General features: G+C 28.9%; 3 protein-coding genes across 3 annotated transcripts; all 3 read left to right on the top strand.

Moving 5' to 3' along the window:
• The first annotated feature begins 14,955 nt into the window (after nt 1-14,955).
• On the top strand, nt 14,956-60,096 carry LOC132949264 (uncharacterized). Its single transcript, XM_061020059.1, has 4 exons — nt 14,956-15,602; nt 28,045-28,163; nt 40,880-40,970; nt 57,662-60,096. The coding sequence occupies exons 1-4, from the start codon at nt 15,393-15,395 to the stop codon at nt 57,812-57,814; spliced, it is 573 nt and encodes a 190-aa protein (XP_060876042.1). The 5' UTR covers nt 14,956-15,392; the 3' UTR covers nt 57,815-60,096.
• Nucleotides 60,097-69,320: 9,224 nt separating this feature from the next.
• LOC132949491 (bone morphogenetic protein 4-like) lies at nt 69,321-82,192 on the top strand. Its single transcript, XM_061020409.1, has 4 exons — nt 69,321-69,469; nt 69,535-69,937; nt 76,857-77,344; nt 79,908-82,192. The coding sequence occupies exons 1-4, from the start codon at nt 69,347-69,349 to the stop codon at nt 80,262-80,264; spliced, it is 1,371 nt and encodes a 456-aa protein (XP_060876392.1). The 5' UTR covers nt 69,321-69,346; the 3' UTR covers nt 80,265-82,192.
• A 5,279-nt stretch (nt 82,193-87,471) lies between these two features.
• On the top strand, nt 87,472-100,019 carry LOC132948518 (uncharacterized). The gene is made up of 2 exons (XM_061019022.1): nt 87,472-87,747; nt 98,210-100,019. Exons 1-2 carry the CDS (start codon nt 87,697-87,699, stop codon nt 99,854-99,856), a joined length of 1,698 nt encoding a protein of 565 aa, XP_060875005.1. The 5' UTR covers nt 87,472-87,696; the 3' UTR covers nt 99,857-100,019.
• The last annotated feature ends 29,056 nt before the right edge of the window (nt 100,020-129,075 follow it).

A 129,075-nucleotide genomic window follows, 5' to 3' on the forward strand; every position in this document is an offset into this window, starting at 1 on the left:
CGGTTAGAGCCGTATTTTAGGGATATTATTGTCCGCTCGAGGGCGTCACAAAATTAAACTTTACGGCTCCATGATACTTCTAGGGATCTCATATTATGTTGTGTGACTTTTTATTTATGCTACTGATTGTACCAATTTACAAGACCATACTTGCGTATATCTCAATAATATATCTTACATATTTTTGGATTCAGATCGGAGCGATAAATTTATTGATTTTACAACGATCTGTGTGTTTTTAAATTTTTTTCTTTTGTGTACACGATATTAAGTAGTCAAATTCATAAAAATGTTATTTTTATATCTAAGATTTAATACAAGATTCCTCATAACTTTGTCTATCTTTATCAAAAAATAAATGTCTACAAGAAAGTCATCTTAAATGAGCGTTTGAAGTTCAAATTTTTATAACATTGGATATTCACTCGATTTCTTTTGAAACGATTTTATTATGTTCTTGTAAATCAAAATCAAATAACCGTAGATACTTGGAATTTACACCAAATGTTTATTTTATCATTTTCTATAGGTACTTGAAAAAATTAACTAATCAAAATATTTCAACTAGTTTTGAGCTGTTTACTGATATTTTCAATATTTTAGTTTTAGATTCTGAGCGAAGCGATGAATGTATTGATTCTACAATGATGTGTGTTTTTTTTTTTTTATTTTTTTTTTATTTTTTTTTTTATTTTTGTGTCATTTAAAGTTCAAATTTTGACAAAATACGGAAAAATCACGAAAAATAGCAAATTATTTTGAGTTGAGAATTCATAAAAATTTTTCTTTTTAAATCTAAGATTTGAAAATGTAATATAAGATTACTCATAAGTTTGTCTACCTTTATCAAAAAAAAAATGTCTAGAAGAAACTTAAATTAAATTTTTATGAGCGTCTGAAATTTATATTTTAACAACATTTGATATTCACTCGATTTCTCATGTAACAATTTTCTTATTTTATTGTAATTAAAAAACGAATGACTGTAGATACTTGAAAATTTCACTGAATGTTTATATTAGCATTTTCTATACACCATACAATTTTGAAAATATTTTGACTCTTTTTGAGCGGTTTCCGGACATTGTCAGTTTTCAATTTTTTTAGGTTTTTTTCCTATAAATATCAATAAAATTGTATTTGTTGCGTACAAAAGCGTGAAAATTTAATATAAGGCTCCTGATATATCGTTCTAATAGCAGTTGAAAAATATTAAAAATACATAGGCACAAATTTTTTTTATAAGCATTTAAAGTTCAAATTTCAACAAAATTTATCAAATTTATAATTTATTAATTATTTTGTGGTTAAAAATGTATAAAATGTTTAACTTTTATGGCTAAGGATTTAAAATTTAAAACAAGGCTCCACGTAAATAGGTTATATATAAATTACTTTATTCACAATAATATCATCAAATATACTTGGTAAAATCATAGGCTGACTGACCGTTTTCGCTCAGAATCGTTTTTCTTATACTATGATATTATATCATTAAATTCAAATTTAACACCATCCATTACAGTGACCCACTTGTAACCTACTGTACAACAGAGCGACATCCACTTATCCACCTTTTTTTTTTTATTTATTATGTTGATAAAATTATTGTATTCGTTGAATCAAATCATAAACATTTAATAAAAGGCTTTTCACACATTGTTACAATATCAGTTTGAAAATTACAAAACATAGGCGAGATTTTTTTTTATCATTTAAAGTTTAAATGTTGTCAACATTTATCGAATTGAAAATTTACAAATTAATTTATATAAAATGTTCAATTTTTTCAGATACGAATTCAAAATTTAAAACAAGGTTCCAATAATATCTAAAAAATATATATAAAGTTTTTTTATAGTTATTTTAAGTTAAAATTTGAACGAAATTATATATTAAAACCAAGAAAAACGATTTTAGTTATTTTGTTGTAACTTAAAAATATTATACGTGGGTAATTGAAGCTTTTAGAGTAGGTATATTTTCATAATTTATACAAACAATGACATTTTAAAATGAAATTTTTCGACAAAATTTAATTCAATCTACAGCTGTACTAATACCTAATAGTAAAATAAATAACTTTAATCACAATACATAATATCATAACATTTATACTTACTTAATAATATTATATGCTGGTGACCGTCTTCGCTAAAAATTGTTTTTCGTATGCAAGTTTTTATATCAATGAATTCAAATTTAACACATCCATTACAGTGACTCTCTAGACACCTAATGTACTTCAGAGCGTTATCCATTTACCCGATTTTTTATTTTTATAAACAAGGATTTAAGTGTTTCAACAACGTATAGGATTTCTTACAGTAAAAGTTAAATTACCTACATTTAAATAAAAATGAAACGTTTCAAAATGACAATTTGGAATAATATGTGTCATTTACGTCTCAATATTTTCAAATGATCTCTAGAATTTTATTAGCAATCAGTGGAAAATGTAATCATTTTGCCTCTCGGTTTTCATGTTTATACACACGCAGACGTCAGACAGCTCATAGAATTTATTGCAAATCCAAGATAGCATATCGTTATGGTTGAAAATTTAATCAAATTTCGAAAATGAGATTTTTTTTTGGAAGTTTTCAATTTTTTTTCCTATGAAATCATTCAAGCGTGAGTTAGACGGTTTATATCAAGAAAACAAAATATTTCCATCGCAGAAAAAAATCATTAAAAAAAGTTTTTATTAGGTTTATTCAAGAAAAGTCTGTATACTAAATATAAAATATTATTCAATTGTTTTGTTAAAAAAAATTAAATTACCGACATTAATCAACTTTTATATTTAAAATCAAAAAAACAAATGAACAAAATCGCAAACTTTGTAATTCATTTAATACAAATACAATATATATTTTTAAAAAAACTTGATGAATTTACGTTATGTTTAAGTTATAAGTTTTTACATTTTATTTATTTAATCAAAAATACAATATATCAAGTCGTTAATCAAAAAAAAATTAAAATATTTTTAAAATTCTATTTATTTTGAATGTAGCGAGCATGTTTTTGGTATTGAAAAAATGCAGGTGATACGTCTTATGAAGACTTTTGAGTATACCACCTACCTAATAAACTAATAAATAATAAGAAAATTATGAATTTTTTTCCGACATTATTTTATGATGTACCTATTTGATAATATACATTCAAAGACCTTTGGAGCCAATTTATCCTGGATAAATATGAGTCTTCAGCCGATATCCCTCATCCGCCCACCACTGAACAAATTTAACCACGTGTATGTGTGAACGCGCGCTTTGACTGTAAAGTTTTTTTTTCATAATATCAAGTATCACCATGGGGTCACAACTACACTGGAGCTGTTATTGCCGTAATATGTTAACTTTGATGTATAGAAAGTTATATATATGTGTGTGTGAACATTGAACGCAAACGTCATCAGCTCCGGTGGGCACTATGCAATTTCAAATCCTTTTCGAAAGCCGTAAATAAATATAACCGTTTTGTTTCGGAGTCGTTGCGCATTATATTAGTTTCTCTTTTTTTTTTCCGCGGCTCTATATAGTGGCGGTGCCGCCGTCGTCGCCGCCACTGTTTTGTTATGTGGTATAAATTAAAATTTACTACGCCCGGCGGAGTATTAGAAAAATAAATACCGATTCTCGTAATTAGTTTAATGGTGGTGTTTTGTGTTATTTCGCCCTGAAGGGTATTGCCCCTTTGGATTCTACCTTAATTATAAATTAATGCGCCGTTTTATTAAACCTGCGGGTTCCGGTGCATGGGACTTTGTGCACGGTGGCTGCCAATTCATAAAATAATGTATACATATTATATTATAGTATATTTTATATAAAACTTTATTATTATTTTTATTTTTAAAATATATTGTTCGCGTTATAGGAAAGCATATAATATTATTACTAGGTAGGTGCACATACATAACCAAATCAAAAAATTCTTTTCGTTCCGAGTTCCGAAGTAATTTACAATGCAAAACGGTTTCATGATGGTGTATAATAATTATTATTATTATGACTATTGCTCTACTATTTAGCTGTTTACCAAGAGAGTATTAGAGGGGTGAGAAGGGGATGCAACGGAGCGACCTTCCCACTGCGTTATTTTTTATTAGAGTTTTTAACGAATACGATATTCTGTTGTCGAATTGTGCACAAACAAAACTATATACGTCATCTCAAGAGGTTTTTCAATAGAACACCCTCCTTGGTGTGTACATATTGCTATTTCATCGATATGCGAAGCTATTGATACGTTTTATAACCATATACACCATGAACTTAAATCGAATGAAATGAGTTTATTTATTTTTATCACAGTGAATTGTAATTTAAATCTTCAGTGTAGTCATAAAACATAGTCATAATAGTATAATACAATGAAATTAATATTTGAATTTATGAATTTAAAAAACTTCTTTTTATTAAACTTAAATAATCTAGCAAATTGTTATTTTAATGAAACATACTGTCATGCTGATACATTCATTTGAAAATAAATAACGCTATTTGGTGTGCTAGATTTTACAAGATTTTTATATTTTGTACTACCTATGGAAATATAAATATATACAAATAATAATCACATGGATATGCTACCTACTATTGTTTTCGTACTTATAACTTATTTATGATTACTATTTAATATTTGTTACATTCGCCACGTACCTAACAATTAAAAAAATATTTAACAATTGGTTAATATTTTAGGTACAAATAAATATATTTAATTAAATAGTGATGAACTCATGACGTAGATATTATTATAAGTGTTACATAATATTATACTTTTTTTATTTTATTGAACATAAAGACCTTGGCAGTTCTGGCCATGGGTCTGACAGTGACTTAAATTATAACATATTATAGTATTTTACATACATACATATAAACTTAACTTAAAGATGATTCATGTTTCGTATTTTCGTTATACAAATTTAATTTTTTTTAAATAAATATATTGTGGATGGCAATTGGATCCGGACAGAGGATTTCGTAAAGATGTATGGATCAGAGGGTTTCCACTCTATATTTCTGGTAATTTTTGCATTCGGTGAGGACGTGCTTGTTAGTCAATTGAACACCACAGGTAGGTAATTTGGGTGGATCGTATCTTTTCATTAGATTTCGATGGGTTAGTGAGGTGTGGCCAATTTTGAGACGATTTAAAATATTATTTCTTGTCTTCTGGAGCAATCTCACGGTGAAGGCAATGAGTGTTGACATTTTAATTTCATTAAGTTTAATCGTCTGTTTTGACCAATATTGTTGCCACACTATGGTAGTGTGATTTTTTTATGTTTATTTTTCACGTCGTTGCAAGGTAATTCTGGTATAGTGATAGCTTTAGGTGAGTTGGGTGAAAGTTTTGCGACCTCGTCGACTTTTTCGTTGCCTGCTTACTATATTATATTTTTGTTATTTCTTGGTTTAAAATATTTAATAAAATAGTCTTAAAATTTAAAACACACTGCTTTTAACAATTATTTTGGAATTGCAGAAGATATAGCGTTACAATGTGTAATATTTATATCGTAATGAAAATATTATTGTATATAGTGTGGTTTATTGTACAAATATATTACTTATAATCTGTTATGTGCATATGTATAAATATTGTATATTATAATATTCAGCGTAACTATTTGTTTGAACAACGATGGTGGCGTTCTTACTAAAAACCTAATGAATGGTCGACAATGTTTGTATTACAATATATATTCCAACAATTATTTATTGTTATACTCCGTGGTTGTGGTTTATCCAGAATATATTCTTGTTCTCCCACCGTGATCGTCGAGGTTTTGGTCCAGCACGTACAGTGTGCTGGACATAGCTGGATATAGCGTATATAACGATCGCCAGGACTCATTAGGCCGGGCACATTAATCGGATCAGCCCCTCTCTACACAGTCACCCCCACAAATCGAGTGGCGAATAGCCGACAGATTGCACGTTAAGCCGCAAGTATAGAGTTTATATATATATATTATATTTTGCGTGTCTGAGTGTGTGTATACGTTATACCTACCTATTATAAGTCCAAATAATCGCCAACAATATGTATCCTTGCAGCTCTCTCGTTATATGTATAGGTGCCTACCCTTTGCCACCTTATCATCACGGCCCCGCAGTAATATTCGTTTATATATTATATTACTAAAGCCAGATCAACAAAACGGCCCTAAATAATTTCTAGAAAAACCCGCGTGGTCTTGATTGTTTCCAATACATTCCACACACATTGTGATACATCCCTTGGCGAGAGGTGCAGACAGGGCCACCCACAGGGATGCTATTGTAATTTATAATATTATACGCAAACGGTAACGAATATTAACGCGTTCACCGTTCGTCAAATATCAATAAAATCGACAATACTCAAACGTGCATCGTACATGTCACAAAAACAATGTTGATTTTACAATGTTTGACTTGTACACAAAACGCACGTCCATTCATCTCTCTGTAACAATATATAATATGATATCAAATTTGAAACGTCAGCCAATAAAAATAAAATACAAAAAATACCAATACGGTAGTTTCGAACGATCCTAAATCAAACAAACGTGTTTTTCCACTACTTTATATATATATTTATTTATATATATTGACAGGTTTCCATAATTTGACTTTGAAACAAAATTGACATCAACTATAAGTTTAACGAAAAAAAAAAAAGTTCAAAAATATATTTTAGGTTTCGTAACGTTAAGTAGAAGTGCATTTGAAAGTATTTTATATCTATGTTAAGGCTTATAGATATTTTAGGATATATTTTTACTATACATTTATACACTATACTAATATATGACGATAATAATACCTACTTTATAAAATACATAAACTTTAAAAAAATTCAAACCGTATACAATATATATATATTATATATAATATAGTCATATAGACATACTACGTCATAATGCATTTCAAAAACAAAAAAACATAAATGGATTAAGTTTAAACTTTATGTAATATATTCCATGTTTTTTTTGCCTAGAGTTAAAAACAATCAACACGAAACATAATAATATTTAAGTTCGACTTCCGAGACAAAATCCAGACCATCCCCTTCGATTGATTAGATTTAGAGATTGTTGAAATCTCACTTACGAAAACATAATGTTGCGTTAAAATAATTGTTTATACTTGATAATAATATGAATGAACGATAAGCTCGACAGATGAAAATGAAAAAGCAATCGACCCTACAACAACAATGATGTAAAAGCGCCTGCACTCTACAGGATATAATATATGCGTATAACCGATGGCACGCTATATACACATCAATTTTCAATAGCATTACACTTGGAAGTTTATGTGCAATAGTCTATTCAGAAAGCTAGATGGTTAAAGGAAATGAGGCGGTATCGGACTCTGTGCAAAGAACCACTCTGGTGGAAAAACTAAGACATTTACATTTCAAATATTGACAATGTAGATGATGCGGCTTGTAAATAAATAAATTGAGACGTTTGCAGTACAGATTAAAATAAAATGTGTGATAAAATTATATATTATATATAGCAACAGATACAAAAATACAGGTGCAATTAATGAGATCAATAAATAATAATATGTTATTAATTTAAAAATTAAAATTAACTTGTAAAACTAACAAAAAACACATTTTTTGTGTGTAGATTAAAGTGTTAGTATATGATTGTTTCAGAGTACGTCACAATGTATAAACTAATTATTAGATTTATTTAAAAAGAGTTATGCATAAATTATAATTAATTTAAAAAAAATATAGTACCTACGAAATTTTTTTGTTTTATTATAAAACTCAAAGACATGATTATAATATGGAAAATAATGGAATTTTTTTAAACAATACATACATAATACGTATCCTATACAACAATACATTAATAAATGGTTTGAAAATATGCAAACATATTTTTCACATAATACTCAAAAACCATTTAACCATTATACTACGATTTTTTATTTTTTATGATTACTTGTTGACATGATATTGTAACAGAAAAATGTATTATTTCGCTTACAGGTAGGTGTATCTATATAGACTATATAGTACAAACTAACTTAGTTGGTATACTGCAAGTTGAATAGTAAATTCCAAATGGTGACTCCCTAATCACGGTCTTGCTGTTGGTTAAGTCCAGGCTTCCGTGGCTATGAACGTGACATATTAAATTATGTAATTGAATCTAATAGGTACACAACTACCTACTACTGATGTCGAATCAGGGCGGCGTATCCACATAAACCACACCGCGACATTTGACCAGTACCTAGCTTATGGTTGTACGGCAGTTTAAGTCTGTGTTTATTGTAATATAATATTATGTACCGCAAGCGCATTTAAATTGTACCGGAAGTCTAAAACCATCCATTCTTGACATTGCCGTACTTTTGGCGTCCATCATTTATTCACCGGCGGTGTGCTTTAAATGGCCACGGTAATGGCGACGCGAGGCTTAAGTGAATATTTTACGTATTTATAACTGCAAAATCGTCCCACGGTGGCAATAACGATATTATTCCAACCCCTTTCCAACTATACCTTGGCTGTAATAGTGGTATAAGAACCGTTTCGGAATACCAAAAGCATATGAAAGCTGATCGGAGACAATGCCGTGAAATGTGTTTTAGTCCCCTAACCCCGCCACCTCCCACTCTGGTGGTGAAGTCGTTTAAATGAATTCTCCAAGACACGTAGAGACGTTTATTTTTTTATTTTATTTTTTTATTTTTTTTAGCTTTTAAAGTTTATACTGAAAAAAACCATTTTTAACCCGGAACCCTTCCCCGTGGGATTTTTCCACGGAAAAATGTCTGCATGCGAACAAATGAAAATAGCACCGTAACTTGTTTGAAAAAAAATAAATACATAGGTACGATGAGAGTGAAGGCTGCAGAAACAGTACGGTGTACCCACTGGTGTGTAACAGACATCAAGCCGTCAGGGAATCCGGAACAGCGAAGGACGGGACGGAGTTCTGAACGGTTCGCACTATGTTTATTAAATGTTTTGGACATCGGCAATCGCAATTGTTTGGAATTTTAGATTATTGACAGTTTAGTTCTACCACAAGTCCACAGCTACAGTACTACATATGGTATTGCAATATCGTGTTTCTAAGTGCAGGAGATTTCAAAAAATAGTATATAAGTATATATATTTTTTTTTCTTTATTAGTAATACACAATCTGTACACAATCGGCACAATGAGAGTATGAGCTGAGACACAATAAAAAACATGTAATTATGAGCTAAGAAGCCACCCACCGATGACACTTATGATATAAGTATATAACTTTATTTTTTTACAAACGAATGAATAAAATTAACCATAATTCTTAAGTAAATCTGCGTTTTAGGAATTGTTAGGCTTTAAGTAATATAATGATTATGTGCGTGTAACAGTGAAGCCGTTAAGTTATTTACTGGAGTAGACGCGACTCGATGCTTAAGTGTGTTAAGTACTTTCACATTGTTTCGTCACGTTGTTAGTTGTTAATGAACGGTAAAGGTCTGTCTCGCACGTACAACGGTTATACAGCTCTTATCGTCGCCGTCATGTCTCTGCTATTCATCGTGCAAAAAGTTTAATTATAAAAATTAATTCAAAATTTAGTCTTTAATATTCTAATATAAATGTTTAATACTTACGTGGAACTATTTTTTTTTTTAACGAGAAAAATGTATAGGAAAACAAAATATCTTTAATGTGATTCGTGAACAAATTATTTTTATGGCCTGCAAATAATTATAATTAGTAGGTAAAGTTCAATTTGGAGTAAATACTTATAAATATTATATGATTTATATAACAGTATTACCAAGGTTATGGTGCATCAAGCTATTGGCATTAAGACTCCAAAAATGGTATGCATAATAATATTATGTGATTATTAGAAAGTTCGAAATTTATTTTGTTCTTAATGTGAGTTATAATACTAGCAATAAATTGAATGCTTTTATTATAAGAAAATAACACTAAGTTGCTTAAGTAAAAAAATATATAAATAAATAAAATTTGAATTTGATTAATTGCCTATATTATAGAAAAAAAAATTGAATATTACCTACCTCGGGCTACCAAATCAATATATTGTTTTCACGTTAGAAGTTAAGGTTTAAAAGTTAGGTTAGATATGAATGTAATATGTATGATGATGGTCACTTTAAATAATAATAGCTGGTATGAAAATATATTTCTAACACTCATTCAAATATCTCTTCAAATATGCGTAATGTTCTTCACGCGAGGAATAAGGGTTTTAAATAATGTAATTTTTTGTTTTTATTTGTTAAGACTATGTAGAATAATTTGGCACAGATGTTACAAATTCTTTTTCTCTGTATTATAAATTATTGCACGTTATATTATAATGGGAAATTAAATTAAATTAACTGTTTAGTAACAGAATAATATATGTTCTCTATGTAACATAAAAATACTATACTTGAAAACTAAAAATAAAAATTTCAATAAAAAAAAAAACAAGAAATATATTAATATAGCTTCTGAAGGCCAATTTTATTGAGAAATAAATATTAAACATATGTATAAATCATTGAATGATATTATTTAGTGTTATGAAAATATTTGTGCGACGAGTGTAGATGACTGGGTTATACATAATATTATACTATATAATATACAGATAGTACAGGAATTTTCAACTTAAAATTCTAAAAGGAAAAAAAAATTGTTGTACCAAAGTTACATAATATTATAATGTATAGTAAATATTATTTTACCCACTTTATATAATAACTTGCATGTAATTATTATTATTCAAGCAACAAACTTGTGAATGCTACACATTGTATTAGTAGACGAATTTTAAAATAATGGTTAAATAAATAAAAAAAAATGTATTTATAAAATAAAATCTGTGATCTTATAGTAAATTATGTACCTACGTTTGACGTAAGACGATATTATTTTCATTATTTGTTTATAATTAAATTTACTTTTATCTAAGAAATATGATTAAATACATTCTTCCTGTTTACATGAGAATACTATGTAAATAAATTGATTTTTCTCATTGCATCATCGAAGGAATATTTTGTAAATAAAGGTATATTTTATTATATTTCCTTTTGGTATAGATCACGTATATAACATAATAGATAGAAAATAAATAGTCCAATGCTATAATACACCGCTATTTCTTCAAAACGTAAAATATCACAATCTACATTAAATAATTACAGTGATGGATAATTCAGTATTTATTCGCATTCGTATAAAAATACACAAGCATATTTATTCAGGGTTAAAAAAATATATATAAAAAAAATATAATGAAAATAGGTTGTTAAATAATTGTTGTTTTAAAGAAGAAGAACAAAGTGCAGTAAAAATATTTTATATATAAATATATGAAAACATTTTTAAAAAAAACGAGTTGAACGACTGCTTTTATATTTTTTTATAGTAGATACCTATATTTTTTCTCAGAACAGTGCTTTTGTAGAGACGAACAAACAAAACCAAGTGAAAATATGTAGGTAATAATTATACGTCTTAAATGTTGTAAGCCATGTAGCCCGAGGTAAATATGTAATTTATAAATGTGTGTCTAATTATATAATATAAATACTACTTAGGTACTTTTATCGACAAAAGTCAAATAGTTATATTAATCGAAATGTGCCCAATGTTGATTCTGTAAAATAAAATTGGGATATTCTAAATAATGTATACACAATATTATATAATACTTGCCCATCTAGCCAAACCATCGAATCACAGGTGAGAATTATGATGTTGGTACTAAAATATAGCCTTATTTTGGTCACCGGAGTATAAAAATCATGCCGGGTAAAGTCTTTGATGAGTTAAGTTTAAAAACAGAAAAATAGATTTTGTGTTATAAAAGTATATAACTATAGGTATGTATAACTTATTTAGAATGTCCTACTATCATATTCATTGTTATTATGTACTGTTACATTAGTGTTAAAGGGGTAACCCATATATTTGTAATAAATAAATAATATGTTAATTACTATAAGCAAATAATATTATAATTAAAGAATTATTAGCTAGTGAGATCTGGATACATATCCTTTCTCCCCTAAGACAAAATCCTAAATACACCGCTGCAACGATATAATATCTTGAATATATTACCATTTTATATCATCATTAACTCCTATAGATATCCTGATATCCCCGACCTTATTGGGTTATTTAGTATAGGCAATTTTAATGCAATTTTTAAAAGACTAAGATTATTTATTTATTTATATTTGAATTAGACTGGTTTTATTATTTTAAGGACCCAATTGCATGAATAGTAAGACTTTATTTCCACTTCTAAATTATTAGACATTGTATATAATATTATGATAGAAAACAAAATGAAACTCGGAACATTTATAGATCAGTGATACATGACAACGTGGTAGGTATTGTATTTTTGTTGATGGAACTTTTAATAGCTTATGAAATACTGTCTAGTTAAAATTGTATTATTCCAATCTATATAAAGGGCTAAAAATATGAGCTTAAGTATATATAGCTTACGTTTTGAAAAAAAAAATAGATAATAATTTAGGAATATAAAGGTAGACACTGAATAAAAGTCTTTAAATTTATTATTTTATCAAATAGGTATAGTCTCTTATATTTGAAATTCATTCAATTGAAAATATTTTAAAATTGACAATTTTTATTATGGTGATAACATATTCGTGTAAGTACATATTGTATTTGATGAGTCCTATTTACTTATTTAGCTGTCTATAAAATCTTTTTTTTACATATTATTTTTTAATTTATTTATATAGTTGAGACTGTAGAATATGATATTCAGGTGGACCGTTTATTAAAAGTATTTTTATTTAAATTTATTAATATCAAGGAAGATTGAATAAGTGCCAAATAAATGCTCTTATTAGGAAGGAAATCAATTTTTAATTTTATTAATGTAACATATTATACCTACCTAATATAAGGATCTAAACAGGAGACTAATCTTTTTTTTGGTTTTCTATATATCTTTTATGTGTTATAAAAACATATTTTTATTTTGAGATTTGGTGCCTACCGGAAAGCTGCAAACCTGCAGTTCTCTACTCCGCCAGTGCCATCACGGTGACAGTTGAACTGGCTGACGGCATCGCAAGGTAAATCCCCAATGGAACGTTAAATTGGCTCCCGAAAAATATATAATTTAATTGACTTCCAAAAACATAACATAATTTTCTTCAACTGTGCAGTGCTTTCTAATAAGTAAGCCGCGGGGAAACCCAGTGAAAAATTCTTCAACAAGCATGCAGTGGAAACTACCATTGGAACTTGGGAGGTGGGGTTATAGAAGGGAATGTTCAAACACCATTCATGACACGTAGGTTGGTTTATAATAATAGTAAATCGGGTACATGTACAAAGCGCAATATAGGTACACTACAGATAGGTTGTTGTTTTTTTTTTTTATTGATCATTGAGCCCGGCAACTATGGTCATGAGCTGTTTGTTTTGTTTGTATGGGGGGGGGGGGGGTACTGTAGGTTTGTAAATACGTGTGTTTGGTTTTGGCAGAATTTCAAATTGGGCACCCGTAGGTTTCTGCCATGCCCGGTTGGGGGATGGCGGCCCCTCTCAGCTCTAGACAGTTGCCTGCCCAGAGAGAAAAGCCACCCGTGAGATTCGAACCCACGACGGTATCCATCGGAACCGACGCCTTAGTCTGCTCGGCCACTCCGTCCCCCACTATACATATAGGTATTAACGTACTAGGCATAATCTTTGATTTGTGTTTAAAATTGTATCGTATTATACAATAACTTGTGTTGCGTTTTGCGTGCATAAGTAGGTAGGTACCATGTCAATTATTGAGAAATATTTTTTAGGATGATTGTGATGTCGAAATGGCACGCACCTCTGCTATATTATAATATTAACTTCTAACCATATCGCATACCAGCATGGCGCATTCGGTTTTATGATGTTTAGACGCATTATATATAACGATAAAAGTATTTGATATGTATAGGTATATATATAGATATCGGACATAATCGGTATTTGAATAAATTGGAAAAAAATTAGAGAGAGATGCGAAAGTGTAAAAAAAAAAAATGATCGTACCGTGCCTTATTAATTAGGATATGTGACTAGAAGAGGTAAATAAATATTTTTCCAAAAAGAAGAGGGACTCCCGTCATCCCTCAATTCAATCGCTGTACATATAATATATTATATATACTTAAAGAAGAACCCATGGCATAATCAAAGCCCGAGGGTTGGTTCCGTGTTTGATACGAAATCGACTGAGACGTTGGCTTAGTTGTAAACCTATACAACAATATTAAACACACAATATGTATTATTATAAAGACGTACACGCTATTGCAACCGCTTGAAATAGATACAACCGCTAAACACGCGTAAAACCAAAATATAGGACAGCCATCATAATATTGCAGCAGTAATCGTCGTCGTCGTCAACAACAACAACAACAACAACAACAATGGTTGAAGCCACCGTTATTAAACTATTATCATATCTGTACACCTATATAATATGTAAAATATGTATAGTTACAAGTCGCTGTCGTAACGTCCGCTCTCGTACCGCCGTGATCCGCCGAGGCGCGTTAACGACGGAGAGCCGCCGCGGCCTACAGAAACGGCTTAATTCGAGTTTCTTCCTCCACCGCCGCCCCGCCACCCCTCGCCACCAAACCAAGCCGCCGCCACCACCACCACCACCACCACCACCATCGGTATAACGTACTACTCCACCCCGCGCACTACTACCACTACTACTACCCCGCACTTTGGATGGGTGGCGTGTATGTGGGTGCAGCATCAGCGGGTCGACGGTGGGCGAGCGGGCGAGCGCGAGGGTGTCTTTCGCGGCGTGCGCGGGTCGCCCGTGGCAACGCGTCGGTGCGATGCGCCGCCGACCGTGTGCTCTCTGCTCCGCACGCAGCAGTACGCGCGACGGCCCGACCGCGGAAAAGCCCATCATCCCGACGAGATAGTCCGGCCGCGCCGGAAAAGCGCATTTCCCGATAGTCGTAGTCGGCACAGTACCCACCACGGTGGCCAACGATCGCCCGTCCGTCAGCTCCTCCGTCGTCTGGTCGTACGCCGCGTATAATTGGCCTGAGCGCCGCCGAATAGCGCGACGACGTACCTAACGATAATAATATTAAAATATAGTGACCACTGTCGCACTAAACTTAGCGCGTTTAACATTATTATCACCGTCGTTGGTCGTCGCACGAGGCTACGGAGCGATAGACGGCAACAGCGCTATAATAATATTGTTATCAGGTTTAGATTAATTTTTCGAATTTTTTTCCGTTTCGAAAATCCAATTTCGAAGGATTCTCATACGGACGAGACCGCGGCGCGGCCGCTCATACCACGTTCGGACATGAAGGACGCCGACGACTGTTGCGGGACCACCGTTTTCGGGTGTTTTCCGGGCGCGAGGCGCAAAAATAAACCGCCAAAGGCGAAATCGCCGCCGCCGGTACAGGACTTACAGGGGGACAGTCCGGGCGGCTCGGTGCAGGCGTTCTACCGGCAAAACCGCGGAAAGTCGTGCCGGAAAATCATGCGGTTCAACGGATATCCGAACAAAGTAAGTCAACTGTTTACCGCCGTTTATTTTTAAATAATATTATAATGCATATTGATTGTGCCCCCACGGCCACGTTACACGTGTAGTAGTTGTCGATGTTCTTGCAGTGAAATTCGCGACTGCACTGACCGCGAAAACGTATGACCTACGTGGCTACGCGTTTATAAATTACGATAGAATTATTATTTAATCATTTAAATCAAATTTTGATTTTATTTTTTCACCGTCTGAGCAATAGTGAACAGCTATTTGCTATGTCTTATGTGTCGATCACTCGATATCGATTTTATAACGTATATAAATTATAATTTAATAATTGTAATATTATTTACATTATTAACATTATTACAATATTGTTATTTATTTACATTATGACTAACCACAAAACATCATAATTAAAATATTATAATACCAAAATAACAATATTTATTACGTTACTCTTGAACCCAATACACACCCAATACCCTGTACCACCAAGTATATTAATCGCATTATGTATAGTATAAACACTTTTATAATACTGTCTATCATATGTTTTGCAAATAATGTGACAAAATTTACAATAACAATAACACGTCCTTTTGTACCTAATTATATATTATGTAACTTTTCAACTACGCAAAACAACAGTTATCATACAAACACGTATGATAGGTCAATTATGGTCATGTAAGTAAAATTTCAATAAAAATTTTGAGCAGTCTACACGGGTTTACCATTTTGGAATAGTATTACCGTACAAACTTCACTAAAACTTTTGTCCCACACGCGCATTCGACATCAGATTCAAACTGGTTCTATACCGTTCTTCATTTCAAATCACTCTTAAGTAAATTTATCCATACAAAATATTGGTTGATTAGAATAGAATCCACATAGTATGGAACCATTAGTTCACTTTTGTCGCTCAATTCAAAATCTACGGGAATCTGTAAAAGATTGTTCAACTGAGTTTTAGACTGCTGTAATAGGTATTGTAATTATTATGGGTATCTGAAAATGTTCAACCACTAATTATAATACGTTGGCCATTGCATGTAAATAACAATTCCGAATGGAGAACGATTTACTGAATAACGGAAATGCTATATTGCTATGAAGATTCACACAGATTTCATTAAAAAGTAATCTGTTTGTGTGTTCAATTTTCCAATAAATTAAAACTTTTTGTTTTTTCTTTCCTCCAAAAATCCTAACTAAATAATAGTTCCGTTTTTGAAATTGGAAATTATGTATATTTTAATATGAGAGGAATATAGAGGACATGGTTGTTACTATTGTTAGGACCAATATTGTGGAATTTTATAAAAAAATAAAAAATGTTTATTAGTTTTTACATAATCCTACTTTAATCATACGAATGTTTGAATGGCACACATCTAAAAATGTTATTTTGTTGATAGTTATAACTTTTAAGTATACATTTAGGTATTTTAATTATTTTAGGTAGCTTTAATTTAATCGAGTGGGTAAATCCGACCATTTTTCAGTTAAGCTGTCAAAAGCGCATAATTGTAAAGACAGTTTTTACATCTAAAATAGAATTAATTTTTTTTTTCTTCAATGATATTTGAAGTTTTATTTTTTAAATTAATGGGTGGCATACATTGAACTATTAAAGAATTGTTTTAAAATAATTTTTTGTTGTGAATTTCCTAGGTATTGTTAATTTAACAGCCTTTAGTTTACGTTAAAAATTCAACGATATATTTCTTAAAACAAATTGATATACATTTTTTTTATTTACTATCTATATTAATAAATACAATAAAAAAATTGATAAATTAAAATGTTATTTTTCAAGATTATAAATTGATCTGTCAAAGTTAAATAATTTTATCCTGTTTTTAAATTTTCACTTATAAACATATTTTCCTCGGTAAGGATCCTCTTGAAGAATATTATTTTTGTACTAGGGTAACATGAAAGGAAAAAAATACACGAGTTACTCAATAAAGTGTACGACTTAACGTTTACACTTGAGTGTTAATATAATTTTATTTCCGTGTCATTTTAATATTAAAGACTTTTATGCATAATATTTATCTATTATTCCTCAGTGTACTTAATTTTACAGGTTTGCCTAATAAATGAGTATTTATATAACTATGCCCGTAATTATATGATTTAATGTAGTTAGATTTAAGCGTTTTTCAAAAAAAATGTATGAAAATTAAAATATGATTAATTGAACTATATATATATATTGTATTATATAACATTTTAGATATTATAATATGTCTTATACGGCATGTTTCAGTAATGTGAGAGTACCTATTTCTATATATAATAACACTATAGTAGCTAATAAAGTAATAACTATATCATTTTCTTGTTATATCATATAATAATATCGTTTTCTTAGACAGCCTCTCCCATGCAGTTATTGACTATTGTCCCCTTTTATTATTGTTTGCAGCAAGGAACATGATATATAGATTATTTTTCTTTCTCATTTTTAGTACATCGACCACCGAGGGAAAACTGTTCGTTCTAGTCAAAAATAAATAAACAAACAATCTGAACAACTTTAAAACCATTTGAAGAATTTATTTTATTTTATAAAACTAACTAATTAATTGTTTGTTCAAAAAAGACGGGTTTTCGTGCAAGACGCTTGGTTGGTTATTGAAAACCGAGGAGAAAAGTAAAACAAAAACGATAAAAACACGTTTCTCGAATAAATATTTAAGCCCTACTTAACCTAAATATTCTATTGTCTAGGCGATTTTTAATTCAAAACACTGTTTGTACGCGTCTACTTTGGTGCTTTTCTGTGATCACATTTTCTGTTACCCTGCGAATAAACAGTATAGTTTTATTATCATTCCGCAGCTAGGTCTGCTACGATAACAATAAAAAAAAAATTACAGCCTATATATACATATATTATATCGTCTAATGTACCTGCGTATATACATAATAATAATAATAATAATAATAATAAGAAGAAGAATATTATGTTCCACTGGCTACCGTGTGCCGCATCATCGCGTTGTCTCGACCACCAGCTCGGTCACCACGGCACCTGCAAAAGAATATCATTTTTTTAAAAGCGTTGTAAATTTTTCTGGAACACATTATACATAATATTATATAATATATGTATATGACGTGGCGAACGCAAGTCTATACGGCTGCAGCAGCGCTGCTTCTCGTCGGGGCACAAACGAAAAGCCATTTCTTAGCCACCGTTTCCCTACACGCTGTCACATACGTGACAACCCTTTTTTGTTTTTACTTTCAGCACGCAGAAATTGGATACATGATATCCGACGTGCAGCGCATTGTCTCTGCTGCAGTGTATATGTTGTTCCGCGCGCAGTAATAAGTCCGATACCCTCCAAAATTGCTACACACACTCACATGACGCACCGGAGGGCATGACGAACGATACGTAAAAAACAAAACGTGTTAGAAAAAGACAAAAAAAAAATAACACCCTCGATAGGCCTTAGGGGTCGATAGCCCGTTCCCCTATCCCACCACCGCGGTGTCGCGCGATACCGTCGTCGTTATCCATGGCACATATTTATGCACCGTGGGTAGGATTTTGTTTAAAAGATCCGCCGAGAGGAGAATGTTACATATATTTCAGCGACCCTATATATATATACACGGTATGATATTATATATTTACTAGTAGGTATGCTTAATACATACACGTAGAGTATATCTGTATATGGGGATGACGCACTATACCGCACGTATAGAGTATATAGTATCCTTCATTATATACTCTGCGGCAAGGTTAAATTAGATTTGCATAACATTTTCTATACGATCCGAAATTGTTATAGTGTACGAGTGTAAAAGAAAATACCCCATTTCATCATCACTGCTACTACACGATAATTGAATGATCGTTTGTGAAATTTAAGCGGTTGATATTTTAGATTATTGGTGAAGTATAGATACGTATATCTGCATAGGTATATATGCGAGGAATGTATTGGTTTCAAAATGTTGTGTTGATTTTTAGATTTCGAACGAATGCATTATCGGCATTACAAAGGCATGTGTGTTTTTCTGTTTTTCATTTGGTTAGTTTTGTCTGCTACCATTTTTTCGTGCTTCAAAAGTTTCAAGTAGCGTTCCGCAGTCTAACAATATTGGCAATTATATGCAATTATTATATTTTATGTCTTGTGAGAACATATTTTGGAGAAGTGATTTTTCAAATTTCTCATAAGTTTTGATAGTACCAAACTATATAGTTGTCAACTAATACAAAATCGTTTCACTTACAGTTTATTAGTTCTTACGGAATTATTATAGTCATAAATCATTAACTATTGGAATTTTGTTATAACGATAATAGTAAAAATTATAATCTGAGAATGATTACGATTAAAAATATTCAAATATTTATAATTAGGAATGATTGAATGAATCACTTACAAACAAATTATTCTAAATTATATATTTTAAAACAAAATAACAAAATAAATTAAAAAGTATTATTTGAAAAATATGGTTTTTTTGATGAGATACTTGACATCAGAATTATTTAAAAAGAATTATAAAAATATTTTTTAAAACTACAATCTCAATCTAACACAATAATACATAATTTAAACTCATTAATGATTTTAATTAGGCCATCCTATTATAATACATACATGACCACATGACTACATGAGGTTACTGTTTTGTCGCGTATAAGACATGCGTCTTTGGGTTCCCTGGGGTGTGTGGACAAACGTATGCGACAAATGATAACGGTTTTTCATGGGTGACATTTTCAATTATATAGGTACAGAGAGACCACTGTTAAGTCTCTAGGGTTTTTATTCATCTGACCCAACACTTTTTTTTTTATAAAAAAATATATTGGTACCTAACGTTTAAAAAAAATGCAAGAGATAAAAAAATTGTGTTGAGAATTTTCTATCTGTCGTTATCCCCTAGTGGTTTCGGGTCGTAAATAGGAAAACTAATTCAAACTGAATGGAACCATTGAAATCAAAAATTGCTTTTATTCAAGTACCTACCAACCTAGTAATAACAAGTGGTTTTCGATTAGTTTTTCTACTTTCTAGTACATACCATATACCTAGTATATGTATATAGGTACCTTCAAAGTTCGAATTATAGGGTCTAAGGGTGTTATATAAATGTAGTTGAAGATAAAATTTGCTTATTGAATTATTAAATTTGAAAACACTAACACATAAGTCCAAGTAATTTAAATAATAATTTATCGACTAAGATATTGTCATGTTTAACTTATATTTTCCATTATTTATCTTTGTTATTTGTTATATAATAATAATTGACAAGAAAACCATAATAAATGGATAAGCAGGCTACTAATGTTTTAGACACGTGTATTTGTATTTGTTGTTTCATAAGTTAAAAGTTAGATGGATAAAAAAAAAAATTAGAAATAGAAAAAAATATTTATGATTTTTATGAATCATGAAATCACAGTATTATAAATTAGGTAACTATATCAATATCATTTTATATTTTTTTTAAATACAAATATCTATTCATCTCGATGAGAAATTCTCAAAAACGTATCAATAGGATTTCATTTCCCATTTCAACAAATTCAAAACCATGTAATGAAAAACTTGCATTTGGTATGGGTACGAGTATATAATATACTTTGGGGTTATATTTTGTAATATTGTATGTATATTATAATAAAAATATATTTCTTTATAAAGTTTTGATTTTTTTTTTTACAAAATTATTCAAAATAGAACGTAAATGACTAAATACCTAAGAAAAAAAATATTGATAAAATATGATTAAATATCAATTAATATTACATTTTGTGTAACTCTGTGTGTTTATATTTGAATTCTAAATAAAAGTTTGTTTTATAAAACTTTATTTAAGGAATAAAATGCTAATATACGTACTTCAACATTTTGATTATAATTAAGTTTTGTAGGGTATAAATAAAAATAAAAAGTAAAATATATGTATATTATCTTCAATGATTTAATATATATTTGTCCGTTTCATAACTTATAATAGGAAATTATTACAAATAAATGAATAATTTTGATTTTCCTAAAATGTAAATGTTCAGTGGCCTCTAAGAGTACATAATATTAAATTTATAATAATTTATTAGAGTATTTAAATTTGGAGGCTTCATTTAAATAGTTACTGTTTAGTTAGAAGATATTATGAAGTATTTCGAGTATCAGTATTTTATTATTATATGACATACGCATATAGCTGGATATCACCATAGTTTATTAAACTATTTAATCATAAAATCAAATCGTTGGGAAAAATAATTAAGTAAACATTATAAACTACGTGTATGAATACAATAAAATAAAATATTTTCGACCACTACAAAAACAATGTTTCTAGTAAGTTGTCAATTAGAAACTACAGTAAGTAAATTTATATAACTAGGTGTAATATAATATTATTGTATTAATTATAAGTTATATTATATGTTAATGCATAGTTTAGTAATATCTTTGATTTTAGAATATACTAAAGTATATTTTGAAATCTATGTTAATATATTATATGTACACATTATACAATTATTATAAATCCATAATCACATGAGTTTTATCATGTATCAGTAGACTTAATTCATATTTATTTTTATTAAAATATTGGGTCTGATGTTCAGAGTTCATATGAATGAATTTCTATATGTTGATTGTATAGTCATTATTTAGGTACTTGTAGTCCATGTAAAATAACGATAATTTATACATTTAATATAAATCAAAATTTATTTCGTATAAGTAATATGATTTAGAGAGGAGATTTATTTTTTTCAAAACAGGAGTTGATAGTATAAATTCATACCACCATCAATCAGTTTCAAAAGTCTGACATTGAAAAAGTATACCTACCTGAGTATATACGCTACGAATGAAAACGTTAAATAAAATAATAATAATATCATATGCACTGTGCATGCGCGATAGCTTAAACAACGTCGTCTGGGGTTCAACCGCCCCCTTGGAGAGCATTCCAATCTCCACGATTCAACTTTGGCGAATAACTACGGTGACTATTGTGTTAATTGCCTTTTTCTTTATCACAAACCGTGTAACGAAAAGCACAAACGTTTTTTGTTATAATAATGCGTTTTATCAGCGTGCATCTCGTGGGCCAATTTTATTTCAGCTCTGGGAATTGGGATTACTATTCGGGGCTTGGGTTAAGATTTAATTTCGGTAACACACGCGAATCCGAGGACCTGTCTCGTTACTAATGATAATGTCATCGCAATATAATAATATCATAATGATAATTATAATGATGATGATGATGATAATAATAATAATAACACTGCTAATAATAGTCATGATGATGATGATGATGATGATGATGATGATGACGACGACGAAGACGATGATAATGATAACAACACGCGAGTATAATACGATACCGGTATTTTATATAATATTATTACGTCATAAATAATTCCATTTCAAAGGCGACACTTTGAGCGAGTAAAAGTAATTTATACCGAAGAGTTCATATTCCACAAGAGCACCAGAACTGCGCTGGCCATATAATCCGTGACAATGACAAATCGCACGTGCAAAAGTTGTTGTTGTATACTCATCTGAAATTCCCTGTCAGAAATATGTTTTTAAATGGCTTATGTCTTATATATTATTATTGTGTTTGAGCTCCGTGACAAATACGCCTTTCGGAGCTTTCTCGATTGTCGCGTAATAATTGTTATTACAACAAGCGTTATACTCATATACCAGCTACTAGGCAATATAGCGGGTACACACTTGTGAGATTTTTTTTTCATATTAAATTGTCATACGGCGCGATATATATATTATATATTATATATTGCCTATATTATACCTAGGTACATTGATTGTTTTGTAAAATGAGCGTAATAGTTTTTTGTTGGTTTTTACGTTTTTCCATACGAAGACTACAAAAAAATTACTCACCCGTCGCGAGTGACACTTTCATCCATGCGATTGTAATGATATTATCATGTAATAAGATATAATTATTTTATGATATCGTGATCGTCAAAATTGATACACAGGTACCTACTTACTATTATACGTGTATACTGTATATGCAGCACAGCGACAGTATGCAAATTACAAACCACCACACGGCCTTCCGCGTATCACCATATATTGCATGTCACAGTATAAGAACCGTTTAATTATAAAGCGTAAAATATAGACCAACGTTTAAATTCAATCGCGACTTTATGCCAATTCCGACCTTACTGTATACATTATGCTATTATAGTAATATGAGCGGAAAAATAAAAATGCGTATTGATATTATTACTACCCAGCTATTATCATCACATTTCACTCAATTTGACAATTATTGGTTGAATTATTATATTAAGGAACACCCTCGAAAGAAGAAGATAAAAAATCAATGATTAAAACCCATAGAGCAGATTTCAGTTTATTGAAAATATTATGTTTGTAATTTTTCTAAGTTTAAGTCGACATTTATGACTAAATTAAATAAATATTATTAATATAAGATTATACGCTTAGATCTATTATTATCGACATTTTAAATGAAAATTCTAAAAGCTACGAATTGTGCCCAAAGAAAATTTGGTGAGTAGACTGCCTTGATTAACAAAACTGATAGTACCTAAATATTATATTATGCCTTCACCGTTAATTTTTAAATATATTAAAAACAAACTTTGCACATTGCAATAGGTATGTACAGTTTATATTATGTCTATGAATAACTATCAACCAGATAATGCCTATATATTTTAAGACATTGAAGTATTCAATATATTTTATACCAACATAAAAATGCTACAGTTTTATTTCAGTGCGAAACTTTTTAAAAGCTCTTATAAAACTATTGTATTCAAAAAATTATTGTTCAGCGAAAAAGGGAATTGTAAATATTAGTGCTGTAATTTAAAAACCACTCCCGCCAGAATTCTGAATATTCAATATAGTGCCTTCATATTTACATAATATCTCCAGGTAAAAATATATAAATTTATGTAAATCCTATTGGTTATTTTCATTTTTTAATTAATATCACGTCAGTTATAACAGAATCTTAATTAGATACAGTAATTACACAATACTATGATCGAATAGTCATAAAAATTATAGCAAAAACAAATAAAAATTGTTATTTTTGTTAAGGTTACCTAAGTATAAATGTAATTGATTAATAATTTATGGTGATTATTGCATTACCATAAAAATAATATTTACTTATGCTTAATTAATTATTAATTAAAATATTAAATTTTCTATTTTTTTTTCTATTTATTATTCTAGGCGTCAACTTGCAACTGCGTGGTTGTTGGCCGTTGATTATATTATTTGCATTACATTATAAATTGTGTATTACACACTTCCAGACTTCAGTGAACATGAAATCGAAAACTTCATATAATTTCTCAGACCTATATCTCATGCTTATATATAATGTAACTTGAACTATATAATAATGTATAATGTATACTGAATAATATTAAAATTCATTGTCATTATTGAGCATGATGTTTGTTTGCATATCTCACTGTCACAGTTTAAATCTTTTTTATATAGGCATTTAGTATTAATTATCCAATGAAATAAAGTATATTATAGTTAGTTGAAGTTTTAGGATTATGCTACCTACCTGAATAAGAATGAAAAATAATAAAATATTGTTTTATTTTGCTGAAATGTTATTTTTCAGAACAGTTTTTATTTGCTTTTAGTTATTTGCAGGCAAAACAAAGTTTTCCTTAAATTCATAAATCAGGCTTATATACCAACATTTACTCGAATTAACGCTCACCCCAACATTAAATTAAGAAACCAATATACCTGCCTTATTTCTTGTGTAATGTATATGAACTTTGAAAATAAAGATTTTTTTAATATGTATGATGAATTGTTTTGTTATATTAAATTACTTATGTTATTCGTTTATAAATATAAAAAAACGAAAAAAAACAACACCTTTAATAAATTCGTAAGCAAAAATAGAGGAGGGGAGCCATTATTTGTCAATTTAAGGTAAATGTACTTTCATATGTATTTCAAATCATAATGAAGCTCACGATACACGTATTCCCGCATTTGTTTTTATTATTAGCTTACAATATTCTGTAATTTAAAAATATGTTTATTGGGGAGGCTAATAAATTATTTTATCTTGATAAATTAGACGGTTCATACGCCAACTAACCGCACGCCAATGAAAATTTGCGACTACAAAACATGAACTTCTCGGCTATAAAATCAATTTGAATTTCCCAGCCCATATTAATAGTATGAAATATAGTTGAGCTCATGTACGCGGGTGTTATTAGTGCTACTATACGCCACTTTTCAATATGTTTTCCGTAATCTGCTTTCGTACTTTCGTGGGTAAAAATAGACACTGATTTTTTTTTTCATAATAATCTGCAGTTCACTCACGATTGGATTGATTCTATATTATATACTATCATCGTACGTATTATAAATGTTTTAAATTTGTGTGTATGCAAGCGTGTGGTGGTGGTGTGCACATTTTTATTGGAATTCTGTAAAACGACTGCGACGGTGCGCGAGATGGGACGTGACAATAAAATATATGTTTAAGAGTTTTTTTTTACCTTTATTATTATTATTTGTACCCCTATACCGCGGTGGATGGCGTGTAGCCGCAAACCTCGGGACAAATCGGATATTTGATAATTTCAAGTTGGAACAAATCGGGTGGAAAAGATTTCCATCTCCGCCGCGGCCGACGACGAATGCTACATCTAGTCACATCGCCTCGGGCCTGTGCCGTGCATAACATTATTTCCTTTCACGTTCCTAATTGCGAATCAGCCAGTTCCGGCGGAAACTCCAATTTTGTATTATATATTTTCCCCGTATTATTATTATTATTATTATTTATTTCGTTATTACTTATTTTTTTATACTCGCGAGGTTATCTTATATGTTTATTATTCTTACTTTTTTATTATTGTTCGTCTTAAGTATCGCGAGCAATATCGCGTCTATACATTTTTCTTGTGCACGGTACCTATAATATGGTTTAGCAGTCAATGCGGAGATAAAACGATTCGTCTTCGTATAAATCTCCGATGGAAGCAACCGTTCGATCCGACCGGAAAATAACAAACTTTTTAAACGAACTGCGAAAGTTTTTTTTTTTTTAAGGCCTAATGTAAATGTCGTCTGATCCCCATTTGCTCTAATACTATATATTTATACCTGTATTTGTACTGCCGACGAGCTCTTGAAGCAATTTTCTACGAATCCTACACAAGAAATCTGGTCTACCACTTTATAGTTTCCTAAATCAAGATAAACTGCGCTGGGAAAATAGGACTTTTCAAAGTAATGTCTTCGACTTTTAACAATTTTAGGTGTAAAAGATAGGTGACTCGCGCAGTATTACGTAACACGTACTGACAGTGTTTTTAGTGATTTGTTATTGTTATTTTCGCATTCACACAACTCATTATTTACCGTCAGTTTCCTTTTATTCGTATTGGGTATCTTAAATAAAATGTATATAGTATAATATTAAATAGAAAGACAATCATTTTACTTACTCAGAGTTTTATTTAAAATTAAAATCAAATACGGGTACATACAAAATGTTAACCAACGAATATTAATTCTTGTTCTGTTTTATGTCTGTGTGTGAATTTTTTATATGTAGGACATAGGTAGTATATTATTATAATATGGTACATTAAAAAAGTGTACAATTTTCATAAACTGTTACGAATAATTAGAATGTGGTCGTTTTAATAACTTTAAACAAAAACAAAAATATTTTTATGTCCTTATACTTTTTAATAATATACAATAATATTATATTAGATTCATAGTGAAACTTTTACTTAGAAAACACTAAAACAGTTGTAGTTTCCCAAATTTCGATAGCCATTAAAATTTTAATTCTGCTATAAGACTTAAATATTATAATTTATAATCCTCTATGTAGACTTTAGCCAAACATCAATATTTAAACTTTTCATAATTATTTTAAATCGCAATCCCTGTATCTTATCGCCGAATAATATTATCTTCCTTATACGAAACGAAAATGTTTGTAGGTCGATTCTACTACCATGCAACTTAAATGTTTCAGATTAAGATGCGTTTAAAGAATTATATTTTCTAGTACTTATGCGTACATTTAAGTATCGAATTGTATTCGGTCGAATAAAACAAAAGGTTAAAAACCATGTCAAAATATGTTAATGGTCCAATATGAATATTTCTGGTTCGTATTTTCCGAGCTCAGTTCCAAGAAGTTTTATTTCAGAGATTTTTCATAATAGGTATAACCTAGATATTCGTATATATTATTATAACTGTATGGAGTTGAGCATTTTCTGTTTTCCGAAGAGTACCTACCTAAAGATACACCGCAACCGTCATTACAGTTGAAATTACTATTTACTACCTAGTTGTTCTTAATATATATATTTATTTTACTTATTTTTGTTTTTATCTGTACATAGGTTCTTCTTTATCCGGAAGAAGGATGGGCACGAAGTGCAGTTTCGAGTTATTGGACCCTCACGCCTACTTGGTGGAATCGCAGCAAATGTAAAGTAGTAGAAGTCACAGGCACTAGGAAGTAAGAACATCTAATTGTATGACAATAATAAATAAAACTATATTGTGTACGAATAATTAGCATACATTACAATATCAGAGACTTTCGCGTTCATAGCAAGGAACATTTTGTGCTTATAGGGGAAGTCGATAAAATGGCATCCAACGATTTTCTATAATATTATTGTATAATATATGCATATATATTTGAAATACCTATTTATTTAAAATTAAGACATTATAATTATATTTAAATGTAATCAATCATCATTTATCACATTACGATAAATATGATTACTATTTAGAGTGAGGAAGCAGCCCATTAACAGTACCTCCGAATTTTAGTAGCTATATATAGGTGCTACAATTAAGTAAACGAGCATAAAGCACTTTATTTTTGATATCCTAGCAGATTTATCGCGAAGAGTAAATGCTTATAATAACAAGATATAATGCGCCAAAAATCGAAAAAGTAGTAGGTAGGTACGAGTGATAATAATTCGTTTTGAAATATAATATATATTATTATAGTTTAAGTAGGTTGGCAGCTTTATATTCGTCGTGGGAATTATTGTAAGTCATATTGCAAGTACAGCAAGTATAGGTACCTAGTAGATATACTAAAATAAAGAAATAAACGTACCTATTACTTATTATACCTCATATTATGAACTACACAGTTTATATAAACTGCTGTATCATCGGTTTTGTTTTTTTTTTTTTACAAGAGAATGAGTTTTTTTAATTCTCGTGTAAAATCGGTCAACGTATAGTTACTTACTGTACTTACTTATATACTTTGTTTATAAGCTACTTTAACGATACGTATTATATTGTACAACTGTAGTGTACATTTTAGTAAATACCATCATAGCCCGTATGGTGCCGTGCATGCTTAGGTCGGTCGTGCGTTCGATGAACCGTCCTAGAATATTGTGCGTGGACCATAATTTTCATTTGGTGCAGCGTATCGTGTTTTATTTTCAATTCGAAACGTTAAACTTTTGATAAACAAACGAAAAAATATAATAAACCGAAAAATTTAATCCGATTTGCAGTGTAGAGTTTCTTTAACAAGATGACTCCGGTGTATTATTTGTCTAACGTAATGCAATTTAAGGTGTTATCCTCCGCAAAGCTCGTTTAGTATTCCAAACGGCATTTTGTAAAGTCGAACGGGCGCGCTGATGAATAGATGGGATCTTCTTCTTATTTTACCCCCATCACCATTGTCGTCGTACACCTAAACTCAAATTTCATACTAATACCTAATTTTACACATCGCAGATTTTTGTTTCAAAACCATGTTCGCATACTTACCACGTTATAGCTCATGGTATCACATCGATATATAATATATATATTTTTATCACAAGGTAATATTATGATATTGTGAACGGCCTACGCATATTTACAGTGCTTAAAATAAATGTCCCACGGGATAATGACATGTATATTATATTCAGCATGACATTTATATTCTTGACGTGCTTTGTACTGCGAGAAAATTTGAATTTCCATCATTTGGGACGGGGGAATAAAATTAATGTAAGATATAATATTGAATAATGTCAAAATAAATTATTTGGTTGGATTTATTTTCATTACTCAAAAGTCAAAAAGGAAATTACATTTTTGATTTAATTATTTAATTTAAATTCCAATAGGTATAATATTCGGTATTGGGTTTTCAATAATGTTGATAAATATTTATTTTTTGAATAATATTGATTTTTATTACCTACTTATCCTTAAAAATTCTTGAACATTTTTAGGTAAACGAATCTCTGTTCAGAAATGTTTTTTGAATGTTTTTACGACATGATTGATTATAATAACAGTGTCAAACTAAATATGAAAAATAAATAGCTACCTATATAACTTGGTGTACCATGATGTCAACGATGTAAGGCAAGTTCACAACCTTTGCTCTCATTTTGTTGATACTTAGAGTTAACTAATATTTATTTGTATTCAATTTGTATTAATTAATACTTTATTTGATTTAAAATATTTGTTTACGTTTACTTGCTATACTGCTAAAAACAGTTTTTGAAGAAGTGAAAGTGATTAAAAGTTTAGCTTAGAAATTTAACATAGTTTGCATTAAAATAATATTGGATGTAAATATTTCCAAATAGTTGTGGTAAAATTGCCAAAAATTGATAAAAATAAAACAAGGATATTAAAAGTTTGTAATAATTTGTAGTTTTTTTTAATGATGTTTCATCTTAGTAAAAGGTGAACCAATAAGAATCATTTTTTCAATTTTACGATCTATCATAAATCATAATATTATTAAAATGTATGTAATAATTTACACAATAAGGTACGACGGAACTGTATTGTACGAAATTGGATCTAAGACCAAGTTACATACTCTATTTGTGTTTTATTTTTTTATTATTATTGCAATGCAAATTATCGATTTTAATATTGTTGAAGGCAATTGAGATGTGTCTGTAAAAAGAGGATTGTGCATTTGTGCATATTTTGTCAAGACAATTTAAACATAATTTAAATCTACTATTTTTTTTTTTATTTTTAAAATCAAATATAAAGTGAAATAATAATAAAATAATATAAAACCGAAATGTCAAACTATTCTCAAAAATATTTCCCTCTAAAATTGTTGTAATAGATGACTACTTTTATGTTACTCAAAATCATAAAAAACGATTTAAGTGCCTGTTTTATGTATGTTGCGTGTGGATCTGAGAGAGAAAACAAATATTGCGGTGACATCATCTTAACTTATAAGTTAATAACAATAGTTACATTATAATATTATTGTAATAATTAATAATTAAATATAATATACCATGTTTTTTAATAAGTTCAATAAATTATGATAGGTAATACTCATAGAATAAAATATTACTAATGGTTCCTAAAAAAAAAATTATAAATTATCTTTAGAAACTGTTTTTGATCAGAATTGTTATTCGTATGTTTAGATTTATCAATTAATTCAAATTTAGCTTATCTATTATAGTGACCTAGGTACTCTACCTTATTATGTAAGGTACGTCTATATACACTGAAAGCCTATTTTATAACAGAGTGACTTCTCCGATTGATGTATTAGGTTCTTAACAGTAACGTCCGTAACCTATAGATATAACTTTAAGTAATAACTTGATAAAACTAATTTAGAATTATATAAAATATTGCTATTATACTTTTAATCAAAATCAATTGAAAGACACACATTTTTTGTATAAAATATGTTTTAATAATTGAACAATAACTTATAATTTTTCTGATGTTTTTTAATTTTTTAATGTTGTATAATACACTTTGATCACGTAACTAGTCTAAAGTTTTGAAATAATAAGTTTCAAAAGACGCCGTAGTAACTTTTATGTATAAACATTAAAGTATTTTATTAATATTTAATTTAAAAAAAAAACCATTGAAAATGTAAATCGAATACAATACTTGATTTTTATAGTGATTTATTATTCTTAATTACACTATGATTGTATAACTTTTTATTTATTCAAATAAAACTTGATATTTAATGAAAATATTATATGAATGTCACCGAGAATACCATTATGATATTATATATTTAGTGTAATTAGCATGTACCATATATAGGTACATCGTAAAATACTCTCTACTTATAAAATTAACTTACAAGAAAAGCCGGATTTAATTTCACTCAGAAAGTACTTTACTCTTGGAATAGATTACTCGGGCAGTTGTATTATAGGACTATAATTTAATACGAAGGCCACTGATATACCCTCATTTTCGGGGCAGAACATTGGCAATAACAATACATAATACACAACACGTCTACTGTTTGCGCCGTGTAATTATTTTGTATTAGCATTTATGATATTATTATGTCCTATCTCGCATTCAATTTGCAATATCTTTTAACTCTACAGGATACAGACTACAGCTGGCAGTGCATACGTCTGTAAAGAATCCATTGCTATTTTACAAAATATTATTTTGTTCAGTCACTAATGAATATATTAGGTGTTTAATATTTTCAACCAGTATTGTACTTACTAATAATCACAGTACATTTTGCTATATTGAAAAGTATTTTCGAAAATAAGACATACCGTATGGACCATATTATAGTCTTAAACATAACCTAATAAGGATTTTTGATCTTGAATAATAACAGAAAAACAATTCAGAGCATTGTTTCAAATCGATAGTGAAATAATTGTGATAATATTATTGTGTCGTGTTTAAAATTTAAATAAGGAAAAGTAATATACCTATCCAAAATGTACTTAGGTATACATTTTGCAACAATATGACTATTCTTTATATTATGTTCAGTAATTATTTATTGATTATAATTTATAACCTACCAAATAGTGGTATTTTAACTTACAGAAATATATTTTACGATCAAATGTTATCTCACTTAAAATAAATTCAAGCTATTATTTTTAGTGCGACAAATTCATCAAGTTAAAAATGTGAATTACTATAAACTTCCAACATAAATCGTTTTTTTAACTTTTGAAAAATGGTTATATCAATAGCTGACTAAGAACAATCTATACCAAATAATGTCTCTTACACTACATCAAAAATTCAATTTCACAAAAAATAAAAATTTTTTTTACGCTCTTATACTTATGATATATCGTCAATGATATGTCGGTCTCTATTATTTTGAATAAAACATATTTTTTGTTCTTACTTTAAAAAAAAAAGGTTTTGAACAGCGAAAGTAAATACTAAAAACATATTATATTAATATGAACTGTATCTTAGGGAATTCATTTTAAAACTTAAGGAATAGACGTGGTTTATAAAGTGTAATTGATATTCGCGCAAGTTTAGTTAAGTAATTAAAATCACTAGCTGTTTAACGTAATTTATATTTAAAAAGTTTAATATAAAGATTAAATTTAAATTTAATCAGGAAGAATACATTTTTTCAACCAGCGATTTATAAAATAATTAATTACATTTTAATAAGTATTAATAACTTCATTATTGGAACAATAATATTTTTTTAAATAATTAATGTTCAGTAATATTTCTAGAGACTCAAATTCTATTCAATACTTTATAATCATCATTTTAATAGTTTATAAAAAGAAATATTATTCAAACCATAAATATTATAAAAATCAATAGTTTGCGTTCGGACTAACCTTGCAAAAGAGTTCAGTTGGTAGAATCTAGAAAAAATAATAAGACTTATCATGGGATATATTATAAGACTTATCTTATACAGGGTGATTCACCGAGCATGCTCACCCCTTTTTTTCTTGAATAATGCAGTTATTACAAATCTGATTTTTTGAATTTTTAAATATACTTTAAGACCATAATTTAAATTTCCGGGGGTTTTTTTTGTACTTCTTAAGAAGTGTCCTGTGGAGATACAAACTTCTGTTTTTCAAATGGGAACACCTCTATTCAACTATAAATTCTGCAGTAGATATTTTTTCTGGAATTTTTGACGTATTAAAATCCAAATTTGTAGAAGCAGTTTTTAAGTTATTTAACTTTTTGTTCTAAGGTCCATGGTAATGGATTTGTAAGTTATAGTGGCTATGGTGATTTGAAAATTGAAGTCATTAATATTAATAATTTGAATATAAATATTAAAATATCAAAAAATATAAATACACTGGCTCCAACTTTATGTCTATTTTATATTTATGTAAAACCATTTTTAAGGAATAGTGAATTATTATTATTATTAAATTATCTTTAACACAAACATTTTAGTAACTAAGAAACTATTCGTTAAAATTATTGATTTTAATGATTATAGTTTAGATATTACGAGTATATTTCGCGTTTTGTTTATACGTTTATGCAATAAAATGTAACATTATTTTATTTTTTATTGTCAAAATTGTACACAAATGTCCATTTATGTTTATATTCCTTCTCATTAATAATAATTCATTTCGAGTATTACATTCTTAAAATTTTTGAAATGTACGATATACTTGTTATCACTGAAAAAAATGAATACAAAATACTCTGACATATTTTTAAAAACTTTGACATTTTTTCATTTATAAAATATGTATTATAGATTCTATAACTCGATTAAACAAACACACATAAAACATGATATAAAATCGCCATGGTAACATTTGAAAAGCGTTAAACAATAATATGATTTCCTATACACTGCATATGGGTAATGGAAACGTAGAGGTAACAAAGTATCTGAATAGCCATTAGCTATGTTTTTTAAGCTTTGTCTGCATACATACACCCGGTGGACTTTTGAAGCGAATATTGCATTATCATGTTTTTACTGTCCGTTTTGTTCCCGAGTTATATAGTTTGTGTGCAAACCCACTGGTGTATTAAAAGTGTACACAGTACCAAAGTATACAACGGAATATTATATTTTAAAATAAAAATACGTTCGCAGTGTACCCGAGACAAAAATGATCGCTAAGAGGGACGAATTAAAATCGAACCGCAAACATTTGGCAATACAGTTTTCCCACGAGGCTGGTATAAAGCTTACGAATATGAGCCCATAAAACCCAATCCGATATGAACAAGAACGTAAATACGACCTGACGTCGGGTGTTTGTTAACAAACTTGTAAACAACACGGTTCCCCCGGGACTCCCTTGTAACTTGTAAGGTTATATTTGTCATAACCAATTATGCGTTTTTATTTAATTGCGAAATATAACCGATTATTCCCAGAGGGATAGATGTCACTCCCATCACACAATCTATATTATAATATATACTTTTAATAGTTATAAATTAAATTTATAAATTTTTCAAAACACAGAACTTGCATTTTTAAATTTACAATACATTATTTAAATTGCATTGTGTAAAATAATAGTAGGTATCTATCTGTAAAATAAAAAATAATTTACTCACGATTAAAAAAAAAATACATATAAAAGTTAACATTGAAATATAATTTGTTTAATATCCTCCGGGTATATCCATAAATGTTTTTATAAAATCCCTTTTGCTTTTTTTTTTTGATATAAACTTTTTAGTGCATTTTAGACTTTTTTGGGAGCCATAAGATTAGTTCAACCCATTTATAAAATAAACATAAAAACCACAGATATTGTATGGCATATAGGTATGTGTAGGTGCATTATTTTGGTACCGCACAAAAAGATAAAACTCTGTCAAAAATATGTACGTTTGCAGGTGTCACAGCGTTTGTCCGTGTACATAAGTATTACAGCAGCCTGCTTTCTATAGTATACACTATACACTCCACAAAGGCCCTGTTGACTATCCACCACATGTCTAAACTTTGAAACTTTCGAATAAGTACTAAATGAAAAATAATAGTTTAACTTTTAAAATATTTATGTACGTTAGTCCTGATAACAGTTTTAATTGTTCTGTGTTTTGAGGTATGATAAACAAAAAATGCTATATAAATAAATTCTAATACATAATAATTTATCTCTCACAATGTCACTCGTGTAGTTGTAATTTTCCCAAATCTCCAAAATGAAATCAAGAGAAATTTTTCGATATTTTAAAAGTCTATACATTTTATGCACATGTCAAAATATTATATTAAATTAAAATTAGATTATTGGTAAATATTCAAAAAAATTAAAATATATTTTACGCTTAGCTTCGATAGCAATATCAGCATTATGTATATATCAACCAAAATGTGTCTACTGTGTTTAAAATATACATAATATAATATAACATTATCGTATGTTAATAATCACTCGGCGCAGCAAATGAGAATTTAATCGACGTATAGAAAAACACATTATATCGTTTTAATGATTCACGATGGCCTGGAACAGTTTGCCTTTTTTTTTCTAAAAGTGCGATATAAACTATGATTAGTACACCTTGTACGAAAATACTCACCGACATCGACTTCCCAAAAATTAAGTCCAAAAATTGTATATAACTGAACATGGCCATTATGGCGATACTAATTAATACTAGGCATTATCGTTTTTAATAAATAGGTAAAATTTATTTTATACTCATTTGTGTTGAGATAAGTGGTGACTTATTATATGAGTTAAACGCTTCAAAAGTTGCTTTAGTTTGTATTTCAGTTAATTTTTATTTGATTTAGCACCTACACATAATATAATATATTATAATATGTATGTCTAACAGCTTATACAACACAAGTAGGGAACTCATTAGATTATATCAATCGTTTTAAAATCATTGCATCTATGGAGGGAGAAGTAGAATACAATAAGGGATATTTAATTATACTATTAATAAATCCTGCTGGAAGCATCGTATTTGAGTAATATCTCCTCCGACGCACAAACGACGCAGGTTTGCGTTGTATAAGATGAATAATTAATCTACAACTTGAGTAGGTACCTGATCGCTTGGTATTAATCTAACAAGATAAGACCTTGGCAGTAAGTTTCAATTTGCATACCAGTTGCTCGATAATAAATCCTAAGCCCCTAAACGGCAATTCATTGCTCGTTTAGAATCGAGTTGGCCCCGCCAACGAATGATGGAGAGGATAATATCATTTCGAATTCGGAATACGAGGAGCGATAATAATATATATTATATATATATTTATTTGTTTTTATTTTTACTTTCAACGTATTGTATAGTTAGGTACGCTATAACGTGTAATTGTTTTTTCAATTTTTAACTTCACTGTAATATATATTATACTTGCAGCTTTGCGCGCGTTTTCCTGGACAGGACAATTGGGAGGTTTATTCTTGACTTTCGGTACGGTCGATTAATCCTTTTGTGGATAAAGGAAGCTTGTTAGAACTCAGATGCCGTACTGGTGCGTGCGGTTAGATTAAAACGGACAAAGGACCGTGGAGCGAGGACGCACAGAGAGGACGAAAAGAGCGAGATGGAGAGAAGAAATTCGGAAATTGGCTTGTTAAAAGTTGCCATGTCGTCGTAGTCAATTTATATATCCACGACACAATATATATATAGGTATATAACAGAATCGGTAAACCAGGTTTTGAGTTTTTCCCCGGAGGGCCAGCTGCTACTATGAAACCGATGAACCGTGAGAGAGAAAATATTTGATGAACCGTTTGAACGCTTATATAGGATAAATGGATGCAGCAACTCGGAATGAAATAACCTCGTATATACGTCAGAAAGGCAATCACCATGTGAAATTCGAAATAAAACCATACATTGAAAACATAATGTCACTGGGAAATGTGCATATTATAATATTGCATTTTACAAATCGGTTTTATGTCCACGTTATATATGCATATACATATATTATGTATGTTGTCTACTATTATCAAATTCATTTTTATTATCAAATTCTTACGTAAGTATAAAAACTAAAAAGGTATACAATTTTTAAAGCAGCTGTGTCACGATAAGCGGATCTGGTATTTTGTGTCATACGCTTATCCGCAGGTATGCTGTGTCATATAATATTATATGCGTATCTCGTATGTTGTGTAGGTATACCGTGGGGATAATATTAATTTTGGATTAGACCAGTCAGTTTAAAATTATTAGCATAAGGCAATTAACTTGTTTTAACATTTAATTAATTGTACAAGTGATATATTTTTGTTTAAATCGTTGTGGGTATTGCTTGGATCAGTTTTACGTTTCATGCAATTATTTTGAAAAGCAGAATTATCGCGGTAAGCGCCGTATATAATATATTATTTTGTTTGCCATTCAATGTAGTGTCGTCCTAACGAAGCTCTATATTATTCGATAGTACTAAATTATACGCAGGTTTTAACAAATAAAGATACAAAAAAAAATCCATCGGCGAGTATAACAATACAATTTTAATCACTTGTTTGAAATCGGTCAACCATTACTAATTATTAGCATTGAGCTTTTGTCATTATTACTTTTATTCTATCTGTTATTATAATTAATTAACTAGGTATCCAAGAAAATTATAAAATACAATATATTTCAGATACATAATATTATAATACTATTTAAGAAATCAAAAATGCATTATATAAAAAGTATGCGTATACTCTTAGGTACTTCAGAATAAATTACTTAATATTACAACCATTGATTCATCAGTAAGTTATCAATAATCACCAATACTTGAATTTTATGCTTAACATAATATTTAAGAAAAAAAAAAAAAAAACTGCTCTAAAAGTTGTGATATCATTTTATAAGTAGGTAGCTAAGTCTTTGAACTATAGATATCATTTATTTTAAAATTATCTGCTAAAAAATCGATGTTAGTTTGGAAATTTTAAAACACTTGATAAATTACCTATTTAAACGATAGAAGACTATATTATTATTATGTACTCATTTTGCTATAATATTTTTAAATTTTTAACTTAAACCGCCAAACTAAGTTCAATTTTTTAGCAGATTATTTGAACATAACATAAATAATATCTATAGTAATGCGGGAAGTAGGGAATATTATCTAATAAAATGTTGAAAATAGGTTACAATAATTTCTATTTAAATTGGCAACAACTCTGTTTATATTGTTCAAAATGATTTGGAAACTACACCATGCACTTCTACGTACAATTTCCAATAAATTATATTATTGTATTTTCAAACTTCATTATTAAACTAGGTACAAATTTGGTATGCTTTCTCAAGAATTTTTTTTTGTCATTCGTGTTGGTTGCTGTAATTTTAGTCCGGAAGTTAAGCGTGTGTTTGCCTATGCGTGTATTTTAAGGCGTTTTTTTATTTTTATATTTAACGAGACCATGCCGGGTTGTTGGATTTAAAATTGAGGAACATCAATACATTTATATTAGATACCTTTAAATTTAAAGTATTTCTTAATAGATACTATACCTATAGTGTATGTGTGTTTTGTATGAAATTAAAGATATTCAAATTTAATATACAATATTTGATAAACGTGTATAATATGTACATAAAAGTATAGAACCTAATACTATTGGTTATTATTTTATAAATAATATTATATATTATTACTTTGTTTATTGTCAGTGTATCATTGACATTCAATTTCCCACAAAACTTATTTAACAATAAGCAGATCGTATTTTTTATTAGTTGAAAATTAAATAAGATTATCCTGTGGCTACAATATTATATTTTGATTGTCACAATTGGTTTTCACATTTAATATTAAATCATTTACAAACTCAATAGAGTAGCAAATATACCTACATGAGCTATAATAAAAATGAATAGGCGATTATCAGCTATTACATATAATATTATGTTGGTAAAATTATTATTGGAAATATGTTATTGATTTATTTAAGTAAAAAGTTCAAAGGATTAAGATTCGTAACTCACTGCAGTGTTATATTCACGCAAACTTTATAAATCCATTGGAAAAACACAACGTGGTCGATTAAAATTCTGCGGACTGCCTTCCATTGTTGGCTAAGAGGAAAGTATAGGTATTAAAAGAGAAGAATCATTGCGTTTTATTGCCAGTCTCTGGGACGGTACTTGGGCGTTCGCGGACATTATTATTATTATTGGGGTTATTGCGGTGTGCATGATTTCAAAACATTACGATAAGAACTGAGGAGTATTGGGGTGTAGTAGACTTTCTAGAAGAAAATAATTTTTGATCAGTAACCAGTAGGGGAAAGAGATGGTTGAATTATTCACGATATTGTTTTAGTTTTAGGGATGGGATAGAGATTCCAAGTCGTAAACATAAGATTGATGTATATCTTTTAACATAAAATAACAGTATATTTAACAAGTATGACATTTTAATAAGGTATTTTTCTTATTTATACCAACCGTATAGTTAGTTAATAAATATAGTTTTTATAAACAATACCTATATAAAGCTTATTATAATATTTATTTACATTTTTTTTATCACCATGATTTAAATGTCCTAACTATTCAAAAATGATTTAGCTTTAGTGAACATCGTATGTGTATCGTATATACATCGTATCTATCTAATTTTGAAAAAATCAATACCTAAACATAAACTTGTTTATTTTAGATTTAAAAATATAAGTTTAATAAGTGTAAAATGTTTGTTATAAACATTCGACGGCAACCAATCAACACGATAACACAATTCCTAGTTCGTAAAGTTTATCTAGATTTTTTTTAGCTCATGTAGGTAGGTAGGTTAGGTACCTGATATGAACGTTTGAAAATGTGGTTATAGTAAATTAAATTTTATTTTATATGTGCGTCGTTTTAAGTTACACAACAATAATTATAAATGTCAACCAATTATAATATATTTATATACAATAGTAGTATAAACTTAAAAGCAAAAATTTTATATACTTTGAGAAAACGTTTAAGTTTCAGAACATAAAAGGTAATTGCTATAATAGTAATAAGCTTAATATGCATATATTTGTAAGATATGTGTGTTATGTAACGTTCTTGTCTTCTTGTTGAGAATATAATTATGGTCTTTGTAAAGTACCATAGAATATTATTAATATATTATACTATATAACCTTTTATACCTTCATAATATACATGCATACATATTTTATATATATAAACATATATTTATATTATATATTTATATTCATATAATGATATTAAATGCCTCATTCATTTTAAAATAATACAAAAATAATTAAAAATTCAAATGTCCCAAGATGAAAATCTTAATGTCTGTATATCGGTTAGTAATAAGTTTTTAAACTATTGGAATACTTTAATAAAGTGGTTTCAATTCAGAGTGCATAATTTTGAACAAACCGTTAATTAATCTTAGAAATATATTTGAGAACAGATTAAAATAACAGATATTTTCATGAGACGTACTTATAGAACTAATTATTAACCATGCCTATTTCATTTTGATTTTAGGTATACAACATTGGCTAAAATGGTAGACACCGATACCGGCAACCTTTTTATCGTCGGTTCATTTAATAAACGTACTGATCCAGATTTTAAAGTAAGTACATACAATTTATATCAAGTTTAGAACGTATAATTTTAATCAAAATAATAATAATAAGACATCGGTAGGTACTGTGAACGTAAACAGTGTGAATCCAGATTTGTCGGCTGTATTTTATTTCTTGACATTAAAATATTACGTGTAACTTTCAGAGGATTGTGTATAGCATCACAAAATATTAGCACTTTTCTTTTATGCATTTGTTTTTCTTAAAAGCAAGCACATAGTTTGTTCTCTTTTTATCAAGACAAAAGGATAGGTTTAACAAATTCGGACTCTGGTGGGAATCATGAAAATAAGAATGGCCCCTAGGCCGCCGAGGTATTGAAAAAAAAAGTTGCAAAAAAACAAAGAAGTTTCGTCAGATGAATAATGTTCGGGTAACAAAAATCTATAAAATAGCTTAAGAACTCAGAAACGTTAGCAGAAAAGAGTGATGAACTTTTTTGTATATATTTTTCCCTTTTTCCATGTTTGCTGAGCACTTAAAACTTTTCAAAACCCAATTTTTGTACGTAGTTTTAGAATTAGAACCACTGCATACATAAAGTATCAGGTATCTGAATTATGTTTATGTAATTAAACATGTTATGTCATAATATTTTATATTTGTTATTGTTTTCATAAATAAAACAATACAATATTTTTATTTTTAATACAATTCAAAACTTGTTAGGCGTATATTATAAATAATTTTATGACGTTTTAATATTATTTACACTTTTTTAATAAATATTCATTAAAATGTTAAGAAAGATTGTTTAGAATTATTTTATAAAGATTTGTTTTATTTTTTTTTCTGCATAGTGGCCAGTATTGTGGCGTTTAAAAATAGCTACAATTATCTAATCATATTTATAAAAACAAGGACTTTTTAGCACAATTGTAATACAATGAGGACTCGAATTTGTATTTTTCAAAGTGGTTAGGGGTTGTAGAAACTTGAGCAACTGAAAAGTGAAACACACGTTAATGTAATACATACCTATGAATTGTACATAAACTAGCTACAACTCACATATCATAATATAATAAAGCATTATATTAGAAAAAATTGTATTGAGTACGAGTAAAAAATAAGTATTTAGGTATAAGGTACCTATATTATGTTCAAATTTGTTGGTATTGAAAGTTGAAAGTAATACTTTTAGTATTACTAAATATGGTTATCGGACTTTCAACATCGCAATTTGTACTTTAAAAACATGTACAGTCGACGTTAACACGCAAAGAAAATGCTGTTTGAATCTTTTTTTGAGTAGTTAATAGTGTATAATAAATGGCTTATAATATTATTGGTATTATAAATATTATGCATCGTTACTATTCCAAGTTCCGAACGAACACGTTTCACGTCTCTCAAATCTTGTTGTATATGTTCGTAATAATTGTAACTAAACATAAAAATGTAATTATTTTACAATTATTGTTACCTAATAAAGGTTTAAAAATATTGCAATTTTGAAATACATCAGAGCGTTTGAAAACCCATCGGTTAATGAATCAAGAATATGATGCCTTAGTTTTTTCATTAAATACCTATGTATAGTAGTAATACCTATATATACGCATTATAGGAAATATGGTGCAAAAAGAGTAGGTTCAGTCGTTCAGTATTATAATACAGTATAAATTCAGTGTACGGATTAGATAAGTAGTTTTTTTATCTAGATAAAGATAAAGATAATGCAACTCTTATGTATCTAGATAGATATAAAAGATAGCTTAACTCATATTTATCTAGATAAAGATACAATTTTTTTTTTTAAATGGGTTTTAAAATTTAGGTATATTTTAGTTGGGCACTAGGAACATAATAATAATAATAATGATATAAATAAAAATAATTACATTATTTATAAACCATAAACTTGGTTTGAGAATCTGTATAAATATTTAAAATGCGTTTGTACGATTTCGCGATTTTTTTCAATGAAAAATGTATCTAGATGAGTTCATTTAGATTAGTAAAAAAATTATCTACGATGAAGGTTTAGATGCCTTGTAACTATTTATCTAGATAAGATAAAAGATGAACAAATAGTTATCTAGATATTCATCTAGATAAGTCCGAACAAAGAGTATAATATAGTAAAACAGAATATAGCAGAATATTATTAGTATGTACATGGAAAATGTTAAGATATAATATAATTAATCAATCATTCAAAATAAAATCAAACATAATATCGAAAAAATAATATAAGCTAAGTGTCGAACTAAGTTCCTTACTAACAAATATATTATATTGACAATCGAAACTATAATATTATATTGATATTATAAATTAGTAAATTACATAATATCGATAATATTATCAAATAAAATATTTTTTTAAATCGATGTACATTTAATCGAAGAACATAATATTATATTATTCAAGTTTTTAGAACTTCGATAATATTACATATAAGTAAATTTGCTGGCGTATAACAAAATATGTACCAATAATTGATAATTGTGTTACTTATTTTTAATTTTGAAGATATATAGGTAGGCAGGTACTATTTAATCACGAATTAATATAGATCGATCATTTTTTTTTTCGTTCAGACTTTAATAATTTTATTTATGTTATCAATCCGCAGAACTAATCAAATTACATTTTGTAATGCAGTTTGTTGTAGTTATAATCCTCAAAAACTAAGTATTGCGGATATGGTGGAGGGGCTTGTATTATAGCGGATACGTATACTTGCGAATATAACAATGTTTTAAATCCGGCTTTACCGAAAGCTGTAGTGGCTGGCCGAAATAATGACGGATTTTCCGAGCCGAACCGAAGGGGAAATATGAAAGGAACACGTGTAAAACGGTATAAAATGCCTATTTATTTTCTCATATATTTCTGTTTATGTGCATTTTTTTCAATCACGTTTCCTCGCGGTCCATCGGGTTCCCGGCGTTTTTCTCTTTTGCTGCAAATGTGCGCCGGAGTCTGATAGGTGTACCTGTTATGCCTGCTATATACGCTTTTCACATTTTTCCGGCCTTAACCAGAAATATTTTTCTGCATACCTTTTTGGTTTTATATAGTATTATTATTATTACCATCGTCGTTTTTTCTTCTCTTTTCCCTAACCACTCAAAAGAAAACCGTAAACGATTCGTTTGACCGGGTAAAGTAAAAAAAAATGGTGAAAAAGTTATGAGGAATGTCCGAATGTGTGTGTAGGCAGTTGTAGGCAGGTAAGTACACTGTTTTTTTTCGCATCCCCAACGATCCGTCATTGTGACGAGCGCGCGTATCGTTACACTCGACCGACCCCCATGTGTGGTATAAAACAGATGGCCGTGTGATTTTTCAAGTATAACTTAGATTGCTACACGGTTTTTGACGGGGTTTATATTTTTACCGAGCACTAACATCAACATCTTGATTTCACGAGGTCAAACAGCGTCAGCATGGTATACATTATATGGTGGAAACGCCACCAAGGTATAGTTAGGTATTTGCCACGTTTGTACAAAATCAAGCCATAATCCAAGACTAGCATTTGTACGAAAAATAGCAGCTGTGATGAGTGTGATGTAAAAATGTGTACCTATTAAATTAGTATATAAATACATACTTATAATTACCTAACTAAACCATTAAGGGGATTCGATACCGTGATTTTCTGTTTTTGTCTAACACACGCGCGACATAGTATTTTAGACGTGTTTTTTGTCAAACATTCCAATTGATCTATTGAAGCGATAAGAATTCTGAAAACAGATTTTAATTTGTCGTCAAGTCTATTTGAAATCGACTCTCCCACATTTTTGATATTATCCCCCAAATTCCAGAATACGTCATATTAAAAAAGAGTATTTAAACATTTTTGTATTTCAATTTTTGGAGAAGCTAAAATCAAAAATCAAAATTGTGGGAAAGTCGATTTCAAATAGACTTGCCGACAAATTCAAATTTGTTTTCAGCATTCTCGTCACTTCATTAGATCAATTGATATGTTTGGCAAAGAATCCGTCAAAAATCCTATGTCGCGCGTGTGTTAGACAAAAACAGAAAATCACGGTATGGAATCCCCTTAAGATCAATTGATGACATTATAACTTAGATTAATCACATTTATTATAATATTATAATATACCAGTTGTAGCAGTCACTATATTTACGATAAACTCGTATAGCTCATGTCTGATTTGCAGATATTTTACAATAGCTATAATAATAGTAGGTACAATACTCGCGAGTGCCTGATGTGTGCGTCATGTTCAAATCATAAATCGAATAACAAATAAAACGTTGTTAAATATCTAATAACATTGTGCCAATAAAAATACTCTCGTTAAGTTTTAGATCCAATTCATAATAAATTATACTATAACAATAACACAATAACTATGAGTACATAACCGTTATGTGTAAAAATAGGATTTTGCCGTCAAAACCACTAAAATGAGTACACACAACGCTATAGATTCAATTAATTATGTGACAAAACACACGAATAGCTTAATTAATTCTATCAGTTTTGCATAATAAAATACACGTTTATCTCAATAGATTACATTTCTAAGAGAAGGACACCCTTAGATTGTATTTTTTATATTTTTTGGTGAATATCAATTGGTAATAAAATTCTCATACAATAAACCAAAATGTCATGAAATTAAAATAATGTTACGAATTGAGTTGATTGTTTAATGGAAACACCGTTGAAATATAATAGGTATTGAACTATTGAATAAAGAATATTATTTTATATTTTTATCCACATGAAACTTTTCACTAATAGACTATAATTTGTTTGATAACTATTTTCTTTTCGAGCTTTTATTATAAACTAGCTGTCCCATTTTCGTAAGAACCTTCTTTGTACAAAATATTACAAAAAATTTTAAAAAATGATGAATGGAATCGGTAAAAGCGTTCTCAAGTTATGGCATGACCAAGGAATATATATTATACAATAATAATTATACGCTAAGTGTTTATTTTGTGACAAATAAATTGAATATTATTATTTTACATTAATTAAAAATATAGTTTTATGTAATTACACGGTATATTTTTTATATACTTATAGTGAATAAACATTAAACATAATAAAATCTTTTGAACATAATTATTTTTTTACGTTTGCCATCTTAAAGTAGATTTAGATTATTAATTGTTGGTAATATTATAATTTACATCACTAGAAAACACATTAAAAACCAATCCTTTTTTTTTTGCGTGATGGGACTGCTTGCACATTACGTCGACAAAAACCTATACTAAGTACTATTCATTATTATTTTATTTGTGTTATTATTATTATTATTAAATAAAACAAATAAAGTTAATATAATATATAAGTAAACAATAGTTGGCCAACGACCCTTGAAAAATTAGTTATGACTTTTGATCTTTGAAATCATCAACAAGCAAAACACTTACCGTTTAAAAACAAATATATAATTTTTTGTAAATAAAAAGGGTGGCTATACCTAATGACTAATGAGTAATGATAATAATAAAAATAAATACACAGTGTAATAATTAATGTAAATTATTTAATTATTATTTTAATTTTTTAGTTTAAGCTTAGTTCAACATTTAAGCTTATCTAAATATTGTATTATAAAGTAATTTTAATGATAATCTTAATTTAATGCTTAATTAATTATTGCATTATAATGTATACAAAATTAAAGACGAGCGTGTGTTGTTAGAACACATTTAAATATTTAATGAAGATATCTTTGCATGAAAATTAACATTTTGGTTATTAAATAATACTTTTAAATAATGCAAATGTATATTCATACATTAATAAAATATATAAAGGTAGACAAATTTCGATTGATGAATTCAAAATAAAATTATTCCATATTTTCCTTACGTATTTAAAAATTGGCTTCATTTTTACAATAATACAACTACGCATATTTTTATTTAGATCTTAGAACTAGTAAGTACAAAATATAGGGTCAAAGACTAATAAAAAAAAATAAAAACTTAAACAATAGGTACCTAGGTACTATAAATTGGATTCTCAGTTTCTACCTACCTAACGATGTTTTAATATTATATGATCTGATCGCCAAGACGTGATACCTAATCAAAAGATAAAGCGCAAAGACGTTAGACCTTTTGTTGTATCTCAGATTTATTTACACCTGTTTTTTTCCCACTCTGACACAAATTAGATAAATTGCAAACTCTTGTCCTTTTTACACGTCGTGTGTCGTTGCCAGGTTTTTTTTTTTATTTTTATTAGATAAACTAGCAGGGAACCGTAGCCGACCAGTAGTAGCGAGGAAAAATAAATCCGTCAATTGACAGCGTCTATATATCGGTGCACGCACAGTACTTGTTTGTGTTGTGTGTATCTACGGCGTAACCCGGGCAAAAGGTCCACGTAGTAATTAAGTTTTAATCCCTTTGGTCCTCAGCAAACAGGGATGGACGAAGAAAAAAAAAAGAGGACCAGTGGGGGCGCATATATAGTTTCCAATTTTCTCAAGTATAACTCAAACGGAGCAAAGCCTATACAAAGTGGCCACGTGCTCTGAATATTTCGTGTACATATATTGAGAGAGGGGAATCGTGCCGCGATTAAATCTAGTTTATGGATACATTATATGGCGCTAGGTAATTGTCGTATCGACCTGCGCAAATAAGGGCGATTGCGTTAATGGGAGACGGTTAAACTCCTTTAATGCTTGTTTAATGACCTCAAGGCTATTTTTTATTATTATTATTATTATGGTTATCATTATTATGGTTATCATTATTATGTGGGTGTTGTTTTCATTGTTATTTGTATTTATTATTATTATTTTTTTCCGAGTGGAAAATTTGAGGTGATGAGTTGTAATTCATGAACCAGCGCGCTTAAGTATGTAATCAACGAATAGTTTCATTTCTCTTGCGTACTTTCATGGAGAATGTACGTGATAAACCACAAAGAAGTAACGCTTAAACGAACTTGCAACAAGTTGCCAACAATTTTTTCATTCCTCTTAAGTCGTAATTACACCGGTATCATTATTTTTAGGTAATTTCGCACATAATACGGAAAGCGAGTAAAACTTTCTTTTGATGGCGTACCTATATGTGAACTTTTGGTTATTTATGTGTAATAATGCTATTATAAGTTCGATACGACTAAGATCCGCTTGAAGCGTATTTCTCAAATAAAAATTTACATATTGTTAGAAAATACAGAGATGAACACTACTATACATTTTCATGATTTGATAACCACCAGCAGGCGGTCCCAAAACGATTAAATGTTCCAAAATTGGTTTATCGATTAATAAACGTTAAATGTGTTTTTGATTTTATCTTCGTTCAAACAATTAACTTGTATACCCAGAGTTTGACTTGTTTATAAACCAATTCGTGCCGTTAAAGTATAGTTTATTTGTAAAAAATACAATACTCTGTTTTTATTTAAATAATTGTTTTTAGACTATTAATCATTAATGTTATAATCAATTAATTTTGATACTTTTAAAGTTATTATAGCGTAGTAGGTGGATGATTTAAAACATGTGTATGTATGTATATACAATTAAAATTTAGATTATTTAAAAATATTTTTTCCATTTTCTATAAAAAAATAACTTTTTATTCATTTTTTTTCATATTTTATAGAATACACTACAGTAAAATTAATTTAATCAATAAAACTGTTCAACTTTATTTATTCCAGTATAGAAATTATAGGTTATAATAATAAGCATTTTATGATTTAAAAGTTTAATAACAAATCAAAAACAAATTATTTGCAAAAACATTAGTTATGTGTTTAAAATTGTAGATTTGCATTTACTAATCAATAATCATATTATTATAATATGGTGTTCAATTGGTTTGATCAACCAGCATGAAATATAATTTTGCAATCGTATAATAAACAAAGTTACGATGTTGGATGCGATAGACATAATTTTTTATAATAAAATGAAACATAATTATTGGAAATAAGGATTCATACATTTCGTTGAACCAAATGCACTTCAAAAAATCAGTATGGATATTTATCTCTATTTATTATCACGACACCTATGATAAAATTATATTATAAATTATAATAGCAAATGGTTTATTTTATACAGGCAGAAAATAAATACAATTTGAATAATTTACGCACAGTTTCTGCATCAGGCAAAAAAAAAATATTATGGTGTACTTAACGTGACGTTGAAAAAACAATCGAACCCTTATTTTTCTGTAGTCCGACATTGTCACTGTGCTGGCTTATTTAAATCTGTCAACTGCGTTTATAGGAGATTTCAAGTATTTGTACAGCACTGAGTTACTGTCATTCAATGCAAATTCCTGATTAATTATGCAAGCTGGTGAAATGTTAATGAAATCGTTCTGACTATTGATTGTGTAGCAATTTATTTCGTTTCACTTAAAAGTTAAAATTAAGGAAAAACCTTTTTCAAAAAGTTTCACCTTATTCGTAAATACAATATATTATTATATATTTTGTATATTTCACATTAATCTTTTTTTAATACAAAAACGTACTTACGTCGTCGACATTTTTATAAAAAATATAGTTTTGCATTTATAAAATTTTAAATGATAAGAGTTATTTTCAAAAATGTGGTTTCATAATACATATAGGTAAGTAAGTATAGGTGCTACTTCAAACTAAATAAAGACAATTTTTTTTTTTTTAAAAACAGAATTAGATCACCATAAAGTGTATCTACAGATAAAATATTCATCCTGTATAACAAAGAGTGATTAGCATTATAAACATATATGTATAATTCGTACATGTACATAATACGCTTAATATCAAATTCTTGTAGGCCTAACTCATTTAACCTCGCTCATATAAGGGAACTAAAGTAATGAAATAACGATTGGTCTTACTTTTGTTTTCCCCTATTCTGGTTTGGATGTTTCAAAGTCGTGTTAAAAGTGGACGGGTTAGAGAAAGTTTTGGGATGCGGGATGGGCGTACCCGGACAACTTTTAGGAATTAGTGGAATGAAAATAGGAGAAAACCAGAATTGTTGTTTCCCTCCCTTTTTTCCATTTTGTTTGGGCACATCTGAAACATTTATCATTGTTAGATAAGTTTCGCCAACTTGTTATTCATATATAAAAGAAAAAAAAATCAAAATAATTATACTGCCTAAGTCGAATGGCTATCACACAGAAAACAAAAGTGATTTTTATTTAGATTTTATACTCTATAAACTATAATTTGGTATCATTATTTATTTAATTGTATGAAATCTACACTTAAATTATACTTAGAACATGAACATCTTAATTATAATATAGAAACAGAATCATTTATAGTTATGGAGCCATTACATTTAGCAAATAATACGTACCAGCATAACGACTTATAATAAGTGGCCGCGTACTCATCTTGTCAAGTATACAAAACTAAAATGGCAATCATGTAGAAAAAATGCCGGAGAACTCGTGCTCAGCTAAGGTTTTGAGTGTAGGTACCTTGTCATTAAGGTATTACTCAACATTACTGAGGTCATTACTGTTGTAATTCAAAAACGAATATCTGTAGAGACTTTTACTTTAACTGTCGACTTTATCAATTCCTATAACGTTTTCATTTTTTTTTTTTTTATAAATGTTGATTAAATTTTATTTTTTGTGTCAAAAACCGTGAAAATGTAACACATGGCTCCTGATATATTGTTATGAAAACGGCTGAAAAATATTAAAAATACGTAAACACAATTTTTTTTATAAGCATTTAATGTTCAAATTTTGACAAAATTTATTGAAAAATGATTTTGTAGTTGAATATTTATAAAATGTTCAAATTTTGTAGCTTAGGATTGAAAACTTAAAACAATAGGTTCCATGTAAGTATATTATTCTGTAACTAAAAATATAAAAATATTAAAACCACAGTTTTTTTTATAGTTATTTTATGTTCAAATTTGGATGAAATTAAATATTAAATAACCAATAATAACGATTTTATTTATTTTTTGTAATTTTACAATATTAATTGAATTTCTTGGCTACCGTATCAATAATATTAATTAATAACTATATAAATATAATATATAATATCCTAGACTGACAAACCGTCTCCGTTCGGAATCGTTTTTCGTATACAGTGATATTATATCATTGAATTAAAAAAAAAAAAATGATTACCATTCATTACAGTGACCCACTTTTAACCTACTGTACAGCAGAGCAACATACACTTACCCGCTTTTTAAGTTTTAAATTTCATTCAGTCGAAAAGTTGATTTTCATCGTAACTCCATACTGTTATAATTACATCATATTATCATAACTATTATTATAGACACCCAGGCACAGAGCTCCTCAGTTTTAATCATATTATATTATGCATTATAATGTTGACGATGTATTTTAATGGTCTACCCATTTAGCATAAATCCTGGTTTTTTTGGAGGTGGAGGTTCTTTCACACGTCTCCCCTTCCAAACGCACTCGGTGCGCCGCCGCACATATTATAGGTACGTATGCGATTCATTTCTGGTAATAGTGATGATACGTCCGCTTATAAGCGGTTTTATCGCTCACTGTCTTGCGGCAAGTAATGTTTCTGCGGTCTATTGAGGGATTACTGTTGACAGAAAATATATTAGGTGATTGATTTTATTATTATTATAATACGCCATCATCCACCGGGAAACACGGTGCTCTATTTTCCACGAGCTTGCACTTCGGTGTGAATAAATACATAATAGAGTATCGTTGTGCTCACTGGGAATTCGTACACAAAATGCTTGCGTCTCGTAACCGCAGCCCTTGTCGAGCCGTTGATAGCTCGTTTGGTTTTGTCCGTTAATAATATCTTTTTTATACATTTATCGCGTAAAATATTTATTTTTGATTGTTATTCACTTTCAGATATCAAAATATAATTTCATAATAATTCAAGTATTCGACGTTCAATTCTAAATCAATATTTGTCAGTGAATAAATTATTTATAAATAGCTGTCAATTTCCTGTACAATTATCACGTATAGGTATTTCCCATGATATGTTTCAAATCAAACTTCATTCACTTATGGATATTAAAGTTGGTTAGTCCGTTAGTCGATGAGTGATAATAACATTTAACCAGCACCTATTATTGTAATTTGGACATTTAGCCATTATTAGATAGCATACTGATAGACTTAATTTAAACTTGTGCGCTTAATAGAAATAAGCACCTCACACTTTACTTTGTATTTTACTTTTATAGTATAATAAAATAACAATTATTTTCCACAAAGCCCATGGTCTGTAGGTACTAATAAAAATCAATGTGTGTGTTAGAGATCCACAGCCAAGTCTACTGCACACATGGTTTTGAAATTTGGTACAACCAAAATGCTTTAAATGTTGCATTTTAAAGTGGGCCTACTGCACTGGACCTACATAGGGCTACATTTGGTTACATAAAATAAAATAGTTATTATAGTTGGATATAGATCTATACCTGAATTTCATACTTGATCAAAACCACCCAAATTAATGTGTTAAATATATATGCGATTTTCATTTAACGACAGGACAAATCCACTTTCATTATTTAATTTGTAACCGGCAACACCGTCCAGGATCAGTTATATGTAACAATATATATCTATTAAATAAAATCAAATGCCTAAATCAGATGACCATTATGTAAATCCACAGTTTTCGACCGCGATTTTCATCAAATGTTTGTCAATAGATTCAGCTAAATCAGTAATGTCATAGACTCATATAGGCTACTTTTTACAATTTACTTTTTACTTTTCAACACATACGATATGTTTAATATGGTTGACTCATGGAAAACTATCTTTTTTTTTTATTTTATATATTGTTGCCATCTATGGTAATAGAAAATAAAATAGTTATAATTATGATGGGATTTATATTTGGTCTAAACAACTCAAATAATTGTGTTAAAAATCTGTTTATATTTAACCGATAGTTTTAAGTGGTAAATCCACGGGTATTTAATTCGTCTCGAGCAATGCCGTGCAGGATCAGCTATAATATAGTATAAAATCATAAAATTCTATGATATTGAACCTAAGTATACCATCTTATGATATATTATGTAGTTACTGTGTGTGCATGTCACACTTTAAATCCTCATCACATTAATCAAATGCACTAATATATAAAACTTTTTTTTAAATTGCGAAGTCGACGTCAGTCGATCCCTATTCTAAAATTATTTTTAATGAAATTCCCTTAGACTCTTCAATCTTCATATTGTGAAATTTGTTGATATATTTGATAAAAAAGTGCATTTCTGGTTCAATACATTTAAATGAAAAATTTCTCGAATTCAAGAAAGATAATAATATGGAATGGAAAGTAATTCAATCTTTTTAATGTTGGTATTCAATATAAAAAAAAAAAAACGCTATACGTCGGCTTGATTTATATTATTACAAATAAGTAAAAATAATGTTTTTTATTTTTTACCACCATTATTTATAACAGCTTTATCTTCAATCTGACTGAATTTTTACATTAACATTACACGATGTCAATTTTAAAAACTTAAATGTCAATAAATGAAATCTAGATATTATAACGTATAAAAAAAGGTCACCCTATAATATTTCAATCCTGGCGTGGGGTTTCCGTATCTACATAATCAATCATGTAAGAGCAAAATAATAATATATCAAAGCATTACATTATTTGTTTACAAATTTATATATGAAAAAGTAAGTGACAATAAGCACACACACACACACTTATACATATGAAGGTAACCTATACAATACTGTTATGCTATAAGCATATTATATTATTCGATGCTTTGAAGTGTGTTTATCCAAATAGTTTTTGGGTTCAAATTAAATTTACCAACGCTCGTCGTTTGCAATAAAAACAAAAAAAATGTCATTACGAAAACATTCGGAACACGTGCCTATCTATAATAATAAACTGGTATGAAGGTAGGGTGGCTGGGAACGACTGCAACGTGATACTTATATGATGTAGTTTGCGAGCTTTTAAAGTTTTGGACGGGATAATAATAATTTATAAGAAGCACGCGCGTATTCAAAGGATAACTCGGTATCGTTTGTCATGATATAATACCGCCGTTATTTTAATTTGTCAAATGGATTTTGAATTATTGTAGGTAGTTGTACACATCATAATGACATTGCAGTGTATGTAATATAATAATATATCATATAGGTAGTAAATAGTAACATTTTAGACTCGTATTGTGAAATAAAACTGCTGCAAGTTGCAACAACAACAACAATAATACGTAGTAATGATCACACGTTAAACGACAGACGCGTACCCACGTCAAGTCTCGGGACTTGGACCGCGCGGAGGGCATCGTATACGACCGTCCCCGGACAAAGGAAATTTAAAACCGTCGACCGACCGACTATATTAATGTAATATAATATATTATTTATCGTATATACATAAGTAATATGGTGTATAGACCCACTACGGGGTGGCGGGTGCAGTGGCATGAAGAACAACCGCGTGCATACAGTGCCGGCGCTAGGGGAGGACAAATGGGACATATGTCCAGGGCCCCGCGCTTGTTAAAGGGCCCCGCAATTTTTAATTATCATCTTAATACCGCGAAACACATTGATATTTTATATTAACAAATTATAAATCCATACATTTATTGACTTATTGTTATATACTACACATGTATAATATTAATATTATTTCTATCATTAGCTATTTGGAAAATTATATCTAAATTTAGCCATAGTACAAAGTAAATCGTTATTGATACGATGAAGGAGTAATATTTTGAGGATACTCGAGGATTGTAGGAGTATACTATAATTAATAATATAAATATTTATTATCTCTATAGTTATTGTTTTTTCTGTTCTTTGTTTGGAAAAGCTCTCCGCGTATTGTCGTATGACCGTATTATAGAAGGGGCAAGAGCTATAATCTCAAAACATTTATTTGATTATATTATGTTCAACATTTGAGTATTTGACTGCAATCCGCTTTGCACCTTACAGTATTTTTTCAACAATTTCTGCATAATATCATAAAATTAAGTTTTCATTTTATGAAATTATTATTACAATTTAGTTTAGGTATAGTTTCGTATAGTAGGTATAACTGTATTAAATAATATGTACCTACTCCGTGCGTATCTAGTGTATCAGGATTAGTTTTAATGTAGTTTATTGTCTACCACCGCCGCGTCCTTAGATATTAAACAATTTATTATATCATTCAAACATTTTGATGATTTTATTTATTTTTTATTGATGTTTTTATAAGTTGTAATTATTAAAATAAATATAAATTAATTAAATAATAGGCCCACCACGAATTTATTAACTTATAATTTTCAACACATGCATATTATTTTATTATTTGTAAATAATTTTTTGTTAACATGTAATTAAAAAAAGAATAACTTGATAATATTATTTTTAATGTTTGAAATTCAAATAAAAACCGCATTAATTTTAAATAATCCTGATTAAAAAAAAGCTAGAATTTTGCCTTCCTCTGGGTACCTATTACCTATGTCCAGGGCCCCGCAATACCTAGTGCCGGCACTGCGTGCATATTTGTTTCGTTTTTACGCGCTAGTTCGGGACACACGGTTGTATTTAATAGATATAATATTATATGTATAAAATATAGGGGTGAGTGAGTGTAGCAAAGTCTTAGCAGAAAACTTTGTTTTCCGGCATTTCTACGAAATATTATTATTATTATTATTAAAGTTTCTACCACGCGCACTACACATGTATAAAACTCACACTGACAAGCAGCGCGTCTGTGCCATGTGGCGGTGGGGGTGGTGGGGGTAGGCAGTGGTTTTGGATGGGGTGGCGGAAGCGGCGAAGGGAAAACGTGTACCAAAACGCTCGCGTGTGTAAAAGTCTCCCTAATAGAAGATTTTCCGCGTGACGAGACGACGTACAACATAACAACCAGCAATCTGTTTCTCTACAGTGCCTATACGACGACGACTACGACGACGACGACGATTATGAATAATATGTTACGCCAGCCGCAATAAATCAATCTTAATTATTATTGTGTTCCGTGACTTTTTGCGTCCCGGCAATCTCGAGTGTACATTATTATTATTACAAAAGTACCTTATAGAGAACGGCTCTTGTGCGCGGCGTTTTCTAATTAACCGGAGCCTTTGCCCCTCCGCACCCGCACACGGCGGCTCGGACACGTAATTGGTCAATGTGCAGCGCTCGCGGATCATAGCAGCGCGAGGCGGTCCGTTATAATAATATATTATAACATATTACATAATAATAATATAACCTGCGCGCGTATTACGTGTCGCCTTTGTTCAGGGACAAAGGATTGCTTGTAAAAATAAGTGCGCTTAATACGATACAATACATATATATATTAAGAGGTCCCAGTCTGCCGGGCCGGTGGCGCGCCTTTTGATATATTGCACGGGGCGCATATAACGCGAGTAAACGGGCAAACGAGAAATTACTTAAGTATAATATTATTCTTTTTCCGCTAGATTTTTTTTCTCGGCTGCCGTCGTTTATTCTCGACGACGGCTTTTCGCTTAGGTAGGCGCGTTTACCGTACAGTTACGCCGAACAAATGACGCATTTCACGATCGAACTCATATTATTTTATTATAATATAGTTATACACACTACGAAAAATCATTATACGGCAAATGCCGGGGAATTTAATTATTATTTAAATAGCAGAAAACGTATTACGCGTGCTACGTGAGTGCAGGTTTAATGATATTATATACCTACCTACCGCGGTAGTCGAATGCTTAGAACTTTATTATATGTGTAGAAATATTAATCAATAGCCGCGTAGCAACAAAACTACGTTTTACATTTTTAAATTTGAAACAACACTATATTCGCCTTATCTAATTTTCATACTATAAAAATTCAACTTAAAGTTTACGATATTTTTGGCCTGAAAAGAACCGTTTGGGTTTATTGATAACATGCAAACGATATTACAGCAAGTGCAAAAACACGGCGTCACACGTTGTGAGTGAATGATAAGTATAATGAAATGATAATTTGTACTGGTCTCTATCCACCATTGAATACACCAAAATATTATGACCCAGATGTCCGAGGCCTCTCCTAGCCTCTATATTTTGATGATACGTAGCATTATTCAGAATTTCATACTTTTTCAGACATGAAACCACTCAATATTGTGAAATGATTTGTAAAATATTTTTCTAGTGAATCCGTTACACGGGAGACAAAATAATACGGATGCCGCATTAAATTTCCAAAATTTAAATTAGAATTAGGAAACTATACTACTCTAATCTTCATAAATGAAGTCACTAAACCATAGTAGGTACCTAGGTATAAAATATTGTAATAATGTAATGAAACATTTCAAATACTCCTTCAACTAAAAAAATACTTCCACACACACACAAAGAATAATATAAAATAGCACTGTAGCGGTAAAACCAACATTAATTTTCTTTTTAGTCACCGCACTTACTATAAATTGTAGTTATTAGTATTATTACCATTATGTTACCATAATGTGGTGTAACAAGTCAAAATTAATTGTCTGTCTATGATTTTGTATTGGATATAAACGCATGCAATTTCTAAATATACAAGAACAAAATTGTGTTATCCTAATATATAGTGACTTTATTACTACTTACCTACGACCAAATGTATTGTACAAGTACAATAATTATTATAATAATTGTGTCAAATACCTAAATTTTTAAATTTTAATCGTAAAATACTTTTTGTTTCTCAGTTATGCCTTACGTCCAATGTGAGCACAGCTGACTTCAACATGGGCTACAGTATCACCGGTTCGTTGGAGTGTGGATCCACAAAAAACAACAGTTTCCAAACAACACATTTCGCCGTTATTCGGAGAAGAGATTTCGATACAAATCGGCCGTAACAATAAAAAGTTACTCGAAAAAAGCAAAAAAAGGATTGTTCCGACCAATGGACGCGCACCTGAGACTATTCGCTGAATTATGTATAATATTCAATCCTAAACAATTACAAAGATAATATTGTAAGACGTAAAAGGCATACAATAGGCATAAAAAACATACTATGGAGTGGGGAGGGGGTAGGGGGGAGGGGGAGGGGTGGCTGTGTTCACATTTTTCTGAACCATACGAGATAATATTATTTTCGTAGCAAAATACATGATTAATGTCATTATAATTTATTATAATAATATATAGGCACCTATTGGTACGACAATATTTTTTTGTAGATAACGACTGCAGAATTCATATTCACTGCCAATGTTTTAACGTTTCTTTTTTCTTTTTTTTATTACGAAGACATCTTGTAAATATAATAATATAACATGCTGTTTATTAAAATCAATACAACCAGATAAATACGTAGGGTGGTTAAAATTATAATCACATCGAATTAAATAATATCGCACTAAATAGTAAATAGGTATGCACAATATTATTTTGTTTCTCGAGTAGTATATAGAGCTGCACACTGAATACGAGGATTAAACTAAATTCGATTACACCGCTGAAGTGATTTGAAATGATTTAACCCTCATATTCTGTTTATGAACATAATGAATTAAATAAATAATAAAATAGTATTATACTGCAGCTAATTGCTAGTTATGAGTTTATGAGTATACTATGGTCAAATTAATGTTTGCCGTGGGAAATGAGTATAATATGAAGTAGTTAAAAATATTATATCGTAATAAAGTTATTATGAACTACCTCGGCTTATTCCAAAATTAGTATTTTTCTATTGTTATTAATAAAAATAAAATAGCGTATTAAATAATATTATTCTGGTTGGTATAAATTCAATACGATAATTGGATAATACCTATATAATCTGATGAAATTATGTTTTATAAAATATACGTACCGAATCGAACAATTTTATAACAGGTATCTTGTATCTTGTATGATGATTAAATTATTATATTCTTCTGTAACTGAAACCATTCTATTATTATAAGGTTTAAATGGCCTGGGAACTGTAATGTTACATACTTACATGTTAAGTTATAGTTATAATTAGGTGTATAAAAATTACGTATTTAAGAGTAGAATAAGAAGTACCTATACAAGTATAATAGTTATAAGTATAATATTTATTTTTTTTTTGGTAGATATTATTATTTTAATCGATTAATAAATGAACATAATTGTGTGTAGTTTTTTTTTTTTGTTTCTATTTTTCGATAATCAGAAGTCAAATTGTATACTTTTATTTTTAAAAATAACAAAAACAGCTTGTTGTTCACATATTAAACTGCAGATTCGTCACCCTATAGATCCATTTACAGTGGACGTGGCGAGTAGCATTAAAGCAGGGTGAAGTTTCATGGAAAAGTTTTTAAAAAATGCAGAACATAAAACTTTCTGTTTCAGATTTTCAGTTAAAGTTTTAAGAATTCGCATGAGCTGTAATGTAAATTTCTGGCATTTTATATACTTTTCATTGCAATCCCGACGATAATCCGTACGTGAGCTGGTTTTATCACTCAAACGTGATTCAGATGTATCTGATCGGATATGTATGCGCTCAAATGTCTTGGATTTCTTAAAAGTTTAACAAGTAATTTTTTTAATGTTACATCCATTTTGTACAACCACAATTATACTGTTAGTATTGACGTTATAATAATAAGTACCTAATTAATAATTATAGTTTAAGTGTCGAGCTACGATTATTTCATGAAAAAAATTAATTTTAAGGTAAAATCTCTATACTTATAATTCATGATTGATAAAAAAAAAAAATAGTTGTAATAATATACATTAATCGGTGTTTTACGGCCATAAAATCAGATAACCCGTCCATAAACATTTTGATGTCACTATATCCAATAAACATCTAACTATAATACATTTAAGATATTATTTTAAATGTTCTGATGTTTTAATATTTTGCCTACTGTTTTAGTTAAATCTTTGTGTCCTAAAAATTAGATTAATGTACACACTATCAATAAAGTATTTTGATATGCAATTCCGAAGTTGAATAGAGCTGTATAATAATAGAATTAATAATATATATATATATTATAAGGTTGTAAAATATGCTTTCATAGAACTATTTATTTATGACTTAAGCTTAGGCATAACAATCTATGTATTTATTGTGTATTTGCTTTAATTTTGACACACATTTGTGATATTGTAAACAACGCAAATAAACGTTTATCAATTTGCTATATCTGTGTTTTTGTTTTCATTTCTTTGTACCTACGACCGGGGGTGAATTTACCCATAGGCCACCAAGGCACGTGCCTAGGGCGCAATATTTTTTGGGGCGCAATTTTTTAGTTAAATTTTATTTTTTAGTATATAGTTTCATAATTTCATAATTATACTTACCTAAATTTATATTTTATATTAATTTTTTTTTGTACACAACTTGCATGAAACTGGAGAATGGTCACGTCACAGTAACGTTTTAATTTATAAGCTATAATAACCTTGCCGTTTGAGTTTAATCCTGTGAACGGCGCGCGCCGCCACCGTTAGAGGTTCGACATCGACACTAGACGAGGCAGTTGCCTATGTTAATGCATAGGAGGTGGTATACGGGTGTGCGGCGTAAACACATACAATATTGTGAATGGCGCATGCGCAAAACGCCAGCCAAGGCAGTCAAATATACTGCCTCGGGCCGCCGGGTACATGGTATATAGCCGCTCTACTATAGCTAGATAGTAGATGGGGGACAGCTCGCACAGTGGTTAGCAAGTAAATTCTTTGATATTAACTGGAATGACCCGCCTCACCCCGCACCCGGCACCACACCAAGTGTGCGCGGGCGCGCGGCCACCAAACTAGTCTATTCTTAGAATACTGGAATTAATTCTGGAAATCAGATGTCTTGATAAAGTAATTAATAATAATTAGGCTTTTTCAACGATATATTTTTGAATATCGATATCGTTTTGAATTGTGCGATATTGAAAAAAACATGTAGGTATCGATATATCGATATATCGATATTCCGATATCCTTATTACTATCATAAATGCCAATACTCAAATACTCAATTGACTGGGTACTAGGTAGTAACTAGTGGGTATTATATTAACAATTAATTGTTTTGAAATATATTTTTCAAGAGCTTTGGCATGAAAATCAGTTTTCTTGATGTACATCGATTATCGATATATTTCGATTATCGATATATTACGATTAACGATATATCGTACGATACCTAAATTTCTGAAAAAAAAAAGTTCGCGATATCGATATCGAATCGAAATAATATCGATATCGTTGAAGAAGCCTAATAATAATAAACATTGCGACGACGGCACTGTCTCCCGTCTCCTGCATAGTGCATACTTCAGAAATCTGCTAATCGATTACGATTATAGAGACTTTATAGAGTGCTCACCACTTTAATCAGTACCTATCTGGCTACCTATAAGAAAACATCAATTACGATATTGAAGATTAAACACGGGAGCACGCCAATGTATGGGGCGTTAGTGTTGTAGTGCCTAGGGGCGGAAAAATGGTAAGTCTGCCCCTGCCTACGACCTACCTATTGTAGTTTAAATATTCCACTATTATCTCCATTAGAACTACTTCCTTAAGCTTAATACATACTATGTAATATATATCACATTTTTTTAAAATAAATTGTTTATATGATCAATTATTATATTATAATGCATTACTACAGTTCAAGATTTCAATTTGAATAACAATTACTTATTAAGTTTTACAAAAAGTAAAAATAAACTTAAACCCATGATGTCTTTTTTTTGTTAACATTTTAAGAACAAAAAATATGAATAGAGTTTCTCTACTCCTAGCATGATCTCAGACATTTGTTGGATATTCTTAGCTCGGCCGAATTGTTTTTCAAACGCAATGATTTATCATTGCTTTCGAATATAAAGACATAACCTGTCTCAGTAGCCAACCTAACTTTAAATATACACTTTTATTTAGTTTATTATAGTATGGTTAAAGTTGAACCAACTCCATAAGTTAAAAAAAAATGACCGAGTGTCAGTGTCCGAGTAAATAACTTACAAACTGCAGTTGGAATAACGTTTACGTCTGAATTTTGTCTTATTCGTAACCTACGACAGAAATGATAAATTGTGATACGTAGTTCCATTTTCATCTCTAAAATGTTTATAAAAATAGAAAGAAAAATTAGTTCGTTATTATTTGTATCCTCTAAAGATGTCTCTAAAAACGAACAATTAGGTTAGGTATTGAAAATAGCTTACAGTATTTTAATTTGTATTAACATTATAATATTGTTATTTTTATTTCTAGAAAAGTGATTTTATTAAGACCACATAAACATTAAACATACACTATTTATTCGCCAAATCTATAAAACTATTTAGATACCTACGGTTCTATTTATGTGTTTTAAAGTGAAAGCACGCGTATCAAACATAATAACCAGCTAATTCCACCGAGCAAACATTTGAATATGTACGTGCCCTAAATAATTAATATATATACGATAATTATTAATCCAATGACTAACAAAGATTTGTGCAGCTGTAATATTATTACGGTCCTCTGTCCACATCATATTGTAAGTATAGTTATTCAAACCGTTTTTTACAAAATATTTTAACCCATTATCGAATGTGTTCAGTATAGGTAAGGTACCTATACGCATTATTATGTGTCAAATAACGTAGTCTTTTGTAGGGTTGTACATGGAAGAAATCACCAATTTGACCATTTAACAACATAAATAATAATAATAATAATAATAATAATAATAATAATAATAGTTTAATCCCCCGTCCGGGGCCGCCCGTATTGACACTTGTAAAGAGGAACACAGCACGTGTACCTTTCTGCATACGCATGATATATTATATATATATATATTTTGAACACGCTACCTCGGTACGCACGCCTATTTATTATATTATGTATATAGGTATGGACTGTGTTTACACCTATTTCCACGGAAATTTAGTGAATAGAGGTGCCTACCAGAAAATATAAAACGTGCAAATTTCCTTAAGCTTGCCGGCATGGGCACAGAAAAATAATATATATTGTACGGTCTACGGGGTCTGCGTGGGGTTGTGGTATAGCACGTACCAATCACGTACGCACAAAGGTGTTTCGCATAAAATATCGTTAACTCGTTCCCTCAAAACGAACGCATATTATATATTTTTTATTTTGCTTAGCATTACTTATTATTATAATATACGACTCGAACCGTTTCGCAGTCACGTACCCACCTATACGGTATACCCTATAGAAACATACAACAATAATTCACATAATTATTAATACGCGTGTTATTGGTGCGGTCGTGTTGCCACGCGGGGTTGGCGTTGAATTATGCAACACACATTGATACAGGAAATTAGTGTTGGATGCAAAATGTGCGGTTTCTCGTTTGCCACGAGAATTGGCAACTGTCATACAATATGTAGGTATGTGTATAATAATAATAATAATATATACAATGTACATGCCATACATTTAAAAGATGATCAATTCGCGTGACAACACAATTCGACAAATTTCAATATATTATTATCATTATATATAGTAATACTACAGATGGATGGGTACATTTTAAATAAGCTATACACCATAATTATTACATTGTCGTATATAATATCAAATGTAAATACCAAAGTATGCAGAGTGATTTGTCAGGCACCTTTGAGTTTTCCTTTGTGTTGTTTTTATTACAACACGAGTATATTATTACATTTTTACACACGTCTATGAATGTTGACATTTTTGTAGCAATCCTAAAAAAAAGCAAAAACTTCTTTCCTACACTTAATGTTGTAAAATCGAAACTAATACATTGTAAATAATTGACTGCGTAAGACAAAGATCATTATCAAAATAAATAATAATTAAAAAACTTCGATTGAAACAACCATCGGTTTATTCTAATTCTGATTTATTTTTTTTTTAATTTTAGCTGTTTACTTATGTATAATTATAAATCTGGACAAATAGTAAACAAGCATTAAACATTATGCACTAAAGATAATCTTCATTATAATAGGTTTAAATATATTGTAACTATGATGATTTAAAAATGACAGTTATAAATACGGTTTTTATTTTTTGGTATTGTAATTTGTAACTGATCTCTAAAAGTCTAAAACCTTGTCTTTAGTCATTGAAGGAAGATTTCTGCGTAGGTTATGTTAGATGTAAGTTGAGGTATTAAGAAGACGCCACACGGGTATTTGTTGTCTCCGTCTTACAAACGTACAACATGTCAAATTTTACGTTCACATTAAGTATTAACACATTTTACTCTGTTGTTTCTAAAATTAGAGTGAATTTTATGTTCACAATAACACAATTTACTCTATAATTTCTAACATTAGAGCGAATTTACTTCTTTATAAAATGTAAAGATAAGGTTATTATCTAGGGCATTTCAAAGGTTTTTATTGATAGAAGCAAGTTATGACCATTTTTAAACTTAAAATTATTTGTACATTTTAAAATGATTAACTTACTTAAAAATAATATCAATATAACCTTCCTAGATAATAATCGTACCTTTAAATTTTATAAAAGAGAGGTAAATTCACTCAAGTTTTAGAAATTACAGAGTAAATTGTGTTATTGTGAACGTAAAATTTGCCATGTTGTACGTTTGTAAGACGGAGACAACAAATGCTTGTGTGGCGTCCTCTTAAGGAATTGTGTTGAGTCTGTAATGTTTGGAATGACATTTTTAGTATTTTGATACGTCTTTTAGATTAAACATTTTAAAAATACTTGGTAAATATCTGACTATTCAAAATTAATGCAATTTTAATGTAAATAATAAACAATAATTTAGGTTAAATTCCTCATTTATAATTTTAAAAACAATATAAATTGATTAATTTATGGTATTGTAAAATGTAATTATAATTGTTTTACATACACATTGGCCATTACTCATTACTAATGCACAACAGGTACGATTCGGTTTAAATATACTCCATTTCCATTAACAATCAAATTCAATTATTCAATAATAAATAAGTCTACACAACTTTGTGCATATAAATGATGCACAATATTGCATATATAATTTCGAGATAAATAATAAATTGGCTTTTCATATCAATTTGAATTTGTAAATCCTAATTCATTACATTGTTTTTATATTAACCTATGTTATTTCAATCACGTTTATCGTGTAAAACGTTTTGTATCTGTGCATAGTATATTAATATACAGTACCTTTATATACCTACATAAATAAATTAAGTAAGGCTGAGACATGTTTCGGCAAATAGAGGATATCACGAAATGAGAAGTACGCATATCATCATGAAGGTAACTATCTAAACTATCAAGAGAAACTAAAACGAAGCTATATATAGTCTATCTACGTCCTATACTGTTATACATTTATAATGTATTGTATGCCTATGAAACTTGAGCAACAACGAGATACGATGATCTTTAGACTTCTAGTATTTGAGTGGAAAATCCTAATATCCTATACCTTAAGATATAATATGGTCTATCGGTCCCACACTAAACCCGGAGTAAGGAAGATATTATGAGAGATAGAACAATGAAAACGTCGAAAGCATTTTTAATATACCAAACATAAGTTATAATACCCAACCAAGGATAAGCTAATACATAACTACATAAGGTAATAATCAATAAGCCCAGCGGAAACAAAGATTTGGAAAGCCTGGGGACCACGGAAAATGAAAAAGCTTATGATCGAGAACGTAGGAGATATTTGGTGGAAACGGTAAAAACCCTTAATGGCCTGTTAGCCAAGAAAAAAAAATAAATAGGTACCTAAATATTAACAGTTTACTGTAGTTTTATTAAGGTAAAAGTAATTCGTAATTGAGTATCTAGTTAATTAATTTTAATTAAGTTATGGCTGTTCAACTGATAAAATAGTTAATTATTTTGCATCGTTACTTTTTTGATTTTTTCTATGCACAGACATTATCTTATATATCAATAAATAAATTAAGACCATACTAAGCTTATCTAATTCATGACTATGAATTGAATGCCAACAAATAAAATGTAGGTACATGTGCATTAAATATTTTTAAAATGCCGAGTGTACCTCATGTCAATGAGTAAGTTACTGCGTATTGGATGTGTTAAATTTGAATTTAATGATAAATTATTGTATACGCATTACGAATGAAGACGGTCTGTCACACAATATTGCTAATTTATTTTATCATATAGGTAGTAGACGCGTATTACCCAGAATTGTCCAAGGATAGATGAAACCGAGATAGGCTATCCACATCTGGTACTTAAGTAACTTTTTTACTTCGATATTATTATATCTTATATGTTTATTGCTATATTTACTATATTAATTATAGGGCAAAAGTTATATTATGGGATAAATAGGCATACAATTAATCTAAATATTTTGAAAATTTCGTTATATAAATATATAGTAAAATATAACAACACTGGTACCTACGTGCAAATGTCAAGTTCCCTTAATTAATATATTTGAATTCCAACAAAATAACTAAAATCGTTATTCTTTGTTTTAATTTTAACCCATAACTTGGCAAACGTAAAAATATTAGAATGAACATTTTATTAGTACATTTGTAACAAAATAATTTGTATATTTCCGTGTATTTGACAAATTCAGTCAAATTTAGAAATTCATATACGTATGAAAAAGTCATATATTTAATATTTTTAAATGGTTATGATAACATTTTATGAGAATCCTTGTATTACATTTTCATGCTTTTTGACCGAGCAGCATTTTTTAAATTTTTAGCAAAAAAAATAAATAAACGGTTCAATAAGAGTCAACATATTTTGAAAATAATACCATCTACATACAATGCTAAAAATAACCATTTGGTGAAAATTTCAAGTCATTCGTTTTCTAATTAGATACAACAAATTAAAACAAAATCGATCATTGTACAAACCATTACTTTAATCGCTTTGCTCAGTATCTTAAATATGTGTAGATAGGTAACAGAAAAATATCAACCCGTAGCGGTGATATCGGTCCGGTGCCGATTTTCTAAATTTTCTGTAATTCTATCAAATTCAAAAATTATATCGTAGTTTCCGCTATAACCCTAATTATTTCCATAAATCTACTACCTGAGGAGTAACGGGATTTAATTAACAAAAATAATTTTACATTTTACATAGAAAACTCTCAAGCATCGAAGAACTATTGAATTTTGATAATTAATTTTGTTTTAAGACATATTAAAATATTAAGTTCGACATAAAAATGTTGAAATATAAAGATCAATTTAGGCTGTAAAACATGTCCCTCTATTATAAAAAAAAAAAATTTGATTGATTCTATATGACAGGCCCATTATTCCCTTAGAGTATAATTTTGAAGACATGCAAAATTACATTAAAATGACGTGGAATATGAATGCATTAAATCCACAGTTCAGATTATGATAATCATGATTATTAGGTACCTACATAGCGAAACTATTAATTTTCAAGTTAAGAATAACTTGAAATTTAACAATTTTTCATTTTATAATGTACAGACTGGTAATACGGACCGGTATACATTGAATGACTGCAGGATATAGGTACTAGTTTCTGTATTTCCATGACAATTTCGGTTAGTTTAATTATTATTTATAATTTGAAAGCATTTATTTTAATTTATTATCAAAAAATAAATATTATTTAGTATTCAAATAGTTGTTCATACTATACAAGCTATTTTAAAATATGCGTTCAAATTTTTATGCGACATAATAAAATATTATTTCAGTGGTTTTCTTTATTAAAACGTATTATAAAGACATTATGATTTCTTGTCACGCGCCTTTCTTCATTTTTGCCTTTCATTTTTCTTTTAATAATAACTGAGTTTCTTTATAATTTGACCTTTTTATCGTTATAAACCTTATCTTTTGTTTAAGTCACCAGAACTCAAATTCATTACTTTTATACTTTTTACTTAATTATTTAATTATTTAATGTGTTGCAATTTAATTTATATAACTAATTATATTATATTTAAAAATCGTACTTTTTACATTATCGTATATTCACAAATGTTAGTGTTATTGCTGTATTGATATCTTATTAACCTATTAACCTATTCCTAAATCCTAAATTATTAAAAAATAACACTGCATCTTTGTTTTAATTTCTGAAAAAAAATATTGAACGTATTATTTGCACGAGTGAAGTTTTTATTATTATTAATTTTGATAAAGATCTTTGTCTTAATTATTTTAAAGTTAATTATTTACAATGTATTAGTTTCGATTTGTAACAACATTAACTGTAGGAAAGAAGTTTTTGCTTTTTTTTTTAGGATTACAGCAAAAATGTCAACATTCATAAACGTGTGTAAAATACTCATTTTTTTTATAAAAACAACACTATGTCCGTCATTATCTAAATGGAACAATTATTCAAATACACATCATTGTTATATTTTTACCACCGAGTAATCATTTAGTATGTAATAATAACATTTTTTCAAAATTAATAGAACAATGGATTTTTAACTTTGCAAAAGCTATACTCTTAACATCTACTGCTTGAATATGGTTGACTCGATACGAAAATAATTACTAGTTCCTACGCAATATGTCATATTGTATAATACAGATTAGTAGATTACAATTGAACAGAGTGCTTACCTATGTATTCATATTGTGATTTTATTAGAACAAACTTAAGTGGATTAAATTAGAAGTATTTGAAAAATAGATTTTATTCGTGATTTTTTTTACTCTCGTTGACAAATTTAAATGTACCTAAAACATTTTAGAAAAATGAAAACTTCAATAATAAATATTTTTGGGACTAGATGCACATGTTTCAAAAACGATTGTGATTTCGAAGAATCATATTGATTATTGTAACCAATGTATTCACGTGTAGTATACGTTTATGGTTTATGTAACAGCATACCTAAGTGTTTTTACATGAATGCCTAGATGGCTACATCCAGAACACACTGTTAAAATATAATATTATCATATTGTCGGTAAGAATTAACTAAATTAATTTCGTATTGTTGCAACAATAATACATTTTTGATAGAATTTACAATCATATTCATCGTAAATATTCGAAAGACATTTTTGGGCGGTTTTATTTATTTTCCGTATTAGAAACGTGGCATTCCGTGGACAATAATAATATTATTGTTGTGTTGGAATTATAACCATCTGCAAAAATATTGAAAAATATAATATAAATGTAATCCTTTTTAAATATTTACAAAGCATTTAACTCTCGCGTTTCGGGAACGTGCTTATATCTTAACAGGTTGCTTCGGCAAGACGCACTGCCGCAGTCCGCCGAGTGATGTGACGGAAGAAGGAAAAAAAAGAATCAAAACAAAACAAATACGTTAAACACGTTTTTCCGTTTATTGACGCGCCTTTCTACGAATATTATTCTAATGGCCGAGATCGTGGACCCGTTTCCCTTTGATATACGTTCCGGTCCATATTTAATTGTCGATGCCACACGGCAGTGCGGTGTGCGCGAGTGGAGGGAAAGAAGTGGAAAAAAAAAAGGTTCGACACGCTTACGCAAACGACATGTACCACGGCCGGTATGAGAAGAGGTCGTCCCGGGGACAGGTAGGTACTATATAATAATAATAATAATAATAATAATAATAATAATGGTCTCTCTGCGTGCGTAGGTCAGGTACACACCCATCGTCACCGTCGCATCTACCTGCGGAGGAGAGACCAAGACCAAAGTGGCTACAGTCGCGTCTGGTCCCTTGCAAGTGTCACACACGGGTCGTCGACAGAACACGTTCTACCGTACGAAATTCGCGCGTATTTCTCCACGTTTAGCCGACGCACATTGTATGCCGGCCATGTGTCGTCTGTACGCGATCGTTGCCGTAGCGGTGCTCGCCGCGCCGTACTGTTGCCGAGCGGCGGAAGGCGTTGGCGACACTCTGATGAAGATGTTCCGCATCGAGACGATGGAAAACCGCACCGCCGACGTCCAGATACCCAGCTACATGTACGAGTTATACGAAGACACGGGAAACAGGCGATACGACGTGATAAGGAGCATCACGCCGACGACGGGTAACGACAATCAATTATATACATTACAAAATCAGATCACTATAATATTATGTTATGTATTTATAAAAACAGACTAGATATTATATTATACTATACTATAATACATTAAATATGTATAATATGTATTATCGTTGGTTATAAACACTAGTATTTGTAACCAATAGTAGTACGTTATTCAGTTTTTAAGTGAAATATGAGCATTTTCAATTTACGCTGTACTATAATATACGCAAAATGTACTAAAAACTGAACTATGTTGTATGAAACTCACATACCAACACAGATAATGTTCTGACCATCAAGTTTCATAATAGGTCAATTCACTCTAATTTTTAACCTAACGAATCTAAATGTGATCTGCCGAGCGTTAATTTTCTTAAAATTACGTAAAATGATACAAAATACAAATACAAATCGACTGAAAACTACTAAATAAAAGTTTAACTACGTTTTAAATTACAATATTTATAATATCATACGAACTCTCTTTGTTTATAAGTTGTATTTATTATCTATAAAATCGATTATTTATCAATGTATGTAATTTATTTTAGATTCTGAACCTATTTTCATTCTTATACTTCCAATGTAGGTATAAAGGCATATTTAGGTATGTAGGTAAGAATTTCAACTGTTTGCTATTACCTACCTACTAATAAACACTATACCAAATGGTATTCACTATCAACAAAATATAACAAAATCAATGATATTTTAACAGTAGTGGCTTATTTTTAATATTGTAAAAAATAGTAATAGACAAACGTATAGTTCCCATTGATTTATAATGTTAATTATTAGGTACCTACCTATATCTTATATATAAAAATACCGTGTCACGTCTTTGTCCGGAATAAACTCCGAAACTACTGGACCGATCTTGATGACATTTTTACAATGTGTGTAATATGGCCGAACTTAAAAGATAGGCTAATTTGAAAAGGGAGAGGACCAACCCCGGGAGGTGCTCAAACGGGGATTTCCAATGGACATTTTTGTTTATAAAAGGTTGCCATGGGTTTTTAATAATAATAATAATGATAATAATAAAAAAAAAAAACTATTTGCTTTACTTTTTAAATATAAACTGTAATATAATATCAAACTATAAACACGTGAAATGAAAATCTCTGTACTGACTGAACTCTGGAATTACTTATCAGATCTTCTTGATTTTTTTTTAAACGAAAGAGTATTTCACGAAGCAGGTTCATATGAAAGAAAGTTTTATGTTGCTATTGGTTAATTGGGCATGTTTGTTGATTTGTATTATTATTTTTTGTCAATATACATATATATAAAATATAATATACAAGAAGATCTGATAAGTAGTTCTAGAGTTTAGTCTATATAGTTATAGTCTCTGTATTTATATAGTTAGATATATGTATATAAATTAATGTTTGTGGGTAGATTAGACCTCTGGGAAGAAAATAGGTTAATTTATAAAGCGTTAAATTTGTTTTTTTTTATTCATCGGATTTTAGTACGGTTAGGTTAGGATAGGATTTTGTATAAATTGATTATATTAATCCATCGTAGGTGGAATTAAGTAAAAACGACAAAAACTTGGTATAACTTTGATACTTTAGAGTTAAATCATACACTTACGTACAAACAGCACGGCGGGGTCCGCGATCTACCGCAGGTAGATTGCCTACCTGATAATGTACTGCTGCGAATCAGAATTCTTATTCCGGGCAACGGAAAATTTAAGATAAATTTTGAACACCATACACCGAATATTAAATAACGAACTGAACAAAGTTTGAGTCATATAGAGTTGATACATTTAACGGAAAACGAAGTGCACGAGATCAGCTAGTCATATTATATATTATTATCACGCGTATAGTCAGGTGACAGGGGAATGAGCGGGCCTCTCAGAAATTTCATGGACATTTAAAAATGATTTCAGTGTTTTGTGATTCTATTACGCTAAATGTAACATTGTATTAAAATTTTAATCTGTACGAAGATTACTGCAAAAGTCTAAATTGTTATATACACTTAAGGAATCAGTATGGCATACTTATGACGGATCCTAGTTAAGCCTCCCTTATATAGCTATATAACAAATCATTAGGTAGTTCCACTCCCAAAAACAAAATCCTGGCTACGCCACTGCATTTAATCAATTGTATTAAACACATTGAAGAGATTACAGAAAATCGAATACAACGTTATTTTATTATACCCCTGTTTTTTCTTCAAACACTTCTGAGCAGTTATATTATTAAATATTTTGTTTTACCATAACATTTTATATTTAGACCATCTGTTACAGAACTGAACAATAAGGTTAATTAATAAAATAAATTATTACATAATATAGTGATGAGGATTCCCAATTAAGGCACTTCGAAGTGTTAGTGAAAAAAGTGCCAATCATAATATATATATATTACTTAAGTAGGTATATTAAATACCATGTTGCATGAAATCAATAATACATTTAAAAAGAAACTACAATAATAAGTATTTATTTTATTGATATTTTTGTGTCTCTGGTATACTTTATTTTCAATATTTATATGATATAGATATCAGGATTGCAAGTATCAGATTAATATTTCTGAGATATCAACATATTATATTGTGGTGCGGGTATAGCAATATCTGATAAATATCAAAGTATTTATAATAAACTGGAAATAATACAATTTGTTTACCTAATAAGTATTTAATTTGCAAATATTAGCATAATGTAGCAGATTAATGAGATTATATATTCCTGAGATATTTAAATTTAAAGAGGTTCTAAAATATATATAATTAAGTAGATACCAATGTTTAAATTAAAATGTTATATAATTTTGCTTTGACATGAAATATTTGTTATACCTATTATTTACCGTATAACTAATAATAAGATCTTTAACATTAATATACCTATATGTTTTATATTATTTTTTTGTAAAATTATTATTCATTTAAAAATGACTAAAGTTATTAAAATCTTGCTTACGGTACAATAACGCGTTAAATATTTTAAATGAAGGTTAATGTTCGGTTGGAAGTGTATTGAAAGCATTTTAGTATATTGTCACCCCTAACTATAAGTTAGGTAATAGGTATAATTTTAAAAAATACTTCAACTGACATTAAAATTATGTGGGTGAAAAAATATTTTATTTTTTTTTAAAAACGGCCTAAATTTGTATGTGTTAAATCGCATAAGTATATTGTAGTATATTTACAAATGTAGTAATATTTGTTTTAAATTAGTTTTGGTAATAACTATTACAATTATTTATTAGTAAATAATAAATACTTAAGTTTAGGTTTGTGATAACTATAATGGTGTTACTATATTATATACGCAAACAAATATCCGATAATCACTTAATATTCTTAGTCTAATGTATATATCTTAATATTTAAATCAATAATATGCAATTTCAAGAGATTTGTTGGTTTTAGTAATACAACAAAGTACAATAGGGTTATTCGTAGCAACATTTTGAACTATTAACTAATACACCTGATACCATATAAAATATATGAACATTTATACTTTATGTCTATACGAACAGCATAGTATACAATTCTGTGCGTTTACCTTTCTTGTGTAGGCGCCAAAAAAAAAACCCAGTGGCGTCAAACCAGGTGACCTAAAAATATGTCTTTAAAATACTGTAACAAAAGTATTGTGTTGCGTATTAGTGTAATACTTTAAAGTAGTATTTTGTTGATCTTTTGTTATTTATTTTCATGGGGTATATTTTATTATATTGATTTACTTTATTTTGATTTATAGCACTTAAATTAAGTATATATTATACCTACCTACCTTCCAAATTCAAACATCATTCAAAATAAATAAATAAAAGTACGACGTTAAGTTCTTTGCCAATATTACTATATCACCTATACCCGGTAATATTGTTTTTACGCATCGAATAAAACAATTTATAATTATTGTTTGTTTAATCTGGTTTTGATGTATTCAAAATATTTTAAAATATCTTATGACTATTGTATTGATTATTGAGTGTGCTCGAGTTGGCCAGTGACTCATTTCTATAAATTACTTTTCGACTTCATCGGATCTAATTGTCAAGTCAGGTCGGTATGTGAAAATAAAAGTTCATTTAAGCCCTGGTTGGTTGGTCGCAGAAATCCAATTATTGTCAAAGTTCGGTGTAAAGAGTTGACTCGAATAACAACTGAAAACTTTCCACTGGATTGATTGTTTTTAGAACTTCGTATAACTTAATTACAAATCCGTAGTGCCTATATCCATTATAAGATTATTAAAATTGAAACTCATGCAATAATTTGAATTTTGAATGATTGGTTATGGAATTTTTACTTGTCTTAGTAATTTTGAATAAATAGTTTGCATAATATATTTTAATTATAATTTTGACTTTAGATTTTACAAAATAAATGTATATTATGTTCATTTTAACTGTATATATATATTATACTTTTGTACTCATATTTAATGAAATTTTGTTAATTACAGTGGATCATTATACTTACTTCTATGTTTGATTTCTTCCAGTACAGTATAACATAATATAATGTTATTATTGTTATTGTGTTTGAATTTCTATAGTAATTTGGAATTTCGTTTATACAGAATGTAGTACGGGTGTGTCGACGACACTTCATACAAGCATTAGAAAAAGACATAAATTCTGGTATTCGGGGTGTATATACATACAAAGCGTACGGGGAAAAAAGGGTCGTTTTCGGAGTTTTCAAATTTGGCGCCTTGCCTACTCTACTTCCGTTTAATTTGCGTAGCGACGCCGTCTGGATAACGTTTAGGAACATCGTCGTTATGGAAACACACGAAAAAATAAAAATAATAATAATATTACTACTCTCCATAAGTATTTGTCATCTTGTTGTCTGCAGACACGAGGGCTTTCTGTGTGTATGAAAAAACGATTGTAATTGTTTTTACGATTTTAGTCTTGTAGAATATTTGGCCTGTTTGGGAGGCAATTTTCGTTAAATATCATGTGCAGCATACTATAAAATATATGTGTGAGGAGCGAACAAAGTGAAAAAAAAATGTTGTATGGGTGGGGTTGTGTGTAAAAGAAGAAGACAAAATGTAACCCAGCGGTGGGCCGTAGGAAATGGTCGTGGCGCCAGGGACAAAAGACTTTTGTCCGAGGTAAGATACACATAAATGCAGGTGCTCGTTGTCGTCGTCGTCGTCGTCGTCGTCGCGTCCTTAGGGTCAATGCGAGTGTCTAATCTAATGGCTTGTCAATTGGTTCGTCGCCGCCACTGCCGCCGTCGCCGTCGCCGTCGAGACCGCCGCCGCTGCCACTGCCCGTCCCATACTTGGGCAGACGTGTCTCTGGGGCGACACACGTTTTTAATCCTTTGTAACTCCTCTTACCACCCACACCCCTTCCACAACCCCCAATCCCCCAAACCACACACACACATACTTACATACGATTATTATTAAGGTACATGGGAATACACGAGGAATTCGGGATTACATTAGATAATATATATTTTAAAAACTGGATTTCTGTTGAGATTCTGCCTTGTCAGTCTGGCTCCGACAAATCGGATTTAAGGGGTCGTTATCTGCGACTTGCACGATACAAGAAAAAGATAAACGGATTATCGACGTTTTAAAGTACGTACAGGTATATGCAGTATAGGTAGGTACATGCTACATGCGTTTATTATAAATATGACTATGGAGGTCGGGGTGGTATGACACGTGGGAGGAGGTAACGACAGCACTGACAGATTCGCGTGTTCGCAATAATGATATTAAACACCCTAGTTTATTATGCTTGTAAAACGTGATTATGGGTTGTCGAAAAATACTACGTTTGATCAAAATCAATCCAAAGAAGATATATTATTATAATAGACCCGTACTTGGAAAATACTTCAATAAAATAAGTACACTACAATTTACAACAATGGTATCTATATTATATTTTAACTTCATAATTACGGTTTAATCAATTCTATCAATATGTTTTATTCCACGTAATTGTCACCACAATAATATAATACAATAATAATTTTTTTAATTTTCTATTCAGTCAACTATTTGAACATACATTTAAGTACACAAAAAACACGACATTATCTATTAGATATCTGTAACCATTTTATTTCATATTTTAAAAGTAAGTTGACAAATCTGTAAATAATAGACAATAGTACAGATCTGGGGCCTTAACCCGCCTTGTCTTTATTTGATACATGCGTGAACACATTTTAATGTATTTTTTAACAAATTTTAATCATTTAATAATTGTTTTTATTACAATTAATGTAGCCCGCGAGATTTAAAAAAACATAGATGGTCTGCAGACTAAAAAGGTTCAAGATCCCTAGTATAGATAAAATATAATGAAATAAAAAATGTACAGTTAATGAAATATATAAACGATGTAGCAGGTACCTCATAGTATATATTGTTATATAGTTTTTAGAGACGTCCTACATTACCTACTGCAAATAGTAATTATATTATATTTCTATATAAAAAATAAAGATTAACTGTATTACTGTAATATTGTTAATGGAAACAAATAAATAGTATTACTATTTACGACCATTAAAAGGAAATTAAAATATAAAATAATTGTTAAAGAACTTAATACCTAGGTACCTGAATGGTTAAATACCATAAATAATCCAACTACCTTGACATTTAATCACCAGTAATTCCAATATAACAATTATTTGGTTTTACAATGCTAATGTGGTAATTTATAAACAATTTAATAGTGTATATAAATTCGATTATAAATATACTATAATGTTACAATTACACTAATGGAGACCATGTCGCTTTATTAAAATCTTAACAAAAGATAAATAGCATTTATTTTAAAACATTTTTTTAAAAACTTCCTGCTAAGTACCTAGGTAGTTTTATTTCATGATGGTAATATGCGTGTATTTTATTTTATTTCAGAATCACATGGCGCGTTCAGTCAGTTTGTTTATGACCTGAGTACACTTGAACCCTCCGAACTCGTCCAAAAAGCAGTCCTTCAGCTTGAACCTAACACAAATCGTCAATTTAGCAAGGCCATAAATGTATCATTTTTCGCTTTGCCTAAACAAACCGTATCGAAAACGTATTTAGGGTCGGGAACAATACATGGCACTTTAGATTTGGTCAACGCTTTGGGTCCACAGCCATTAAATGGCTTCGACCAACTAGTCGTCCAGATGGAAGGTGCGGCAAAATTATCTATTGGACTAGTGTTGTATTCGATAACCACTGGTGGTGGATATGCAAAAGGCCACGAATTGGCAAACTTACTGTTTGAAACTACAATTAAAAGACGCAAGAGGTCAGTGGCTGATAATGAAATCGACGTTAAGCGAAATCATTTCACGAGTGAGCCAAAACGAAAGAAAAAGAAGCAAAAAGTATCACGAGTCAATAAACTACAGGTAATAAAATATTTACACTTAAATAAAAATATAAACAATGAGTTATTATTCTGATTCTTATCTTTGGTTATTTCATTAAGCTAAGTCACTATACTATTATGGTATCGGCACCGGGCGCCTTAATATTATATAAGTATAATCGTCATTTCAAATTAAAAATGTAATATTTTTCTAATATAACAAATCGTTACATTATTTAAATAAGTATAATATTTTTGATTTTGTTAAAGCTTTATAGTAATTATTAAAGTTTCAAATTGGTCCATGTGAATAAGACATCTATATTATAGGTACAAGTGTAACTATATTTTGTCTTAAGTTTTACGAATAGTTTTTCAGTGTTTTATTTTTATTTTTTATACTCTAAAGTATACTATCTATACTTTGATTTTAATATATATTATGTTCCATTATGAATATTTTAAACTACCTTTAAATGCAAAATGTTTTCCGAAATAAAAATACGTAATAATTGTAAAGCCAATAACTCCTGCATAGAATTAAAAATATAGGTACAGCGTATGCAAATATGTAATAGTGCATAATACTCCTTAATAATATAAAATTGTAATAAGTCGATTCATTAATAAATTGTAATTGAGCGGATAAGTAAAAATTCCATCCTGCAATATTTAATCAGGTTTAGTAAGTAATTAAAGAAAGTATAATATGTATAAATAAAACACACTGCAGTAGCTAGCTCAAGCATAGTATAAAACCTATTAAAAAGCGATTAAAAAAAGCTAATGAAAAAAATAATTTAAAGTATAAAAAGTTGATGAATTTTTTAAACAATTTTTGTGGTATATTTTGGAATTTAGATAATTATTTAAGTACTTTTTTAACGTAAAAAAAATATTAATTTGGAATCATAATGATTTGAAATTATTAGAGTAAAAATATTTTCAATGTGGTTTTTAATACGTATTAAACAATTTAGATTTTAATGTAATAAAATATATAATTATTTGTAGATGCAACTACTTGTAGACCGCAGTTAATTAAATGTCAAAGTTTGTCATTTTGGCAGAATACAGGCGCCGTCCCAGAGTATTTATTTAGGCTATTTTATAATAATACGAACATGTAGTATATAAAACACAGTAGAACTAATGTATTATGACAAATATTTCCTTGTATTGTAAATAAATAATCATTCCACGGACGATTAAAACAACTATTCATTGGAATGAACACTTTTTAGTTTTTATTTAAATAACTAAATTATAAATAGTAAAAATAATAAATAAATAAAAATAAGGTACTAGGTAACCGCTTTGCTTTACTACAATAGGTGAAAATGTACTTCGTCATTGAGTAAGTCACTGTAATATATGTGTTAAATTTGAATTCAATGATAAGTCGATTGTGAGCGAATACGGTCTTAATATTTTACGATACATTTATATTTATATTATATTAATTTTGAAAATACTTAAAATTATTACAACTAAAAATAGGATTAATAAATTTACTGATTAGGTTTTACACTTCCCGTCATGAATATGTTCAGATTATCTCCGTGATGTCTCACTACCGTAGCTATAACGTATCAATTTTGTGTTCAGAAGAATTAACTTTGTCGAAAGCATCGCGGCTTTTATTGATTTTTAATATTTAAGTAAATTATTTTGTGTAAAGTAAAATAAATTAAAATAAATATATAAAATAAATTCCCATAGGTAACTAATTTTAAAATATAAATTTAAAAACCTTGATTTTCCATAGATAATGGATTTAATTAAATCAATGAATAAACTAATGATAATACAATCAATATACCCATAATATTTATGACAATAGTTTTTATTTGATTTATTATTACATAACAGATATAATCGATAATAATTATTATTATGTACCGGACAAACAATTTAAAATACATGAGGAGCGGACTGGGTGGCCCCCTGAAATACCTAACTTAGTCAAACAACTGTGTGCAACAGTGCACGTTTTTTTTTCTTTTTCATATGGTGTAGGTTTATTGGTGATAAACAAAACTAAATAAACATTAAATTAACAAAATAACGAGGACTAGGGTAGATAGGTTTACAATATACTAAGGAGTTTAAACTTTTTTGCTGGTTTATAATAAATAATATGTTTTTAGTGTTACGCCGTAAATGATATCGATAATACGTATGTGCTATCGGTGCACTGTTTTTCGATATATTTAATATAATAAATTATCAACGAAAAATAAAACGTTATCCAAAGCCCTAATCATTCCTATACATACGGAGTGATCCATTTTACATAAGACAATCTTTGTTTTAGAAATCTCTAAAATTTTTTAAAATATTTTGTTCGCATAATTTTAATTCGTTACAAAACAACATTTCGGAAACATATTATTACAATTGTTAAGGCTTAAAATGATGTACAACAAATTGGTTTTTGAAATAATGAGTGGCCTTATACGTAAGTGGATCTAAAACAAATGTATATAAACCCGGTATATATATTAGATATATATTTTATTTTAATTTGCCACGTACTTGCTCATTAGTGGCGTTGTTACTTATTTAATAATTTACTATAATTTATGACGCGCGTCTTGCAGGCCGTGGACACGGGTGACACGATCACGTTTACCGGCGCGGACCAGTGCCGGATGGAGAAGCTGGTGCTCAACTTCGCAGACATCGGCTGGGAAGACTGGGTGATCTACCCGAAGGGGTTCGAGACCAACTACTGCGCGGGCGGTTGCCTGTTCCCGCTGGGCAAGGGGTCCAAGCCTACCAACCACGCGACCGTCCAGAGCTTGGCCAGGTCGTTCGGCCGGCTGTGGGACGTGCCGGAGCCCTCTTGCGTGCCCGACACGCTCGCACCGCTCACGCTGCTCTACATGGACCGGTCCAACCACGTGCTGCTCAAGAGCTACCCCGACATGAGGGTGGTCACGTGCTCGTGCAAGTGATGCGGTTCTATACCGCGACCACGGTTGTGACGTCGTGTCTGGTGACGTTGCGCACCGCATCGGTACACAACGTCACGACCGTGATGATGTACTTATTATATTATTATACCACCCATGATGTAATTTATTTATTGTTCGGCCGGGCGTGTCCTGATGATCGGCGCGGACACATTCAAATGTAGTTCCGAAATGCAATCTCGTGCCACATTATACTCCTGGTACACCGTGTACCCAACATTATTGAACCGCGGTGGTGATTATTGATGATTTATTGATTATTGGCGTTATTGTCAGCGGCTGTGATTACTTTCCGAGTTGATTTTTGTAATTTCGAAAAAAAGTACATTTACTATACTTACCTAATAATGTTATGTAGTTTGAAGTGTTTGTTTACATCCATACATCGACATTCAAAAACTAAAAAAAAAATTAAAATTTTATAATATAGTATTCAATGACAAGATTTCTTTGTAAAAATGTGGTATCATAAAATATTATACTTCAAGCCGTATAAAAAACAATTCATGCTTTCGTCGTACTCACAAAATCGATATGGAATATTATAAGCGTAGACATCGTTATTAAATGGATCACTCCGTTCCTAAATTACGTATACATTACTGTATTGTATTTTATAAATAATGATTACACGTTCGTATTGTTATTAAAATATTTCGCTTACCCGCTCCGTGAACAATTAAAACATTGAACTATTATAACAATATTATTACGGCCGGTGACAAAATGAAAAATTCAGTGTTACCAAACCATGTGGTGTTTTGTATAGCTTTGGTTAGTGCATATTATAGGTATATCATTGTCCTTGCGCAATATTTATAAACCGTTATTATATATTAATGCTATTTATTGAAAAATTGTAATATTAAAATATACTATTATTATTATATTGTTATCGTCCGTGGACCATGATAACAGATAAGTGCTCAATAATATTAATAATAATAATAATAATAACATAATATAAGCATTCCGTGACGTCACATACATAAATAATGAGTAAATCATATTATGCTATATTATATTATATGCGTACGCCCGATAGTTGGTCCAAATCGCTTTTTTCGACAACGGTTGCGATAGTTTTATTTATTTTTTTTAAAAATATTTTACGCACTTGCGTGTGTGATATTATTCAGACTTGACTGAACGCGTGTTATACAGTTGGATGGTAATTAAAAATTATTATCCACCTCGACGAAATGTGCTTACCATTATAATATTATTACTTTGTTTTTAAATTGTTTAATTTGAATTAGATATTATGAATGTGACGACGCAAATGTTTGATGACGCGATACGTGAAGATTATAATATTTTCATACCGATATTTTATCTGATGTATCTACCTATTAACTATTATAATTTATAATACAATGTTATATTATGTTACATTATTACCTTAAGTTTAAAATTATTGATACTATTTTTTAAGTTATTCATTTCATTTGAATATTTTAAGATATTTATGTAACTAACACAAATTGAATAATAAATGTGTAAATACCAAACAAAAACAAAACCTACGTTTAAAACTTTAAACTTATACCTATTTACCTGTAGAGTGTATTCTTTATTTTAATTAGATTACTGATATTTGTTCTTACATCATATTATTAGGTTTGTGAATTTGTAAATATATGTTTTATACATAAGTACGATCATTCTATCAAAATACACATAAGTAAATTAAATTGTTTAAGCCACTCAATGTGTTGAATTTGTCAATGTCCATTTGTACAGGATTTTGACATGCACACTATACAGAGTAATTCAAAAAGCATGCTCACCCTAATTTTTTCATTTAATAATGAATTTATTCAATTTCTGATTTTTGGAATTTTTAAATGTGCATTAAAATCATATTATTTTTGGTACTATTAAAGTCCTGTGCCAATACAAATTTTGTTTTTCGAAAAAGTATCCCTCTTTTTACTGTAAATTATTCATTAGATAATTTTTTGAAATTGTTGTTGTAAGTACTTAATTTAAAATTCGAACAAGTAGTTTTTCAGTTATTAAAATGCTTATTCTAAGGCTAATAGTTCTTAAAAATGGTTTTACAAAAATATAAAATATATGTAACATCACATCTAGTACCTATTTATTATAGGTACTCCGACCATTTTTATAAATCGTCGGCTTCTTGCCAAATCGCATTAACGGTAAAAATGCAATTGTTGGTAAATGGTGTCTTAAATTATTAAAAAGTTTCTCTAGGATTTTGTTTATTTTTCCTATAATACAAAATAATATTACTATTTTTTATTGTTTTATATCCCATAAACCTATCACACTAACCAGTCAAATTAAAGTAAATCTTACTTTTTACAATAAAACAATACAATAATAATGAATATCAAACAAGCTAAAAAAAGACATGTTTTTATAGAGATTTTAATGTTTTGTGAATCTACAGTCTACACAAATTGTGGAGCTCAAATTTATACACTAGAATAAAAAAAATATTGACATTTTGCCGTTAATGTCTTTTGGCAGTACGCTGACGAAATTATAAATATTGAAATAATAATAAATAAATACCTATATTATAATATGTTAGAATAATAGGTACGAATTATTATTGATATTTTATTTTATAGACTATATTGAATGAACGACGATACCACAGATATGTAAAACATTGTTGTTATATATATGTGCTACAAACTGATCAATTGAAAAAATGTAAAATAATTTGTGTACCTTCGTTTTGTTTCGAGATAATAATATATTTTCTGGTGGTTGTCGATGGATATATCTTATATCCGATATTCCGTTTTGGTGAATTTCTTATTATATCGAATGTAGATAGAAAAACGTATAATATTATATTATGTGCTGGCGCAATCGGTGTGTATATACGCCGACCCGCACCTCAATATCGTTCTGTGAAATAATAACGAATTACCTTTTTTAAACCTATAATTTTTTTTATCTGTGGTTTTTGGCGCAATTGATATAGGCTTACGCCCATAATATTTACCTCAAATTAATCTCTATATATTATTATGGTGTGTAATATATTAATAGTTAGGTATTGGTACTTTCATGCATGGTTGAATAACCAACAATCGTTCAAGAAAAAACAAGTGGAAGAGAAGGCAACTGCTCTGCTGTACAGATGTATCATAGGTGTCGAGAGTACCTCGTCATTGAGCAAATCGCTGTAATGTATGACGTGTTAATTTGATTCAAATGATAAATCATTGTATACAAAAAACGATTCCGAAAGAAGGCAGCCACCTGTCAGTGTATATTACTAAATATACCTACTAAGTAAATTTCATGATATATTTTAATAATTATATTGCTATTAAAGTTATTTATTTTACTATTAGACATTAGTTATACGATAAGTTATGTTATTTTTTTCCAAAAACATTGCATTTGAAAATGTCATTGTATGTATAAATGTATAATACTACAATATAGTAAATAATATAATAAAATATTATTATACTATGTATTGTACTGTGTACTATATAATATAATAATTTAACTATTATTATAAATTATATAGCTAAACGTTTCAAGTCCCCATTAATAATATTTTTGAATTACAACAAAATTACTAAATACTTTTGAAAGTATATCGTTTAAATATCTAATTTTGACCAAATTTGAACTTAAATTTATATATTTTTTGGATTTTTAGATTTCAGTATGACTTACTTATGAGGAATCTTGTGTTCAGTTTCCAACCTATTTTACCTAATGAATATTCTTTATCGGTATATAGAAAAAACTAAAAATGTTTATTAATAGCTCAAAAAGAAATATTTTGAAAATCATACAATGTGTATAAAATACTTATAATGACCATTCGGTTAACTTTTCAAGTTTCTACGGTTAATCGTTTTTGAGTTACACTAAAAAAACTATTTAGTTAAAAACTGATTTTTCATAAGACTTCCAGTTTATCGTTATTTTACATTTTGAGCGGTGGGATGAATGTATTGATTTTACAATGATGTTTTAAATTTTTTTTGTGCCTGTGATCTGTGTACATGAATATACACTATAAGTGGTCGAAATTATGCTTAAATCTCAATTTAAGTATTTTGCTGGTAAGAAAGTTAATCTACTCGGTACATTTAAAAGGTTAAAATTGAAATATCCCGCAGTAATTTTCAAAAGCACTGGAAAAAAAAATTAAGGAAAAACGGGATATTTTACGCACAACCAGTTTTCGACAAAACCTGTAGGTACATGACATTTTCGCATAATATTTGTATTAGCTTTTTCTATGCATGGTTTAATATTTAAATAAGTAAGATATTTTCTATTTTTTTCTATAAGCACCGATAAGTATCGCTGAGTCAAAAACATTGAAAGTTCTACAAAGTTCCTCATAAGTTGTTATCATAACAATTCAAAAATATTAAAGATACATTATTTATAAGCATTTAAAGTTAAAATTTTGACCAAAATCACAAACAATTTCAAATTGTTAAAAAATTATAAAACGTTCAATTTTTATAGTAAAACAATGAAAGTTTTTCATAAATAATTAATATTATCTACTATAAAAAAAAAAACTAAAATATACCTATGGGTTAAATGTAAGTTCCGACACGAGACCTAGCAGATAAAAAAATTAATATGTTTGTGGTGAAAAAATTACTTATGCTAGTCCTTTACACTAATCGTTAACATCTGGTATTATTGGAACATATTACTATGTCTGTATGTACTAGGTGTTTATATTTATTATTTATATAACAAATAATATATATTATTAAATTATTTTTTATAACATTATAATTGTTTATATAATATACTAAATATAATCAAACTAATGATAAAATCTGAAAAAATAAAAAACTATAATACATAAATCAATAATATTGTCAAAATATATTATTCTACCTATATTGTGCACTAGGTATATTGTGTTCTAATAATCAGAGATAAACGATCGGTGTAAGGTGTGACACGCACGGAATACAGATACATTTAGCTTACTATCTCTCTCTCTCCGGGAATGGCTTTGAAATCGATGAACCGATTTGACGGGGTTTTCAAAGGTAGGTGTATTGTATATTATAAAATAGGTAATGGAAAACTAGAAAATTAATAGTTGATGGATGGATTAATTCTAACCCGGGCAGAGTCTGCAGGTAACACATATCACGTATCACAAATGAAAATTATTTAAAATGTAGGTATAACGTTAATTGAAGTAATCAAATGTAATATATTGCGCACGAAACACGCACTGATACGTTCGTCTGTTTATCGGTCTGTCTATCTGTTAACTATTTGTCTGGGAAATGCTTCGAAACGAATGAACTGATTTTTATGGTGTTTTCACAGTTATTTTATTGCATTATCTGGTAAATCAAATAGTTACTATGATTGGATATAATTGTATACCTATATTTTATATTTGATCAAAACGACCCAAATAACTGTGTTAAGAATCCGTGCAGGTCATACATTTAACAAGAGTTAAACGAAGGGTAAATTGACGGGCATTTAATTCGTCACGGGCCTTGCAGAATCAGCTAGTTATAAATATAACTAAATATTATAATTTATGAGTCGTTTGATATGTGCATAATATAATTAATATTTTCGTATAGATACTTCATTTTATTGGCCCCAACTTATGAATTCTCTATGAATTTGTATTGTCTGTATGGTTAATATGTTAATATATTATGTATGTAGCTTTAATTTGAAATATAATTCAAATATCCTAGTAGTTAGTACAGTTTCTAATGTAATATACCTAGGTATAATAATTGTATTTCAATTAAAATATAATGTATTAGTTATTAAATTATACATTTTATTTTTTAAATAATAATATTAAGAAACAAATATTAATATCAATTAAATGCATTTAATATTTGTATATCATATAGTGAACCACGCAGTGTGGAATTTATGTAAAAACTGTTTTTTTTTAATTATTATATTCTATGTATTTTTATGATGTAGGTAATTTAAATTTAGCTAGGTTATTCATCGAACAAAATTATTTTACAGTCTATAATACGTATTATTATGTTACAATATCTACATTATAAAAACACTTGCGGAGTTTTTTCTACACTTAGATTTTTCACGGTTCAACTGTATTTTTTGTCTTTTAAACATTGGAGTTTTTGATTTTTCTGCGTACTTTGAACTCATTTTTAAATACTATTTAAATAAAATAATAAAAAAATAACTTTATTGGATGGTTGTCGACTGACAAATAATATTATGACATTCAAAATTAGAGCGATAATAATTTAGAAAAACAATACATAAGTAACCAAAAAACATATTATACCGTAATGCAAATATACGTAAGTATTAACAGTTTTGTGATCGCGAAAAAAAGGTTTATTTTTTACTCGGACAACTCTAATTTCAACAATACGTCTCAACGATTACCTCGAGTTACATTCGAATAAATATTCAAATTGTGAACAACATGTACAAGGGATCAAAGCATATTTTTGTAATTTTATTTAATTGATTTAATATGTATAAGTTTGAAATTTTGTAATTTTTTGAAAATTTGTATTACATTTATTGCAATCTAAATTATAAAATAATTTTACATGAGGTTCGATCCTCACATAGGAGGGACATATTAAGGAGAATAAGTATATTTTTTCAGAATACAAATCTTGATAATTGTTGGAATTAGATACAGTAGTTTTTGACAAAATCTGCTGTCACCTATGAAGTATTCACTTTGAAAAAAGATTTGATTTTCAAACAAATAGACAATTAATTCCTCCCCGAATATTGATCGTATATAAATAATAAATACATTATTGACATAATGCCCATATAACTATTATATTTTATAGACCACACTATTAACATCGCACATTTTCTAAAAAGATTTTTTTATTTTACAATAAGTAAGTAGTTATAACATATATGACCTATACGTCATAGGTAATTGGGTAGAAATAAATACTATATACGACTTGCATGAGGGACACAAGTATATATAGGCTAACATTCGGTTAATAATTTTTTTTTTTAAATTTAGAGTGTTGACGTTAATTATATATGAAACTGTTTGTCTTCAATGTGACTTGGTGAGAGTCGGCGCGGTAGTGGTAATAATGTACATCAGCGTGCAGAAGGGGGATAACTCACCGTATATAATATTATTACACTATATAGAGTCGTATTACGTATTAATATGGATTGGGTGGACTGTTGAGTATGCGTAGGTCTTATACTGTAACCGGCCAGTCGTGTTTTAGTGACTGATACCTTTCGGTCGCGAGTGCTCCAGTCCAATGATAAATAAAAAACGTATCGTTCGATTACCATCAAAGTTGTCATTAATACCTAAGTACTAGTAACTGGTTTGCCACACAACAGTGGTGTACATATTTTTTTTATTTCCATACGAGTGCACACTATATTACTTGTGATTTTGGATTGTATTATAATGACTCTTACGCGGACGTCGAGTTCTTTGCAGCCGTGCAAACTAAATACGGTAAGTTCATTTTTTTTAAAATCAAATTTCATCTTAGAATAAGACAATAATATTATCGAAGTCTATAATTTTTTCAACGGTAAAATTGTATTGGACACTTTCGCTGAGTTATACACTCTTGACCGGTCGTGGTTTTGCCATGATTTTACGAGAGTGAAATTCCCGAAATGACCCGAGGATGTGTAGAGAATAGAAACTAAGCCGGTTATAGGAAGGTATATTATTATTTTTTAACACGAACATTTTTACTTATTATTAAATTTGTAAGCTCAATGGGGTAAGCATATGCAATTTTTCGTCTTATAGGGGCTTTGGTTGTAATAAAATAGTCAGGCACGTATACTCTGCGGCTATATTATGTAAGGGTTCCCAAAATAAAAAACCTATAAATTAACTATTTTACTCTATGTATACACATGTCTACAACTGGCTACTTGTTGTACACTCAGAAATCTATATTCTATACGCCACTTAAATAATAAAATTTTTACTATTTGAAAGTATACATGAAATGGTTAAAATCTAAAAGTTATTTTTTTTAAGTTTAATTGAGATTTAATATATATATTTCTTGTCATATTATATTATACCTATTAAATCAAACAGAATAGTTACCAAACTGCCTTAAAAATCAATTATCTGTATTTGATAATTTTAAATTGTATTGTATGACTTTAAATTATTTGTTGCATTAATACTAATATGAAATATATAATATATTATAATATGAATAGGCTACGGCCGTATTTAAATATATTTTAGATTCTGAGTGGAGCGTATTGATCTTATAATGTGCGAGTTTTTAAATGTTTTATTTGTTTGTATCTGTCATCGCCTTTTGCAACAGTAAAAATGCTTAGATTTTCAACTTCAATATCTTTACTGGTAAGAAAGTGATTTTAATTGGTAATTAAAAGAAGAGGGTGGGGTGGGGTTTAATATCAAAATATTCCCAGTATTTATTTTAATAATTTGAAGAAAAAAAAATTATATTTAACGTTGTTTTGTTGTACCTATTGAAAAAATATTTTCATGTGGATTTGAAACTTTTTCGTATATTATTTTATTTTACTTTCACAATAACATTTAAAAAATATTTAGATGGATTTTATGCTATTGCTTAATGCCTCCTATTTATATCGTTCTATGTTACCTATGTCAGTATTGACTCAAAAGGTAGTACCAAAAAATAAATGACATTAATTCATATATACTATAGGTACCTACTATAATTATAATAATATAGTAAATTCAATGTTTTCAGCCAAAATGAATTGAACTTACTATATTTACTCAAGGCCGTACCAACCCGAAGTTTTTAAAAGTAGAAACATTTTAGCAGTGAATATTAATTGTCTATTGACTATTATTATATTATTTATACTTTTATATTTTTTTTAAAGCAGTAACAACGAGAATAATGAGTTTTTATATTGTACTCAAACATAAAAATGATGAGTTTCCAGTACCTATATGAACAATGTTTTTTTTTTTATTTTAACATTTAACAATGACTTTAATAAATAAAGTAGAAATATTATGTATGATCTGATTGAATAGTTCAATATATTTTTGTTTTTAATGATACATTTTGAGATATTATTACAAAATATTATATTCTAATGATCCCAATTCGAATAATAATTACATTATTTTGATTTCATGACTATGGTTAGTGCAATAGTGCACGTGATATGATTTATTTTCCGGTTTCCCTAACTATTTTAACATAAATATACAGGTTAGCAATTATTGATATAAATATTATATTATTATTATGTTATATTTTTACCATGAAATGTAATATTTACAAATAATACATCATGTTTGGTATCAATTCTATGCTGAATTAACCGTATAGACTATATAGTTAATTTGTATCAATACGATCGTTAATAATTATTATTAAATTAATGAAAGTTGTTAAAAGTGGCAGCACTGAATAAAATAATTACCTATAGGCTATAATTAATAATACTGATATATTTTTAAAAATCACATAGGTGTATTAAAATCGCAGGTTTCTTGTCATCAAAAGTCATACAAGTTTAATATTAAACTATAAGACAGTTGATATTATAGTATACATAAATATGATAAATAAGATTGTTGTCATTTGCTTTTTTAAAAAAAAAACGCACGTTATTTGAATTCCTATGCATGGGTATTTTACCTAGACCTCAATGTATTTCAATACTTGACCTAAAAATTGAAAAATGAAATATAAATAATTATTAATATTAATAATTTATTAAAAATTATAATATATAAATAGAGATACATTGTTATTTAATGATGTTTCAAATAAATAAAAGCAAGAACCTTCGAAATCATAAACGTTTTCTGTAATGTCATTTCAAAAACGGAAAAACGATGATAAATGTTTCTCAAGGGAACACAAAATACGGAACTTCACTATGGCATTTATGAAATTGGACAACTGACATTTATAATTTAAACTCTGAGTTTCTGTAATGTATAAGATTAACGTAAGATTTTATTTGATACTTAAAAGTTAAATTTGCAAAAAAATGTAATTTTACCAAAATACAGTAATAAATACAGTAAAAGCAATAATTTTAAATGGGTAGTGGGCATAATTTAAATAAGTCAGTCTTGAGAATAACTTATTTTACGTAGGCATCTCTAATAATATTTTACTATTAACGACGATATTGAAAATATGTAAAAATTGCCCGTATACCTATCTAATATAATACTAGTTATAAGAACGTTTACCAACAATTTCTAATTTTATATGAACGTTTTCTAAGATAGTAATAGTTATAATTTGAGTTTTTTTAACTATGCTCGTTTAAATGTCCATGCTGCAGCCGTCGAGGTTTAAAAATAAATTGAATTCAACATTTTTCAAATTTTCACATGCATGATTTCATTTAGTTATTTGACAATAATAAATTATTACCATAAATAAATATACATATATTTTATATGAACTTATAAGAAAAAACATTATAAAATGTATTTACTGTTTTTAAGCAATTTACTTCAGCGCAGAATTGTTTACTAATACTAATTGTTATAAACACTACAGTCCATGGTTTATAAATAACGGTACAATGTGTAAGTCAAAACACATATTTTGTTAAATTTATCAATCCCTAAATGATGGTAGTATTGAAATAAAAATTTAACAATAATATTATGAGTATATTTTCAACTTTATTCGTCATCAAGACAAGCTATTACCTAATGACATGACTTCATCATTTATTAAATGGTTTACTTTTAATTTATTGTACGTACAATCGGTATATCGTAAACAAAGTTTGAATTCACAAAAAATCTGATTAATGCTTTGATAATTCTTAATTTCCACCCGTGATTATTTTATTAATACGAAAATAACATTATTAATCAATTTAATACAATATAACGCACCTGCGACTCATATTGAACTATTACTCAATAAGACTTTTGCTTTTATATTATAATTCCCCCAAATTCAGCCGATAGATCGCTGATCAAGTGTGCGTTTTATTTGAAGTATCTATAATGTTTAGTTGGAACCATTTATCTCATCAAATAAAAATATGAAAGATTTTGTCTCAAACACATAACATCATCATCATAAATCCGAATTTAGCATTGTTTCGATTTTTGTCCACTAATCGTGTGTCTCACAAGAGATCTGTATAATATTATTATCTGGTATCACATTTTTAATAATATTTACTACCTATAATATGAACAAAATATAATATTACCATCGTCATTAAAACTAAAACAACAGAATGTTTTATTTTTTAATAATTGGTATATGCGTAATAATAGAACAAACAATAAGTACCTACGCTTCATAACCATTGCTCAATACTTACTACTTTCTCCGAGTGTTCCTTCGCGCATATCGTACCGCGTGTGGTTATTATGATTATTACAATACTATCATCGTCGTCATCACTGCTGTTATTACATAACTTCACAATACCTCGTACTCCGTTTAAGTCGTTGTGTCGGTCGTTATCATCATCGTGGTTGACGAATCCCTTCCGCTCCGTGTAGCAGTCGTTAGAATATTATAGTATTATTATTATTATACACTGCAGAAATTCCGCATAATTAATTTTTCTCTTATTAATTATTAAATACCGCGTAGTTATAATAATTTATTATAACGAAACGCATAAGCTAGTAGGTATCCCGGCCCCTCGTGTTTACCCAGACACATTTTTTTAATTTTAATGTTAGATCGCGTCTTCGAGGACATCGGGTCAACTGCAGCGTAAATTACGATTACGCAAGACGATGATGGTTTATTTTTTATTTATTTTTTACATTTTTTCGAAACACTCATAATGTTGCGTTCGCCGTATTCTAACCGTGATTCATTGACGATGCCTACACTACAATATAATAATATCATAATACCCATGCATCATACCTAATATTATAATAATAATAATGTATAAGTCTACAGCTAGTCCACTCCGTCCACATAACGGGTAACACCGCTTTTTTAAATCTATGTTTTCATTATCGACGTTATAATATTACGGGTACACTTTCACCGTAGACGTGACCTTAAGTCTCGTGTACACAAGTGCATCGAACTTGGCGCGTTTCTCACGTGTTATTTCGTTTGATACATCGCCACGTGCAATTATAATACGACTTGGGTACCTGTAGCAGTGTAGTAGCTCTATAATGTACGTATACTTACATATAATATTACATAGGTAGGTACTTATAATACGAAATTATTCGAATTCGAATTATAGTGTTTCGACAATTTTTTTTTCGCCACTATACGATGTACGCGTCTATACATAGTATCATATTATGTACGTGTGTAATAGCAGCTGATACCGCAATTATTATTACTTACGAATTCAATGATTCGTTCAATGACACGTTATGTCTGCATCTTCGTCGTCCTATCTAATAACGGTGCGGACGGCCGGCGGTCGGCTGTAGCATAACACATATTATATTATCCTTGGGAATTGAATAATACACGTAAATTGCCCACACACAACACTTTCACTCATTTCACTTTCTAACATGAGTAAATACTATCCGCGATGTCGCATTTATGGTATCTATCAACTATATAATAACACAATATATGTACCTACTGCAATTTATTGACGATCGGGTTTGATGAAGCCGTTAAAAATCGTACAGGTAGTTTTCCAAACAACATAATAATATCATAATATTATATTATGTACATTGTCTCGTTGTGTATTTAATATCACTGTACAGCGTACTTACGTCCAAACCATAGAAAATCCTACGTCCAAACTATTATTATCATCAATGATACGGCACTATAGTGTACACATCCGTCCAATTATGTATACTCATTGTAATAGCTTGGTAGGTACCTGCAGCTCATTGACACCACCTACATTATTATAATGTTTAGTTTAACGTTCTTTATCGATGTTTCGAAAAATACCTCGTCTTTTATAAGAAACGCATGTCTCTCCGTATTTTATCTCCGGCAATAACAGCTTTATTGTTTTTATTTTTGTTTTAACCTGATGATCTCAGAGAAATATTACATTAATTACATATTGCAAACTGGCCAAGTCAAGTATTGTATATAAAGTAGTATTTATATTGCACTGTTCATATTTCTTGATTAAAAGTTCCTATATTGTTTTAAAATTATAAATTATTTTTATATGTAATTATATTACAACTTCTTAATAGTTCAAACAAATGTGGACAATGGAGTTTTTATATTATAGGTTCATACTATGCAATAAAATAATTGGAAAAAAACACTTGTTTAATATGAAACACAATATTATATTTGTTATTTATAACAATATACACAAACATAAACAATATTTATTGATAAGTAAAATATATATATATTAACCATTATAATACTAATTAGTAATTTGCTATAAAATACAGAGACGCATTCTTTACGGTATGTACCATGTAGGTAAAATTATAAATTCACTTTGGTTTTTAAAATGGTAAAAAAAATTACTATGACATATTTTACTTCAAATGTATTCATATAAAGTATTGATAAATCATTGATAGACATTCATACATCAAATTATTAAAATATTATAATATACTTTACAGATTTTTAAAAGAAGGTCGGCAAACACCAATTAGCGTTTTTAGTAATTAAATCAAACCAAACCGGGAGAGTTGCAGCTCTGTTGTATATGTAGTAGGTGACAGGTATCGAGTGTTCTTCGTCATTGATTATTGCCGTAGGTTACTGAAATGGATATTATGTTAAAATTTAATTCATTTACAAATCGACGTATGTGAAGGCTGCTTCATAGTTCTTACGAATAATATTTTTTGAATTACAACAAATTAATTAGATTTGTTATTTTCGTTTATACACCAGCTATCTAACTTCGTACAAATTTCAACTTAAATTGCGTAAATATTTTCAATATTTTTAAATCACTATAAGTACAAAACTTATGAGGAATCTTGATTCTTGAATATTTTGTCTTGCAGTATTACCTACATTTTCAAACAGCATAAATATTTTTACTAACACTTATATGGAAAAAATCAATAACAAATCAGATAATTCCTAATGCCCAATAAATAGATCAAATGATTCAAAATATTTTGAAAATCATACCATGTCTAGTTTTATTATTATAAAATTTTAAAATTAAAATGTCAAGACTGAAACACATCAATAAAAGAGGATAACTGCTTGCTGTACGGCGGTAGGTGTCGAGGGTCACTCTCGTCATTGAGGAGTCACTGTACCGTACCTATGACGTGTTATGTTTGAATTCAATGATGTTCGATAGATCATTACATACGAAAAAAGATTCTGAGCATAGGCAGTCCGTCAGCCTATATTATAGGCACCTACTACCTATGTATAATTTGCGATATATTTGAATTGTTACTGAATTGTTTTTTAGTTGTATATTAATTTTGTTGAAAACGTTACATTTCAAATTATTGTTATTGTGTGCATAGAATATGATAGTATATACGTAAAAAGTTACAAGTCCTCATGAATAATAATTTTATTTACAAGAAAATAATTTAAATTGTTATTTTTTGATTGAGTAATAAAAAAAAATATACGTATTTTTTTAGATTTTTCGGTTACAAAATCAACTACTAGGTATAATGAGAAATGTTATATTACCTACATTTTCAACCCTTAGGTATATTATATAATTTATATGAATTTTCAACTAATGACAATATTGTCACTAAATTTTCTCTTTAAACGCTTTTAAAAAATATTGTAACCATGTGTTTTTTATATTTTTAATTGGTATTGAACAAAATATATGGAACCTAGTATTAAATTTACATGGCTTTTGACCGAGTAAAAATGTTATTATCGACGTATTTTGTACAAAAAAAAAACTTGAAAATAAACCCCCCAAAGAACGCATTTTATTTAATTTGTCATAAGAAACCACCCCCAAAGTTAAAAATCTAACCATTTTTACCAAATCAAAAACACACAATGTAGGAAAATCAATACATTCATAGCTCTACTCAGAATCTAAAACAAAATTAATTTCGTCGAAAACTGTTTTTGCAAAAAATGCTCTCTTTTCTTATTTTTTTTTTATATTATTGTTTTTCCGATATTTTATTTAAAAGTATATTACCACCGATGGAATTTTCCTTCACTCAAGCCAACATGTTTGTTTTTATTTAATTAAGTTTCAATTTTTTTATTGTTGTTAATAAGATACAACGTGTTCAGCTTATTGTAGGTACAGATAGTTGAATTTTCTAATACATATTTTAAAAATTGAAAAATATATATTGAAAAGTAAAAGGAATTTTCGTTATTTGAATATCAAATTAAAAATGATGACATTTTAAAATTAATATAATTCTTGAAATAAAATCATAACAGAATATTTAAATACACCGTCATAGGTATATCTATTTATATCCTGTATTACCGTGATATTTATTCTCCAACTCGATTCACATACTAATTCGTTCGGATACAATTATATAATCTTGCCATCCATTTTTTTTTTACAATTAACACGTGTTTCTCCGTATCTAGCAACAAACCTCGATTGTTTTTTGGATTAATCGAGTTATATGTCTTGTAGATTGCTATGTTGACCAGTTATAGTATAGTAAAAACGTTACATATATAAAGGCGATAAAATAAATATACTCTAGAAATCTAGAAGTATACATATTATTATATGTAAATAGAAATACATATACAATATAAATGGTATATACCCCACAGTGTTTTGCTACTAAAAAATAAGTGACAAAAATAATGGAATTTCAATGTACCTACGAACTATTTAAAAAAAATCATAACGCCCCAGGACACTGTTTAGCATGCACTTTATCCTGCATTAATAATTGTTTTGTTTTGGTTCAACATCAACCTACGAATACATTTCTTAAAAAGAAAAGTCATAAACCAAAAGCTGATGATATTATACCTAACGTGTAACATTGATGTTAATGTTAACCGTAATAAGTTGTTATTATTTAGTAATTTATTTCTTAAGACTAGAGAAATTAATTTTTTTTAAAGCTTAGACCAATTTCTACAATTGTTCTCATCGCCATCATACGTAATAATACATAATAATATGTAAATATTATTTTTCCTTATGTTAGTTCTAATTCAGAATGACTTTCGTCGACTAACTTGTTTGTCTGGAAGGTTACTCTACAATTTCTCTTTTTGTGTTTCATTTTTCAAGAAATATTTGTAGCAAGGTATATACAACATAGAATATTATATATATTATTATTATAAGATCGTGAAAGTAGTATTTAATAAAACTATTTGAATAAAAAATTATTTTAGTTTCTGAGTGGAGGAAATAATGAATATTAAATTGATTTTTTACAATAATGTGCTGTTTTATTCTTTATTTTATTTCTTTTTGTGTCGGAAAAAACTTTTTATAGCCTAATAAATGCGCCAATCATCATTTTTGAGAGAGGTTTCTAGTAGCATATTCTATCTACATTGTACTTAGGGGAAATTTACCAGTATTAACTTTTTTAAATAATAAGGGAGAAAATAAGAAATGAATTTTTTAAAGATTATCATTTGGTCATCATGGTAACCAAACAGTTAGATATTCTCCATTCAGAATTTAGTTTTTTCATTACAACGATTTATTATTGAATTCAAATTTAAAACATTCGTTATGGATCCGTAGTTGTGGTCTAGGTACTCAACGATGAGGTGCATTAGACAGCTATTATTATTGTATACAGCCGAGCACTATAACAGACATTATACTTTGCGGACTTGTTTTATTTTATTTCTATTGGATTTTCTATTCCTATTGTAAGTGCCTACAACATACATAATATGAAATTATTGGCATATTTAACTAATAACTTACTACTGTTTTTTTTTTAAAAATAATTTATAAGTAGGTGCCTATCCATTATTATTGCATCGCAATATTTAAACTACTCTCTATTTTACTGTGTTAACTGATTTTATATGTTTCCATGCTACCTATATAGGTACAGTTAAAAAAGAATATTGTTATTCGAATTAAAATATTGTAATATTGTGTGACATCTAACAATGGCTTTCACAAACAAAATATATAGCAACCATTTGTCCACGAGAGGGCGTCACTATATTCACCACATCGTTTTTATTATTTTATCCTATCTACTTCTTTTTAAACGTGTAGAGGGTGCCACAATATTTGCTTTCAAAGACATAAAATGTAACAAAATAACAATTCAAATCATATTACCTAATATTTTAAAGAATATTGAATAAGTTACGTTCATTGGAACATTTTTAGATGTAATTTGTTAAATATTTTATATATTTACGAAACAAATATCGAATATAAAATTATAATCGCATGTTATTTAATTATTGGTTTATTAACGCTGTTTTTGTACGCAAAGTTGTGCATTCGTCATATAACTTGACAGTTGGCTCTGTCTGGGTGTCACGATAATGTTATAATAGTGGGGAAGGTTAACATTTTTATGTTAGGTAGAGTTTTGTTTTATAAATGTAAATATTTAAAAAATACTTTTGGCTACGATAGAAAATTGTATTTTTTTAATCATTTCGTATGGTTATTGACAGAAATATTATAATTTGTTTTTATAGAATATTATAGGACAAATTAAAAATATCAGTAGGTACCTACTTCTATATTATAATAAATATAGACTTACCAACTGTCAAGTTTATTTAGGTGCATACTCAATAAATAACATTAAAGGTACCTATATATTATTATATAAACACATATTATATAGTGTTATAATATAGACCTACTACAGTTTTAATTAATCACATTTAAAATTAATTAATTGATTGTTCATATCATGAAAAAATTATTACTTCAAATATTTGTCAAGGTCTTTCAATTTTATAAGCTACTTTCACCAGCTTTCGACCTTCGTTTTTATTTCTTTTTACGATTCATATGTTATATGTTATATGTTAATTTATTGGCAACTCTAATAATATTTGTATTTATTGTTTTAGGTTATTGCACTGTTGCTTGTCTTTGTTTCAATGGTGAGAGGTTTCCCGTTAGATGGACAACAACTCGATTCTGCGGTGGAAGGCGTACAGAAGTATTTAGAATCGTCTGGTTTTCCAAAAATGACTCGTGGTGAAGTATTGGATTTTTTAAACGATTTTTCAAAGAACTCTCGAGTAAGTCGTTCAGATAATACTGCAGTAAATGTCAAGAAAGATATTACGTACGTCACGCCATCCCCTGATTTCGTGTACTCAAAAACACAAATACCAAACGTACACGATGAAGTGACGAAAATTTCAACTTCTCGACCAAAAATCCCTAATGGCGAATCACCACTTAACTATGGATATCCAATGAGCTTAAGTAAAAAAACTGACCAGTCACTGCCATCGACCACGCCAATAATATTTGTGACAGTGCAAGGCAGAAATTTAACAAGTGACAAAAAAACTGAGATCATGTTGCAAACAATGGACGCGAGAAATGCACAGAAAAAAAGTATCGGCCCTTCTGTCGATTTAAATGCGTATGCTAAGTTTAAGAAAATCCCTGAAGCCAGAAATTTGAAAATTGACGATGACATGAAAGATTTTCTCAACAATTTCGGACTATTGGATGCTCCAAAATCGGGTAAATCGATTGATTTAGATTCCAACAAACCACAAATGCGATCCAATGAACCACAAAGACGACCCAATGAACCGCAAAGGCGAAATGACGATGCTACCGTTACAGAATCAGTGGATGAAAAACTATTGAAATCAATTCTGAATGAAACCGGCAACATTGGAGTAAACATATCACAGTTTCAACCTCTCCTCGAAAGTGCATCAGACCGGGGAGACCATGTGTTCAACCCGTCCGAATCCAATATAAAAACTGTAGATGTGAACAGGATAGCGAAGATAGTGGAAAATATACGACTGTTGGCTGACGATAACAATACTATTTCTTTGTCACAGGAAGCCATCCAAAAGAAATTGGAAAACATAACGGCGGATATAGCTGCTATTGATCAGCCTACCGATAATAGCAATAATAAGGAATTCAATGGCTACGAAGTGTTCTTCGACGACAATTCCAAAGAAGTCGATTCGGATCTGCCAGAGTCACCTACTGTTTCAGAGACTCAACCTTTGAGTAAAGCCCCGAACCCGCCTGATCCTTTGTCCACCGATGAACTTCAAATGCTGTTGGAAAAGAACAAAAATGAGGTAAAACGTCAAGAGCCAGTGAGTGAAGAGGCAGTAGCTAATATCACAACCTCTACTGAAGAATCCATAGCAGTCGCTACGTCCTCCGAAGCAGTGGTAGCATCGGTATCCACTGATTCGTCCTCGGAAGCAACGTCCGTAGAAGTAACATCCGGCGCTAGCGCAGCAAGAGATTTTTCTACGACTGCTGATCCTAACCCAAGTCTATCTCAATTGGCCGAGTCATTTGGTGGAGGCGAGACCGCCAGCAGTCCACCGGTAATCGATGAAATAATTACACCTGGACCCGAACGACCTAAGAACGGTTTGTACTTCTATGTGGACTGGAATTCGTTTTTGACGGTTAACGGAGGCCAAAAGAACCAAGTCAACTTGAGGTTTGCACCGAAAGCTGGGAACCCAAATCATTTTATCAAGGTCACCGTACCGTAATCAGTCTTAGACATTATTAAATTATTAATCTAAATAATAATATTATATTATAATATGTTGGTTCTTTTCAAGATGCCGTTCACTAAATATGTTGTACAGTTGTACCTACTATTTATTATATTATTGTAAATATAGTTTTATAAATAAAAAAACATGTTCTATACCTACTAAGTATATTTGTCGCGACAAAAAAATCTACGCCCTTGTAATATTATATAATATTATGTTCGTATAATTTTTTTTTTATAATAATTATTTGAATTTTATAAATAAAAAAAATATAAAAATATATGTCGTATATTTGAGTGGTGCCCATAAAAAATTCCCGGTCCCCAGACACCACTCGAAATTTCCTTTTGAAATTTTACCAGTTACAAACGTCATATAGTGAATAAAAAATACCACGCAAGTGCCAACAAACGAATGCATTGCCCGTTCGCGTAATAAGTGCTAACCCTCCATTAAAAATATTTCTTCAATTCGCCCCTAGGTTTGACGCCCCGCCCATGTTAGTACCGAGTAACGACTTTTTTTTTTCCTATTCTGTGTACCCAGAATAATTATCCGCATTAATAATGCCACTAATGAGATCGAGAGGAAGTGCAGCAGTACCTATACATATATATAGGCTACGTAGACCCACGTCAACACGTCGTAATATTACGCAGTGCAATCACTGGCTGCAACGCACATGGCACAAACATTACCTATTTTTAAAAATAGTACCTATAATAGGTTAGCTATCCATAACTGCGAGTTGGTATTGGTATTGGTGTTATATCATTATTATAATGTTGTATTGTATTATATTATAATAATCGTAGCAATATTATTATTATAATGTAAAATTATGCACGCTGAAAATGCAATGAAAATGCTGTGTCGTTTAATAAATCGTGAAACCACTTGCGGTAATGATGGATGCATTTATCGTTTATATATTATATCATTATTTTAATACAATAGTATTACACAACCACATTATGATGTCGTCAAATTACGACGTATAAATTGATACTATTAATAAAAGGTGTACAACATAATATTACATGCACAATGAACATAAATCTGAAAAAGTTGAATTATATAAATCGTGAAAACACTTGCGGTAATGGATGTATATATCGTTTATCCGGCGTGAATAGCCAGTGAGTTAGGTATTGCTGTTATTAGAATATTTTATACTTCTATACCGTACAATATCGTATAGTAAACAATACGAATCAAACCAAAAAATTTAATAATCACAGCTGCGAAACGGTTTCAAGTTGACCATTGTATTATTATATAGTTGTAGTACCTAATATTACAATCTCAAAATGTCATTAAAAAAAATCTATTTTAATATAGTTCAAAAAAAGCCAAACATTTAATAAAAATATATTTTTTTAGAATATTTAAATATTTAATATAGTTTAGATCTTACTGATCTTAGTATACTTCTATAATAATAATTATTGTAAATTATAATATTTATTTGTTATAACTTATAGCATTGCTTACTTAATCTGAACTTTATATCAAGCGTGGCCACTGATTGCATCACCTTAACGTTATTGTATTTATTTATTACTATGTAACCTGACTTTGCCCGGGAAAAAAAGAACAATTATCATAAATTACAGTTCTATAAATGTGTACCTCGGATTTGGTGTAGGCTCAGTTCAAGAACAAATCGGCGTCGGTTTACCTCGCATTGTCAACTAATTCGATTGAGGTGGGTAATCCGCCTGTAGTGGATTATATAACACTTGGTATACTTTTTAACGTGGTTCAAACCACTCTCTGAACTTTTCTGATATCTTTGAAATTTTCGTATCGATTATCGAAGTCTAAGCAAAGAAGAAAGTCGTTAAATATTATATTTTATAAAATCAATTTGTACAATAATTGAATAATATAGTGTCAAATGTGGAAATTAAATTGGAAATTGGAAAAAATTGAATTTAAATTCATACCAGATGGACAGTTACGACGCCAACCAGAACTACGTATCTCCATAATTACTTATTGTGCTTATATATTATAATGGATAAGTTGTAATGTTTTCATGAATACATTTAATTACAAAAAAAAAAACACCACAGTTAACATTTCTATTAACAAAAATCATATATACTTAATATTTATATCAGAAATTCTATACTTAAATCAACCTATAATCGGACAAGATACAGACCAAATACAAACACAGGGAAGTTATATAATTATACTTAGCTTCACTCAATCTTAGCGCAGACGTATAATTCCATTTGTTTCATAAAAGCAATGATAAAAATATAATATTAAACATATGAGCGTTGAGCGTTAAACTTATAATTAACACACCAAAAAACAATTCTAAGTTAAAACTTTTTCGGAAGCTACTGAAAATTATACGCCTTATTGTAATTATATCATATTTTAAACGATTAAAGGTTCATGGAGAACGCTTAGATACATATTCAAAATGTGATACATAATTTTATATTAAAAAATATAAAAATAAAAATATTTTTTTTTTATTGTATTAAGTAAGTATATTTAATAATTTTTATTCGAATTATGAACTCATGGGCCCCCACAAGAATATGTTCAATGCGAGGCACATTATCTGCTTCAAGAATAAATAAAAATTAAAAAATTAAAAATTAGGTTACACCTCGTTATAAAACTAATAGCATTCTTACTCGGTGCAACGTATTATACGTCAATGTAAAACGCTTTAAATCTAACGATTATTGCCAAATTTAAATTGAACTGTTAAGCGCTGCTAAATTCAGTGACGGGTTTAGGGGGAAATTGTTCCAGGTGACAACTTATGAGTATCGCATAGGGGCGCCGGTACAAGAGGTTTAGTCGTTTAGAGTAGCTAATACCAATGATAAATTTTTATTTTTATTAACGTTACATTAACCATTTTACAATTTGACACCTATAATTAATGAAATGTTCGTGAAAATAAAATATACGAATTGAATGTTAAAAGTAACGTTGTTATTGTATACTGTTTGTTCCAAAGAAAACCACGAAATAGGTAATATGTTCGTATTATATCTTTTGCACCATTACTTATAGTATAATATTATTTTATATACATAATAATTATTTTCTTATTGTATCAACACCACTAATAGGTATTACTTAATTATATATCATGTTAAAATAGTAGCCAAAACGTAATAATTTGTGAATATCCTTAGATGTAGATAGTCTATGCTAAGAGTCTCTTTTTAGTTTTTGCTAATAAATAAAAAAAAAAAAATTATCTCCTAAAAATGTACCTATGTAAAATCATAAAAATTTAATAAATATTCAATTAAAATGTCTAATATCATATACTATCATATTTGACATTGATATTGTTTGTATAACGTGCATAGTAGTATAAAGTAGTACAGGACTGCATACTGTATAATCATAGTAAACACCAAACACTTTGATTTACTTCAATCACCATGATACTGTCTGTACTTTTTAATATTAATTGTAAGCTATAATATACTATTATCCTCACAAATCGCTAGTTTGATTTTATATAAATTATCACATCTTATAGTAAAAAGGAGGAAAGTACCGCTCTTCTGTATAATTCTAATTGACGAATGTATATCGTCATTGAGTATTTACATTCTTAATATATGCGTTAAATTTGAATTCAATGATAAACCATTGCGTACAAAAAACTATTCTGACTTCTGAGTGACTGTCGATCTATATTACTAACTACTAAGGTAGTAAGAGCTATACGTTTATATCATGATATTATTTTTTTTTGATATTGCTACAAACGTTTACTTTTACGTTTTAACGTATAAGATCCATTAAAGTATTATAATGTTATTGATAATTACAACTTAATGAAAATACTTATACATGTATATAGATTTTTACTATGAATAATAGGTAATTAATAATATGCTTAGCATTAGTTCAACTATTGTTTAATACATTTAAACAACTCTGCTTATATATAGTTTAAATTAATTAATTATATTATTTAATCGAAAAGTGGTTAATACCAATTGTATTTAAAAGCTTAGGTAATAGGTTTAAGTGCTGTCTCCGATATGTTATATAAAAGATGAGGATTTATTTTGGAAAAAAAGCAACACTGGACTGCGATCAAAAAGCTTTTACGAATTATTCCAATGGTTTTTCTATACTCCTCTGAAAATGTGAAGTAAGAAAGAAAAATGTGTATAAAAAAAGGGGAATAAAAGATGAACAAATTCAAACCCTTCATCACAATCGGAGTGCCATTAGTGTGATATTCCTACAATTGAATAAAACCATTCAGACATCATCTGCCACCAACATTATGTAATTTTAAGTTAAGGACGCATTTGAGATGTTTTCGAGAATTATTATATTTTTTTTTGCCTTTTTTTTAGTTGACATTATTTTCATTCTAGTTGATATCAAATAGAATTGTTTACATCGATCGACCGATCTTTAGAACTATTGATTTGTTGTATTATTAACTGCTTGTACTGTTAGGTATACGACATTATACCTATGTTGGTAATTATTTATTATACTTATGAACATTGATTTTATTAAATCTAAAAACGAAATGCACATTTTGATACAAACTTGTACCTGATTATTAACCAATGGCAACCAATAAGATAATAACTACTAATTTGAAATTTCTACTAATTATTTCTCATATAACCATTTATAAACAAACATTTCCATCGTAAATTTCAAAATCCCGGTTTGAGCACCTCCCTGAGTTGGAGTTACCGTGTCCAATTGTGAATCTAAATAGTCCCTGGAATCACTTGAATACACACAAAAATATTGTCATAAAAATCGGTCCAGCCGTTTAGGAATGCATAAAGGATATACAGGCAGACAAACATTCATTTTTATATATTATGTAGTCAATAATATACATTATTGTGTTATACGTAGGTTTAAATAATTTATAAAATATTAAATAAGAATTCAATTAATAAGGCAATTAATTTATGTTTGAAATGTTTTATTCTTAAAAACTGTTTATGCATATTATTTAAGCTAACAAACACTCTCGATAAAGCATATGTTTCTTTTTTTTATAATACAATTTGGGAGTCGGATAAAAATGAAAAAAAATCTAAATGAACGTTATTCATAACAAATTTGCTTTCATACTTCGTTTAACTTTATTCTTCACCTTTTCAAATGTCAACTCCCAATGACATTGCTTGTGTCCCCTTTTTGCCATTTTACAATATACTTTTTGATTGCTCAATAAGATGATTTTTATAAAAGTACGTATAAAAAATGGACAAAAAGGCAATGGACGTTTTGATGATTCACTATTTATTTAGTAAATGAAAAAAGTAACCATAAAATATAATAATTAGTAAATATCTTTGTATTTTTATTGATTGAACCGCCGCATGTCTGTCTGTGGGACTTAAATATTATAATACCTAACTATAATATACTCACTACACAGGTTATTTATTTTAAATGAACTATGTATAGGATGTTATTTCTGTATGAGAATGTTTGACTTTTAGTCCGAACTAAATATAATATTTTTTATTTTAGTTATTTATCCCGACTTTTGTGACGAATATAAGTACAAATATGTATTATTTATTATTCTAATATTACGAGGAAATGTAAAAATTAAAAATTAATAATAAATAAATAAACAAAAATTTGAAAATTAAATGTATATGGTTTTTTTTTTCAATTTCTATAAGTATTTTAGCTGATTACTTGTGTAAAAAAATATCGTACGTGTAAAATTTCACCGTTTAATTATTGTATTGAGTTGAACCGGCCCCCCCGTACAAGACGTCAGCTATAGGTAGGTATACGATATCATTATTTGAAGAACAATATCCAACTTATATACGTGGAAAGCATAGCAAAGGCTTATCAGACCGTACAACTCATTGTCCCGGAAACCCATCTCGATTTGTGGAGTTTTGTTTAGCCCTTGTCCTGTGCACACACAACAAAAGTCACATAAATACAACAACACAATGGCCTTTTTCTTTTCATAATTTTTATATCCTAGTGTATTGTTATAATTATTTACTCATATATATATATATAAACGGTGGTCGGTCGGGGGCGATGCTGCGAGAGGTGTTGTGAGATATTGTACGTAGGATACCGTGACAGCAGCATAGAAAGGATTGTTGGGAACAGTGAAAGAAGCTTAGCGGACTGTGAAAAAAATTGTACATCCCGCAAATAAACAATCAGCGGTCTTAAGAACAAAAAAATAAACGTATGTATGTATGTATGTATGTATGTATACACATCGAGCAAAGAAAAATGCCTCGGGTTTTTTTCTTATATACATATTATTGTGATATTATTTTCCTTGTTTGTCAGTATTCTTTATTACCGGTACGTGTTTATAAACATGGAAACTTGATCGGATGCAAAAAACATTTTTTTTATTTTTTATTCTCATTTTAAGCAACCCCATCTAATTGTACAACTCGTAAGGGAAATTCACTACCGGCGTTTTTTTTTCGTTTCTTTACTTTCAGATCAATATTGAAAAACATTTACACTACCTACATTACCATGACGTATAGGTCTTAAAGATCTAATGTAGATAATACATTTCAACCGACCTCTACGAGTATTCCCAAAATGATCGAGTAATGTTAAAATTTTAAATCGCCCCGACACTAAATTGACTAAAACAAATCATCAGTCATCACTATTATTATGAGTTACTATTGTTAATCTTATAATATAAATACTATATACTTCGCCAGTGTCAAAATTAATTTATCTTTCTGTCTTTTGCGTTTTCTCCAGTTTAAATATACAATAATATACTACGAACACAATAAATTACAATGATTAATTTTATGATTTTCTACTTATTTACTTAGGACATATTTTTAATGTAAATACGACAACTGGGGACGGATTCAATGAATGATTAAAATTTTACGAGAATCCAATATCGTTAAGAATGTAATATATTCGCCTGTATGTGTCAACATAAAAAAATAAGTCATAATAATAAATCATAAAAGTAATCGTTGTAATAACTATTTCATAAGTAATTTGTTTTAAGATTTATTTTTTAATTATGTGCTATATTTCTACTAATCACAAAAATAATATAATCAGTACCTAACCAATGGCAAACATGTAAATAAACAAAAAAAATATTCAATTTTCTTGTGCCAAAGCTAAATTTATGTGTGAACAACCCTAAATAACCTATAGGGGTTTTCAATATGCTATAAACGCCTTACGAGTCTCAAGAAATCAATTGATATAATTTTTATTTAGAACGGTCCATTAGCTTTTGAGTCTATAGAGTAAAAACAAAGATTCATCTTAAATATGTTTGTATGTAACTATAGCTTACCCTGTGTACTTTGTTTCCTGTAAAAAATGCCATCTGCTCTTGTATGATTCAAACTTTGTTCAGTTTGTTATTTAATTATCGGTGTTAATATTTCGTGTTCAAGGCTTCAAAAAAAAAATTAGATTACTACTAAATATGTTTCCTCTGCAAGGAAAATCGTGGAATCATAGATATATTATTGGGTACAGTACAGTGGAAAAATATCTAGTAACATGCTACATTTTTTTGGGAATTTAATAAATTAATAATTATAGTTTGATTATTAATATAATGTATTTTATTTTTTATTTATTGATTTGCATTTTTATGGTTTAAAATACTTAAATTCGGTGAGAAAAAAAGAAAAGATTTAATATTAAATTTGATTTTTTTTTTTAACACATTAATTACACAATAATTATTGCACATATCATCATACTTATTGCGTTTAAGTGTTTAACACACTTTATAATTGTTATTAAATGATCTTATAAAATTCCCATGAAAGAAATATAATAACCTGGCGTTGCTCCGGAATAAATAAAACATGGTTGAACAATCCATTTTTCGTGGATAGTAATAAGTGACTTTTTTCTCTCACGTGTAACTTGTTGAAATAGACTAATGTTTTATTTTATTAATTTATTATTATTATACAATTTTCAATTACCATCGTGATTTATAAAATCCTTGCAAAAGCACCGATTTAAAATGAGAATTTCGGGAAATCCTTTCAAAGTGCACCACTACATAAGTGGTACGAAGCTACAATGGAAATGTCAAGTCTCTAGCTATTATAGTTTAAGCTCTATGTTGATCAGTCAGTCTGGACACGTTCGAAAATAATATGACCATTATACATATAGTGTAATTGGCGTCTGGCGTGTTATAATATGATCCCACCAAAATTCCAAAATTTCATATTTTATTTATCTTTATTAAAGGCATTGGACAGACAATGTGCGACAGTAAATACCTACACTGTAAATACAGATTCATATTTTATACTTCTGACTCCATTTTAATTTTAATTTTTCTATACTTGTTTTACCGTGTTACATTCAACGGAAACCACATACTAGTCTATGACCGTCGATTTGCGCCTCACACAAAACATCATCCATCGACAGTTACCTAAAATAAAATTAAAAATTAAAAATGTGTAATATCAGTAGAAGATTGAAACCCATCGGTTTTTGTTTTATACGTGATGAGATAATTAGATAGGTCTTATCCCGACGAGCCATCAAAACCTGGTGCAATCATCAGTTATACCATTATCATATCATGGCCGTGACGTATCATATAGTGTAGAAAAAACTGCCATTTACGAGGCATATATTTGTTCGGTAATATTTTCGAATAATGTGCTTGGTGCTTTGTGCTAATAGCTGGGATAAGATTAAAATGTAAACATTTAAAAATCTATTGAATAACATTGTTGTTTTTTTTTATCAAAACCAGTAAAAAATATTTTATTTGGTTTTAAAATTCAATTGAAGTACCTATGTATTTATTTTAAAATTGTTGTGGTCTTATTGTTTCTTACGTTACTTAATCACTGGTTGCAGTATTATTGGTTATTGAGTAATCATGTAAGTACCAGAGGTGTATAAATAAATATTTTTTCAGTTGTAAATTACCTACTCATCTACAAGCAGTACCAGGGTGGCTATCACAATAATTAAGGTTTTTCTTAGGTTAGCTGTAAGCAGTTCTTTGCAAATCAATTTAACGTATCGTATATGGTATATATTCTTTAAAGTAATATAGTGTTAGGTACCAAACATAAAAGCCCACTAAAATATTTATCTTTGACTATAAAAGTACATTAAAATAATATATGACACTTAAATAGGTATATTAATATATTAGTATATATATTATATATGAATATAAAAGTATATGAGTAATGATAATATTTGTTAGAGGTAGATAGAACTCAAAATGTTTGTTTCTATCCGAATTTTTTAATCATACGTCATCGAACCGAAAAATTCAGTTTGATGTCGAACTAGAACCGAACATTTCATTGATTCGTTCATTATCGAACCCAATATTCATACCAAACATTTCGTTTAATTCCGAACTGAAAACAAGCTGAGCTGTTGAATTAAATGTCAAATAAAATCGTAAAACCGAAATAACCAATTTAGTATTTGGATGGCATATTAATATTCAAGTTTTAATTTAATTTAAGTTTTATGGGTTCTAACTTAAATCTGTTTATTAAACTTTTTGTCGATAAAATAGTTAATAGACTCTGTACAAAATTAACACCAGAAACATTTTTTGTTCGAAACGTTCAATGTGTTAGAATTTCTCTTTGAGTTCTTTAGAATTTGGATTAATTAAAGAATTTCAAACTTTTTGTTCGGGTTCGGATTTTTTAAAACTAGGTTTGACTTTATCTATAGTACATTTTCTATTTTTATTTGAATGGTCCTTCTATTATACACGCTGTACGCTGTGCATATGATTATATAATATAATATATACCTATACTATGTTCAATGTTCTTAGTAAAGTATTTTTTTAATAAGGAAAAACAAACAAAATACTAAGAAAAAACTGAGATTATTACAAAAAACCAGTTTTTTTAAAAATGAACTTTTTTTGCTGTAACTATAATAGATACAATTTTTACTGAATCATAAAATTATCAATTTCTATGCACCATACTATTTTTAAGCTATTTATAGACATAAGAAAAAAACTAGTTTTATTAGTTTTTTTTTAAATTATTATCGGTACAACATTCTTTAGTAGGTTAAAAAAATCATAATCAAAATGTAATATAACTTTCCTCATAAGTAAGACGAGTTAAGTCAGTAGAAATTAAAAAAAAAATTGAGTCTAAATCCACAATACATTTTATGAGCATCTGAAATCAACATTTTGATCAAATTTATCAGTCACGAAAAGTGGAAAATTAATTTGAGTTAGATATTCATAAAAATTGTTCTATTTATATTTAAAAATTGAATACAAGATTACCTACAATTATCTAAAAAAAAGTTCAAAGTTAGATATTAGATATTCACCCGTAAATTAACAAATTCTCATGCAACGATGTTCTAATTTATTCTATAAATGTCAATAAAATTGTATTCGTGTGGGGTCAAAAAGCTTTATAATTTAATGCAATAGGTTCCTCATAAGTAGTTATAATAGCAGTTGATAAATCTATATTTTTATAATTATTTAAAGTTCAAATTTTGACAAAATTTATCAAAATCTTGAAAATTTTAAAATTATTTTGTAGTTTAAAAATTATAAAATGTTCAACTCTTATATATAATGACTGAAAATTTAAAACAAAGATTCTCATAAATAGTTCATACTGTAACTAATAAATCTAAAAAATATATAAACACAATTCATATGTATTTTAAGTTAAAATTTTGACGAAAATGCATATTAAAACCAAGCGAATAACGGTTTAAGTTACCTATATATTGATGTAATTTAAAAATATCATTCGCGGGTATATGAAACTTTTAGAGTATGTTATTATATTTTTTACACACGACATTTTAAAATGTAATTTTCTGGCAAAAATGAATTTAACCTACTGTTGTACTAATGCCCAATAGTAAAATAAATTACTTTAATCACAATATTATCATTAAATATACTTATATTATTTGAATAGTATAGAATATATAATATCTGGGGAACGTATTTATTATGCATCATATTATTATTAGCGTGTAAAAAATTCCACCAACAGGTCGATTGAAACGTTTTTGAAATACGTATTTATAATGCGTGTCTTTTACACTCGGACAATTTTATAATCACCACAATGGCTAGCGGTGATCGATTTAACTGGTAAAATAAAAAAAAATAGTATCTACAATAATATTATTAAAAATCTATAAAACAAATCGTCTATCGGAATACTATAGTGTTTGCAGGATGGTGCTCGCTAGTGTTGGTCGCAGATCGCAATGTACCCGGCCATTCATGCCTACTGTCGTCTCGAGAACAAGCGAACAGATATTAATATAATATTATCTGCACATTATTACAAAATATTTACACAGATGAGATGATTTTATGTACATCCGGATTCTGTAAATTATTCACTACGCAACATTCCCACAGCAGGGTGGGACGTAGCTGTTGGCGTATATATATAATACGTGTCGCAGAGGAGCCGTCGTTCGCGATATTATATATTATAATAATTTATATTATATAATATTGACACGGCTATAACTGCGTACGTACGCAGCTTTGCGATGTGAGCTATACATAATATTATACGTTATAAGTGTGACGTTATTATTATTATTATACGACGACGATGATGGTGTTAACAGTGTTATTACGCCTCGACTTTAAAAAGCGCGCCGCCATTCGACGATATGTGACGACGATGATACTTGTCGCCTTTCTGCTGCAGTGTTGTGTGTTTTCGATTATGCTACGCGTAGATAGGCATTGGATCGATACATTATTTTTTCTGTATTCGTTCGAGTGCAGCTCCTCCCATACACAATTTTTTATGAATATAATATTATACTCTCACACTCGCATGTCGTAGGTAGGTGCACGTATATGTACATGGGTAGGTACACGCGCGCCTTTACAAATATTATATTACTCACAGTTTTCTTTTATTTTTGTAACGTTTATTATTATTGATGTAAAGTCTGTCGAATGTGTCGATGTTTGCCAATACTTTTGTGTGTTGATGTGCGTGTACCTACCTATACGCTCGCCGAACACAATAATATTACAATAATCAAATAATCATAATAATAATAATAATAATAATAATAACAATTTGACAAAACACGCGATAACGATTGTTGTAGTCAGACACCATAGCTATATGAATATTATATATATATATATATATATGTGTGTGTGTACATAGCGACCTGGACAAATAAAATAAAAATACGTCGAAAGGTCTTGGGAGCTTAACACCGCGACGAGGGGGGTAACACAATCGTGTTGAAGATGTCACACGCCGTCTGCTGTCATCCCATTCTCGTGCAGACGTGTGTCATCCCTGCGAGATTTACATATTTTATAAATAAATCGTATAGGTATCTGCAGATATATATCGTAATAATATAATAGAAATGATCATATTTATACCACCGAACACCGTCAAATGTATTCGATTACCAGGTGTTGACGTATTGTTTGACACTAATATTTATTTACTGACACCGGTGTGTACTTGTTTTGATAGCCCGTATATATATAATCTCCCGGTCGTGAGTCTCAACTGTGGGTAACCGATTTAAGGGATGAAACAAGATAAACGTATTGATGCTACCGTATATAGAAACGGGAGAGAACGAAAAAAAAAACCACTTGTCACATTAATGTAGATCATACTATATTAATATTTAACATATGTTTCAAAAATAAGTTCTATATTGGTTATTCAATAAATTAATTTCATAAAGTTCTTTAGTTCTTATTATTTTCTTTAGATGATCAATTATAATATTGCGTATATAGTGTATATGATGATTTATATTCAAGCAGTAACAGTATACCTGATTAATATTTAGAATAAAAAAAGCCATAAATATTAATATTGAGCCACCTCATTCATGCTCAACATAACTTACAAACGTATACAATTCTTATATAATTATTATTTATCACGTTTGAAATGATATAATTGTATATTTTTATAATTGGCTTTAAAAATCAAGTAATCTTTTATTACGTTAAAATAAGATCTAAATTTACCACATTACTGTAAAACTAAGATTTTTTTTACTCTGCTATTTTTAAATTTAAAATTTGATAAATTTGACATTTATAGAAAAAAAAACTAAAAACATTTAGAATTTATAATGTCCGTGAACAGCTCAAAGTGAGTCAAAATATTTTGAAAATTATATCCAAGCATAGGAATTGATAAAATAAACATATTATGTAAATTTCGAGTATCAACAGTTATTCGTTTTTGAATTATAGCAAAATAAGAAAATCGATATACGAGAAATTGAGTGAATATTCAATCATGTAAACATTTGAACTTCAAACGTTTATAAGAATTTAGTTTGACTTTAAGGTGGACTTTTTTTTTTTTGTTAAAGGTAGACAAACTTATGAGGATTCTTGAATTAAATTTTCAAATCTTAGATTTAAAAACAAAAATTGTGACTGTATTTTTAATATTTTTTAACTGTCATTGTAAGAGTATATTAGGAGCCTTATGTATAAGCTTTTTGACTCAAGGAATAAAATGTTATTGGCGTTTATAGAAAAAAAACTAAAAAAAAATGGAAACTGAATATGTCCGTAAACAGCTCAAAACTAGTCAAAATATTTTGATAATTTTATCGTGTATAGAAAATGCTTATATAAACTTTCATTGAAAATTTCATGTGTCTACGGTTTTGTTTTAAAGTTACATCAAAAACTAAAATCAATTTTGTCGAATATCGATTTTGCGTGAAAACTAAAAATTTTTATAATATAAAATTGTTTGGTTTTTCCCTGCGTTTTTGAAAACTATTGAGAATTTCAATTTCTAAAATCCTGAATATACCAATTAGATTCATTTTCCAATCGAAAAAGATACTGTTGAAGAAAATCAAAACAGTGTTATTGCCCTAAACGGCGATGACAGACAAAACAAAAAAAAAAAAAAATTTAAATAAACACACCATTGCAAAACTACTTGACTTAAACAAACGATTTAACTTTTACTTTCTAAAAATTAGATTTACAAATTTTTTCAAAAAAAATTTAATTTAATATAATTTTTTTATTTTCTGCATTAAAAAATTGTAGTTGTTAGAGAATTATTGCATATTATTTGAAATCATTATATTCTAATGCATACCTACTTGTAAGTATTTAAGTTTTTAATTTCAAATGTGTAAGTTAAAAAATAGTTTATAATAATATCTTCGTTTAAACTTCAAATTGATATTCCTCGATTTACTATAATTTAATATTTTGAAATTTGGTGGTCTTGTTCTATGTGAGTAAATGTATAATTTATATTAATATTCATAGGTAAAAATGATTAAAATAGGTATTACACTTCTCATTGTGCTAAATTATTTAAAAAAATGTATTTATCGATTAGTATGAGATACTTCTCATTTGTGAGATTTACTATATAGGTATGGTATATTCTATTACAAGTTTAGTGAATAGTTAATCAAAACTATTTTGAATAAACTATAATATTGGTCTATTATAGACAGATAATTTGGGTTGATTGCCCATTTAAATTTTATTGTGATTTATGATTTGTGCTTTTGCTGAGAATATTAGAATATTGCAATAGTAGTGAATATTGAGGAACAAAAAAATAATAATAATACGTAATAACCATTGACGTGAGAGTGAAGTCCCTCTGCGTGTTGTTTACTCTAGTACATAGTAAACAGACTGTCAACAGACTTATACCTGTCAGCGAATCGCGCGACATTAGGGAGCGATCTCTCGATAGAAGTGGGGGGGGGGGGGGAAACCAAAATTGCATCCCTCCTATTCATTCATTGTAGTATACGTAATTTTTTTTTTTAATATTTTAATGGCGTCTTTTTTGTCACCCGCAGCGTTCACAACTTGGCAACCATATTACTCTTGGTGCGAATGTCTTTTGTCCCCTATGTGTATATTTGTATTATTCGCCCGGATGAATGGATCGCCAAAGGGAATTATTCCTAAACGGAATTTGAGGGGTTGGTTATAAATGCAAATGGCTGACGTGCCTCCCCGTCACTTACGAACGGATAATTATGTTTTTTTTGAAAAACCCAGTGACAGGGGAGACGGGTGGCCAGGAAATGGAGGGAAATATTAGTACTTCCCATTCGGTGACCGAAGTATTATGTATTTTATTCTGGTGGACATGGTTTGAACACGAATCCCATCTGCGTGCGATGTATAAGCAGCTGCTAATATACACAGATTAGGGCAAATGATTTATCCGTTTTATTCTGGCTCGATATAAATAAACAAGAGAAACGTGGCATTTCATAATTATATATATTATATAGCGTAGTGTATTCATACAATATAGTTATATTAAGTAAGTATTGTACGCATAGGTACTAATAAGTACCACGCGCAAGTGACGTATTGCATTTTCATATTTCCTGACAGTACGTCAAACACAAACCCAACGTGTCATGTTTTCAAAGTTTAGCTGCGATGGCTTAATTTATTTTCATACATTACGTTGTTCAAGCTCAAACACCAAAAACCTATTTACGCGTAAAATTTTCGTCAACGTCAATAATATGACAGTTAAATGTGTTATATTTCATATGAGTACTGTTATTATTATTCAATTTCAATACTCGTGGTTAGTGAAAACACAATTACATTACGCATTGTTCCAATAAATTTATATCAATAAAATATAAACAAATAGGTATAATAATTATATTACCTACCTTTTACATAAAACAATATACAATTGAAAATAATTATACCTATAACTTATAAGTAACATTTATTCTGAAGTTCTCATAAATTAGTTTAATCTTCACACGACACTCATTGTCATTTTTTTACCTATGCTATTATTGTACTTCTAATTAATTTTGTACCTACATTGAAGAATAATAGAAATACTTACTGGGTATTATAAATATTTTACAACAAGATTATACGTCAACATATTTTATTCAAATAAATTATTATTAGATATGTGGAACCAAATCTAACCTTATATGTTCGTAATATTATTAGGTTAAAATATAATATTGTACAATTTTCATTTGACAAACTAAACTCCACTGGTATATTTTTGACACTTTTCAGAAATGTAATACTTTTTTTTAAATCACTTGAAAATTCCAAAAATGTTACAAAGATGCTCATATAAAACGAAGATGAAAAAAATATTATTAAAAATCATCCAAAATATTTTATAAAAACTATAATAATTATCTAATATTAATGAATAAAATATTTATTTATTTTCAGACATTTTTGTAGTATTATTAGAACCAAGCCGTAAGATTTTTTTTAAAATTTTTATTCAACACAAATTTAGAACAATTTAAAAATAACAAACAGTTATAAATAATTATTATTATGTCTTATTGAAATGTATTAACATTAACCAGTGGTACTTTCCAGTGGATTTTTTAATGTATTTGTTGTATTATAAACTAAAACTTTAATAGGTGATAGGTAATAGTGTAATACACGAATACATAATGTTTTTTAGCGAATATAAAACTAAACATATTATTGTGGAATTGTAAAACACTATAATTATAATCATTATTATTTCATAATAGTGAAGTTTTCAAATTTATATGATACCTATTTTTTGAATTACAAAAAAAAACATACAATCTATATTTTATGTATTATGAATATTTAATTTCGTCAACATTTGAACAAAAGTATAAAATTTCAAATAACTATAAATAAGATGAAAAGAACCAAATTATTTTGAAAATTTTATCATGTCGAAGGAATTATTACATAAATATTTTGGAATGATGTCAATTAACTACAGTTGTTATTTTATTAACTGAAAAAAAAACTACATTTTGTCAAAAACTATTTTTACCTAAATATTCCGGTTTCCATATTATATTTTTGTTAATTTTTCCTGATTAAGATGTTCCTGATTTTTGTGTGTTCTAGCAATTTTCATATTGGAAAAGTCAAATTTGAGAAACAGTCTTGCAGCATACCTACGCTCGCTCTTAGTTAATTTTTTGCCTCATTGCACATTGTAGAAAATATTTTTCGTGACTTATTACGTCTCCATAGTATATTTATACATATAGAGTTCTATGAAAATATTTGAGGATTCAGACCCCCAAATACATCTATTTGCCCCAATGGTGGATATGAAGCGCCCCCCCCCCCTCACACAGTACAGCGTGTTGCAAAAATTATCAGTTATAGGCATTTAATTTGTTTGTTATCAAATGATTAATGTCAATACTGCCTCTATATTATTATATACAATTATTTAGGTAGATAGGTATGCAAAGTTTCAAAATTCCAAGCTCCAATCAAAACTATTTCTATACGAGCAGCCATAAATTGATAACGGTATAGCATCAAACTGTAAACATTATTATCGCAACATTTTAAACTGTAAAAGAATTTCCAGTTTTCCTTTCGACATATTACTAATTTTTATTACTTGGGGAAAATTATTATAAATTCCATTCTTTCAATGGAAATATAAGACTGCAATAATTGTAAATACGCATGTAAAGTATACTTTACATAATAATATATAGATGAGTATCTCATATATTAATGAAGAATATTTATATTTTTTAAATAAATGTGTGTGTTCATGTTTAATACAAAATGTATTCAATTCACAAGCAAAGCGTGTGTAATCGACATTTTTATGTATAATATTGCACGAGCGCACAGTTCGTCATCGCTATCGTTACCCCATAAATAATATGACTAATCTATTCCGAAGACCGGCTCTGATGACTGGAACAGTCAATTCATGAGCTAATTCAATCAGTGCGTGTTGTAGGCACTAGCAGTTGAGCACGTACAATAGGTACCATCTACTATTATGATATAATAAATAATATAATGATTATATTATACAGACCACCTCCATACCTCGGATGTAAAGAGTACAAACAAAATTCAAGATGTCAATGTTTCTACTTATCAAAGGAGAAAGAAAAAATTAAAAATGATAATCTATATATATAAAAAGACTTGTCCTGGGTGATTCATCATCGCCTAGCCGGATCTGCTGAAGCTATGGATATGAAATTTTCAGTAAATGTACTTATTACTATGTATAGGCGCACTAAGAAAGGATTTTTCGAAATTCGCATTTTAAATAGCTGCTCAAACAGGGAGATTGAGGTTCAAGATGGAAATTGGAAATTTTATTTTTATTTATTAATAGTTGCCATTGGTTACACTCTACAGTAGAAATTAGTAATTATTTATTATTGGTTGCCATTGGTTATTCGGGCGGATCAGGTACAAGCTGGCATCAATTCGAATTATATTATAATATCAAAATTAACTTGGTATAACTTCGATAATTTAGAGTTAAATCCTACACTTACGTACAAACAGCACTGGGTCCGCGACCTACCACAGGTAAATTGCCTACCTGACAATATACTGCTGCGAATCAGAATTTTTATTCCAGGAAATAGAAAGATAAGATACATTTCGAACACCATACACCGAATATTAAATAACGAATTGAACAAAGTTTGAGTCATATAGAGTTGGTACATTTAACGGGCAACGAAGTGCACGGGATCAGCTAGTAATATATATGTACATATATCATTAATTAAAACTGTGTATTGCATAATATCTTTATAAAATAAAACAACTGCTAAAGCTACGCTGTAAAATATAAGTATAAAAATAAATAAAATATTATAATTAATGTACAAAATAATTATTATGTATTTAAGAGTTCTTATGAAAAATATTTTTTTATGTTTGTTTGTCGCAATTATTTTTGTAATTTCATCCATATTCAGACCATTTACCGATAAAAGTCATACTACCGCGTATATAGTATTTATGCGCATTTACCAGGAGTAAAAATTCAAGTTGGCAAAGTTTTACATTATTTATTCGAGATAACGAGACTAAATCAACATTGTGTGGGTAAGGAAATCATAGTAGACGACGTTATTTTTTTGTGTTGTAAATAGGCACTTCATTTGAATAGGTATAGTTATTTCAAAAATATTAACCGTAATAAATTATATATAAAAAAACATTACGTAGCTAGCAATCCATAAATATAACACGAGATCCGAAAATCTAAAATTTCTCAAAATAAAAACAGCAAAATATTTCAACAGTTATCTCACCACTGGTTTTAGATTATGCGAAAACAAAACGTCTCAAATAAAAAAGGTGGGAAAGTGGGTGTCGCTCTGCTGTACAGTAGGTTAAAAGTGGGTCATTGTAATGGATGGTGTTAAATTTGAATTCAATGATATAATATCATTGTATAAGAAAAACAATTCTGAGTGAAGACGGTCAGACAGCCTATGATATTACTAAGTATGTTTGATGATATTATTGAGAATAAAGTAATTAATATATTTACCTATTTACGTGGAACCTTGTTTTAAATTTTCAATCCATAGTTATATAAGTTGAACATTTAAACAATTTGTAACTACAAAATAACTATTAAATTTTAAATTTGATAAATTTTAAATTGCTCGTAAACAGCTTAAAATGAGTCAAAATTTGACGGTATATAGAAAATAAAAATATAAACATTCAGTGAAATTATCATGTATCTACAGCTATTCGTTTTTGAATTACAACAAAATAACAAAATGAGATATCGAGTGAATATCCAACCTTGTAAAAATATGAGGTTCAAACGATCATAACAATTTAATTTGACTTTCCGGTAGACATTTTAATATCAATAAAGGTAGAAAAACTTATGAAGAATCTTGTATTACATTTTAAAATCTTAGATTTAAAAAGAAAAATTTTTATGAATTCTCAACTCAAAATAATTTGCTAATTTTTATGATTTTTCAGTATTTTGTCAAAATTTGAACTTTAAATGCTTATAAAAAAAACTGTAACTAAGGATTTTTAATACTTTTCAAATGTCATTGTAACAATATAGTAGGAGCCTTGTATTACATTTTCAAGCTTTTTACGCAACAAATAAAATTTTATTGACATCGATAGGAAAAAAACCTAAAAAAAAGCAGGTAAGTGGATGTCGGTCTGCTGTACAGTAGGTTACAAGTGGGTCATTGTATAATCGATTATATTAAACTTGAATTCAATTATATAATATCATTGTATAAGAAAAACGATTCTGAGCGGAGACGGTTTGTCGGTCTGGATATTTTATATTGTTATTATTTATTATATCATTGTAAGTTGAATTAATATTATCATATTATTATTTTTTATTCGTTTCTATGGTGATAAATAAAGAGTTAAAAATTAAAACCACATTTTTAGCGGTTTTTGTTATTTTTTGGTGGTTTTTCCCGTAGCACTATTGATAAAACTATTGATAAAATTGAAAAATGACCTCTCTAAAGTACCATGTTGATCCAATTTGCTAAAAGATAAGGTACTATATGTTGAAATCAAAGTACTCCTTCTAGTATATATTTTGTATACAGGATATAAAAAAAAAACACCATTGCTCCGCTCAGAATCTAAAATTGGAAACTAAAAATGTCCGTAATCAGTTCAAAACAAATAAAAATATTTTGAAAATTTTATCGTGTATAGAAAATGTTAGTGTAAACAACCAGTGAAAATGTCATGTTTATACGGTAATTTGTTTATATTTCTTAAGTTTTTTTTTCTCCATAAGTTGAGCTGGTAAGAGGGAGATTATCGTATACTAGGTATATCATACACTACGATTAAGTACATTTTCATTACGTTATAGAAACGCATTTTAGTGATGCACCCCTCACCAGACCAGGTAAAGTACAATTAGCATTATAGATTGCTTGATAGACCCTATAGTGCTGGTGACCTGTGCCCGCTGTGTGGCTAAGGTTCCAGAACGTACATAATCGTCTTAATATTCTACTTGTGCATTTATACATAGGTAATTATAACTTATAAGTTAATGATTATGTTATTCGAAGCTATTGAAAATTAATGATATAATGATTGCACATAATATAATATTTTTTAATTGTCTGTACATATCGTATCTATGTCTGGGATAATATTTCACCCCGTTCACGTTACAACAGGTTTTAACATAATATTACGTTATAATATTATCATAAAATCAACTACCTATGCGTTGTTTTATACGACTATAACAATTAAATTGAATTTACTAACAATGCATAATGTGATTCATAAAGAATGTTTACCCCTATATTTTCCTTAAATAATATTTTTATTAAAATTCTGAGTTTTAGAATTTTTAAGTATACATAAGGACCATATTATTTTAACTTATAAGTTACTTAGATTTTCACACCAGAGCATGGTTTTATAGGTAATTTTATATTGTTATTATTTATTATATCATTGTAAGTTAAATTAATATTATAATATGTATTTTGTAATACAAATTTTTATCTTGTTGAAACAAACTAATTCTAAAAAATAGGAATTTCAAGTATGGTACTTAATTTTTTTTCGTGAATCAACAATGTTGTTGAAAGTTTATAAACGAATAATCTTATATGATTCTGAGCGTAGTGATAAATGTATTGGTTTTACAATGATGTGTTCTTATATAATATATATATTATATTATATTATATTATGTTATGTTCTATATATTTCTTATATTGTGTAACTCAACCTTTAAAAACTGGAAAACTGCTAAGATATGAGGGTAGTTTTTGGTTACAAATTGGATTTAATCGTTCTATATTACAAGTTTTTAAGATTTTTTGGCATATACATATTCTTTTTATAAATATTTTCCATTTTTAATAATGTAAAATTAAATAAATTGTATTTTATTGTGTTATACAAAATTTCTTCCAGAAATAGTGCTTCGATTTCAACATATGGTACCTTATATTTTAGCAAATTGGATCAACATGGTACTTTAAAGAGGTCATTTTTCTCAATAGTTATTTAATGCCACGGGAAAAACCCCCGACAAATTACAAAAAAAACGCTAAAAATGGGATTTTAATCAATAAACGACATCTTATGTATTAATTGTATATATTCTTTAATAAAATACAAATACAAACAGTTATGTAATTTTAAGTTATATATTCATATCATATGCAAATGGCTCAAATACCAATCATAGATTAATTTATGTTTTTTCTAATGTGTATATGAGAGGGCGTTATTTAGAATTTGATTTCCAATCTCCTTTAAACACCCTCGGGACCCAATGGACGAAAAAAACTATCACAGAGTTACGGGTTTTGAAATTCGGTTTGGGATTGGCAAAAAAAAACTCCCCTACAATCCACGTTTTAATATTCAGATGCAAATTAAGGGATCCCAGAACCCGTTTATTTCCAATGATATTTTTAAATGTAATCTTTCATTGGTTATAAAGGTTTGTTGAAGTTTATGTCTGAATTATTTGTCAAATACGTTTATTTATAAATTATGATGTCATTACATTTGGTACCTATATATGTGTATAATACATGTGTATATATTTTTCCAGTAAGTATCATTTTAGATTGGAATTCCACTACTATAAATGATAGGCACTCATATTGTTACAATTTTCATTTTACACAAAATCGATTATAAGTTTAAAGAGATGATTATTAAATTATTATTTAATAACGATATGTACTGTATAAATTACATGTCAAATGAGCTAGATTAGTTTATCTCGCAATTTTATATATATAATATATATATATTATATATAAAATCCAAATACCACTCACTCACTCATCGCTACATCTTAAAAACTACATAACTTACAAACTTGTAATTTGGTATAGTGGTTTCTCTATTGATCTAGGTGTGCAATAAGAAAGGATTTTCCAAATTTAAATTTTAAAGAGGTGCACAAACAAAGATTTTGAGATTCACGATGGAAATTGGAAATTTTTTTTTGTTTATAAATAGTTGCCATTGGTTGCAGAATATAATAATTGTAAATTTTAATAGTTGAAATTAGTATTTTTTTTTATATAAATGGTCACCTGATATAATACTGATCGTCTGCTCGCATAACTAGTGAGTCTCACGCAACGAACATGTCCTGACTGTCTGATCAATGTATAGAGCCTAAACAATGATAACTTGAGACTTGATATTTCCACGGTTCCTTCGTACCATACTACCACCATGTATGTATGCTCTAGGAAAACATTATCCAAAATTCGTATTTTAAAGTGGTGCTTGCACACAAGTATTTTGTGACTCACAATACTTGATAGAAATTTAAAACATTTTTTGCTTATAAATAATATTGTTATAATTGGTTACAGATTATGATAGAAATGGTAGAACATTTTTAAGTTTTGAACACAATTAGATACACCAAATATTAAATAACGATTAGAACAATGTTTAAATCATAATAAAGAGTAGGTATTTTTAACGGGCAACGAAGTACCAGCTAGTTTATATATAAATGAGTATTAAACATTTTAGTCCTCGTTCTTGTTTTATTTGATAATATAAAATAGGAGATTAAATTATTTAAACTTAAAAACTTATAAACTTAAGTTTAGCATTATATTTAACTGACTACTGGTTTTATATACTACTGGTAGCCTGCCGACCTTACACGACCGACGCATCTATTTTATAAGGCTCGTTCTGCGTTAACCGATTGCAATTAACTTTGAAAATCTATAACAATAGTTCACATTTTGAAAAAAAAAATAATGAAACTGTATTAATTTTATCTGCCGATATAGTTCCTATATTGGCACACTGGTGGTCTTATGTTCATATTGTATTTTATTAAGTGATTTTTTTTTAGTGATTTTAGAGTAAAATTACCCATTGTATTTTTTTTTTTTTTATTATTAATTAACTCACGGCAACTTAGGCCATTGGGTGGTTTTTAAATGTGGCGGAGGGTACTGTAGGTTTAAATACGTGTGTTTGTTAGTTTGGCATATTTTTTAGTGGGCACCCGTAGGTATCTGCCATGCCCGGGTGGGGGATGGTGGCACTTCTCTCCGGACACCATGACTTGCCGGAAGAAAAATGCCACCCGCAGCCGAGGTTTTTAACCGGCGTCGGTGCACGTCGCAATCGACTCCTTAGTCCGCTCGGCCACTCCGTGCCCCCATTATATTTTTGAACGTATGCGGCATAATGATTTGTCTAAATATTGTCTCAAAACAATTTAAACATAATTTATGAACATTGTTTTTTATTCAAAAGTCGAATACAAAGTCAAATAATAATAAAATATAAAACCGATATGTCAAACCTTTAAAAATATTATCATCTATAATTTTTGTAATATATTTTGTAGCGATTTTACTATAAGATAACTCAAAAATCATAAAAACAATTTTAGGTGGGGGGGGACGAGGTGGCCGAGTGGTCTAACGCGATGGATTCGGCACAGCCGGTCCGAGTTCGATCCTCGACCACTGGGCGGCATTTTTCTCCGTGCAAGTCACGGTGTCCGGAGAACAAGTGCCGCCATCCCCCCACCCCGGGGCACGGCAGAAACCTACGGGTGCCCCATTAGAAATTCTGCCAAACACAACACACACGTGTACCAACCTACCCAATATAAAACCTACCAAACCTACCCAATATAAAAACCTACAGTGCCCTCCCCACACCCAATGGCCTATGTTGCCGCGGGTTACCCAATAAAAAAAAAAAAAAAAAAAAAAAAAAAAAATTTTAGGTGGAAGCGTTTTATCTATGTTGTGTGTGTGTGTCTGAGAGAGAAAACAAATATTACGCTGACAAACCTCTTAATTAAAAAAAACAATATATTATAAATACCAGCATTTAATAGAGCCACATTTATTTTGCATATAAAATAATGGTTGTATTATATATTTTATGTATTTGTCCACGCCTTAAAACATTTTAGCGAATTTGGTCAGTCATGATAATTTGAAAAGGTTGCCAACCATCCTGTGTATTATTTTATTTTATGATTAGTACTATTTACTATTAGGTATAATTATCACATTAGTTTTATAATTAATCATAGTTTATAAGTATATGTATAATTTAATAAAAGTACATAATATAATTAAAAAGTATTTATTGTTTGAACTTTATTTTCAGTTATTTTTACAGTGATTCATAAGCTCCAATAAATAAATATCTTTGTTTTCTATTATCAAAAAAGTATTTTATATCACTGAAATCGGAATGCTTTATAAGGATTATGAAATACATAATTATTGTTCATGATAACAAATTAAAATAAATTAGTTTTAATATTAGCTTAATATTTATAATAGGTATAGGTACTTGTAATTTTTATATTTATTGCCTACACTACTTCAATAATAATTATGTACCTATGGGAAATATTAAATTTGAGTTTACGAATGAAAATTATATTATTTACTTATGACAGTTTGTAATTACTAGGCAGTGGAAGTCTATAAGTTTACAATGTCTAATTAGAATTTCACCAGTTAATGTAATTTGGTATAAACTTTGAATTCCCGAGTTCTGAACTCGTTAAGAATACCGAGTAATAAATTAAAGCGTAAACGGCGGAATCCCGTAGCGACTCATATTTTCTGCACAATTACTCATCCACTTGGTCCATGAATACCGACACAATCCAATTATGACCACATTATAAAATACCCTTACTGGATTTTTACAGCGTGTTTAGACCTTAAAGTTTAAGTTTTTTGCCCATCCCACATTTTGTGAATATAAAACGTCGTCAAGATTCGCTTATGATATTATTATAAAAAGAGGGTCCTACGCCAATGGTAGCTCGTCGTCATTATGTATTCTACCTTTTTTTTCAATGCAGCTTCAGTTAGACTATAGAGGAAGCAAAAACGATTATAATATATTCATTATTCGTATTTAAAGGGGTTTTTTTTTTGTATTCTGTCGGACCAGAAAAAGAGGGTGGGGAAACCGCTTTGTTGTGTAAAATAATAATAAACAAGCTGAGGAGGAAATGGAGGCGTTTTTCCATTTTTTTTTTTGTTTTTTTGCATGCTTAGGCAAATGGCGGTACAGGAATAAATAATTATATATACCTACGTATATTTTATAATAGTGTATTGCGGGTTTTTATGTAAAGTATATACTGTTCCGAGTGCTTTTGTACATAGCCGACGGTCTAGAAATTATATGAAAAAAAATATACTAAACATATAATAATAAATAAACGGAGCCACGGAAGAATCATTAAAAAAAAAAGGAAAGCAGACGACTGATGATTATTGTACTCTACCTTCACAGGATGGATTGTGCTATGCAAATGTGAAAATATGTCCTTTCATATTTGCCACGGATTAAATGAGAACCAGCACACTGGATATTTCATTAATAAATAAAGAATACATCAAATAATTAAAAAGAATCTCGTATAAACCATTAAAATAAGTATTATTTTGTGCTGAGTATATAAAAAAGAAGCTATTTCATATTTTTTTTATAAAATATTGATTAAAAGTCAAAAAACTTTTTTTTTAATTAATGTTTTACAGATACGGTCTGAAATAGTTTGTTAAATTCATACATTTTTAATGACGCCATCTATTCCAAAATAGAATATTTTCCTGATAACTTCAATATTCAATACATAATAATTTAACTTTGAACGAGTAGCTAAAATAAGTATTTATAAGGTTTAGGTGAGCGGAGTAGTTGACCAACATTTGTCAAGGTTGCGTGGTGCATGTACCGGAGTTGTTCATCTTAACTTTAAATACTTATTAACTACTCGTTTGAAATGCAGATCTTCTATTTTTATTAATTATTAGTATACTTTATAATAGTTAAAGGTTACTGGGCTTGTTATAGGCATATATATATAATTTATATATATGATGTTTTAATTACAAAGTAAGGAAGTTGGTACAATACATATTTTATGTACATGCGGTATAATATAGTATAATATAACTACATTATTATTTTAATTTTGTAGTAATATTTAAAATATGAAATACATATGTGAAGTCAGAAATATTAGGTGAATTCTTAAAATAATATTATAGTCTTCAATACGAAATAACTTTTATTAGGTACAGGGAGTAAAATATTTACTGTAGGTACACAAACACGGCTAAAGTATTGCTGAATAATATTTTTCATTTATCTTCTACTAAGGCTATTACGAGTCATTTATAAAATACAAGTTATAAAACAAAATATTAATTCAATGAATATTTACAACGATTTTTTTATTATACACGATTTATAATTCAAGATACTTGCGATGTCTCTCAAAACTATATTATCACGATTACGATAGTATGGGACAAGACGAGCTAAAATATACTTTGTGAATCTTAATATAAATTATTCAACACACATTTTCTATACCAAAATTATACTAAAGAAATAAAAAATAGGGTTCCTAGAAGTTGGCGATGCAACCTAATAAAATAAAGTATAAAACGTATAAGTCATTTATGGTATTAAATAAGTTACTTAAAATGTAAATATTATTGATCACGAAAACGTGAAATATATTTTCCAGAATTTAAACATATTTATTAATTTTTGTATTATTTCTATAGATTAGAAGACTTTATCATTTCGCTTGAAATACATTTGTAATTATAATGTTCTCTCTGTATTTAGTTTCCAATATGTCATACTCTTTTAAATCTGAGCGGAGTGATTTATAGGTATATTAATATTTATATGTATAAGTATGCATTGGGACCCTACCTCTAAAATAGTATCAGTAAAAAAGCATTATTCTATAACTTTGATGGTGGATTCTGGACGAAATTGGATGTTAAAATTTAAAATGTTTAATAACGATATAATATCCTCAACGATTTCTAACTAAACAATTAAAATTAATTTCTTGAAATTCGAAAAAATATTAGTCGTTGAAACCTGATACATCTGTATCAAGATAGATAATCTGTACTTAAATTATCGTTTACTACGCTAAATGAGATTCAAAAAATATTTTTATTAATTTTAATCTGTTTAACAATGGTATTTGCAATATTTTTATTTATTTATAAAATATGATAATAGAAATGCTTAGTCTGTGTCAAAAAAAATTGAAAATTTGATACCAGGTAACAGCTTCTAATTTATGCTTGGATGAATAATTATATAAAAACATTGAAAAACAGGATATATTTAAATAATTTTATTTTTACAAGTGTTCTAAAGTAAAATGTTGACAACATTCATCATAATCACAAAAAATTAAAATTATGCTGAAGTTAATTGGTTTAATTTTTATTAAATTTTCAATTTTAATAACCAAAGCTTTAAAATCTAGGACAAGGTTCATGAGAAGTTAATATTCATTCTAAAAATATCGAAAATAAACGGTTATTTAATTTTGACAAAATCAAAATGACGTGTATATATGTTTAATATTATGTTATGTAGTTTACCAAAGGGTTTCCTTTACCCTTTTATCGTAAATAAATTATGATTTCATTCAAAAAACATTTAAGACTTGATACTTTTCACCATTACGTATTTTATTATTTTCTATACATAATAATTACATTTTCAAAATATTTGAACTAATTGTAAGCTATTTATACCAAAACCTGTTCAGTGTTCACACCATATTTTATAGTAAATGGTATTGATTTATTACTACTTACTGTTAATAACACTGTAATATATTTGTAATATAATTATTATTAATATAACATATACCTATATACCCGACGTTTTTCAACCAAAAATAGTTTTTGATACTTAGATACCGTTTATTACTGATAGAAAAAATAATTACCATTAGCAGATTATACTTAAATATATTGATAAATATGTAGATAGAGGCTGACCATTTAAATAAAATTTAACGCGACTACATTCACAGTCACCTACTCAATAATGACGAGGTACCTACACTCAAAACGAAATCTACGACTGTACAGCAGAGCGACTTCTCCGGGGGGTTTTTTTTCTTGTTTGGATAAGGTTTTCTTTAATTTTATTATATTTTTGTAGGCTGATTTGTCGTACACACTGCCGATTGTTTAGAACACTAAACTCTCATTTCATTCTCATGGCAGAGGATGTTGTTGTGTTCGAAAAGTATTCATGAACGTAGAAAATGACACGGTGGATGTATTTTGGTTTGTTTTGACAGGTCGTGCACGGTGTGAATATGGGATTTGGGATATCCTATCGTCCTTTGAACGGGGTCCATACAACGAAAATAATTCATTTTATTTATTATACAACCCCTGCGTGTGCGACAAAACACTCTCTCACACACATACACACACATCCGCGTAGATATATATTATTTCAAGTGACTGCCTAAAAACACCTTTGTTCGTTTTCTTAACACAAAAATAACACACGCTTATACGATGACATGAATTCACCCAGCCCCTGCCAG

Source organism: Metopolophium dirhodum, chromosome 7, assembly GCF_019925205.1.
Source record: "Metopolophium dirhodum isolate CAU chromosome 7, ASM1992520v1, whole genome shotgun sequence".
NCBI classification, from domain to species: domain Eukaryota; kingdom Metazoa; phylum Arthropoda; class Insecta; order Hemiptera; family Aphididae; genus Metopolophium; species Metopolophium dirhodum.

What these genes read in the sequence shown, in the direction of transcription:
- LOC132948518 (XM_061019022.1), top strand. Translation starts at nt 87,697, where the DNA reads ATGACTCTTACGCGGACGTCGAGTTCTTTGCAGCCGTGCAAACTAAAT. An exon ending in AGCCGTGCAAACTAAATACG is followed by an intron (nt 87,748 to 98,209) that starts GTAAGTTCATTT and finishes TTATTGTTTTAG; the next exon opens with GTTATTGCACTGTTGCTTGT.
- LOC132949491 (XM_061020409.1), top strand. Translation starts at nt 69,347, where the DNA reads ATGCCACACGGCAGTGCGGTGTGCGCGAGTGGAGGGAAAGAAGTGGAA. An exon ending in AGAGGTCGTCCCGGGGACAG is followed by an intron (nt 69,470 to 69,534) that starts GTAGGTACTATA and finishes CTGCGTGCGTAG; the next exon opens with GTCAGGTACACACCCATCGT. An exon ending in GAGCATCACGCCGACGACGG is followed by an intron (nt 69,938 to 76,856) that starts GTAACGACAATC and finishes ATTTTATTTCAG; the next exon opens with AATCACATGGCGCGTTCAGT.
- LOC132949264 (XM_061020059.1), top strand. Translation starts at nt 15,393, where the DNA reads ATGAAGGACGCCGACGACTGTTGCGGGACCACCGTTTTCGGGTGTTTT. An exon ending in TCAACGGATATCCGAACAAA is followed by an intron (nt 15,603 to 28,044) that starts GTAAGTCAACTG and finishes ATCTGTACATAG; the next exon opens with GTTCTTCTTTATCCGGAAGA. An exon ending in GTACTGATCCAGATTTTAAA is followed by an intron (nt 40,971 to 57,661) that starts GTAAGTACATAC and finishes TTTGTTTCTCAG; the next exon opens with TTATGCCTTACGTCCAATGT.